Here is a 121,896-nt window from a genome sequence, read left to right on the forward strand (position 1 = left end):
TGGTGGTTTTATTCACCCCTGTCGAGCCTTCCTGTCCTGGGCCGTGCACATACCGTGCCGGAGTAATCCTTCGTAAAAGTAAACTTTCATTTAACAGTTTGGTTATTCTATGGATGAAGCTAACATATTTACAACATTTAAACAACGGAGCTTTAGAGATGCTGGTAGGCATCTGTTTGACAGAGCCAGGATAGATATTTACCTGTTTTCCAGTCCCAAGCTAAGCTAACCAGGTGTGATTGAAGGCATCAATCTTGTCATCTAATTCTCCCACAGAAAGCAAATACATGTATTTCAAAATATCAAAGTAAGTCCTGTATTGTTTGTTCTTGTTTGTTTGTGTAATAGTAATAAAAAATAAGACACAATAATTCGAACTTGATGGTGTTCTCAACATCCATATACCACAATCACTTCTGACATACAAAACAACAAATTCAAAGGATTTGTTTGGTCTTTGTAATAAACACTAATCTTACGTGGCAGTTGTACATGCTGGCCTTCTGTGTTTTGAGACTAAAGTCTGCCATTGAAAAAGCCACCCCTACAAATGGAGAAGTTATGCAGAGTGTTAATTGTTGTTGACTAACTCAGCTTCTTTGAAAGGTTTGTATTTGCAGACAAAATGTGATGCATGGAGTCTTTGCTAAAAGAATCTAAAGCAAATCTAAAAAAAAAAAGACATTTAGTAAGTCAGGATAAACCTAGAAGGGTTAGAAGCCCTCCTCTACATCAACTCCCTGGGTCCTGGGACTCTGTCAGATGTTTTCTTTTTTTTGGTCCACCTATATCCAGTGTTCTCTCTGGTTTAAAAGGGATATACTGTTTCTGTGTAAAAGAAAAGGCTAAGCTTGACTGACTCCACCTATACTCTGTGGAGGAAAGACTGTCCTAACTGTTAGGGTTTGGAACTGTCAAGTCTAAAGCTCAAATATTAGTCTGGTTCGGATGGCAGGGAGGATTATATGGACGCCTTCATCTCGCCCACCCGAAGACATTGCACTGCATGATTTGGCACACCGACGGGTTCTTATCAGACCCTTTATCTGACCCTTTATCTTACCATTTCCATGTGTTGAACTCTGAGCATGTGCTTTTTCTGGAAGAAGATACAGGGTCCCTTTTAACAATTGTTAATTAATGAATTAATATTAATTTATCCCTTAGTCAGTTACACTTATTTATAGGCAACTCCTAATTCAGACCAAATTCCAACAATTACTTTCTGTCTTGTGAGCCTGTGAAGTGGGATGTGCAGATGTGAAGGTTTCTGCAGCACTTCTAATCATAGACCAATTAACCTTCACTGTAATCTTACAAACCCATGCTCTTCGTTTCACCCCAACTACATATGATGTGAAACAATGTCCATGTGTGTTGATATAGATAAGACAAAATGAGGGCTGATAAGTGTACTTTTAGACCATAAATAATAAAAAGAACACAGAAGATATTCTGTCATTTAAGGTACAGTAACCGACACATGACCTTGTCAAAAGGGGCAAATTGAATATTCAGAAATCCTAATATTTTTCATCCCTATTTAACTTGATATATTAAAACGTATGGCAAACAAATGCCAGTAAACCAGTCTAAGAAATTATCTGCATCGGGTCCTGACTTGTGGCTGACTGATATCGGTGATTATGTGACCTTAGTGAAGAAACACAGTAACACTTCACAATAACCGTCATGAATAAATGGTTCATTTATAGTTGAATAAAATTAGTTAATAGATATTTAACTGTTAAAAAATGAAATGCTTTATCATCATTTTACATAATAATAATTGTTTTAAAGTTGCAACTGATGTCTTCAAAACTTTGTAAAAGATTGATAAATACTTCATCTTTAAATGTGATTTAGATGACCCTTAAAAAGTTGTAACCTTTACAACTGATGAATACATGGTTTAAGCATTTCTTTGTTTGTTAACAGCTAAATGACTATTAATCTAATGTTTAATTAGACATACATGTACCTTTTATTAACGATGGTTTTTATAAAAGTGATCAACCCCGCGTTCCTCATGCTGTGCTTAACTGATTCACCTTTCAGTGCCCCCACTGGGAGATATGCATTGGTGAGTTGTGCAGTGTGAAAAGCAGATATCTGGCACTTACTTTCATTACTGCTCCACATAAACCCAAGAGGAGATATATCTTTTTGTGACAAGAAGGATAAAAACAGGCCATCGGTTCACCATGGCTAAATGTGTCCACACATACTGAGCATGACTAAATCAGGATAAATTACAGTGTGGAATAAGAACATACTTGTAAAGAATAAGGGACGCTCCCACAGTGATTTTGCCACCAAGTGTTTATCTCTGTGAATAAGTTACCACTTGTATTATCTTGGGATCACAAAGTACTTCTGTTTTGTAAAAGATTACACAAGCATGAAATCATTGCCTGCTTGCCGACGTTTTTGAATGCTTAAAGGGGGGCGTCACAGTCAGTGGGACAGTATAAAGCTGAGTTCAAGTCTTGGAGAAACAGCAGCACCACAGGAGAACTGTACACGCCTTTGACACTGCTCCATACTCCAGAGACAAAGCAACAGCCATGGCCACCCTCAAACATCAACAGAACAATGCCACAGGTACGCATGTGATTCCACCAGCTGTGCACAATTTATGTTCACAACAATTCTTGATTGATTATAATGGTCCTAGTTTTATCTGTAGAAAATATGACCGTGGTTCACAATTAAATATGATTTGCTATCTTTTTTCCTTAGCACTCAAAAAAACAAAAACCAGTGGGATGGACATCAACCACTTTACAGACGTGCATGGTCTGCCTTGCATTGAGAAGATTGTGAGCTCAGTGGAGGAAACCCCCGAGCCCATCATCACCAAAATCACTGGCAAAGTTCCAGAATGGATAAACGGAAAGTTCTTGAGGAACGGGCCTGGGAAGTTTGAGATCGGAAGCCAGAAGTGAGTAAAACATCTTCTCGTTGATTCATCTGCTGCTGCCACTACGTCACGAGGCTCACTCCTTTCTCCTGTTCTCTCCATTCTTACCAGGTTCAACCACTGGTTTGATGGCATGGCTCTCCTGCACCAGTTCAAAATATCCAACGGTCAAGTGACCTACAAAAGTCGCTTCCTGTCCAGTGACAGTTACCAAGCCAATAAGGAGAGCAACCGCATCGCAGTGTCCGAGTTTGGCACCGTCATGATGCCGGACCCTTGTAAAAACTTCTTCCAGCGCTTCCTGTCAAGATTCGAATTACCAAGTGAGTGCATGAACAGGAACCAGACTCCTCTAATGCAGCAAAAAAGATCATCTGAATGTCAGCTTTCCTACACAGTTTAGTTTACTTCCATCTACCAAGAGGTATATATAGAATATGAGTGGTGAGTGAGCTGTTTTTGAGGTTGCAGTGTTCTGTGTTGTTAACTTTGGCATCTTCATCTTCCCCTGTAGAGCCCACAGATAATGCCAATGTGAGCTTTGTGACCTACAAAGGTGATTATTACGTCAGCACGGAAACCAATGTCATGCATAGAGTGGACCCTGAGACCCTGGATACAACTAAAAAGGTAATATGATGTTGAATGTAAGACATGTCATTGTAATCGATAATTCTGAGGAGACACATCTGTGCACGGCAGTTCGTCTGTTCCTCCCTGTTTTTATGTTGTCATAAACGACTGCAATGTTCAAGTGAATTGATGGCAGGCTTGGTGGCTACTGGCAGTCCTGACTGTATAATCAGCTTATACAATATTGTAAAATAAGAGCTAACAAAGTCTTTGCACTCGTGTATTTGTACCCATTAGGTGGACTGGAGCAAATTCATTGCTGTGAACGGAGCTACAGCACACCCTCACACCGACCCCGATGGAACAACATACAACATGGGGAACTCCTACACCCCGAAAGGTATCTAAGAAACATCAAATCAGTTTGTTCACACGGCATCATAGAAGTCTGAATATTACAGACAAGGGTACAGAACAACAACTCCCTATGATTTTTAGTAAATACATATTTGTATCTGTGCTGAAAGGAGCGTACTACAACATCATCCGAGTGCCGCCGACCAAGGAAACAGCTGACGAAACCCTGGAGGGAACCACAGTGCTGTGCACTATTCCCTCAGTGGACAAGACCAAACCATCCTACTACCACAGCTTTGGTGAGCAAAAGTTTTCACGTTCAAATTAAAGTCGAGCCTTGACTATAGACCCAATTAAAGGAATTAGGGTCAGTCTTTGTGGGGATTCTACCCACATGTCTATAAATAATTATTTTAAGGAGGCACTGATTTGATACGAAGGCTCAGTATCAGTGCAGGTAATGGCCTCGTGAAGTGGACTAGGTATTAGGCACACAAGACCAGTCCAGTCAAAATTCAGTTAATTAATAGTTTGGCCTGTGTTATGTTAAAAAAGCAAAAAGACCCAAGATGACATCTTCAAATCTTGTTTTGTTTGATCAGAAGTCCAAAAGGTATTCAGTTTATCAGAAAGATAAGCAGCAAATCCTCTAGTTTGAAAAGCTGCAACCTGAGAACTTGTAGCATTATTTCATTTTTTTTATTGATAAAGAACTAAAATTATTTATCAGCTATCAAAATCATAGTTGACAATATTTCAGTCAATCAGCTAAATCTTTATCAACAAATCTTTTCCGCTGTTGACTCATCCCAATAAGCTCCATGCAGAGTGATATAGAGATTTTGTATTTGGAAAGAAGAGGGCGCTGGTATGGGATCGGGACTAGGTACTGACCGACAGTCTCACCTATCGCTATCCAGGGAGAAAAAGTTGAAATGGTGAATCTCCAGCTTTCTTGAGAAAATGTCTCAACACTGTCTAACACTCTTCTTTTCAGAGTTTTGAGTACGAACTCAAACCATTTCTCTATCCATTATAGCAATGTCTGAGAACTACGTGGTGTTCATTGAGCAGCCCATCAAGATGGACCTGTTGAAGATTGTGACAGGAAAGTTGAGAGGGAAAAGCATCAGTGATGGCTTTTCCTGGGACCCAAAACTCAACACTCTCTTCCACCTGATTCACAAGCAGACAGGAGAGGTAGGCCTCGGACACGCATCTTCAGATCTCTAAAATGCACCCTGTTCACAATGCTTGTACTGTATGTTAAACAAATATGGGTTGCCTTCATTCTTCTGTTCAATCATGCGTTACAGGTTAGCTCGATCAAGTACCTCGCCAAGCCACTGTCAACCTTCCACCAGATCAACGCATATGAGGAGGACGGCTTCTTAATTATAGATATGTGTGCTTCAGATGATGGCCAGGCAATCAGTAACTACAATGTCCAGAACCTGCGCAAGTCTGGAGAAGCTCTTGATGAGGTAAGCAGGTTGAGCAGAGGTCAATGCTCAACAAGCATTTACTACCATTTTACTACCAAAAACAGGTAGAATATAAGTGGAGCACTTCAGCTGATTTTGGTTCAGCCAAACATCAGTTTGTTTGTTTGTTAAGGCTGAAAATATGTTCACATTTTCCCACCAGGTGTATAACACCTTGTGTAGAGTGTTCCCACGACGTTTCATTCTGCCTCTCAAAGTGGACGATGACACACCATACAACCAGAACTTGTACAACCGGACCGACCGTACAGCCACTTGTACAAGAATTGCCAAGAACAAGGTAAGCAGCTGGCGCCATCTTAATGTACTGACACAGGAAATTGTGACTCCCAGGTTGTGTCCAGTCTGTCGTTGACATGTGCATGATTGCACAGAGGAACATTAACTAAAGACTTGGCTTAACAAAATGGTGCCACTGACAGAAAGGAGACTCAGTGTTGCATACATACAGGTTAATGCTGTAACTGCCTTGTGCAGACATTTTACTGTACGGTTTTTTGGTACTATTTTACAAAAATGTTATCAGCCCAATATTGGGAAATATATATCATTATATTATTATTATTATTATTATTATTGTTATTATGTCGTATTGGTGAATCTATAGCTGCTGAATGGAGGTTTGCAATTAGGCAATAAACACAGAGAAGAAGAAGAAGAAAAAGAAGAAAACTACATGGTTGTAGTTTGCAGTACGTGTTCAATAAGGGTTCAGAGAGGAGCGGGGAAGTCTACAAGTTTTAACACAACAAACCTAACTGAGCAAAGGATTATTAAATCCTCCATTTCACATCTTATATGCCTTACGGTGCACAAAACTACAGGTGAGAAACAGAGGCCTTGCACCATTGTGACTCCATGGATCAGGCTTGTTCTGTCACATTCCATGCATATCAGATCAGATTGGGACGTGGGGAACTTGGAGACCAGGTCAACATCTTGAGCTCCTTGTCACATTCTGTGGGTCATTCCTAAGCCGAGGTGTACTCAGCTTGCAGTGGTCTCTGGGTGGGTGACCTGTGTCCACATGAATGCCAGGTCCCACGCTTTTCCAAAGCAACATGTAACAAAACTATCAGTGTTATTCACTGGTTTTAATGTTGTGGCTGATCATTGTATTCTTTAATTGTTTTGTTAAACATCCCAACTGTTTTATTACCAATAAACAGGAACCCTGACTCTTTTTCACCTTTTGATCTTTCATTAATAGACTCTTGTTTTCAGAGAGGGAAACCTCTAACTGAATATTACCACAGTTCATTTTAGATATGAACTCCTTTTCTCTGTGCAGGTCTTCTGTACCCACGAGGACCTCCACGGGGAGGACCTTCATCAATATGGCGGTCTGGAGTTTCCTCAGATAAACTACGGCAAGTACAACACCCACCCCTACCGTTACTTCTACGGCTGTGGCTTCAGACATCTTGTGGGAGATACACTGATCAAGATGGACCTCAACGGAAAACACATGAAGGTGAGTCAAGTTGAATTTTCTTCTCTCTCAGATGTTTCCAGCTGTTACAGCCTGGAAAATTGACTTGTTTTAGTGATATATGTATATAGTTATACCTAAATTCCTGTCTATGATCCTTACAAGTCAAGCAACAACAAAAGTCCATGATCCATTTTCAGATCTGAACATATTTGCATATATTATACAATTTGTATATCATTTGTAGTACTTTTTTATGATCAACCTTAAGATTTGAAGAATGCAAAAGAAAAGTAAAACAGCAGCAAACATGAAATCCAAGAGTCATGAGGAACTGCTGTATTTTCTCACAGGTGTGGGAAGAATCTGGTGTTTATCCCTCTGAACCAGTCTTCGTACCCTCCCCTGACGCCACAGAGGAGGATGACGGTGTGGTCATGTCTGTGGTCATCACTCCACATAAGGTCAGTTGGATTCAGTAAAATATTCTAAACAAGGAGCTCTACCTCAGTCGTTTGTCATTTTGTAATGGTAACAATATGACACTCACAATCCTGAAGCCAAAGCTGAAAACACAATTAATTTTTCTTGTGTCTTAATTCTTTGAAGGACAAGAGTACGTTCCTCCTGGTTTTGGATGCCAAAACATTTGAAGAGCTTGGCAGGGCTGCTGTGCCTGTCAACATCCCCTACGGTTTCCACGGGACATTTAATGCCACAACATAAATATTTAGACATAGATATAGATATGTGAGTGGGAAAGAAAATGGTGAATGTACCTCAGGTGGAGAAATAGAAGGCAGAAGCGTTATGCTATGTAAATGTTGCAGATGATGTACTGTGTCATCATACAGACAAACAAATCATCAAAATATGAATGTATAGTTTGCTTGGACGTGTTAGCAAAAATGCTAAAAAATGAAAAGACAAAAAAGACTCCATGTTGTAGTAATATATTGATGTTGTGCTGAGCTTGAAACCTTGTGAAAACATGCCCTGTTGTAAATAAGCTTTTTAATATTTCCATTTAAATATATTTCCATTTTAAGATACAGGCTGAGAAAAGATACAGGCTGAAATCGAGGGAATCAGGAAAAAATGAAGAAAATTTCTGTCTTTCAAATGCATTTGCTGCTCTGTACACACACTGTGACTGCAATACAAGTTTTACACAACAGAAAATGTGGAAGTTCAGCAAAGACTCTTTTTATGGCATCCTCTTTTGTAAGAGCCAAAACTGAAGCGTAAAGTTACAGTTTGGCATAGGGTGCCACAGCCTATGCTAATTTGTTGTTTTAATAATGAGTGACTTATGAAGGACTTGATGAAAATGTATATTTTTAAGTAAAGACTTTGAATACTCAAATAAAAATCTCTACTTAAGCATCCTTTCTATGTGCATTCATTTCCTCCTTGTAGTAATTATTGTTGTTGTTAGAAATGTTTGCTTGCCATCTCAAGGTAGACATTATACAACACAACTTTTACTTTAACCTGTATAAATTATCTTAGAAAGTCATTGTAATGCTGCAATTCGAATGGTAGTTTCACTCCATACAAACTTCAGTCACATCAGTCACTGATACCCAAAATTAAAATATTCACAAAAATAAACACCAATTCCACAATACTGTGAGTTCTATATATTTTAAAGTAATTGTTTATTCTAAACTTATGAAGCTATGAAAACTACATGTGGCACACTTGCACCCTCTGCTGGCCTGCCATTTGTCTTATTACTGCTTTCATTCCATCTCAGAACACAAGCTGAAAATAAAACAGGAGGGAATGGTACGAAGCGAGTGTTAAAAAAAACGGAATGCAACATAACTTTCTTTTCCTTTAGTTTTGGATGTGGATAAGTGCACATACACTTCTTTCATACACTACCTTTTTCTAAATGACAACAAAAATATATAAAATACTTATTGAGCACTAATTATTTTTGAACAGTAGTACATACGTTTGTGTATACTGACCTTTTGTTTAGGAAAAAATACAAAGCATTGAGTTATATAAAGATACATCACAAAATATAACCTTACTATGAAGAATCAAAGTGTGTTGAGATTTGGATAAGAATAATTAATATTATATAATTAATATTCAAAATGAGCTCATAACTCCAAAAACTCTTAACAGCAAACATATTATTTTTACAGTCAAAGCAATGACACATTTTATGGAGCTGTGCTCTTTGTAAATGTAACATTTTCATAGAATAGTTGTAATATGACTAAGATATGAACTGCAGAAGGCACATGTACAGTACAGCAACAAAGCAAAAGAAAGCCATTCCTTAGTTTAAATAAAGCTGCCTGTTTTCCCATCTGTGTGAAGTCTTTGCTGCAGACTTAACCCTGCAGTTTGTCAGAAATCAGAGCCAATGTTTGCCTCAGATGGTTTTTCTTCTCTTTAAGGTAGGACTCAAGCTTTCGGGCTTCTGCTAAACTGCCCTCCAGCTTCTTCATCTGGGAGGTATCTGCTGCAGCTCTCTCACTGCAACAAACCACAAATATCGACATTTAAGACGTGAGAATTTGACAATATGAGTTTTCTTTTTAAAGCATGTGTACTGAGCTTGTCAGTGACCAACAGGTTTTTAGTGTGAAGCTGGGTGCATCTCAGTTTCAATTGTGTGGCTATTCCCTACTATTGCTGCCTAGATTCAAGCCAGACACTACAGGAGGTGTCCAATTTCCTGCAGTTCTTCAGTGTTTAACTGGCATAACGTTGAGATGTTAGAAAAGCTCATAATATTTAGATTTTTTTTGCATATTTTTTTTAGATAGTGGATCGAATAACTTTGGATCACAACTGTAAAGTCTTATGTAGTTCTTCTAATATGACCTACCTTAACACTTCAACAAATGTTGACAACAGCATGTGGACCTCTCCACAACAATTGAACCCTACAACAGAAAAAAACAACAAGAGGAATGCTGCACATTTCACTCAACTGCAGAAATATCTTATCTTGACAATCTGACTGAAGTGCCATTAGCGATGACACCCCATCATAAAAGGGCCCGAGGGCTAAATTATGTAATACCACATTATTGATATCAGACATTATCAGTTCTTTTATCAGTACTTTTTATAATTTTGGTGTAATTTGTTATCACATTGCTGGTTCTCTGCTGAGTTCCTCCAAAGTTCCTCCACACACAAGCACACACACACACACACACAAGCACACACACAGACACTGTAATCAGCAGAGCAGATAGGCAGTGCGGGAGACAGTGAAGTGAAAAGATAACACAAAGTTTACTCAAGTTGTCTACAACAGTGCTTATTGCTGTTGTGCAACAACACCTTTTTGAGTATAAAGCCAATACTTTATCAATACTCCTGTTCAATAAGCATAAACATGTTGAAAGCGATATGTTAATCTGCTCAGTCCGCAGTCTCTCATCCACCATGCCTATTTTTTTAAACAAGCACAGCCTGCTCAGCAGCTTGGCTATTGAGAAGAATTGTACCAGAAAAAGCTACTGGTATGCTAGAATGAAAGCTATTTGTGTGTAGTCTGTTCAGCTTAGTTGGCCACATACCAGTATCTTAAAAATGGGCAAATTCCTGTAAAATCTGCTGCTGGCTAAGACAAAAGAGCCCCATCTCCCTCTACCTGCAGGCAGTGAACCAGCAGATGAAGGAGGAATGATACTGATTTACAGTATATCATATCATTTATTTGAAATATATTTAAACATTCAATTCTATTCCTGTTCTGAATTTTTAAATATATAATATTATATATATATATATATATATATATATATATATATATATATATACATTTTTTTTTTAAAAATAATTTTAAATATATATTTCTTTAAAAAAAAACAATTATTTTGTTATGATTGCTATTGAGTATTGATAAAGAACCAAACCAGTAAGGATTATCAATAAGAGTGTTAGTATCCTTACAATAACTATCATCAATTGTCATTTCATGGAATTATTTTGCCAATATTTCATTAATGTGAACTGACACAAAAAAATGTAATAGAGGTCTTGAAACAAACAATGTTTACTATGTCAATATTGGACACCACCTCATGGTACCATATGTATTTGTAGGCTAAAATATAATTTTCCGATTCAACTATGAGACAAGCACAGTATTTTGTGTGACAAGCAGTATGACACCGCACATACCTGCAGTTGAAGCTTCAAATAAATCTGCTGACTCAACAGTGGATGGTTTAGGTGGAGCTTTTTTCTTTTTCGGTGGAGATTTGTCTTGATTTGCAAGCGTATGTTCCATCTATTGCAATGAGGGAAAAGAATATTTACATTTTGAAAAATCTATTTATGTATCTATACAACAACAATTCTGTACCATTTTCAGCACAAGCAAAACTTCAACTAACATATTTTTAACTAAACAGAGGGGAACTAGAGGGAAGCAGGTCATTTCACCACATTTGCTCAGTATCTATTATACTCTATTTTCCAAATTGTCATTGATTCTATTTGACTTCATTTAAGTCTTGAATAAAAATGAGCGCTCTCTTGTGAATGATAAAATAAAGCCGTCCACAGCAGCGAGGCTTACCTCTTGTGATGTTGTCTTTTTAGGGCCCTCGTTGTTGTTCACTGCCCTCCTTTTGAACTCTGGTGCGGTCAGTTTTCCTGCCATCGCTGTTGCTTCTTTCATTTTGAAGTAATGTTTCTGCAAATGAAAAATAAAATTAGACAACCGAATGATGGATAGTTTGTTTAACACAGAGGTCTGTTTGTCTCTCAATACCACCACAGAGTGCAACGTTTTAGTTTGTGCTAAAATAGGCCTTTATAGCATATCATGTATTGTGAACACTGGAAAATTTCTCAAAGCAATATTATCATGTACTTTAAAGCAGAATAACTTGAGAAAATACAGCCCCAAATCACTAACATGTCCATTCGCACATGTCTAATATTATCACGTGACCACTGTGTTTCCTAAAATATGGAAGGCAATTTGTGGAGGGATTTTTTTACTTTGCAAATAACAGACATGGCAGATTTGCAATCATTACGAACTACTGAAGGTCACCAGGTAATACCAGTCCTGTGTGAATATGGCGTTGGTCTCCAGGTGTGTGGCTCAGGACATATGTCTGGTGACACCTTAAGGTACTCAACGTTAATAACACTGATAAATGATAATAAACACCTAATGAAAAGCTGTACATTATTTTTTAGACCATGACAAACATTATCATTCTTAAGTTGCAGGACAATGCAGTATATAGGGTAAGTGTACCTATTAAGCCCACCAAATCTGCTTTTCAGACATTTTTAATATATACCGCCCCAATTAAAGTGAGAACATTTTAGTTAAAATGATAGTCTAATGTCTCATTTGAAGTGTCAATAATTCATTTATACTAATTTTTTATGTTTTTATTGTTTAATTTGTCAAAATATGTCAAAAGTCTGGCATGGTGTTCCAAATAAGCCCACTTCATGACTTGTTGATAAATAAATATATATATTTAAAAATCTTAACAATCCAAACTTATTCTATTAAGAAATGTAATGTCTTAGCTCTCAATAGCTATTTCTACTTTGTCTCCACTCCTTTCCTCTGGCCTGTAAATTGCATTTGAAATAGGCGTGATCAGCCTTTTGCTGTGTTGTCAACACAGAAAAAGCTAAACTTACAACATGTCTTCTTTGGAATGTAGCCAAAAAACTATTCATTGGCAAAATCAAAATTAGAATGGAAATTACTCTTGAGTACCTCATCTTTCCATATTTGTTGTCATTTTGTCTGTATCTCTATCCTACATTGTACTGTTGGCATTTACAATTGGCCAAAATGTCTGGTCCAGCCAGCTGGTTGAGAGTGCAGATGTTTTTATCTAGATTTCTGAAGACCTAATGACTGAAAGAAAGGCAGTGTGCTGGTTCAATACTAATATTTTAAGGATAATAAACAAGTCAATTTCAGTATTTACAATTAAATAAATAACTTTAATTGATTTTTAAAACATAAAAACAGCTTACATAGAAACCATTAAAACCATTGTGGAGTAACATTAAAGAGTAAGACATTTCTTATTGTTCCCGCCCTGTATATTGGCGGCATGCTTCTGCCATGTGTTTGCATGAGCTGTACTTTTTTCGTGTTCTAGTCATGTCATCTGAAAAGTAAAGGATCGAGAATTATGCTAATGGTAGGATAGAATGTAGGCCTATCCAGAATGAATATACCTATGCAACATCACTCATATCTAATTTTGGGTATTCAATTATCTGAATTATGAAGCTGATTGATTAGGTGAGGTCAATTTTAGGCAGGAAAATGGTTCAAAAGTCAAAAGGGAGAAAATCTCCATTGAAACACAGCTAAGTGGGCTTAATAGGAGCAGGTGGGCTTAAAGGGAACATCAGTGAATTTCTGGTTAAAAGTCAGAATATTTTTTTCTACACACATGATATTAAAAAAACAACTACATGACATGAATCTATATATGCTGTACTAACATAACATGAAAAGTATCAATTGATCATGCATTTAAGTCATTAGCTATACTCATTTACATCCACCCTAAATGGTGTGTTTTTTTGCTAGTGTCCCCTTTAAGCCCACTTGGTAAAAATGTTAATTAAAAAATAAATAAAGATTCATATACACATGTATTACCTATTTAACAGTACAATAGGATATTCTGCCTACAAAAATGTAAACTACACATGCTTATCATGCTTTATGTCATTGCAATGAGCAATGCTATGCAGTGACTGTACTGATGCAGCATGTGGGTTGTTGGCTAGCATGCTAAAACACATATTTTGACTACAAAAGAAAAAACATTTCTAATTCTAGTAAAATTCTAACATATGTTTTATTTAAAGCACTAATCTCTTAAATTTTGATAACAAATGAGTATTTACCAAAAGCAGGAGTAGAAATATGGAAAAAAATGTTGGTTTTCAGGGCATCAAAATCACCTAAGTTTTTTTGTAACTTCTTCTGGGAGCAGCAGGTACATGTCACACATGTGCTTCGATAACTCAAGATCGACAAATCTGATTGGCTTACAATCAAAAGTATAATTTATGTAACAAGCAGCTTCATTGGAAGAACCATGAACCAGCAAAAATGGTGATGTTGTTTTTTTTTAAATTGACTCAGAAGTCACAAGTGGGCTTATATGGTACGTGGGCTTATTAGGTACACTTACCCTAACAAGTGGCATCAGGTCATGATTATATTTCTGTCTAGCATTAATTATGATAGCTAGGGAAAAGTTGGTCTTTAATTGTTGAATATCATGTTATTAACCGACCCGTCAGCCATGAGCCTGTCAGCTTAGCGTTAAACAGTTTACCCTGCTGTTGACATTCGGCTAACAAGCTAGCTAACATACAGCTAAAGCAAACTAAGACAACATAAACGGTAAATTAGCAGATAAGCTAGCCGCCAACCTAGATGCTATATATTAAGTAACTACAACTAGCACTGAACAACAGCAAACCTCTACTTACACGGCCCCCAGGGTCTGTGTGGAGGAGCTGAATGTTTCACGTATTCATCAAACTGATGGCGACATGACAGTTGGCTGTCTGCGAACAGTCAGACGAGCCAACGGTCAGAACAGCGCTCGTGCTCCGGCGCGTGTATGGCGGATGCTGCATTCAAACGCTCCTTGTAAATTCAGGAAGCACAATTTCAAAGGTTATCTCAAGAGTGGAAAAAGATATGCTATGTCTAAAAATATTTAAGGATAACTGCCTGTTGCATTACACTGCAAAACACATTCATTCAACGTTCATAAGAATGATTATCATACCCATAATGGACTGGCGACGGGACGACGTGTTTTTGTAAGGTAACCGGAGGTTAGCTTCGCCTGGTTCCGTCTGTGGGAGTTTTGAATCGGATTTTTGAATATCTTTGAAAATAATTTCCGTGATAAACACAAGTTTATTACTATTACATGTTTTGTTTATCAAGATAATCTTCACAAATGATCACCACTTGTAACAAAATGTAAGCTCTTGCAGTAAAAAGCTAATGTTAGGCTACAAACAGGCTACATCAGGGTCACATGACTTAATATAAATATTCAGACCAATCTTTCCCTTAAAGATTTTCAAGCATTCATCAAAAAGGATGTTTTCTAAACCAGTTCCTACTGTCCTTATTAGAGAAAGATCATAATAATGTGAAAAATGTGTTGTTTTAAAGAGAAAGTGGACATATTTTGCTATGGTGGCAGCAAAATGCTGCTGTACTCCACACTTATTATATATATATATGTGTGTATACATATATATATATATATATATATATATCTATATCTATATCTATATATATATATATATATATATATATATATATATATATATATATATATATATATATATATATATATATGAATATATATATATATATATATATATGTTCAGGTAACGGCCACCATCTATAGGTTCCTATACAATCTTGGAAAGGGGGGGTAAGTGAAGGGTATTCTATGATTGCAATCTGCAGCTTCACCATGAGAAGCTAGATGCCTGTAAATCCTACACACTGGACCTTTAAAGCACCACTAAACTACTAACCACTAATTCAAGACCTGAGCAGCTCAAGTGACAGATCCATACCCAGATGGGATTAAGATGGTTTTTTGCACATGAAAAATGTCTCTTTTAACAAGACCAACACAAACTGGCTGTCATGGAAGCGCAGCATCTTCAAATTCCCTCTTAAAACCAGGGTGGATTACATCAGTGGGATTATACAGAGGAAGATTAGAACTACACAGTGAGTAAAGTGGATGTCTGATGAAGCTGCTAAAGTGGGTTTAACTACAGATCAATGCTGCTGTCTAGTGGCAGTTAAGTGGATTATTTCAGTGTGACAAATAAAATCATAAATCAGTTACATCAACCAAAGAGAGAAGATTTGCAAATGATCAAGGACATGTAATGTAAGGTTTGAAAAATATAAAGTGAAGAAACATAAAAGTATTATTACAGACACATTCAATTATGAGAAAATTATCACACTTAATAGGATGTCCTGCACTTGTGTTTGCCACATGAAACAAGCCAAAACATATTTTAAACATTAGAGGTAATAGGGGACAGTGACCTGGTGTCAACATCCATCCTGAGTGAACTGATCACAGGTGGACAGCTTTAAGTACTGGTGTGAGTGCCTCCAAGGCACTCTAAGGATACATCTGAGATCCGATCACGTGTTGTAGGCCACATTGAAGGACCGCCGGCTCGTCTAACGTCCCCCACAAAAAAATAAGAAGCAAAAACAGCTCAAACTCTGTCTGATCTCTATGTACGTCGCTCTAATGTAAATTAAATGTTTGGGCTCTCTTAACCTGCCAATGTTAGCAGCAGCGGTTTGTGAACACACTGTCGGTATGAACTGATCCAACCATTAAACCAGTTAACACAATATCACCAGCCTCCCTTAATAAATGATGTGATTTTAAGAGTTGTTTAGTGAGGAGAGACTTGACAAACTTTGTGAAACGGCTACGACAAATTCTTAATCACTGGTGCCTTCTTGTAAATTCGGCATTAAATCAAAACATTTAGTTGTTTGTTACCTTGTAAAACGTGTCAGTTAGTGGCAGCGTGGCTGTGCCAGCCTGTCTGCTTCTGTGTCTAAAGTGCATCTTACCTGCCAACATTTAGCAGCTGTTTGAACACAATGTTTACACTGAAAGAAGACAGCATTTTACTGATGTCAAATTTCATGTCAAACATTATGAAATCCCGCCTACAATTGTAATACATTACTGTCTTTATTTCTATGTTCAATGTCCGATCAAATGTTTCTCTGAAGCTAGTATGAAGCTCTGGCCCTCTGACTGACTTTGCATAATGGAGTTTAAAGGTTGAGGTTACACCCTTTTGGAAAAACATCAATGTCCTGGCTGTACTTGCCTCATTCCATTGGGGATATTTTTTGTTCTGTGACCTCTCGGTCTGCTTTGTGTAATAATTAAAAAAGGTATCATTTGTGCTTCATATGTGTGATATTTCTCCTATAATACACAACCCTAATTTGATTAGTACCACCAGAAATCAGTGTACATTAAAAAACTCTCAGAGGAAATTCATTGCATATAAAAACAAATATTCAGTCAGCATCTACTGACCTCCATGCTGATGGAAAGTCAGGGAAGGTTTTGCAGGCCACAAAATATTTCACATTTTACGGAAGCTTCACTGCAAAACAGCATTGCAGCATTCTCCTAAACAGCTGGAGCAGCTGGGGACATAAAATGACTCCATACAGTTTGCCCAGTGTAATTCAAATCTTTAGAGGCCCAGCGATCCCAGATTACATGAATTTGTTATTTACACCCTCGACATGCAGCTGGTTGGTTGTGCACACACATCTGATGGGGTGTGTGCTAAGACCTTTAGCTTACTAGCTACAGTTAAGATTTCAGCTTAGAAGGTTGTAAATATCGTCTTTTCAAATCATTGTGGATACCAGAGGCTTTCAAAATGTTACACTGGAGTAGCAACATGAAGCCATTTTATGTTTTTTTTGGTTTTGTTTTTTTCATTCATCAGTTGTTTTTAACATTTTAAAACAAGTCTCCAGCTACTTCAGCTGTTTAGGTGAATGCTTGCAGCACTGTTTTGCTGTGAAGCTCCAGAAATGTTTTGTCTACTACCAAACATCAACTGATTTTCCATCGGCATAGACCTAAGTGGGTATAGAGCGGGTGTACCTTTTCTTTAAGCATATACTGACAGGACTTTTTTCAACACATAGGTGATACAAGTTTTATTAATATCATCATAATCCATAAGGTAACTAATTACACCTCTGCTCTTCCTACCTGACAGGCCAAAATGTCAGCTGTGAAAAAGGTCTTGAGAGGTAAAGTTCAGACACATCCTCTGCTTTCAGATTGTTGTTACAGGAAGGGTTGTCTTCATTACAGTGTGAAAAAAGTTAAGTCTACAGATTGAACAAATAACACTGTCCATCATATAAACTGAAGACACGGTGGCAAAAAAAAAAAAGAGGACCCAAACACGAGACACACAAGCAGGCAGATTACTACTAAAGCTGAAAAACAAAGTCCATGAAATGAAAAAAAGAAAACAGGCAACAACACGAGGCAGGAAAAGGCAACAAACAAAACCAGAGAAATCCAGGAAACAAAAGCAAAAGAAAGTACAAGCCGAAAATAAAGTACAAGTCAAAAGCACAAGTGCAAACCAGAAATAACAAGAGGAATCAAAAACCTGGAACACACTGTGGGGAGATAGGACATGGCAACACAGGAACAGGCTCAGGGAAACTAAACAGACCAACTGACAAAGAGAGCAGACTATACATGATGGAGGGAGGGATAATTGGACATGGGTGAAACACATCGGGGAAGGGCACACAATCATAAAGGTGGGTAACAGAGACAAAGGGAAGAAACAAAATGCACGAAGACATGACACATGAGGGCAGAACTTCAAAATGAAACAGGAAATGTCAAAACCAAGAACACCAACCATCACACAGAGTCCATACAGCAGATACCACAGAGACTGTATTACATTTAATGATCAGATAATGATAATAATACCAATTTATGTTGAATGGAGAGCAGCATATTTTGTGCAGTTGAATTACTTTAATTACTCATTTCATTTTGATTCACTCCAAACACTCATCCATATATACACAAAGTCTACGCCAGTCTTGAGTGTGACAGGGTCAACACAGTCTAAAAACTGCATAATTAAGAACCAACCCAAATTCAAGAGCAACTCTTTGGTTATTTTAAACTATAATGAAAAGTCCTGTAGGCCTCCCATTGCAACTGTGTTGTTGTTGCAACACAGAACAAGCTTGTTTTCCCGTGGAAGTGTGAGTCCAGTCAACATCCAGCTCATTCAGTGGTTTTGCAGGGAACAATTTAAACTCTTGTATGTTTATGAATACAATCCCTGAATAAACCAATCAATGAAAATAGTCGACTGAATCGATCTCATAGTACAGACAATGAGGGCAAACGTGTCTTTGTGACACTGTTGAAGAGTTACAGTTGGGTCAAAAGTTTACATCCACTTGTACACATATAGAACATGCATATCATGGCAGTCTTCACTTCCAAAGATTTCTACAGCTCTCATTATTCAGTCATGGAATGAGTGGAACACATACGACTTTGTCACAAAAAACATTCATGAAGTTTGGTTTATGAATTTATCATGGGTCTTCAATGTGACCAGATCTGCTGGCTCATAAAGATACATACAGTAGCTTGAACAATCAGTTTTGGTGATTATAGAAAGTTGTTTGAATCAAATACCTCCTTAAAATACGCCTCTTACCTCCTTCTGAGTTATTCTGATTAACAGCTCGTGACTTCTGGGCCCATTCTAATAGGACTTGTTTGACACATCCACTAGACTGAGTCGCAAACACTACAATGGTAAAGTCTAAAGAGCTCAGCATTGATCTGAAAAAGCACATTATTGATTTGATCAAGTCAGGAGAGTCACTTGGAGCCATTTTAAATCAGTTACAGGGCCCAAGATCAACTGTACAAACAACTGTTTCTAAGTATAGAGTGCATGGCACAGTTGTGTCACTGCCATGATCAGGAAGAAAACACAAAATATCACCTGCTGCTGAGAGAAAAACAGATAGTCATGACTCAACCAAAAACCACCAACAACCGAGTCTGCAATGAATTAGAAGCTGCTGGAGGACAGGTGTCAGTGTCCACAGTCAAGTGTGTTTTACATCAACATGAGCTGAGAGGCGGCCCTACAAGAGAGAAGGCCTTTCTCCAGATGCAGCACCTTGAAGCTTGACTGAAGTTTGCTGCTGATCACATGGACAAAGAGAAAACCTTCTGGAGGAAATCTCTGTGGTCAGATGGACCAAAAACTGAGTTGTTTGCCCACAATGAGCAGCAAGATGTTTGGAGGAGTGAAGGTGAGGCCCCTAACCCCAAGAACACCACACATATTGTCTAGCCAGGTGGTGGTATTTTATGCTGTGGGGCTGTTTAGCTGCCAGTGTATCTGCTGCTCTAAAGAAAGTGAATGGAATAATGAAGGAGGATTATCTCCAAATTCTTCAGGAGAAACTAAAATCACCAGCAGAAGATTGGGTCTTTGGTGCCGTTGGGTGTTCCAACAGGACAATGATCCCAAACACACATCACCAGCAGTTGAACTGCAGTGAGAACATGTGGACTGTGCTGAAGATACAAGCCTGTGTCAGGAAGCCAACAAATTTAATTTGGGATGCCATGATAGCTCAGTTGGTGGATGGCATGCCCCATGTACAGCAGCAACAGAAGCCCAAGGTTTGAGTCCAACCTGATGTCATGTCCTGCATGTCATCGCTCATCCCATTTCCTGTCATATCTCAAGCTGTCCTATCACATAATGCCTTGAAAAGGCCAAAAAAACAATAAAAATTAGCAAGCGGACTTCAGCTTTTTAAATATGTCACACCCATGAAATCAGTGAACAATGCATTTGAGTTCATGTTTACAACAAACAGTGCCATGTCAGCCACGAACCAAGAAACCAGCATACATGCCAGAGCGAGACAGGACGCCTCTATGTGGGTATTGTGGACTATTTCTTGGCCAGGAGCTGGTGACTTCTCTGTTGGCCTTTGAAGGCCACCTAACTTGTGCATTAGGCTGTCAAAACCTCACATACTCCATTTTGACCAAAGCGAACCAAGTGCTGGTTCTGGGCTGGTGCTAGTGCTGGAAGTTAACCGGTTCTTTAAAGGTTCACAGGTGAACATTTTAAGAATTGGTCTGCTTTCCATGGGCATGAGAGCTGCTTCATTTAGTCACTGTGTAGGTCTCCAATTTCCCAGCATAGTTAGGACCAATTATGGAACTGTGGATCTCAAAACAAATATGACTACATTGACTCTTTACAGGTGTAGCTCCTGGATCCACATGCCTACGTTGGCGTCCAAACATGACTGATCCTCAGACCACTGTGGCTTCGATTGAGGAAAATAGTTAAAATCTTTTTTTATTTGTCCCATGCCAAGTCAGAACATGCAACATTAGCTCTGGTTTTTAAGAATGGTGTTCATAAGCTGTTTTAGTTGGTCCTAACCTTAGCCCCTGATGTAACTGGATCTTATTTATAAACTAGCAATGTGTTGGTGCTGCTCTGGAACCAGATTTCCTGGCCAGAAGCCAGTTCTTTGGCTGACAAAACTGGTTTCAGAGTAGACACTGCCTCTGAACCAGCATCTGAACCTCCTTGGTTGAAAAGCGGTTACAGTAATAACAAGACTTATAAAAGGGGTATTGATTTTCTCATCTTGGAAATAAGGTGAATAAAATGCCCTTCACACAATATCAAACTATTCCTTGACTTGATATTTGACCTCACTCACTTCAGAATCAGAATTGATTTTACTGGTCAGGTGTATGTGCACATATTAGGAATTTGACCTTGGTTTAACATTGCTGTCAGCGTACTTACACAGGAATAGACATACAGCTAAGCAAGGGCAACAAGAACTGAAGAAATAGGATACTATTTTAATCCCAAATTGGGAAATTCTTTTTTCCACTCACATTACACACAGGTGTGCACACACAAACGCAGTGTAGAGGAGATGAGCAAAGGGGCAGCCACACATGCCACAATGCCCAATGAGCAGTTTTAGGGGCCGATGCCTTGCTCAAGGGCACCTCGGCAATGCCCAAGTCCCCAAGCCAAGTCCCCACGGACTGAGGTATTGCCGCCCCTGCCGCCCCCTTGTCCAGTCTTGAAACTTGACTGGGACTTGGGATTTGGTGAAATTATGATACAGATATATATTTGTCAACTGCCAGAGTTTTGCCATAGTGTGTATACCAATGTAGAAATCTATTCAACATCTCTGCGTAAACTGTATAGGACCATCATTAGCAATACTACTAGTATTAACCAAACTGATTGATGATCAGCTGATAGAAAGCTTCCTGTCTTGAAACATCTCAAACTGGCATAGTTTAGGACAGGAAGGCTCTACAGGGATGATTAAAACCACCAGAACATCACTGGTACCATCTACAGAGCATCAGTGACATCAGTGAAGTGAGATGTCTGCACAGAGCCCAAAGATACTAAAAGACAACACACCCAGCCAGCCACAGTGTGTTCACCCTGCTGCCATCTGACAACAGATACAGAAGTATCTGCTGCCGTACCACCAGACTACACAGCAGCTTCACTCCTCAGACTGTGAGTCTCCTCAACTCATCCTCATCACTCCACTATGAAAAAAAGGGGCTGCCTTGTATAAAATGCAGAAACTAACACTTGCATTTCATGGTGACAAATTCATCTTGAGCCTGGAATAATCACAAGTGAATTAATCTTGTGTGTGCACTACAAAAGAGAATAGGTAAGGGCTTTGTTGATCATAGAATAGAATAGAATAGAATAGAAAGCCTTTATTGTCATTGTACATCGAGTATACAACGAAATTTAGGAGTGCTTCTCCTATCAGTGCATCGATAAAAGGGTAAAAACAAAAGAGATATAAATAAATAGCAAATAAATAAGACACTGTACAGGCATACATTCAGTCATCCAGTCACACGTGTCGGGTGATATTATTATGTGTTAGGAGTTAGAGTTGAGGGATCTGATAGCCCAGGGATAGAAACTGTTCTTGAGTCTATTAGTCCTGCATTTTAGGCACCTTTACCTCCTGCCAGAGGGCAGGATGTTGAACAGGTGTCGTCCAGGGTGTGAGGGGTCAGCGGCAATTTTCCTCGCCCTGCTGAGACAGCGTGCGCTGGCAAAGTCTTCCAGGGAGGGCAGGGGACAGCCGATGATTTTTTGGGCAGATTTATGACCCTCTAGTTGTTTCTTGTCTGCCACTGAGCAGCTGGTGTACCATGCTGTGATGCAGTACGTCAGGACGCTCTCTATGGTGGTACGGTAGAAGGCCACCAGCAGCTTCTCCTCCAGGCAGTTCCTCTTAGGAAGTGTAGTCTCTGCTGGGCCTTTTTCACCACCGCTCTTGTGTTGGCAGTCCAGGAGAGATCCTCTGTGATGTGGGTCCCCAGGAACTTAAAAGAGGACACCTGCTGGACACAGTCCCCATTTATGTAGAGTGGCGCCGAATCCTCTCTCTAGTTGAGTACTGATCAGATTTTTGAGCAAAATACCTGAACTGAATATATTAAATCATTGTAATCATCCAAAGAGACGTCTATGTTCCCTTGTTTTCACATAATTATGTCAAATATTCTTCAGTCAAATCCTCTTCAGCCTCTTCTTTATTAAATTCCTGTGGCTGTCACCGGGCCCTTCTCTTGTACCATTGTCTCCTCATAGAAACAAGACACAGTGGAGCATATGAGGCTTGTTAACTGCCTTTGTGTGTAGGCATGTTTTGAACCGAGTCCGGTCCTTCCCGACATTCCCATGGCTTGTGAATGCAGCATCAGAGGCATCACTGCCGGTAGACGGAGCTCTTCAGTCTTACCTAACGCCAGAGCCAAACATACACAAACATGGCGATATCTCAGGCAGGCAAGATGCAGTCCTCCGCTCTGTGCGCCTTATATTTATTAGTCCTCTGGGTTGTTGGAATAAATTCGTCGACCCTTCGTCTTCAGCCGCAGCAGCGTTACATTCTGCCGCAAAACAGAGGATTTTCCACAATAGAAGCATACGAGGATTTGGCAGACGGAGATGGAGGAGGCGCCGCGGCTCCGGCGCTGCCTCTGGCCGCTCGTAGTGCCGCTGAAGGCGGGTGGGACTCCGGCGCTTACCCGCAGCATCGAAGCCGCCGGAGCACCGGTGAACCGGCCATGCCAAATGTGTACGGACAGGTAATGTAGTGCATTTGAGCGGTACCACTCTCCTCTGTCTGAATACTGTGCATCACCTCAGACTGCCCTTAGCTGGCAAGCATGTCTTGGAGAAATTACGCAAGCCCCAGTGTTGTTTTCTAAGTCCCATCATTTCTTACATCTTGTGATGTAGCAGTCGTGCTTGTGTTCACCGTTGTCTGGAGAGAAAGGGGCGCAGAGTGACCCGTTTAACCTCAAAGCAGCACACCCGGTGAACGGAGCAGAAAACGTCTCTGAGGCAGTCGGTTCACCTGGTGCCCTCAGGGTATCTGTGGGACGTTACAGCTCACTGAGCAAAAGGAAGATATGACTAGTCACTACGTAGATTAAATTCACGCCGAAGTTACCAGAACACCCTGGCGACTCTGCGACGGTTCCGGTGTTGTTCTCGGTGTGTTTGTGCGCCGACAGACACGGAAACAATGCTTTCGTAGCGGTGGTTCTCCGTAGAGGAGCACCGAGAGCACAGGGGTGCTAATGCTAGGTGACAAACATGCTCCGAGCTGTTGTTCCCTTCACCCTCTGCCTCAGAAGATGTTGAGCTGAAATGGAATAAGAAAAGTTTGATGATGAAGACCCCAGAACTGCAAAGCAGCTCTAACTTAATTAAAAAATAATGCTATAAATACTGTAGTTAGTTACACACCTGCTAGAACACAACCAAAGACATTGGCTGAATTGCAGTAGGCTATCGAACAGCTTTATTGTCATAAATGACAGCCTACAGTTACTGAATCAGTACTTGAGTTATGTTTGTTTGAATAGGTGAAAGCCCAGTGAGGAGAAGACAACATATTTGTACAACCCTAACCCAACAATTCAGTGATGCAAGGTCAGATCATTTTTTTAAACAGGGGTTTGGATTGGAGTCTTATCTAGCCATGAGAGAACACAGCCTTGTTTGAGAGAAAGCATTTTCCTCCTGATGTGTACCTTTGCACCAGCCCAGCAGCTGCTGCCGTTGTCGGTCCTGAATTGGTCACGTTTAACCATATTTTACTCTTACAGAAAAGCACTTGATTGTAAGCAATTGCATTTGTTTTTTGGGCAGTCCATGCTCTTTGTCATAGTTATAGTCCAGTGTTGGTGTCTGGTTATTGGCAGTGGTGCTATTGTCATTTATTACAGAGACATTTCATCCAGAAGTCTGACGTCTTGCACAGGCCAGGGTGTTGCACCCTCCTGGCCTCCAGCACTGTATATAGCTATTGAACACACTCTGACAACACCGCCATGGAAGATGTGTAATGAAGCATCTCAGAACAAACCGTAACAGTCTGAATGAAACATGATTGCCCGGGAATTGCCTGGCTTCTCCAGGTGGAAAAAAAGATAGCGAAAGTAAGGGCAGCGTCATTGTGAAACTTAGTCTGTACTGGTTTGGAAACCGCAGTAAACACAAATGAACTGAAACTGTAAAGGGGAAATGTTTCTGACTGTTCATCACAAGTTACGGCTGTTCCACAAATTGTTACAGGCAGAGCTGAAGTAATTAGTTGACTCGCAGATCGAACAGCTTTGATAATCATTTGATCATATCACGGGTCAATTAAGTCAATTCAAATCAGTGTTAAGTTTTGCAGCTATTTTAGTTGCGGTCTTAGACTTTGGAAGAAAATACTTATTAGTTTTAGTCACATTCTTCTCATTTTTATCCTTCACAGTTTCAGTCCAGTTTTGGTGGATGAAAAGTAGTTAGATTGTAGTCCAAAGGTTTTCTGTCTTTAAGCTACAATGATTCAGTTGGGGTCAACAATCCTCTGCATAATCAGCAGCTCCAGGTTTGCAGGTTTCTTTCAAACATGTCAGACAGTTTGATCACTCGAACAACAGGACAGCACACGATTACACATATCGCTTTTCGACCAAAACATTTACTTGTCTCGGAAAAATTAGTGCGTCATTGTCAAGCCCTTGAATGGATGTTAGCTAACCCATTAACCCAGCCAGCGTTTGAATGGAAGCCAGGCTTATTCATTCATTACTTCATTGTTATGAAAGCAAAACAGTGGCTTCCAGTCTGGCTAAACCAATGTGGCTTGCTAGCAAATTTGCCTCAAGTTGACTTAGCCAACTGCCAGTAACTCTAAATCAACCTTAGTGAATTTATACTTAATTAACATCAGGACTTATAGTTGGCTAACCCACTGTGACTTTAATAGCAGGGTGGTACAACTCTACATTTTTCTTCAGCTTAGTTGCATTATTCCCACTTGATTTGTAGCCACAGGTCCTCTCCCAGTCTCCTTTCACTGCATTGTGTTTACCTTCCTCACTAATTAGAAAACAAATAAAGTGTTGATAGATCTATTCTGTTATCAGACTAATCCCTTTTGGTTTAAGCCATCATCACCTGTATCCTGGAAATCCACCCAAGGGCCACAAAATGAATGTAAAAGCAGGTGAAAATAACCTTTATTCTAAAGAGGAAAAAAAAATCTGGATCAGTCATACAGGAAAACTACAGTGTGGGTGTTAGTCATGTTATGAGTGGGTGACAGTGGTTGACAAACACTGAATTAGCTAGGTAGAGGAAAAGAGGTGAGCAGAGCGAAGTGTTTCTCTCCATCATTCGTCATCAGCCTGCTGTCTCATGCTGACTGCCGCTCTCTTGTCTGGTGACACCCGCAGTCCAAACACAGCAGACAGGACAAATAGCCTCCAGAGAGTCACATCAGGATCAGGTTTCGTTGCCTGTGAAAGATGCGACCGGCGGACGTTCTGATTAAATGCTGAGCTTGTCAAGTGCTTTTTTCTTTTTTTTTTTTTTCTTTCAGCTTGTTGTCCCTGTTGGCCTGTAGTGTGGTATGACTGGACTTGTTAAGAAGCTTGAGCAGGCGCTGTAATTAGAGAATGTCTTAGTGGGGTACAGTTTGAATACTTAATTATGCATCCATTGACCCAATCGGTGGGTAACTGAATTGGCTTGAGGTTTGATGGTGGCTTCAGTAAATATTCAGGATAGGATGAAATAAGACTACATGTACTTAATAGGGGTAATTCATAAGATACGGCCAGAATTTTAGTCTAAAACATTTTAAAAAATGAGCTAACATTATGGGCAGAGTGTGAAGAGACAACAGTGTTTGAGGTCTGTCAAAGACGTCTGTGATCTGTGTTGCAGAGATGTCTACTAAAGTTAGTATGCTAACCGGCTAGCCCAGATCCATCCTGTCTTAATACAACTTTGTACTTCAAGAGGTGATAGTCTGATATCCCACTGTAGTTTCAGCTTGGAGATATAAAAGCAGCCAGTTTGAAACGTACTGTAATGAAAGTCAACAGACTCAACCAACTCAACAGAGGTGGTAATGAATCCAAGATACTCTCCACCCCTACATTAGATTGTTTTATTATTGTAATTGACAAACACATGAACTTTATAGTTAAATTAACACCTCTGAGTCTCAGCAAGCTGGAGGAAAGAACCTGTCACAGATTGCAAACCATTGTCCTGCTCCTGCCATCAAATATAACGTGCTTGGTTGTGTTAAAATAATTAGCTTTTTATTTCTTCAGCTGTACATTCTCTCTCTGTGTCGGTGTTATATAGTCAGCTGTTTGGAAACACAAGACTGATGGCTATGGGAGAGGAGCATTCTAATGACAAGATAAAACAGGTTTAAGTCCTCCTATCTGCTGTTCGTTCACCAGCTGTTGTTGTTGTATGTAGACAGTGTCACTGCTATTTCTGGTCTCCTGATGCTACAATTACCCCTCTTAATCATCATGTGCTCACACTACTGTGGAGTGTAAATAAACAGTAAGAAGCAAAACAGTGAGTGTGCAAGAATTTCAAATATATGTTGTGGTATGTTAAGAGAGATTTCTATTTTTATCACCATGACCAGGAACATTTCACTCCAGCAACACAAGTTCACATTTAATTAATGTCTATTTTGCATAGTTATGTAATGTAGCACATCACATAGAAAGAGGGTTAGGGTTAACCTGTGACCACTTCATTAAAACGTCCACATGCAGTTTCAAACACTTTGAGACTGATGGGTCTTTGCTTTTGAAAACTCTTCTGAGTGAATTATGCATTTTACGTTTTAGAGAACCTTTAGTCAGCGTAGTTGAACATACAAAGAAGCTCAAAAGAACAGATTTTTTGGCCACCTTGAAGCAAGAGAGTAAGTTGAAAACAACACAGTATCACCTTCAGGAACATCCAGTTAACTTAAAATGTTATTGCTGATAGTTTCGGTTAAAATTTCTTCAAAAATTCACTACTTTGGAGTGATGCATGAAGCCAAAAAGTATGACTTACTGGATCTAAAATTACCTGGATCTCCCACATTGTGGGGCCCAAACACCATGTGCACCAGAGACATCCACCAGCTGAGCACGCTGACTTCCAGTTCCAGCTCTTCTAGACTTTCCAAATGTTACTGGACCCAGAAAGATCAAATTCTGATTCATTTTTTGAATGCACTGTTACTGTCACTTCTTTCACAGGATTTTTTACTTTGCTTTTGGAACGCACTGAAAATAATCTCTGTGACAAACACAAGTTTATGATACTTATATGTTTTGTTCAAGATAATCTTCACAGATGAACATCAACTTTGAGATTTTGAGGCTTAATTTAAATCACTAGAAGTAAAAAGGTAACTCTAGTCTATAAACAGACTACATTGTGGTCTTACAACACAGTTACTATATAGGTTTCCTATAAACTGATCAATGTACAAGTTGTAAAGTCAGAGTTAGAATAGTGTGTAACTAAATCGGGCCTGTAAAGACGGACTAGTGAGTAGACGAGTCTCTGTGTTCACTGTGATGATGTTTAATGTCCCCGACAACCTCTGTAGTCTCATTCAGACACTTGTTAGCAACCGCCCTTTTTAACACACAAAAGAGCTCTATAATTGAATTGTGGACATTTAATGATGTTTTTAATGTTCTAGAACAAAACATGTAAATATCTTCAGCCTGTGGTAACCACAGACCTTATTTCAGACATTTAACTGAAAACACATTCAAAAAACCCACTGACTGTGAAACGAGGGAACTGGAAGTGGACAAATGCTAACTGATTTTTTGGTTTTAGGACTACAGACTACACCACTCTATATCCTTTCAACAGTGAAGGCTACTGTGCCACAGACATTTAAAGAGGCTGCGAGCAGAGCTGTGAATTCAAAGGCGGGTAGCATACATTGCCAAATTTGCAATAAACATTATTCTTATGATCAATTTCTATGATGACTGGCATGCTCAGTTTCAGCTACACAACTGAATACACCAGAAGTCATAGCCTATGGCAGGAGTCAGCTACATTTGTCTGAGGACAATCTAAAAAAATGTGAAATCTGTAACAATAACTAGATACTTCAATAGAAAATGCTCTCAGACTTTTGATAAGGGGGCGCGCAGGGCCATAACCCGCAGATCAACTACCAAATGTCTCAGGACGCAGACAAAAATACTGGGTTTGAGACAGTTGGCCAATGAAAGTAAACCAAGTGACGACTCTATTAGCCAAACGTAGCGTTTTTCGGACAGCTCTGGAGTTTGTTCGTCCTGCCAGTTCTCTGCTGTTAGCTCCAGGGAACTGACAAGGAGGGCGGTTTGATGGGTGATTCATGGAGTGGGGGGGATGGAGTTAGAGAATAAGCTATTTCTGTAGAATTTGTGAGCTATGAATTACATACTGATCTGAATGGATCACAGATCAACTATATTCCCTAAGACCATCAGCATCTCATCAACACTATCATCAAGGCATTAAGTAATATAGACAACTTTGACACAAAAACAGAAAGCATACGTGTGTGTGTGTGTGTGTGTGTGTGTGAGATTGACAGTGACAGTGAATCACCCAGAGTTGGAGCAGTGTTTACAGCAGCATCAGTCCCCCACGAGCTACATCGTCAAACCACCACACACTCCTGCTGACACACTCTTGCACAGCTTCATGCCACACATCTTTACCCTTAACACTTGCGTGCCGTTTCAGATTCACAAAGCCTCCTTAAAATTCTTCACTGACTCTCGCTCTTGGCTCCCTGAGCTCGGGCTGGAGGCACAAAAAACGATTGTGCGTTTGTGTGAGTGAGTGTGTAACAGCACTTAGCTTCAGTATGAAAACATCTTCATTAGTTTTTCTCTGGTTGAGTTTGTGCAGCTGCTGTCAAGATGTTTCAAGCAGAGCTTTCTTGGTATGGAACAACTTCAGCCCACTTGTCATTCAGCCTTAAAGACCTTCAATATAATAATTATTTTCAATCAAGTGCCTCCATTCCACACAGTAACCAGCCTTGCATTATTAGAGCCTTGTAAACATTCAGTTTCATCTACACAAATTAATCTTCATTTGCCTGCTTCATCGAATCCTAAAGTATTTTTTGTTGTCTCAATTTTTCAATAAGTTCCTTCAGTGAAGGCTAACCTGAAAAGAACCTAAACGGGGATGTCCCACTGTCACATTGTGTGGACAGTGGCTCAATTGTGCTTCCTCCCTGTTGCCAGAAATACGCTGCTAGATAACAGCACAGGCTAACTTACACATGCAAACTGGAGAGCGTGCAGCGGTCCCTCATTGCCTGCCAGTCCTGCAGAGATGATGTCATTGTTTGAGACTGGCTCTGCCGCCGATGCTCCCCTGGCCACGATGCCCCCACCCCCCACAGTTGAAAAATGGAAAGCTCAGAGCTGCGAAGAGGGTGGAGGGGGGGGGGGAGTGTAGGCTAAATGCCCAAGCGTATTGTTGCTCCGTTCCGTTCCTTGGTAGTACCAGACACAGAGCCCAACTCCTCCACGCTACCAATGGGATATCAAAGTGCCAGAAGGGTTGGAAGAAAAGAGAGGAATGCAGCAGATAGCAAAAGAGTGGTTTCTGTTTCTGCTGTGAAACCTGGGATGCAAAAGAATACCTTGTAATCAAATGAAGTGTCGTTTTTGTGATGGTAGCCCCAAAATCTTTTAAATTGTGTTCCACACGATTGTGTAAAGACAGCAGAAACTGCCTGACAACACTGACAATTTTTTCTTTGGGGAAGAACAAACATTTATTTTAAGGCTGGGAGATGCAAAGACTTGAAGCGAGCCCTGTTGTGGAATAACTCCAACACACTGAGCTAGTCTTCCAGATGGATGATGGGAAATATCACAGACTGTTCATGTGCCAACACCTACTGAGGGAATTAGTTTCTAGCTTATTGTAATAGATTGGGTTAGCAGCATTTTCTTCAGTTTGTTAAACTGTGTCGGCGGTGTAAGTTTCACTTCCACTGTGAATCCTCTGATGAGACCCGTCTGACCTGCACTCGTCTGGTCTGGATGACTAACGCAGAGCGGCTGCATCACATCTATGCCTGGTCATGCTTTTGTGAACGCTTTCTGCTTTGTGAATATGAAACACTGCAGCTGAAAATGTCTAAATGGCATTGGTTTCACCCCAAGTAATCAATATACATTAATAAGGCCTTTCAACTGTTGTCAGACAGCCAATAGAAAACCCTGCAGCTAGACAAGACCAGAGGCTTTTTATTTGGATTTGAGCACAAATAAGGAATGCAGCCAGTTGTATGTAATGGCTTGTTAGTGAAAGGAAAAGCCTTCCTAGACTGCTCGGGTGTGACACAAATACACATGTAAGCATGTAGGGACAACACAATGCCATCTGAAGTGAGTGAAAACACTTTTGTATTTTTGGCACCTGAGTTTAAAGATAAGAAGATAAAGATTTGTTTTCTGATTGCTTGGTATGGGGAGGTATTTCTTATCATGGAGGTGCAGAACGTACAAACTACAAGCTTTTGCCTGTGTTTTTTTTTGTGCTCTGTTTTTATTTATTTATTTTTTGCTGGATAGGGTGTTATTGGTTAGTTTGACAGCTACAGTTCTTCACCACAGTTAATTCAATTCAAGAAAAAAGTGAGCTAATGACTCTAAACAAGCTAGTAGCTGTTTCATTTTTTTGGTTATGTATTTTAATTTCAAGGTTTGTCTCTCACACACACAGAAATCCAGTACCCTGTAGCAGAATGATAATGCAGCCAGACCTTTTTCAAGAGCTGACACGTAGCTGTGGACAGAGGACGAGCCAGTCGGAGATGGCGAGTCAAACTAGTCAAACAGTTGATAGATCTCTAAATGATTGACTTTACATTTACTGTATTGACCTTCTGATCTGTTCTCAGACAGTCTATAAATGATGGAATCATTTCATTGTTGATAAACAGGGAGCAAAATAAATCAAAGGGGATGAATAATGAGAGATATTAAAAATGACAAATTAATTATTACAAATGTAAGAAGCCTGACAGCTAAAGGATTAATATCCTTCTCTTGTTCTTCATTTAATTCTTCTAGGAGCACACATATCTGATTTCCCTCAGTTACCCCAGTGTTAAAGCCCACACCTGCTCTTCATCAGCTTTCTGACTGATAAACTAAAGTTCCATCAGAACAGATGTGTTGTGTTTTTCCTGTTCCTTTCCCTGAATTTCATCAGCTCTGTGTGTAATGTGTGTTCTGTGTGCATGGAGGTGTCGTGGCAGAGCAAAAGCTATCACTTGCTGACTTGACGGATAGAAACCAATTCAACACCAATGTACAGTCCTATTTAAAGCTAATACAGCAGAGAAAAACCGTTAGCAGAGCCCAGGAGCTCATCAGAGGCTCTCTTGTTAATGAGGTCCTCGTTACCTGCTCTTGCTTCAGCTGCTTCTGCGTAGCCTGGCACCTCTATTAATCGCTTTTAAGTTCAACTTAATTAGTTATTTTTTGACTAAAGCTGTGCTTTGTTAATGAGATGTCGTCTGTCTTATTTTAAGGAAAACGTAATTATTAACCAGAACACCGTATTTTAGGGTTGTTTTCAGTCCTTCTGTCTGGTCATCTACCACTGCACACTTGTCTTGGGAAGATTGCTCTTCCTAGCATCTTGACAGACATGCTAACGTGCTGGTTAACTAGTGAGCACTTTGAATCAGTTTCAAAAATAGTTTACAACATTGGTTCTCTCAGAATTGTTTTCATATCTAAGCAAAAGCGGTATGGTTACTGAAATATCCCCAACTGAGTCAATATGGAACCAATCAGCCTGGAATTGGTATAGGATAAGGAGGCCCGTGGTGATACCCAGCTCTATGCGATGCACTCCATTGAAATGAAAGTTTTGACCCTTTTAAACTCTTCATTGTGAGTCTGACATTGTTATTGGATTTTAATGCTTACTCGGTGAAGTAGCGTGAATGCATTAACAAATCAATCTCTGAAATGCACTTTTGGCAGTAATCCATCCAGATCAGATGCCTCTTGGTCCAAAATTTGTAACACCGTCAACTTAGATTTATTAAAGACAAATATCTGTTCAACATTGGTTTGGAATTTGTCCCTGCTTCATGCTTTGGATACGTTTTACATTGATCAATACATGTTTCAGTCCCAAGAACTCATCTACCATTTTATCAAAAAACTTTTTTTCGGTCATATTTCTCTACTAATATTTGATTCTCGGTGTATATGTACCAATTTATGTAACTTTGGGCTATTGCCAGATAGTTGCTTGTGTTCTATTTAATGTGAGCAGGATGTGGCGATGCAGATAACAATCTTGCTTCCCCCACCACAGAGGGAGTGGGGAACTATTAAGATGGCGATAAACTCACTGTTCCGCTCCGTTGGCTCTCAAGGTCTGGCTGAAGAGTGACCCATCACAAAAAGAGTGAAAGCCCTTCCCTATGCACTTCCTGAATTGTTGGCTACTGTCAGCTCTGTCAGGTATGAAGGGTGTGCACAAGATGAGACAGACAGACTGCATTATGTATGTGAGTGTGAGAGATAACACAGAAACCATGGCAGTGCAGTAGCCTTGTTGGCTGTCTTCGATGTGCTTTACTCCAGCCCCCTCTCCCCGCTGTCACAGAGATTGATGTACAGGAGCAGATAAGGAACACCTCTCTGCCACTTATAGAGCCACCTCTGGACTATCCGCCATGTTGCAATGCAGCATGTGAGGGGAGACGGAGAAAGAAAACAACACAATATGCAATATGTTAATAGGAATTATACCATGACCAGTACTGAATTCTTGTAAGCCTGTGGTGTGTATTATTTTCAGACAGACACCTGGCTGATAGGCAGCTCTGATGTAGCGTTGTGTGCTTGTGTGAGGAAGGTCCATCAGTTGAGCCCGTAGGAGAGCTGTGAGGCTTAAATTATGAGCCAAACACAAAGTCTATGCTCTGCAGGCTTATCGTAGCAGTATATGGAACTTATAACAAAGGTGCTGTGTTGCATAAGGAGATAACAGGGAGCTGTTATGGTTTGCAAATGCTCCTCATTATGGTGACGATAGCCCGTGTTTAGTGGCGCTGCCTCCATTTTGATCAGGGCTGTGATAATATCCGTATTGTCTCTTGCAGCGTTAACTCTAATGCTGCAATTTGCTGCAACCTGGCAAATAGTTTCTATCTCACAGACATCACCGTTCTCTAGATTCAGCTGTGTCAGTCCGTGGAGCTGCTGGCACCGTTTTGGCCCGCTCGCACCGCAGCCAATGAGGCCTAAAATGCAGAGATTTACTGCTGAAACACCCCGAGACAGCCCTGGTTTTACTGAGGCGGCCCTGGGGGAGGCAGACTGGGGAAGATGGAGAGAAGGAGGAGCAGGAGGCTGATGACTAAAGCAAGTTGATGGAAAAACAAGTTGTGTATCAGGGAAGCTGGCATCATGACAGCTGCTCATACTCGTCCTTTTGTTGGAAGTTACTTGAGTAAAAGGTTAAACTGGTGTCTTGTTGGCGACACACAGTCTAGTGCTGCAGGATGTTGGCTTTGCTGTTTTCCAGCAATAACTTCAGTGTCATGCAAAAGGAAATTTCTCTTATACATCAATCTCTTATGTCTCATGCTATTTTGTGATAAATATCTAGACTTACCCATCCCCCTAACTAAAAGACAATATGTGTTGGTGGTACATTGCTTTATAGATTTTTGAAGCCTCTGTGGGTGGTGATGTTGGCGTCTCTGCTTTATCTTCGGTGTATCCCTCCTTGTATTGTTGTGGAGTGTTGCTGCAGAATGTGGAATTCAAACCTTGATGTTAACAACATAAGGGGCCCTGCAACTCTCGCTGCACTGCCAGTGTCTGTTCTTAACTGCTAAAATGTTTTGGGCTGAATATTTTATCAAGCTCCGTTTCATCGTGCTATCGCAATGCCAGCATTTTAGCACTGTCATCCACATCATCGTTACGTGAGTTGACGTTACAGATCGGAAGTGGGTCGAGGGTTGTGTCTACTCACAGCTGACAGGGGCAACAAGTGTATTTGTTGTTTATTCCACGGTGTGAGCCACTCAGAAAGTGCAGAAAAAGCCTTTGAAGGTAAAAAAGAGCCCTTTCAGAGGCCTGCCCCCTCACAGAATCATCAATAAAAGAAAAGGGAAGGAAAGCAGCACTGATGGTGAGACAGTGACGATGAAAAAGATGAAATAGCCTATTTCTTTTCATTGATCTAGGTGCCCTATGGGAGGAGCACTGACAATGGAATTAGTATGTGATGCAGCAGGTCATTTCATTACCCACCCTGTTCATGGAAGAAGACCTGCTGAACCTAAACATATGCAGACACTCTTAGACCTTTATCCCCACAGTGTTTATATCGTTAAAGGAAAAGTCTGTCCATGCTGTGTGTTTTGCATCTAATCTCATAAAAAGACCAAAACCAACAATGAATTCATCATTCTAACAAATGCAGTCTATGTAGCTCGTTTCTCTCTGCTGTACAGCTCCATTGTTGTCCAAAAACTATGTAACACATCAATGAGCCACACTGCTGCACAGGGTGTTTCTTCATTACCCTGAACACACACTGTAGTTTGCTCTGACTCAGTCAAACACACACCAGCCTGCTGCTGCACAAACTCACCAGGGCAGCAAATGTATGTTCATCCACAGCTGAAAATAGTCCCCAGCAAACGCACTATTTCCATCTGTTCAATGAAAAGTAGTTTCCAGTGTTTTTGGCTGACTTTTTGCTAAAAGTTAGCACCTTTGGTAGCATGAATGAGCTTGGTCTTAGGTGACACAGAGAGGATAGAGAAGTATTGAGAGATGGGTGGTTCAGACTGTACAATATTTTTGGCTGTTAAAATGGTCGCTTTGTCAGATTAGGTGATAATAGAGTCATAAAGTGACATGACAGAATACATGTTGGTCCTTGACCAGTCAAAGCTTGCTGACCTCCATGCTGTACGTGATGCCATTGGGAAGGAGGTGAAAGAGATTAGCTTCTGAGAACAACAACAATGTAAACATACACCAAATGTCTAATTTAGTTTGTATTAAACACTTTGGATAATTCTAAAAACAGAAAAAAATGACTGTGACCATTCCTTTGTCTCACAATGCCACCCTGTGGCACCAACAACACCATTCCCTTTGTTTCTCACAGAATAGTGTTCTGTACTCCTGTTGGTCAATGTTTGGAACATGTTGTGGAAGACAAAATTAATCCCAAGATGTTAGTCTTTCCATCTGGGCATCGTAAGGCATACTAGATGTGATGTCACATGCCAAGCAGCAACTTAATATATTACCATTGTTTTGTTGGCTTGGGAATGAAGCAAAATTACCAGCCACATGCATATTTTACCAGCATTTGGGTTTGTAGTAGATGATGCTAATTTGGAGCCCTGTCCACTATGATACACTACACATGATAAAACTATCAACCGTGATGCCCATCGCTTATATTTGACGTCTGTCTGGTCTGGCTCTAATCGTATAGTCTGAACCCAGACTAGAACATTGTTGGTTTTTGTCTTTTTGCTGGAGTTTTTGACAATCAGAAAAACCCCCCCAAAAAACAAAAAACGTCAGCCTTATCCACTGAAGGTAGAAATTGTACAGACATGAAACTGCACACTTTGATGTCAAACCTTTAAAGCTGCAAGAATAGATTATTTTGGACACATCAGGGATGTGAACAAGCTTGAATTACACCATTAACAAATGAACACTATTGCATTTTGGCAAACTGTTGCTTATTCATACACCCAGCAGAGGTGGAGCAACATTAGCATTCATTTGGAGTGTTTCTGTTCCCTTAATAAACATGAATACAACCTACACCTCTGTTTTAGCAGTATAAAACCATGTTTACTAGGTAGTTATAACTTTGCTGTGTGGTGTGCTTAGAAGATAACGTCCTGTGTAATGTCTACTGGGTCTTAAACATGGTTAATGAGAGTAAAATTCATGGGCCAGAAAACCAAAACAGATGATAAAATAGTCTTTAGTACTGAGCTTAGCTGTATGTTGCCTGTTGTGTTATTGTTATTCCCTGTGAGTTTGTCATATATGTGACACCTTTCACATTACAGATATTCATATTGATGTTTTTTATGTAATAATTTGTATCAGTGCAGCATTTCCTTGTTGCTCGTTAAACTGTTGAGACTATGCACCCAGTGGGTTTTGTATTATTTTTGGAACTGCCCTGACTGGCTCTACAGCATGAGGTTGTGTCAGTTCACAGCCTTGTTTGTTTGCTTACCTTGAGGAGTTGTCATGAAGCATGGAAGGGTGGTTCAGTTCCTTGAGTGCCATTGTTCTTTATCTCTGTGCATTGGTTTAGTTTAACACTTGAGCAATTAAAGAAAGAAAGTCAGTCCGTCTGTAACTTCAAAACTGAAAGAAGTGAAATGAGTTTCATCATGTGTCTGCTAGAGTCTTTATCATTACAGATTTCCAAGCTTTATGGTTGTGGTTTTACTGTGAAGACATTAGTCATACATGAGCTGATGCTGAGCTGATGAGTTGTCTTCATCCTTTCTTGTATTGTTTTATGTATATTTATGTATGTTTTTTGTATTATTAGCTGTTGCTTGGAGAGGAACTATCAGTGGCCCATGTGCACTGCGGCCTCAAGCACAACCAAGCCCTATATATCCTACAAAAGCAGTTTTCTCTCATTTTAAAACAAGCACACACAGTGATGCTTCAAGTGTTTACCATTAACATTACATACATCTGTCCCTTTATGACAGCAAACGGCTAGCAAGCAAGGGTAACTGCGTTCCACTTGCAAAGTGGAAACTAGTTAGCCAAGCTTGCTAACATTAGCACTGATTCCTAACTAGATGTTACTTGTTGTTAATATTTTTCAAATACCTGCTAGCTGACTTATTGGCAGCTCCAGCCCTAACTGCTGTGTTCATCCTGAGTTGTAGAGGGGACAGGGTCTGGTTAGTGCTAGCTGTCTCTATGTCTCATGACCCGTTGAAGCTTTGGTAAATGACCAGACTGTGAAATGTCTCTGCAGTGGAAGTGCTGTAACATCAGCAGTCTGTATGTTAGTCAGTGATTCAAATGACAACATGAGGTAACTGTGCAAGTCGAGTCAAAGAGAAATGTAAGAATGCCATCTGATTACAGTCAGTGTGTGCACTGGAATTATAATAATATTATGGCAGAAAATAAATCAAACTTGGAATTTAAAAAAATTAAATACACATTCAAGAACAAAACACCAAGGAGATAATACGAATAATAATTATAGTTTAAGAAGATTTATTACAATAATAATTCCATTTGTGAAATTTTTATTTTGTGTTTTTCTGTTGCTCTGCGGTGGCTCAATATCTATATAGGTTTGAATTTACTCTGAAGTCTGCTTTGGTAGGTTTTGCTGATCTAGACCGGTGTGCTAGCTTAAAGGGGTTTTATTGTATCCAAATCAGTATTACAACCCAGTATTTGGCTTTTACATTGGTCCAAACCTTGTCTGAAAAGATATTCCATGTCTACTTGCCTCTTGCATAAGTTGCAACCTGAGTCCAACCTGTTTTTTTCCTGCAGGCCAACCTGAACGACTCTCACAACCAGATGGTGGTCCACTGGGCTGGAGAGAAGAGCAATGTCATCGTAGCCTTGGCCCGGGACAGTGCAGGAGCCACCGGGCCCAAAACCAGCTCTGTGAGTACACCTCAACTCGACCATGCATAAGAGAGATAGGAAGCCAAGACTAGCTCACCCATGACTTTTGATAGGTATAACCTCACATAACCTCACATATTTTTCATGGCTTCCCTTTTCAATAATCACTAAATAGCCTCCATAAATCAGCAGTGCAGCAGTGTGTGTGTGCATAGATGACTATTTTCAGCGATGTTTGAGCTGTAGTTACATCCCGACCTCTTTAGCCATTCACCGAGTGACACTATGCTCATTAGGTGGGCAGGCATGCTGGCTGTTCGCAGGGCAGGCTGACGCTGCTCCGCCACCCGTCCTGTCTGCTTCACCTTACAAGCCAAGAAACACTGCGGCTCGCAATCTGCTATATTAGCTCCATTGCTAGCTGTTCGTTCTTTACAAACCAACCATGAGAAAAACACAACATCAATCCATAAACACCTGACAACCACTGAACATACAGTTAGGAAATCAAAAAACCTGTCAGTGACACTGACAGAGATTGTTGTGGCTCTGATCATCTGCTGGACAGCAGCAGAGAGAGGGAGATCAGTGGAACCCACGGCCGAGTGTCTGTTCTCGGTTGTCCTCCCTTGTCACAACCCCTCGGTGCCCGGGTTGTCCTGCTGTACAAACAGAGGGAGGGAGGGCTTGCTACTGGCTGCTGTATTGTTTTGTAATTGTACAAAGTCATTCATTGCTAAGGACAATTCATAGCTACATTTTACACATGCGTAGGTCATAGCAAGACTACTTTTATTTTACTATTGAAGAAAAGCAGACTGACATCAAGTAAAAAGTAAAAATGACTTTTATACAAATAATAAATACTGTACACATAAAGGACAAATTCTTTATATTTTTCCATATACATGGAATATACAAAGCCCAATGTTTGACCAGTAGTGATCAATAAAATAAGTAATCAAACCATATCATTTATCCTGTAAGAGATAGACAACAACAACTACAATATACCATATTTAACATTTTGGGCGTAGTAACAGCCAAACCATTGAATGGTTAGAGCATAACGCTTGTCATTAGTTCTCATTGCACTATAAACTTAAGATTGCCATTTTTATATTATACCTTATCTCACCTAGACATCCATTAATCAGGGGCCAGATGTTCTTTCCAAGAAAAGACATTTTTAAATGTTTAATTGTGTCCTGATGGATGTAGTCAAGGGGATACTTAACCCTGTTAATTAATTACAGATTAATGGAATGATTTCAGTTTGGTAAGGAGTAATAGCTCGTGTCTCAGAGTGCTTTTCCCCCACACCAAATAATGGACTAATATCTACAGTAGGGCTTATTGGGTTGGCAAACCTGTTTTTTCTTTGAACCTTTTCATTATCTGTAACTGCTTATCCTTCCCATGGGGGGGATTGAAAAATTGTGATTATTTTATATGAAACAAACCACAGGCCTGTATTTGTGGTCTGTTAAACAAGAGATGATTATGCCAGGTTTCATAGTTGACCAATTATAGTAAAAATGTTGTAGCTGTAAGTTAACTGGTGGAGTCGTGTTTGCCATCTTAAATTTTTACTCGCTAAGCTTTTCAAGACACAGCTAATCATGTAGTTAAAATAGAAGCACACAATTGTTAATTCCTAATCTCCCATGTCTCCAGGTCTATGTGTCCTATGACTACGGAACCACTTTCACACTCGTCTCAGAAAAGTTTCAGCTCTCAGGGGTCAAGGCCAAGGACGGCAGCAAGCAGGTCATCTCCCAGTTCTACCACAGCCCTGCAGACAACAGGAGGGTGAGTCACAGTCAGTACTTCTCCCAGGCTCAGGTGTGGAATATGGTCACATGTTTTTTTTAAACAAAGTTAACAGCTCCTAGGCAATAAGGAAGTGCACTGCTCAAGTGGAGGTTATGAAAATTAGGTGAAATGCACAGTTGAGGTGTATGAAATGATCAGCTATCTAGAGCATGTATCCGACAGCAGGTACAGTAGTGTACAGTGGGGTTGAAGGGGAAAATCATGTGTGTCATGAATAGAAAAGTATCGTTTTAATCTTGAAATGTCTCTGACTCTGTAACTAAGCAAAAAGGTGTCTTGGACAAACTCTCAAAAGTGGAAAAACAGAAAAGAAAGATCCTTGTGGCACACCACACATCATCGGAGCTGAAGATGAAACCTAGTTCAGTTCCAGTAAAGCCTACACATTGATAACAATGTTATGATCTTCAGTGTATGATCAATAGTCCTAATAGCTAGCATTAATAAGCTAGTGAAGATAATGAGGGAGTCCTAATCAGTTTCAGGACCCCATTGAATCTGATAATGACGTCCAAAACCAGCCAAAAGCCAAAATTTGCGCTAAACCCTGACCTTCTTCTAAAGGAATCGAGATGATCATATCCCAGAAGCTTATCTAGAAGTGGATTAAGTGATGGAATCATGGTATGGGTGGACTACTAAGCTTTTTACTATGATGGATGATCTGCTGCTTCGTACTGAGAAACATGATTCTTTTTTAATACCGTCTGTTTCAAAACAAATACCTACCTACGTTCAGAGGTCTTTGACGTTGTTTTAACATCACGGTTTTCGTAATTAATGATAATATTAATAATGAAGTGTTTCATTCCATTGCTGTATCATCATTGCATGGAGGATTTCATATTTTACCATTTGGTTGCTGTGTACCAGAAAAGCAGTAAACGCAGCAGGGAACATGAACGCTGCGTCCCTGCATGTAGAGGATGTACACAGGAGGATGATTCACAGGGCTGACAGAGTGTCAAGGGGTCAGTTGTCTGGCTCAGGTGGGTTCAGTGCCAGATGGAGTACAGTAGAGAAGGGGGCCTTTGGATAACGGGAAGGAGACAGAGATGAAGCGATAGTACTGGACAAATATAGGTTAAGCTGAGGAAAAGAGCAGGATCTCTTCTGTGTGTCTGCATGATATCAGAAAGAACCAGCAATCGCATAATCAGCTGAACAAAGCTTCACTGCAGGATGCAACATTATTACCAGCCTCTGGCCAGACGTTGCTAACATTTGCAAGATTTGTTTCACTCACCAGCCTAAAAATGTACCGTTAGACCCTTAGTGGTGAGTAAAATTTTAACATTCACTCGCCATGTAGCCAGTGGACAAAAAGTACATTTTGCACCCTCCTTCACTGTGTATGCTGGCATGTATCCTACGGTATTGTCAGAGGTTATGACACCTTAGCAATCTTCTTAGCTGTGTTGAAAGATGATCCAGACTACATTCTTCTGATGTCTGAGAGCGATTCCCATGCTTTGAATGAGTATTAAACTATATGTACACAGATGCCTGCACAAGTTTTCAGATCAGTGATAGTCTAACTTCTATAATCCGATCTAACAGATGCTTTGGATCAGTCAAGAGAATCAGAGCCAAGAAATGTGATGTGAAGTGCATCCAGTTGTGCAATAGTTTCAAAACTCATCAGACTTTTGTAGCAGAATTATTGTGCACTTTGTAGTGAGGGTTGATGACAGAGTCCAGGTCAATTTCAGGTCCCTGCTGAGTCCAGTTTGTGCCAAAAGTGCAATCATACCAAAGTAAGTAGACAGTACTTTGAGATTTGAGATTTCAGGGCCTCTGGAGACTTTGATTTCAACAGCTGAGCTGTATGGAGCCATTTTATGTTTTTCTGTTGGAATCTTCAGTTTTTGGTTTTGGGGGAACTGTATTGCTAGGTAGAAATCGACCAATCCTCAATAAAAATACTGCATTAGAAAGCAAAAAAAATATCGATTGAGGTTTAGACCGCTGCACATATTTTAACAGCGCTGATATGAAATAGATTTTTTAATTGAGGAAACTGAACATTCTAGCGCAACCCAGAGCTTCTGGATTAAGTTATGATTTAGTATACTGCACTCTTCTGAACACTGCCACTGTTCGCAGTGGGACTGAATTAGCAAAGCACGACTGTACATTTAGTGATCTGGCACCTCCACCGCAACACTGCACTCGGATATCACTGAAGCATCTGAGAAACATTTGCTTCAATGACTTGTTTTTTCTGCCCTGCTTACACAGAATTGAGTCGTTATTGGGAATACAGTGACACTGCACATCAAAGTGAGCTGAGAAAAGTGGGATTATCAAAGTACAGTTACATAATCAAACTTTGTAATAGGACTGGGGAATACATGTATTTCTGGAGCACTGAATATAGAAGACTCAAATTAAAAAGGAAACTAAAGCCAAAGTACTTTATAATTACAATATATTAATGTTTTAAAATGCATCAAGGTAAGGTTTTACATTTTGTTGTTGTGCTAAAGTCTGTATTTTCTTCTTCTTCAGTACCTGTTTGTAGACTCCACCCACAACTACCTGTGGAACACCTTTGACTTCTGTAAGAGTGTCCAGGGCTTCTCCCTGCCCTTCAAGCCAACAGACCTGCTGCTGCACAGCAGGAGATCCAACCTGGTGCTCGGCTACGACAGCTCTCACCCAAACAAACAGGTAAAGACCAGCTCTACCTGAAGTATCATGGTTGTGCTGGGCTTTTCTTCTTTAGTTGCTTCTTGTAGACAGAGAGGCTTTGAGTTTTTCGGCCAACAGTTTTCTCTGTAGAAACAAAGTTTTAGGTGAGTCATATCTTAAATTAACAGTAATTAAAATACTTCTATTTTGCTTTTGTTTCAAATGTAATGCTTGAGCTGGCATGGATGCTCCAACCAGTGTAAAACCTGCTGACTCAAGTTATCCAACATGATTTGACAGTGTTCCACAAAGCTTCTGGTGATATCACAGAGTGCGTGGGTTTCTCCATCTTAGGCCCCGTCCAGACGACAACGCTCTTTTGTGAAAAACGCACACGTATTGCATCGTTTTGGCCGACCGTCCATATGGATCCTGAAAACGCAGCGCCTGAAAACGCACTTCTTTGAAAACGGGTCTCAGGGTGGAGAAATCCGAAAACCCAGCCCTCCCGTTTTCATGTGGACAGTGAATCCTCATACTTTGCAAAACGATGACGCCATCGCCCCACCCCGCGACCTCTTGCCTCTGACCTCTGAACCCCGCGATGTCCCATAACAACAACAACAACAATGGCGGCCTGCATGCTCATGTTCGTGCCACAGAAGATATTGAGCCTTTCTTGCAACTTGCTCTCCTTGTAGTTGAGTGTGAGTCGCAGCAGCAGTTCGACCTCATTAATGGTCCACACTAACGATTCTGGTTTCCTTGTACTCGCCATTTTCATCTTCTTCTTCTTGTGTTCGGTTTCTCCGTCTACTGTCTGTTTGTTTACAGCGCACAAGCTTAATGCGCATGCTCCGTTTCTTCTTCTCTGTCTTTGGTGAATTTCAAGCACCACCTAGAGGCCTGGAATATGAACTACAGCGTTTTCGGTCGTTTTCAGTGGATCCGTGTGGACGCGAATATTCTTGAAACGATGCTGAGGAAGACAGAGAAAAAAAAGATCGTTTTCGCCCGTCTGGACGGCCCCTTAAAGTGCCCCCATAAATGTTGAATGGGGTTGAGGTCAGGTGACTATGGAGGGACTGTCCATGGCAGTCAGGACTCCTTGATCTTCTTTGGTCTTCAAGTAGTTCTGTCAAAATTTTGGGATGTACTTTGTCATTGTCACAACATTTTCTGAAGATCAAGCAAGACTAGAGATTTCTAATATAGACATCACAAGAAGGTTTTTGCAACACTGGGATGGGATAACACGAGCCACCAGGTTTTACATTAACTTGTGAGTCTATTCCAGGTTGAGTGCATGCTGTCATTAAAATAATTTCTCATAGATTTTGCACTCAGATTGTTAAACTGGCATCATTTGTTGGGTACAAAATATAACGACATTCTAAAAAAAATGCAAAATAGAAGTATTTTTTTAGTTGTCTCAGACTTGTGGACCCTACTGTACATAAAATCTTGAAATGACTTTATTTCCATATGATTTTCATTGTAGTGTAGTTGTACCTCTTGAGATTCTATCAAATTTTCAGCACTTGTCCATTTTAGTTCTTCATGTACAGTATCTGGCAGCACAGAGAAGAAACACATGGTTGCGTAGGTTTGTGCATCAAAGCTTTTTCTGGTTTCCTTGTCTTGAGTTCGAGCACAATAGTGCGAAACGGTTCTCGAGCGTTCTCCTTGTCACATGTGTAAGAGCCAAAATGAAGGAATGAGCTTGACCTACATTTTTACAGTGCACCATCCCCCTCTCCCCCACCCCACACCTCCCCCCCTCCTCCCCCTCCTCCCCCTCCTCACACCGTCTTTCTCCCCTGCTGTAGCTGTGGAAATCAGACGACTTTGGGGAGACATGGGTGTTGATCCAAGAGCACGTGAAGACCTACTTTTGGTAAGACCACCGCTGTCTCAGCTAATGACAAATATATTATGGTGTATATAGTGTATGTGAAAAACGGTGCTGCATTCAGTGGCAAAGTGTATAGAGAAAATAATATTTAACACTCTCTCAACTAGAACGCACCACTTCAGTCAGTATCACTAAAAGATATGTTTTTCCTCAACTTTGGTCACTTTATTAGAATCATAGATGACAGTAAGTTGGTTGCAAAATATTCAGTGCACAAGACACAACTGATCATCTCCACATTAACAACTAAAATGGCTGTCAGTAGAGCGCATACCTCTACCCAGGCCCAACAATCCCAGTTTGCACTCACTCATGCATAATAGCCACCTAAATATGTCAGATTTTGTTTTTTTTTTATCAAGATCCATGCATTATTGCCTGAGGAATTTACAAAAATGTGGAAAGATTCCCTATCTAGTGAGGAAAATTCATGGAGCCGTTTTCTTGTAATCCTGCTGACAAAACAACCAACAAACAAACGGACATGAGTGAAAATATAAACTCCTTGGAGGAGGTAATAATTCTTCATCCAAAAAAAATCTCACATAACTTACCATTTTTTGACTAATCTCTCTATAAAAGCAAGAAATCTCTGTCTGTCTGTGTGTGTGTGTGTGTGTGTGTGTGTGTGCCTCAAATATCTCTGCGGATCAGGATCAGACTGACCTGAGATTTTCAACATGGCTGCTGCGTGGTTCAGGGGTGTGCGGTGTCAGATTTGTTTGGACTGCAATGATACCGTTAATAAATGATTTCATAAATGATTAACTAATTCCGCTAGCATTGTCAACCATAGCCACCATAGTCACGTGCGCACCAGAGCCAATCACTGCAGAGCCCACCCCCACGCCCCACCTCCTGAGTCGACGGACGCGCTGGTGTGTCCAAATCACGTGCCCGATTTAAGACGACGTAGCAGCAAGACGCAGCCTCTGTGAGTCTCGGTTCCGACGTATGTGTTGGTGCGGCCTTCAAACTATATACCAGTTTTTAAATCGCGCTGAGTAAGTTAAGCCACGCTTTTTTCGCAAACATTGCCGCCACGTTTGCTGCGTGTTCGGTGCAGGAAGAAACCGTCAAAACAGGCTTCTCTCACGAAAGTGTCCGCAAGCAGGAAGTGTTTGCAAGCAAAAAAAAAAACTGTGCTACTCCCTTTCCTATTGGTGGAAAAAGGCACCACATCAACCAATCACAAAATTATATGGCAAACCACGTGATTTGGTTGCCAAGGAACAGGGGGAAGTTGTGGGAGGGATGGCAGTGAAAGAGTGACAGCGACAGTGACAGAGAGCAATAGAGAGAGCCAGTTTTGAGAGTTGAGACATTTGTGACATTTAGCGTGTTTGGAGTGTGTAGTTAGTGTGTTATGTAGTGTTTGGTGTAGTGTGTTTAGTGTGTAGTGGAGTTGTTCTTTTGTTTAATGAGTCAGAACAATGAGGAGAAGCTGAATGTGGAGCAGGCAGGAAGGAGCTGAGGGAGACCTGAGCCTAAAGCATTGCCTGCATTTAAATGTAAATAGTTACATATAGCTTTGTGAATTTCAAACACTTGTGCACAAATTTAGCAAACAACAATTTATTTTGCATTATAAGTAACAAAAATGATTCGTTAACCATATTTGTGGTTTTCACAGTAAAAAATCTAACTTTTTCCTACTCGGATTTATGTTTCATGTGAGGTTGTGCTGAAAATAATGACACCTAACAAGGCAAGCTAAATAGTTTTTAAGGTGAAATATAATGGCAAAATCAAAAATAGTCAAAAACGGCCAATTATACCCTGGAATATCAGATTTCACAACAAACCTAAACATCCCTGACGTCCCACCTTCAAACACAGCCTCATTTGGCCATCCATGAAAAAGCTACTTAACCTACCACTTTTCTATAGGAATACATGCTTCCTACGGGCACTGCACTAGTTTTTTAAAAACTAAAAAAAGAAATGACAAACGCATACATATTCCAAGGTAGGAGTCAAAGCACAAACATTTAAACATTTATTAACATTGGGTCTGGGAAGTAAAGAGATTCTAACATACAGCTAAGTGTCTCCTGGTATCAATTGTGGGACAATTTTGTTGACAGTATTGACACTGATTCACTGATGCTGTCACCTACAAATTTAAATATATTTGACTATGTTGACCATAAAGAACAAAAATCTAGAATCTTCTAATCGAGGCCCCTTAGACAAATTCAAATCAGTAAAACAATTCTGTTTGTGTTTCTTTTAGCCTGCAGTTGGATTCAGATGTTTTTTTTATGTTAAGACAGCTATCGCCTTAAGATATTTGCAATAGTGAACGAGCATGTTTGTCTTTTGGGAGGGAAAAGTGGGCAGTTCATTATTGAAGTCACTGAACAGGTCCAGACTTGAGAGCTGAAAGTGGTTCTTGTTTACTTTCGCTTTGTCAGTTTCTTTGGGTATATGTGTGTTGGGTGTGTGTGTGTGTGTGTGGGTGTGTGTGTGTGTGTGTGTGTGTGTGTGTGTGAGCTGTTAGCACTGCCCCCACTACCTGGTCACTCTCATGGCTACAATTAGAGCATTGAGAAATGATCATGTCTCTGAATTATCTGAATGTTTGTGTGTCTCATGGTGGTCTTCAGCCTCAAATGTGTATTTAATGCATATTCTATGAGCTACGATACCTGTTGTAACTGTCAGAATATTGTGGTCGGAAAACATTTGTCACATATGAAGTCACCGCCACTAATGCTTTGCTGACTGGAAGAATCTTCTCATAATATTTAAAGCATAAACCCAAACTTGAATTTTCTAATTTAGATTTGAATTATTCGCTGTTGAATTCAGTAAATCCGGAGATTGATCTTTAAATGTATCTTCCATTATATGCCTTGTGGATTTTTCAGAGTTGGAAATTAACACCAGCCAAGTGTCAAATGCGGCTAGATTTTCCACTTGATGAATAAGTCTCTGAAGGCTATCCACCGCACTGATGGATATATACTAGAGCCTTGTCTCTACCACATTTTAGTGTTATTTAAGGGAGGGCTGCTTCTGTCCTCTGCTGTCCATGTGTGTCAGGAGTTTCACACAGACAGCACAAGAGCAGGGACTTCATGGTGTGTTCAGATGCATTTGAATGCACCCCGTGAACTAAAATCTGAACTGAAATTGCTTCAAAGGTTACATAAAACAAGAAAACCTATTTTTTTTCCTTAGTTTTCTTTGATGAAATACCAAGGCCTCCATCCGTCATTACTCTTTCAATACAGTATTCAAGATTAGATACTAAAATTAAAACAATATCCCATTCATTTCTGTAGGCGGATTTGAAGTGCAGATCTCTAAAACCATTTCATTCAACTGTTAAATTAAACATTTATATTTTTGATAATACCCCTTTCCTTGTTCAATTTGCAGCATTAGTTCTCTGTGAATGTCTTTCATATCCAATCACCATTGGTATTATAACAGAAATATCCCTGACCCAATGGATATTGAATGGAATGGAATAGAAAATCAAATGGCATTGGGACATTGTGATTCAGAATCAAATCCATTTGGCAATCAGTGGTGATACTTAGCTCTGTTTCCACAGGGTTGTGTGGGCACGGTTTCAACAGATTTGATTGGCAGTGAGCAAAAAACCCCCACCAGCTGTGTTCAGAATCAGATTCAAATGGTGAAACTTTGGCAGAAAGGAATGTGTTCAGGTAGGATTCCATCACTCAGGTGAAGCTGATAGAGGAAATCCTTCAAAGTAAAATAAGTCTAATCAACCATGCAGGTTTCCATTACAGGAGACTTGATTGAAAAAACAAGTTGTGTGCTGTACAAAACATGATTCAGCCCTCCAGGTCATCTCCTGTAGACCTTGAGCAGCAGCACAGAAGTTGAGTCGTTAAGAACTTGCTTGGCTTGGGCAGGGAGGAGATCAAAGTTGATTCAGATTTTTTTTGGATCATAGGGGAACCCAACCCTCTATGTGCTGCCCATTTTCATTGGTGCTTAACTTTGAAAGTACATGTGAGAGCATCAATCGGTGAAGCCCCACTATGTAGCCCTGCAGTGAGAAGTACATCGGATTCAACTTGACATGTCACACCTCTCAGCAGTAGTAGTAGTAGTGGAGACAGATGTGTGCAAGAACAACAAAGTCAGTGTTGTGGATGATATAATGTAAAAAAGTTTCATTTGTTTATTTACCAAAATGTTGATTTTAAATAGGTTTTTGGAACAGCAGCCACACACAAGCTACAAGATCCAAATAAACAAAGTCCTGGTTCAGAACTATAAAGTTGATGAGCTTAAATTATTGATACTAGTGCAGTGCCCGTAAGAAAAGTGTATTCCTATAAAAAAAGTGGGAGGTTAAGTAGCTTTTTCATGGATGGCCAAATGAGGCTGTGTTTGAAGGTGGGACGTCAGGGATATTTAGGTTTGTTGTGAAATCTGATATTCCAGGGTATAATTGGCTGTTTTTGACTATTTTTGATTTTGCCATTATATTTCATCTTAAAAACTATTTACTTGGTGTCATTATTTTCAGCACAACCTCACATGTGTGACTGTACAGTTATTTTTTTATTTTGACATACTGTATTAACACAATGGACCTAAAATCACAAAAAAAACATAAAATCCGAGTAGAAAAAGTTAGATTTTTTTACTGTGAAAACCACAAATATCTTTAACAAACCTTTTTTTTTTTTTTTTTTTACTTATAATGCAAATATAAAGTGATGTTTGCTAAATTTGTGCATACATTTAAAAAATGTACAAAGTTATATGTGACTATTTACATTTAAATGCAGGCAATGCTCAGGTCTGCCTGAGCTCCTTCCAGCTGAATAAATAGCTGGACTGCCTGCTCCACATTCAGCTTCTCCTCATTATTCTGACTCATTAAACAAAAAACCGACTCCACTACTCACTAAACACACTACACCAAACACTACATAACACACTAACTACACACTCCAAACACGCTAAATGTCACAAATCTCTCAACTCTCAATATCGCTGTCTGTACACCGACCGTCGTTGCATGTCAATCATCCGCCTAGGTCCCTCCCACAACTTCCTGTTCCTCAACAACCAAACTTGCTGCTTGGACACTTTCGTGACAAAAGCCCGTTTTTACCGTTTCTTCCTGCACCAGACACAAAGCAAACGTGACGGCAATGTTCGTGAAAAAGCGTGGCGGACATTATTTACCCTAAGTCCGGTTTTGGACGTGCCGTCCATCGCCTCGGGGCCGTGTAGCTAGCGGCTAGCTCAGACCCGAGCAGAGATATTTGACTAACAGAAACACACACACACACACACACACACACACAGACAGAGATTCCGTGCTTTTATAGAGAGATGACTCCACTTTTTATTTGAAATTGCCATTCATGATATTAATGCTGCCTGTTAAGCTTGAGTAAAGACAGACAGTAGGCCTGGGTGATAGGGCTGAAAAATCTATCACAGGGAGAAACACACAGATAAAAGGAGATAAATAAGTAAAAATACTGTCACACCACCGAGCTGACATGTCCTTTGTGATCCCATGATTCGCAAGATAAATGATCAGTTAATATGGAGGAGGATTACCAACTACCTTAAGTGCCCTTTCATATTCAATCAATCTGACAGTTGGCCATTGAGCGTTAGTAGGCTTTTAGGGTTTACACGTTGTCAGAGGTGGCAGTCAGGTATTGGTGATTTGTCTTTGTGGTGTTTGAGTGAATCCTTTTAGGAGACGGTGTGAGGTGACATGAGGTGATTGTGTTTTCACTGTTTATTGGTCCATGCCCTGCCTTAGCTGCTTGATGCTACATGTTGCCATCCAGGCAGAAAGCTCATTGACAGGCACGGGGAGAGTACACACTGGTTGTACTGAAAGACTGAGATGGATGGAGAGTGCAAGAGTAATCTATCTTCTGAGAATACAGTGATGAATTAGAATCTCATAATATTATATGATTTCACTGCCTCAGGTGTTTATTGACATTATTCATGTTTATATTTTTCAGTTAATGCATTATAAATCTCCAAATCCTTGTTAATAAGTTGCCCCTGGAGTTCAGGCAGGATAAATGGTGCTGTGTTAAATGTCAAAGGTGTCCTTGCAGATTCTTTGTCTTAATGGTGCTGATAATTTCCCAGATAGGTGCATTAATAAATTGTGTTTGAATTTTAATTTTACAAAACACGACATGACTCACAGCAGTCAGACATCGTGTTTTAGCTTTGGGATTGATTTGTTTACAACATAAACACGCCAGCATTTATCTCTGAACAAGAGAAAAGGTTACTCCTGCTGTGAACGAAAAAACAGTTGATTTATGGTCTGCTTTAATCCAGTTTGACAAAGGGTTATGGGTTTGGTGTAGAAGTAGCCATTTAAAAGCTTTTTAAAGTGCACTGTTGCCAACAGCCAAACAGTGAAATCCCTTTTCACTGCCAAATGCTTTGCCAGTCTAAGTGTGTTACTAAATGAAAGCAGTCAAGGTAGTGCTGCAGACCCTAAAACAAAACAACAGTTGAGGGGAATGGAGGAGACAGCACTGAACAATACCATCAGGCCACTCTGATGTCTTCAAATGAATAAATGTCTCCATCCTCCTGTGTCTGCTTCTCCTCCTATCTGGGTGGGAGCACGGTGGAGGCACCTTTGGGTAGCTCACATGGAGCTGCTGGTCCCCCTTAACGTTGCTGCTTGGTGAAGCTAAAAGAGTTTTTGCTCTGTGACCCACATTCTGTCACTGATAACAAGAAAACAAACCACAACACACCTCCCAAAGATCATGTTCACTATATTAGAGAAAGGCACCTGATGTCAATACTGGTTCAGTGGAGACCAACTATAGGAACATTTTCATTTGTTATTACTTCCTTATACTGAGACAAAATGTAGTTTGGACAAACTTTATGGTCAGAGACTGATATTTATATATGTTTGTGTGTTTGGAATTAGGACTGTGTGGTAAAACAGAGAAAGAAGATCAGGTTAAAAGTTTTAAAGCTGAAGAGCGTTGAAGTGTTGCACCTTAAAAAGCTGAAGTATCAGTTGGTATTCTAACAGTGACTGTTAAAATTTCAGTTAAGTAAAAATTAGCTAACAGTTGAAAAGTAACAATAAAAACAGATGAAATGTCAGTTGAAGTTGAAGACAGTTCTGTTGACCGCGTTAAGTCTGTGTTGAGCTTTTTGTTTATCACCCTTCCCAAACCTTTGACCGAACTTTCCCCAATAACCTAATTCTTCCTACCTATAAAGAGTCTATCTGATGAAGCAGAATCCATTTTCTAAACACTTATCTCCCCAGTGACTCCACATTTTTGTACACACTCTCATTTCCTCATTATTCATTGATGAAAACTAGCTCCAACATCTTTAATGAATTCAGGAAGCTAGGCCAGCTAATTTATTTATATGGTCAGACCACCAATGTGATAGATGCTTAAATTTGTAACTATGTACCACATTTTTGTAAACTAAATATGACTCTCTTTTCATCTGAGCAGACACAATTTATTTCTTCCTCACATTTGTCCTCCAGTCATCTTTCTGTCAGACATTTTCTATACTGTTAGATCAGGTGAAAATGAGGAATAGAATAGAATAGCTTTATTTGTTTTATATTAACCATACTTTTCTCTGGTCTCACCCACAAAAATAAAAAAACACAAACATGTCCACAGGAGTAAAAACAACAACAAGCCATTTATGATGGACAGGGCTTTCCTGCAGTCACTCAAAACTTATCAAGAAAGTACTCCTACAACCCAAAGATGATGCGGGCTGATGCCTTTAGCCACTTGGGACCTCACCTTGGCATGTACACTTAGAAATGGCATGTTCTTTTTACTACTTATAGAAATTTCAAGTGATAAGTAATAAAAACACAACCTTGTTCGGTTGAACCCACTTAGGTGTTTTTAAACTATAATTTTACTTGGTCTGGTGTGACAGTCAGTCTTACCGTCCTGTAAAACTTCTATCTGGGGACTTTTGCAATCATAAGATACTGTGTGATGCATTGTTATCAACTGGTATTGCTAACAGTAGCTAACTTGACTAGAACTGGTTTTCGAACTCATTGTACTGGAACGCAGTCGATTAGGGTATGAAGTCATTTCCAGTTCAGACAACCCACTGCCAGTAAATGGACCGCACCTTTAGTTGTTTGACTTTCTGACTCTTCTCTACTTGTGCTTCTGTTATGCTGCGTTTAGCATCTCACAGGTAACAATGGTAGATCAAGTAGACAACAGATAATACCTCATGTTACCTTAACTTGGATTTACAACATCATGAGATCATGCAAGAATCTATCTTGCCAGTCTTCAAGTTATGCACTTGTGTCCTAACCACAATGGTTCAGAACAATCGGCATTCCATGAGAAACTAATAGCAGTTACGATGTGGTTTAGGTGTGATGAGCATGGCGGTGATGAACATGGCGAACAGCAATAGCGATGGTTAGCGTATCAGCTGCTGTAGCATCTGTTATCCATTTAAAGTAGCACAAAGAACGGCACTGAAGACTTTTTATGGGTTTTCATTTTTTGCTCCTGCAGCATCATGTGGTTCATTGACCTGATTGGTTGAAGTCAGCCCTTGATAGATAGCTGATGGATGGTTAATCCAGTCATCTGCCAAGTGTTTTTGAAAGTGCCTGCCCTTTTCCATTTTCCAAGGGCAACTTCTCAGAGGGTCCTGTGTAACAAACTATCAATAGATCTCCTGTCTTACGAGGAAACTCTTATTATGTCCGTCTACTGTCTCCAGTATACTTTTTATTATTATTATTATTATTATTATTATTATTATTATTATTATTATTATCATATCTGTGTACTCAAGTCATGGATTATCTTGAATGTTTTGCCCAAATTAAAACTTAAATGGGCACATCTTCCCCTCAATACATGCTATGCAGAGCTAGTTGGGGTCCAATCATGTCTGTACATTGACTTAATATGCGGTATGTCATCTCTGTGTTTTTTTAACACATTTAATCACATCCAGTCTGCAAGGCAGGCCGTTGGCGTGGAAACAGAACTCTAATAACTCTGTTCCTCAAGTGTTCTTCATAATCTGCAGTACTCTTTCTACTGTAGCTGAAGAGTGATCACTTCATGGAATCCTACATTTTGTCATCCGATATTCATAGATTTCTTGATAATTTAATTATTTATGGTATTTAGTGGTCAGCCAGTAAGATCTGTTTGAGTCTGTTAAATCTACACCACTGCAGTGGTACACTGGCCAAGAGAAACTCGAAATTATCTGAGGACAAAGGCAGCACAAATAAAGATTGATCTTAAACTCTCCCCCCTGTGGGTCCATCCAATTTGGGGCTAATCCTGTTTGTTCTGGCTTTAGCAAAGGGCGCTACTGTTGTGCTGCAGATAGGTCTTAAGGCGTCGAAAGCCAGAGAGACTCAAGCATGACTGTCAGCCTGCTGCTGGATGCGTTTAAAACCAACCCAATCTGATGGGTTGGTCTCCCAGCTGACTCCTAATCCTCTGATCTCACTGCTAGGAGACAGACTGAGTGGTAAAATCCTCTGTGTATACAATGAGAAGTGCAATCCCTTTCTCCATATGGATTACAGACAATGATACAAATCCTGCAGACAGAGGTTTTTTTCAATGCATTGAAGGAATAAAGGGAAAATGGGAAAAAAACAAAGATTGGCCAGAGGGGGAAGGTTAACAAGAAAACACACGTGAAAGGGACATTTTAATGCCACTGCTAGCAGATATGCCTTTGCAAGTTCAATATTGCTTAGTGTGGGCTTTTTCCACCCTTAAAACGGATCAATTGACATGTTAACCAACAAGACATTTTCACTATGCTGGGCTGTAGTAAATTACTGTAAGATGTGGGGGAAATGTCAGTCTGTGATGATCTGCTCTGATGTACATTTTGTTTTAGCACAGTAGGCCATATGAGACCAGACCAGCTGAGAGCAGGGGTGAAACATGTTGTTTAAGCATTATGTCAACTTAAACAACATGTAGTTTCTTTATACATTGCGTCTAAATGGATTCTGAATTGCTTCTCTCCGTCTGTGTGGTGTTTTTTGATTCACGCTGGAGGGATCCTTTCCATAACTACTGGTAGTTACCCCTAGCTTACTTCAACACTGCAGCTGAATGTCTGGTATTGAGTGTTGTGGGGCTTTGGCAGGCAGTCGTTGTCCTGTAAAAATCTCCCAAGTACAATGTCAGACAGAATAAACTGTGATGTTACATGCTGTTCTGTTCAACAGGTCAGACAAGCTGTGTGACACACAACAGCACATGCACTTCCTTTACTTCCTAAAAGCACAACACCTGGAAGGGGTGCGTTTGATTTATTGATCTGGTGCTTTCTATTTTTTCACAACCATACCACATATTCTGTTGATGTCATTTATACCTGGCAAGGATGAAAAAAGATGAATCCAACAAAATGCCTAACATTTTTGACACATTACCATCAAAATTCAGATTTGAAGCGATGAAGGTTGAGGTAGTAATACCTGCAAGAACTTTTAACTGCTTTAAACTACATTCAGGAAATGTGAGGAAAATATGCATAAAATTAAGGCTACTTGCTCACTTTGAACAATGTAATTGCTTTCACTCGGGGTGTAAAAAACAAGTTTCATCATGATATGCTGGTAATGTCCTCAGCATGTTGTTATCTGCTTGCTGTTTGCACTTTTTTCATGTTTAGGAAGGAGGACCTGCCAGGGGACTTTCAAAATACAGGCATATCTTGAAAAATGATGACATGGAAACAATGTTCACTTCAAATTGATCATTAGATTGCTGATCAGTGAATTGCCCCCACACCCCACCTCTAACATTAGCTTTTCACATTAACTTCTCACTACAGTGAGGCAGTGAAGGTACCAATGAAGCCAATAATGTTAATTCCACAGTAAATTGAATTTAGGATGAGGGTATTTCCATTCAAAACAATTAGAATGACTTATTTGTTAAACCAAACTTGATTTCTTGAAGCAGTGGCACCTTTTTTACTTTATTGACAAGTATAAATATTTAATTCATACTGGATCTGTTGGGTTGTTTCATTATAGTTTTTTTTTTCATTGTAAACGAAAGCCATGAATGTTTGGCTTAAAAAGGATCAAATCTATTTAAAAAGTTGGGGCTTTTGGCAGTTCATTCTAATAAGGCAGCGATTTTTCTTCAAAATATTGAAGAGAAACCTGAATCGAATGACAAACCCAACTGGCAGAAAATTAGAAACTACCATAAAAGGAAGGATGGGTGTTGAGGAAGTGTTTAGAAGGGGCTGAGTTTAATTCAAAGGAAGGGACAGAGACAGACTGCGAATAGCCTTCTATGCACTCTGAGGCCAGACAGTGTCCATCAGTTGAACAGGGACCTTTTGAAAGAATGCCACAGAGGCAGAGCTGGGCCGAGACACTGCTCTCTCTGTTTAGCTCTCGAGACTCCGGAGGAAAACACACTGATTTGGAAGGCAGACGATAAGACCCAGTGAACCTCCTTCATTCATTCTGGCTGACTCTCCGTGCCTCAGTTTCACAACACTCTTGCTGTACACTTGTGGCCACAAATAGTTTGACCACGCTGTTTTTCAAGGTTGACACATGGACAGTTATTTTCAGTTTGAACATGCTGATGGTCTGTATTTTGTGCTGACATTTATTATTGTCTTGCAATTTTGCGATTTTTTTATAGAAAAAAAAAATGACAAGGATTCTCTTTCAAAAGCCTTTGAAAGCCAGAACAATTAAGTTATTTAAGGTGGTAAAGCTGCCTTCCAAGGCAGAATCAGTTCATGCTTCTCACTCCTCTGAAGATGTTCATGTAAGTTTTCCATGCTGGAAAGATTTAGTAACACCCTGGATAGCAGCATATGCTGTATACAAAGATATTTGCATCCCTATGCACTTTGGAGTCTTAAGCTCACATTACCTTCATGTCTGGGAACTGTGGGAGGAAAACAAGACACTTAGAAAACAAGACCACAGGCGGTGCATGTGAATGCCTCACAGAAGGAACTGGGGTGTGATTCAAACCCTGAAGGTGATAGTGCTAACCACTGAGCCACTGTGTGGGCCTGGGGAAGTATCACTAACATCAAATGTTTTTGACTAGTTTTGACTTTGAAGCTTGATAGCTGGGCCATTTTAGTCCATCAGAAGGCTGGGTCAAATCACTTTGGCACAGATGGGTTGAGGTAGCAGAACAGCCTCAAAGGATCCATAGAAACTGCAGCGGTACGAGTGTGAGGGAGATGTAATCAGTAGATTTATCACATTTGATTGGCTAGTAGACTGCCTAAGTGGGAGGGGCCGCTGTTTCCGGAAGTGTTTTATCCCCATTTTGTCTTTTCATCAATAACAAACAATATCCTCAGTGTAACTTAACAGAAATGCATAGAGCTCTCCCAGATGATATAACAATCCAGAAGATGGAAGCTGTAGAAGTTGTTAACAGAGTGCTAAATCATTCATACTGATGATTTCACAGGCAGAGTGATCCAGCTCGTAGTAGTCCCTCCACTGTGAGTCATGGAACATTTTCAACTGGAGGAATGAAAGGGGACATATATGTCTGGAAAATACCCCCTCTCCTTCACAAGGCAGTGCATTGCAAAAGTTGAGCTATGTTCATCCTCCATGCAGTAAAACTGACCCTCCTGCTGTGCTGTCACTCTGGTCTTTTTGAAATGAGTGAGTGGTCTGTATTTAATTCACACTGTTCTCATAAAATCGTCAGTTCAAGGGGGCGATGTAAAAATGTCAACAACTTTTGACAAATTGCAAGCTGTCTTGACACTGCTGTAGGGCTGGGCAGTACGGACATAAGATATTTTAGGAATATGTTAAGGCTGTAATCAAAAACACAATATACTGGATGTTGGAATAAGGATATAATGGCCAAGTGGAAAAAGTCAAGTATTAGAAAAAGTAGAATGGTCTGGTAAGTTCAGAAAATCACATCACATCACTTCACTATAATGTAGCCTTTAAAACCAGGAAAAGACTTCACTGATGTCAAATCATGATATAACACTATAATATTGATATATTGCCAAGCCTTGCTGAGCTGCCACAAACTGGAGGACGCTGTCATTGCTTATCAACTCACGTTTAAAAACACGACATGTCAAACAAACAATTACATCAGTTTTTTTTATCACAATTTCCTTGGAATCACTTTAGATATGACCAGTTCCTTGAAACAGTTACATGATTTGGTATAACATCACAGTGTGATTTATCTGAAATACTAAATGATTGTATTGAATTGTTGCCCAACCATAACCTCAATATAGAGACCTAAACTGCAAATGAAAATCAATGATTATCATGCATTGAGACAGTCATAGAGAATCATTTTGACTATGAGGCATAAAATGTGGGCCAATAGAGAGAGCGAGAGACGGGTCAGGAAGGTCTCAGTGGATGGGTCGGGTGGAGGAGGTAGTGTTGACATTTTTATGTTGGCCTACTGGTACTCCATTAAATAACCAACTAATCCTAACCCTAAAAATACTGTGTTTGAAATGACATAATGGGATTTTATTATCAAATTGCAAGAAAACAAAAATGACTATGTTTGGACCTCCATAAATACATGTATGTTGTCTCAGGAAAACTTGCTAACAGGATGGTTCTTGTGTTCTCCATCCTCCTCCTTCATCTGACCTTGCTTTTTCCATCCTTCTGAACTTCCTTCCTTCCAATCCACCATCTGTCATCTCTGTTCCTTTCCTCTCACTCCCATCTACCTCATCTCAGGGGAGTGGAGCCCTATGACCCCACCACCACAGTGCTGGTCCAGAGACACGAGCCACAGGGTGTCTCCACCATCCTCAGCAGCACCGACTTCTTCCAGAGTGAACGCAACCGCAGAGTGATCCTGGAGCAGGTCGACAGCTTCCAGCTCAGAGAAAAGTACATGTTCGCTACCACCACAAGGGTAAGAGTGCTTGAACATGTTTGGATCATTATCTTATTATATTGAACTCGATAGGGAGAAGTGTCTTACTTTGTTTGGTGTCTTTGACCAAAAAACCTGCAATTTGGAAGGGTTTTCTAGCACATAAAAGGTGGAAAAGGTGAAAATTGCTATAACAATTAATCACCATTTTTGTATCATTGTCAATTGAAGAAGTACAATATGAGTTGTCAGGATTATGCACCTTTTAGAAGTTTTGTCCCAAACACTTAATTCAGGTCCTCTTAGTGTCGGTGTAGATACATAGACATGTTTGTATATACATTTTCTGTCATTGATATATACATATTTGGCTTATTTTTGCTCATTTCAGTGTATAATTTACAAAGATAGTTTCCAACCATCAACTTTTCTCTTTTCACAAATATACACTGTACATTCTCCCATACAATCGATAACAGTCATGTTAAAATTAATGTTACTCAGTAAGTTTATTATGTTGCATTATTTTTTCTTTATACATTCTTTTAAATTGAATAATATTAGAGCAGTATTTTAAGCCATTGTCCAGAGAATTCCACCCTTTCATTTCATATACTGAAATACAATCTGCTTCAGTGTGGTACGTGAAGACTCACTTTTGAAATTATGATTCTCATTATTATGACTTTACGACTCCCCAAAACTATGCTTTAAGCTATCTTTAATATGAACAACATCTAAAACTATTTTGATTGATCACCCATTGTCTGATTACCAAAAAAGTTAAATTAAGTAAATTAAGTTTTATTCCAATTATAGGGTGATTTATTTTTGTAAAGGAATGCTTTTGAAATGTATCCCTCCACTGAACTTTAACTGTTCAGAAATCCAGGATTTAAATGTGGCATATACTGATGCATTTTTAAGATCCTCTAATCAGAACTAAAAAAAGTCCCCCTAATTTACCATGAGAATAGCTGGCGGGGCTGAATAGCATTACGGACAGAGGGAGCTTGGTCAGGTGGGGCCTTTTCTGTTTGTGAAAGCTTTCATGAAAGAAGAGAGAGTTCGACAGAGTCCCAGTACGAGCAAGGGACTGCATTGTAAATGATAAAACTCTCAAAGTAAAGGTTGTATAATTTGGAAGACATTAAAGGATGCAAGTGTATAATGTTTTTCCTTTACTTTGTTAAGTCAATGCTGAATACCCTGGTAGTCTTCTCATGTTGTTGAATGAATATCATTTCCCACAAAAGGTCTTTATTTAAACTGTTACAGGCAACAATAGACAGAAATGTGATGTAGGAAATGACAGTATACATCTCCTACTGTTCCTGCTGTGCGCCTGCATACATACAGTATTTAAAAGCCTCTATTGAATTACAGTATAGTTAAGCAATGTAGTGAGCAGTCAGTTTCCCACCTCAGCATAATGTGCGGAGTATAACAGACGTTAGATCAACATTTGGCTGGTGGTATTGTGAAGCGCTGTATGTTTGTCATTGTTGTCTCCAGTGTTTGTGTAGTGGAAGTCTCAGTTAGGCAGCAGACAAACAGACAACGGAGCAGATGGTGAATATGGTTTGGATCTCGTCTTCTCCCTTGTTCCACAGGCTGCTTGGGACACATTTGTCGTCCTCAGCGTCACATGTCGGCTTCAGCGTGGGCTTCCGGCAGCCTGTAGCTGAGTTTCAGAAACAGTTGATTGCAAAGAGAGGTCGACTGTGAAGGATTTGGCTGATCTGATAATTGATATCAGATGGTTCATTTTACTAAGTTAATACAATTAGCTGTGCTAAAAGTTTTAAGTTTAGATTTAAAGGTGTCAATAGAGCCAGATTGCCTGATGTCAGCTGGGAGGTTCTGACTTGTTTTTAAGCCTTGGAACCGTCAGGAGCCCTGAATTTTGAAAGTGTAATGCATGAGGTGGCATATATAGTTTAATGAGATCAGACGTGTACGACGGGGCGAGGCTGTGTACAGCTTTGTTTGAACAGTTGATCTTGGGGCATATAACTGCTTTGAAATGGTTCCAAGTGTCTCTCCTGACTTGTTTAAATCAATAATGTGCTCTTTCAGATCAATGCTGAGCTCTTTTGACTTTCCCATTGTAGTATTTGTGACTGAGTCTAGTGGATGTATCAAACACCATCTGTCGTCAATCAGAATCACTCAGAAGTTAAGAGGCTGTGCTACAAACAACATTTGATTCACCCAGCTTTTATATGATCACCAAAACTGATCATTCCAGTTTCTGTATTTTTTGTGGCAAAGTAGTATATGTTCCACTCATTCCATAAAAAAAGAGAGATGTAGAAATCATTGGAACTGAAGACTGTCATGATACACTGTACATTTATCTTACAAGTGGATGTAAACTTTAGGTGACCAACACAAAGGGCCTCGAACCAAAAGGGTCACAGATAGTTAATCTACAGAAATTCTGCCGCATACTAACAGCATCATACAAAAACCCAGCCGAGTGAATTGCCAAGACCACAGCACAAAATACACACCTTGTGGTCTCCAACTACACAAAAGTTACTGTAATGGATGTGGGAAGCAAGGAACGGAAAGTGACCAGACAAACTGGCAGCCACACCCACCACTGAAACACCCACTGATTTGTGGAGTGACACAAAAGCAGCAACACACACATGTAACCACATTAGAATTACACTGCAACATCCACTCTGTAGTCCCCACTATACACAAATGTTTCCAGTTTACACCTGAGCTGCAACCAAAAGTGACCCAACAAAAGTGTGTTTGTGCAGTTACCACTACCAAAGGTCAAAAACCACAAATCACTGCGTAAAAGTACTTATTACAGCTACACATCTAAGTGAGTGAAAACAAAAGATGAGTCATAATACACGAACCAAGTTGTTGTGGAAAGTGTGACACCCAACCCCTTACAGCCTACCCAGATGCTTAACTACCTTAGCTAGTCTTCAGTGACTTGCTGAACTCCAAGGGACTTCTAAAGCTCAACTTAGTGTATCGCTGCTATACACTGAAGCTTGTCCCCCACGCAGGATTACCACCAAAAATAAGAAAGGCAAAACCACTAAGTGACAAGCTTACTTACTTGCCAAAACCAAAAACACAACACACAACAACAACAACTAATGATCTAACTAAGAGATGACCACTGTGCAAACACAAGGGCCACTAAATGCACGAAACTTTCACACATTTACATAACCTCATGGACATTCAATCCTGGACGAGCTCCCAGTTGTTACGACCAGGACCTGGGATGAACCCTGGCGCAACATGAAAAGGAGAATCTCCTCTTCCCAGCTCCCAAGAGCCACCGGCAACAAAGTGTTTATGGCCATTATAAATGTTTTTATCTAAAATACATTTGGCAAAGAAAGAGATGGGATGCTGGCAGTCTGGCTGAAAGTGCAGAGAAGAGAGCCCACAGAAACCAGGGGGAGCAGCCTTAAAACATTCCCGACAACTGTACATTGTACTGTGTAGCAAATGATTTCATGATAAGACCTCTGGGGTTGTAACAGGCAAGGCAGGCAAGAAAAGACTGCTACATTAAAAGGCTTATTTATATTTTTCATAGATTATTCCTTCTGCTTTGAGCTCTGTAGAAGAACAATAAGTCCTAATTGGAATTGGATTGACGAATGATTTGACAGTTCTACAACTGCCTATTTGGTGGCCCTGAAAGCAAGTATCATCCAACTTCTTGTACACGTAGCTCTGTTGCTATCTGGTCTGCTATCTGACTGCAAGTAACATTTGTTTGAGAAAGAAAATGATGTATCCGTGCACTCTGTAAACATAATGTCATCTGTTTGTGCAGATGTATGATGCATATGCTGCATTTCACTGTGTACACGGCAAACAGGCAGTGTTTAACACTGGTCTCAGTCAAAGCAAAGCAGAGCAGCCTTGATAAATCCCTGTGGCTAATGTGGTCAAACCTAATGACTAATCCTCATTTCCAATTACTAATGTCGTCCAACAAGACATGGAGTTAAACCTCAAAGTGTTGGGAAGCCAACAGCTGCTACGTGTGGTTTTGTTTACTGCTCAGAATGTGAAGCAGGATGTTGAGAACAAGCATGTGCTGGGTCAGAGCCAGAGACAGTGACCTCCTTTAAACTTGAAATGCTGCGTCACTACAACACTTCATTTATAAGTGTATTTAAAAAATGATAAAATCAGCACTTATTTTGTGAGTTAAACTACAAAATACAACCCTTGTCTGTTACATAGTAAATGTGCATAGCAAAACGATGCCTGAATAAAGCAGTCAAAGAGATCAAGATGGGAAACTCAGTATCTTAATCACCTTAATTGAGACCTCTGGACCAGTCAGAGCTGAGCAGCAACTTGTCCTGCCAGTGAATTATAATGTTAGCTTATATTAGCTCAGCAGCCGGGCTGGGATATGATGAGCGAAAGAGACTGATGAGAGTCTGATATCTCAACTTTAATTGTTATAATCTGAACATGACTTACTTGTCATTATAACCATTAATTCAGCTACATGGCAGCCATCACTTGGTGTGCTCTAATAGACACAGACTTATGCTTTCAGATGAAAGTGTCTGTGGAGTAACAAGGAAGTCTGTTAACTGTAGTGGTTTTTATCAGATGTGAGAAATTGTGAAATTGTTCATCAGTTCAAGATATTGTCAATAAAGAGTTTTTGGTGCTGGAGCTCACCACCATTGTTTTAAGTGATGAGAACATCGTCAAACCCGATCACATTATAGTTTGACTCAATAATCTTGACTCTGAGTTCACCTACTAGCTTCTTGTTAAAGCAACATGATGAAACATTTTGACCTCAAACTAACAGCTTCAGAATCATGTTGATGGTACAGTGTCTTGTAACAGGGTGAACGTCTCTGTCTCTTGTTTCTGCTCTGTGTAACTTCAGTGAGAGGGTCGGATCACTGCGTTACATACATGTTTACTTCATCATGCAAGTTTTCAACACATCACATTGTTATGATGTCATGAGTTCAGTTTGTAGTGAGCACCTACATTACACCTGACTAACTGTTACCCACCTGGTATTTGTATTTACCACAGTGGTGTTGCACTCAGAAACTGTGGGGGCACAAAATACTCATGTTTGGATTATGTGATAATTAAGCAATATTAGTGATGTGTAATTTTGCAATTATACAAGTTTTTCCAATAAAATGAAAATATATAATATATATATAATCAGTAAATATGCAATTAGCTCTCAAAATAGAAAAAAGAACATGTACATTTCCATGGAAATATTTGGGGTCTGACTAATAACTGGAAAACAATCAGTCATGTCTGTAGACTCCTATATGTAATGAAACTTAGTTTACTGATGTAGCAGGTCGGCCAGCCTTTAGCCACAGCATATCAACAATTTCTCGTCCCTGTTGAGTCGGGCCCAAAACACAAAACTCACTTGCTAGCTTAGTCCTGTTATAACCAAGATATCTGCTGAAAATATTCTTGATATAAATATTCTTCCACCAACTGATTTACTTACTACAACCGTGAAGTTCACATGCATTATTAAGATGATATAACCGTGCGCCCTACTCACTGACACATCTGAAGGAGGATGTAGCATGATTTCTTCTAAAGAAATATTCTGCCTCAGTCCATATTTGCCGATGTTTAGCCGTTCAAAAGCAACATTTTCAGACTCTGAGTTTCCCCAGCTCACTGTGCACCATGGAGGCACGCGCCTGTATTAACAGAGCAGTCTAGCAACAATCTCACAGCAGCAACCTAAATCACATTAATTAAAGAAAGCTGATTTAATAGAAAATAAGACCTATTTTATTTTATCAGATTAATTACTTATATGCATCTGTTGTAGAGCCTCTGCAAAAACATTGGTGAAGTTTAGGTTCTGATATTTGATTTGAAAATCAAACAATTCACAACCTGTTTCAACAATAGATGTACTGGCTTTTGCTCCAGTTCTATCAGTTTCAGTGTTGCCATGGACATGGTGGAGTGATGTCTTCAGTGATAAGTAAAGTGTGCTGTCATGCTGATTTCAGCACGTTCTTAATATCGTGTTGACCAGTCAGATTGCTTGGTTTGAGCCACTTGCAGTTGCACTTACCTCATAGGTGAGGTAAGTGAGGCATAGTGTGAGTTACTTGAGATTATTTGATCAAACAGTTTCCAAAGTCAAGAAAGCAACTTTCATGTTCAGTACAGATGATGGTTTGCACTCGCTCTAACAATGTCTCCATACTTTCGGAACAGATGGAACCACTGTTCTAAATCAAATCCCATCCAAAAATGTAAGTAGATTGGAGAACAAACCCTTCTCAAATTAGTCTGTGACCTAATACTGATCCATCTGGGGCATCCTGACATGGAAAAGACAGAGAGTTTTTGAGCACAAGAGGGCAAAATGATACTGGTAACACTCGGCCTGCTTGTTTGGGTTTTCTTTCTGAAGTGTTTCCTCAGAGACGGTCATTTCTGGCACAGTTCATCAGCATGTGATGAAGGAAGTCAGGGGAAACGCTAGAAATGACTGATAGCCAGATAAGCTCAGAGAGTTTAATGTTGACTTAAGAGTTCAGAGAGCTGGAGTCGCATACAGATATACAGCTTCCGTGAGAGGCCTGGGTGATGTAGCTGTAAAAGGAACAACATCAAGCTAAATGAAAACAAAATAGAAATTGAGTGTGACTGTCAGGCTAATGAGTATTCTTTACATTGGATTTGTTCCTTTAACACACACACACACACACACACACACACCAGGAGAGCCTCTCAGCATTAGAGACCAGGGTTCACTTACATTTGTGGTGATTGACCCGGCTGTGACCTCCCTCCTCTCTGAGCTCTGAGTCTGACCTCCAGAGCTGATGAGACCAGTCAGACTGACCAGTCCCACTGCCTCTGGGGCTTCTAGAAATGGTTACGTCCAGGAGGAAATGGAACAGATACAGACTGACTGGTCATGAAGCATCAGCTCTGTTAGCCACTTAGTGCTTGCTACTAGCTAACTAGCAGAGCTAACTGTATTTTCTTCAGTATTCATTAGCTATAAAAAGAATAAATCTGGTGGTCTACTCTCTGATAATCTCTCTCCTCTTCTGTCTTTGGCTAGTGCTAATAGGATTAGAATAATGGAATATCACAAGTGCTTTTGGCAGTGCCAAGCTGCTTAAGCTAATTAAAGAGCCAGAAACGGAGAGTTTTATCTAACAATAAGGATCCTGAGGAATAGAGTGCTAATCAGACCTTAAAGAGCCCAGCCTCTGGTTCCATCGAGGAGACCCAGGAAAGATAACTGGCTTAGTAGATGTAATGGGGATGTCGATAAGACCCATCCCCTTTCTCCACAGTTATCTGTTCCATATTCCTTCTCATTTAGATCACAGATTTCCTGCAAAGAACGTCTGGGACAGAGAGAGAAGAAAACAGGAAGTGGGGATTGGAGGAGGAATGATTCCTCCCATCAAAGAGCAGATTTCTTTCTTGTGGCTTCTAAAGCTCTTGCTTACTTGCAGTTCCTGAAACAGTTCTCTTTGGTTTATAACTTTGTACTCCTGAAAACTCCTGCCATATCCCCCAACTGTTTTTAAGTTTGAGTTACAAACTAGAGTTAAAGATGCAGATCTCCTCATTCTAGTTATGTACTCACATCGAAAGGCTTTACGAAATGTGTCTGCCCTGTGTTTTGGCTCCTAGGCTACATACGGGGATTCTGATCTGTTTGGGGGCTTTACATACTCTGAGTGGAATTCATGCAGATAGGGCTGGGCGATACGGCCTTGAAATAATATCACAATATTTTTAGGATGTATGGAGATGTATATCTCTAAATTTTGAAATCTTCTCAAGAGCACTTAAATGTTGGGACTGAGTGACAAAATCAAATATCAAAAAGTAGCCCCTTCTTTGATATTGATATTGCAACAATGTCGTAGAGATGACTTGGTGCTTTCACTAAATACTAAGACAAGGAGAGTTATGATCAATAATTATGGGTAATGTGGATAAAAGTGGGTAAAAGTATTAGAATGTGTAGAGCAGTCTGGTGTGTTCAGGAAATGACCTCACTGGACTCTTATGAGCCTTTAAAAACAGGAAAAGACAACACTGACAACACAAATCACCATATAACCATATCCATAATCTTACACCATATATACTGTAGTCTAATCTTGATAGTGATATTATTTATAATGCCCAGCCCTATCTGCAGACTGCCAGCTACTGAATACTATCTGTCTGGACTCACATTATCTTTAAGCCATTCTTTATCAAATTTACAACCATTCATCAGAATTCTTAACTCTTTCTACACAAACCCAAGTGCACTGCTGTGTGAATGCAGAGCATGACGAGGAGCATTTTCACCTAGTTGTGATTAGTAAAGAATCTCACATGCATGCCAAAAGACAAAAACACTTTAACATTAAACCATCTACCTAGGCACCTGAGATCCTCTTGAACAGAGAGATGGCAGACATTAATGAAAGATGTGTCTGCTTTATGTTGTATTACGAGCCTGTGTGAATAACAGCATCGCCTGAGGTGCACTGGGCCAGAAGTCATGAATATGTAACAGATGATCCCTGAGATAGGGGCTGGGATAGAGCACAGAGGGAGCCTCGTTGTCTAAACTGTAAAACACAAAAATGCCATATAGCATTCAACTTTACAGCAGCTGGGTGAAACAAGCAGAAGGCACTTTGCCTCAGAGGATTTAGCTTCTGACATTTCCAGCTTGTTTTGGTGTCAGTGCAGGTACCTTTCATTTTAATAAAATGTCAGTTAAAAAAGAAAAAAGGCAGCAGTGAATGTGCGCTCTTCCTCGGGGCCAGTCATTAACAAGTGTCACCTTGTGGCCGTTCACTGTGTGGGAGTGGAGCTCTCACTGTGTGGCCATTTGGGTTACAGGGAAATGTTAAGGAAGCACTTTTGTGTAGGTGTAGGAAGGTTCATATTAATTCTGGAAGACATATGTGTGTGATTCAGTTTGAATGCCATATACTACAGTGTGGGAGAAAAATGTGATTTATTTCTGTTTGAATAACTGGCACTTTACCACGGGGCGACTGTTGAGGCGTCAGCTACGGTCTGCAAGGTGAGGGTTGTGTGATGGACGGAGCTAGCTGCGGGCGTTGGTTGGCTACTTTTTGCTAGCTTTTCTAACTCGGCACTGATAAAAGTTTATCAGCGAAAAAGCCCATAACACTTTGAAAACTGTCTGTGACAAATGACTGTGACTCTTTACAGCAGCAGCAAACACAGAAAAGCTTGTTATTAGCCTAACCCTAACCCTGATGCATTTAGCGATGGGAATTGGTACGATTTTATTGATACCAGTGCCATTATTGATTTGGCTGATCGGTCCGACTCTTAACCTTAATTATTCTTTATCAGTTTTCTGTTGGGAAAAAATGTGCTTAGCGTACCTGCGTGCTGTTATAACATGGGATATTTACTCTTGTAACGGATGTGCTGCCTTTTTAGCAGTGACAGTTCTAAGTTGGGATGTCAAACGATGGTATTTAAGCCCATCTTTCTGAGAGAGATGTTGCCGTATACATTTCCCACCACAGCAACATAGTTTTCTCACAAAATGAAGCCATGCTCTTTCGCTTTGCTACGACTCCTTCATGTTGCAAGTTTTACAATGTGTAACTGTCCGAAAATATGCATAAAGGGAATTGATAAGCTCTGAGGCATACAGTGCCAATGGATCTGACAATTTGCAACCAATCTCAACTGTTATCGATTGCCATCACGTTTCTATATTCTTTAACATCCCTTAGTTTTGATGAAACTGAACCTTACCACCATGATTTCCAACAAATGCAAAACAACTTAACAAAAATCAAATGTACAAATGATGATTTTAAGAGAAAGAAACACAACAAAGAATCCTCATACCCTCCAATATACAAAATTATACTTAACAAATATTCATGTGAACATAATTTCTAGTTCAGTAGTTTTTTAAGGGTCCTCTATTTCCAGTTTTTGTATGACAGGTGTGTTGTCGCAGAATTCTCCTCTAACTCTTTACTGTGTGGATTTGTCTCCCAGTAAAGGCCTTTGAACAGCTTTGTTCAGACTGTCTGTCTGGAGAGATGTCAGATGATGAAGAAGGCATAGCTCAGTAGTTATTGATTGAACAGTAAAAAGACCACCAGCATATTCTTGGTTATCATTTCCTATTGAAATTTGTCCATTGTATTGTGTTTTGATGCAGTTGTTTGCTAACGGTAGTGCTAGCTGCCATGTCGGTCATGTGGCCCTTACATGACTGAAAGTTAACATGCCAGCCGTGACTGCTGCCAGACTTCTGGACTTATATCTGGTGGTCGATGGCGGACTCCAGCTAAGAAGGTGTTGTAGCAGTCCAGACAGGAGAGGAAAAGCAGCTGGATGAGCAGCTCAGCCATCTTGTTGGCAATGAAGCAGCAAATACTCCCAATGTTGTACATTGAGCTGCTGTCGGTCAGAACCACGCAGGTTCCTTGCTATCCAGCTGGCATCACTACAGTATTGTCAGTGAGCCCTGTGGACACACATCTTCACACTTGTTGCCATGAAGATAAAGTTCCCCTGATGGTTTCATCAGTGTTCAACATTTTCTGTGTGTATGCTGTGTCAGATATCTCAGGTATTTACCTTCCTGGGTAGACTCATCACATGTTTGCACTTGTGTTATTTTAAAGAATAAGATTAAATTCTGACTTGCAGTTAGTGGAGACCCTCTTAAAGGAAACAGCCTCATTTAAAAAAATGCTTTTCCAGAGTTTTTATGGTCTGCTATGAGCACGACACAAACATCTGACTTAGTATTGCATAGTTCATTCCTTGGATAGAATATTGTATGTAGAATGCTGTTTTTACATTCAAAAGATGATGTGTCTGTTTGCCACCCGGGCTGAGCTGATCTGAGGCCCTAGAACCACATCTCATTTCAGGGATTTGAGCTTTTAGAGAGGATCAGTTTGAGAGAACATGAGCCCAGCGAGGAATGTGTGGCTCACTTACAGTTGCCGTTGCAGTGCAATCTGTGGTTTCAGTGGAAAAATATATAATCGCCATGCCACTTACATGTGAAAATACATAATAGACATTCTCCAGTCCACTTTTCCCTTGACTCACAAAGTAAACTGACCTGAAAACCTTGATTAGAGTTTATATAAGCGGCAGAACAAAACTCTGTTCCAAACCCACACTTCATTTCTGAGTTGCAATGGATAGGAATAGCTTATTATCATTTATCACTGTGGTAGTAATGCACATTAATGTTCAAATTCTTGACTAATGGACGACATTATACCATGTATTCTGAGCGTTTCTGTACTGTTATTATTGTGTATGTATGTTATTTTCTGTGCTTTACCTCTGTTTGTCCCTCTCTTCTTTCCCTCCATTTGTCTGCGTGCTGCTTTGCTTTCACATCACACCACACAGTCGATGTGGGCACTACGCTAGATAAATCAATAGACTGAATGGAAAAGCCTGAAATGCTCTGCTGGAGACTGTGGATGCTCAGGCACTCAAGGATGGACACAAATCCTTCAAAAACACACACACAGATTTTTTAAGAACATTTTTAAAAAAAACGGCACTGGTATGTTACAATGGTAGAGAAATTGATGGAAATACTTTCAGTGTTTTCCTCAGAGCAGGGTGAAACCATATCTAGTGCCAGGCCATATGGCTGTCCAGCTTAATAATTAGACTGTTTACAGTTTTTCTTGGTTAAAACAAAATCAACTTAGATCATTCTGTACTGTAAGTCATAGTGGTTAAGGTTCTGAAATTCTATTTCATATTTGAAATACCTGGAAGTGCAAAGGTATTACATTTTCACAGTTACCATCTCACAGCATGTCAAATATCACAGTAGACAGGACTGCACAGCATAATTTGGTGAAACAAAGTCTTTATTATCATGCACAAGATATTATGACTGGTCAGGCATGAAAATGTATTTTCTTTTTTTAAACAACAGTGCCGTCTATTAACCATGAGCAGTGTAGGTAACATCAGTAGACTAGACTAGAACATTGATGCACTGAAAGATACCTTCTCTGGTTGAAATGACATACATCACTTGCTGCGGTTTCCATCAACAATGGCTGGCTGATATGATCGTATATAGGAGGGATTGACCTTAATGTTTTTTTCAGGGCTGATACAATACCTACTATTAGTAATCCAGGAGACCGATAACTGATACAAATTTACAGGAAAAATAAAACTTGTGATGGAACATACCCAAGTACTGCACTTATGTACAATTTTGGAGGTGCTTTGCTTCAGTATCCATTATCCTCTACTTGATGTTGTCATTTCACTTCCTTTAGTTGATGCTTTCTGAAAGGAAGTTCAGATTATTCAGTGCTGATTGGCTATTACTCTTGACATCATTTAGGTGTAGACAGTTCACTGAGTGGTGACCACTAACTGAGATAGGACATTCTGCATTTTAAAAGGTTTAATTTAATCTGCAATCAGACATGAAAATCACTGACACTGATAATTGTAAAAATGCAGAATATCGGGTCTGCCCCTAGTATGTACCATGTAGAGCTGCACAGTATATATTTTAAACATCAACATCACTATGTGCGCATGCAGGACGTGCACTGGTGCGAATGAAATCAAACATGTCTTGCGGCAGCTTTTTTTGCTGCTTGATACAAAAGAAAAACTTCTAATTTTCAGTGACTAATTGTCTCCCAGAACACATCTGACTCCAGTTTAGAGGTTCATGGATACACAGTTACACAGCCGAGTGACATGTAGACTCTGCGTGCACAGCCAGTGTGTATCAGAGCCGCCAGTGTTTCTTTGGTCAGTGACCAGCTTTTCTTTTTGTGGTTGTGGGGAAAACCAAACAGAATCATTTTAACAAGTGGATTGAATGCTGCATCCCACACTCAGACCCACAATATAGCTATGCTTCCTTTCTTTAATACACCTATTGAATATTGTGAATTTAATAAAGTTGACATCTAACTTTTTGCGCAGAGCTGTTTTTTGGTATCACCAAAAAAAATCATATTTCAGTGTCAATTTTTTCCAGCAACATACAACTCTAATATCGTTCAATGGTAGAAGTATGTTCATAGGTGGAGATTTGGCAATACAGTTTCCACAGGGGGAGCTTTCTCTTAGTGTCTTTACTGCAGTTTTGAGTCGGGCAAAGGGTTGGATTCTCGCCTGATCCCAATCTTCTTGCAAATCCAGCGGCCACACAGGGTCACAGGAAAGCTGTTAGAAGTAAACTATTGTACTGTAACACTACTATACAGGACCAGAAGAGTAGCAGCTCCTCTGAAGTGAAAAGACTTAAATGAGATTTAGTAAAATCTACCAGTTAAACCAAAACCATCAATATTTTAAAAGGAATAGTATAAAAAAAGGCATTGTGGAAATAGAGTTTCTTTTGATATGTGATTATCAATAAAAGTTCAGTATTGGTCATTTGTATTCATCAAACCAGTATTTGAATCTAATTCTAACATCCAGGGCAGAATGATTAGTGGTTGTACAGTTTGACTCTTTGGATTTCTGTTTGCCTTCTTTGTTTTACTTCAATTTACAGATTTCTAAAGCCAGCTTCTCTCTCCTGATCTTTCTTGGTTTTACTCTCTGTTGTCCTTTCTGTCTTCATCTTTCTCACTAGCGTTTTTTTTAAATCTCTCTCTCTCTCAGAGGCTGTTGCTGTTAAAGCCTCAAACAGGGTGGTCCAAGCTAATCCAAAGTAAAATTATGAAGCTGCTCGGCTCCCTTTTTAGTTTTAACTTAGCCACAGTCACTGAATACATTTCTAGCTGGGAGAGCGAGGGATGAGATTGAAATGGAACAGGTAGCGAGGAAAAAACTGTAACAATGTAATTAGAGTACAGAGTGGAGCCTTAATAGGCACAGGTGGCTGGTCTATTCAAACAATAAGGAAGTTTGGAGGCTTTGAATTACACTTTTTCAATCTGTGAACGTGGGAGAGGAGAGACCGAATTTCCAAAATTTGAGCCTTCGTGACCCAGAAAAATCCTGTAACATGATGTCAGTGAATTGCACACTCCTCTGAACTCAACTTGCTGATTGTGGGTGATAAAAAGAGTGTGTCACTTCAAGCACATGGTTCATTACCAGAGAGCTGAGCTGCCTCTGAAAAGAGAACTTCTTTCTTGATTTTGTCCCGTTCTGTCCGTAACGATGCATTCCAGGAATGAAATGAGTCAGAAAAGCTTTTTTAAAACACTGAATATTTTCAGGGCTCAGACAGATATCTGACTGTTGCTTAACTGTATACACTAGTGCAGTGCCCGCTCAAAGCATACTGCTCAAAAGGGGCCTATTGGTTGGCCCGTGGCATTTCTGTGTGCAGCTTTCTAGAAAAACTCAATCAGATAAAAACCCTTTTCACACAGAGATTCTGCAATATCGCTGCAACGTAGGCTTGACTTACGGCGCCATTGTATGTTTACACTGAAGCAGTGCCGACATAAAGCCGCTACAGTTTGTCATTTCATACAGCAAGCATACATTGTGGAACCAAAGGAGGCGTGATGGTACACTTCATGACATTGAAATCTGTGTGTTTTTTAATGTGATTCCCCCAGTTTAAAAAATAAATCTAATAAAGTATCTGCTGACTGTTTATGCTCATATGGATGCTTTTATAAAGTTGTTATATTATGATTGAGAACATGACCCACCATACATGGTGGGGAGGGTCCTAAATCTAAAAAGCTCTAAATGACATCACATAATCACCATCAGGAGGTCTGACTGTCACTGTAACTTTTCCTCATTAAACTTGGTGATTCTTTTCTATATAAATTGCCTGAGACAGTAGCTACAAGTACACAATAGTGGACGGAGACAAAGACACGATGAGCTAAAGTTTTAAGCTCCAAATCGTTACATAATCACCTCCAGTCAACTGCAGGAGCCGTCTGGCTTTCATAGTTGCAGACTGTGAACGCCATCAGAATGTCCCACCCCTGTCCTGCGCTGCCGGCTTACATTGACACAGAGGTCGTCTCACTTCTGTTGTGACTCTGTTACCACCTCTACTGGAGGATCAGAGGCAGAACGAAATCATGCATCATTTGGAAATGGCACAAAATCATGTTAATCCATGGTATGTGCCACTCTTCATACAGTATACGTATCATGCCATCACTGTGCATGTGTACAGTGGGCAGTGTCATTTGTTTGTTATGGTTAAAATGACAATGTGAGCCACTTTGATGAAAATCCGGAGTATACCCCACACACACCACTCTGTCTCATCTGTAAACTTGTAATTCATAACAGATCAAAGCTGTGGGCCCTCCTGCAGCTTGGCTTCTAATGTATTTGTAATGACAATAAAGAGAGTCTCTCTTCTTCTGTCTCTTTTACACACACTTTTGCTCACACACACACACGCACGCATACACACACACACACACACACACACACATTTTGTATCCTACTTGGAGCCTTTTTAAGTCAGGATGTTTAATGTTTTCTGAGTTAGCTGTCAAGCTCTGTACCACTGGGATATTAAGACAGAAAAACATCATCAGGACAGTCCAGATAACCAAAGTCTCTTCTCAATATTGAAGTCGGTTCCAAGTTCGAGCTGCTGAGAAACACAAATTCTCAGCGTGTTAGTCAATTGGCTGCTGAAATGTTGAAGGGTTTGACATAAATGATTGAATGAACTGTGCTTTCCCTGTGTGCTCTGCCGCTCCAGAAACTGTTTGGCAGCCACGAACCTTCATCTGTTCAGCTCTGGGTCTCCTACAACCGCCAGCCAATGAAAGCTGCCCAGTTTATGACTCGACATCCAATCACAGTAAGTCTCTCTTATGTTTACTTCAACAATAATTCAGAAATTAAGGATTTCAGAAAGTCTTATTAGTAGGGCTGTGCGATTAAACGATCTCGATCATTTTCACAATAAGATTTTCCACAATAACAATGATAGATTTATGACCTTTATTTTCAATTAAAACACTACACCAACAGGCAATCCCACAGCAGATAAACATATGCATGTGGTGGATGCATGTTTCTGGCCCCTCCCACTCAGAACGACAGTGTTGAGCTGACACAAGAAAACGAGTGGTCCGACTTGCGAACTCGACTGCGAGGAAACTGACAAAGATGAAGAAATTGAACCGAAGAAAGGTTACAGCACTTCGGTTATTTGGAAATAGTTCTCCTACCTGAAGTTTGACAAATGACAGACCAGCATTAGGTGCAAAATGTGTCGCTGACCACCAACCTCTTCCATCATCTCAACAGTTACTGTCCCAAACAGAACTCAGAAAGCACGAGTTTGCGCTCTCATGCTAGTGTCAGCCTCCCCGCTAGTAGCCAACAGACCGGCCCAACTGCCTCTATTAGTCAAACTTCATTTCAACAATCAACTATTTCCGCTGCTTATCAGCCATTATAAGCACCGTTTAAAAACAGGGCTTCAACAAGCTAATGGCTGTCATGGATGCTAAGTACAGTATCAGTCCCTCAGCTGTGCCCAGAGTGGAGGGTAAAGGTGGAGCAGCTGCTCAGAGATGATATGTGGTCTGGTCGCACGTCCAAACCACATCAAGTCTTCCATAACAGGAGGCTGATGAAGCCTCAAGAATGTGCAGTATTCACAGGATACAGTAGCATAATCATCCTTACATTTAACTTTTATTATTTTCTTTAATCAATGTTCAGTTCAGTATACTACCTCTAAAATGATTGAGACACGTTTGAAACAAGCTATTTGTTGTACATATTTATACTTTTATTTATTCAGTGTTTAACATAAAGCCATTTGGTTGGTTGGTTCTAGTTTGTCATCTAGTATCTGACAATAAATAACTGTATTTTATAAACCATAATTAACCTTCTGGATTGTTTTGGGTTCTGTCCTAAGGAGAATACTCTTAAAACTGTAAATTCAACATTATTATTATTGTTAAATATATATTGTGATAATTATCAACATTGATCAATATAAAAAACATATCGTGATAACACTTTTGACCATATCGCCCAGCCCTACTTATTAGGAGACTAAATGATTAATTGATGTAGGTATCAATCCTCAGTACTTTTTTGGTACAGTCAGAAATGTGTGAAAAACTGTTCAGTGGCATGAAATGTTTGATCAGATTCATTATCTTGCTTGTTTGTTTATTCTTAAGATATATTTGTTGTGGTGTTCTTTGTTTTGGTTCCACAGTGTATTGTACAAAGCTTTATAAGGTATTAGACCTGAGAATTAAACTGATGATAAAGATTACAGTAGCACTGAGATCGAAAAATGGCTGAAGGTATGTCAATTGCTGCTCTGCGGTGTATATAGCGATCCCTAGACTGGTATACTGATCCTTGGAGTGGTATGTCGCTGTTATCCCGCTGGTATTCCACCAACACATGACAGTATGTGCCACTGTTGGATGGGTACCGCCCCCTGATGAATATGACAAATATAATGCCACTGGGCTGGTTACATAGCAAGTACTGCTGTAAATGTATACATTTTTGGAGTCTTTATTGACAATGCTAACTTAACACATTGCAGTAAACAAAGGAATATATGCATTTCTGTTGTATGTTATGTTGTAGGCATATATAAAGTAAGTTAGACTTGGGATTCTAGCGATATGATAATGATCTATCTATAAACTACTCAAAGCTAATGGAAGGGCTAGCCTTAGCTAACATGGATAATGTTATCCCAGCCACCGTAGCCAGTCTGACTAATCGATAGCAGAAACGTTTAGCCAACCAACCATAAAATCTACGTTGCGGAAGATTAACCATTGTGGCATATTATGTATCATGTTCCCTGTACTTTGAATGACCAGAATAAGCTGCTAATAAAGAGAAAGGTGAATCAAATAGATGCAGACCCAAATTTAGCCAATATAGTACCCAAAGGGTTGTACCACTGGATCAGTTGGTATATCGATGCCCAAAGGCTAATACGCTGGATCTACAGGTTCTTATCACAATCTGCCAGAAGTAAAACAGTAAACCCTAAAACCACCATGTTTGACAAAATATCCCAATGTCTATGCAAGTCATATTTTCCTGTATTAGAAGCTTATTCTGGTCATTCAAAGTACAGTGAACACGATACATAATATGCCACACTGGTTAATGTTCCGCGATGTAGATTTTATATGAAGTACTGCATTACTGTGTTCTCCTTATAAAGGAAACCTGTCAGTATTGTTTGGTTGGTTGGGTCAAAGTTTCTGCTATCGAGTCAACGCTACCCATCCAACAGTCATTCAATGGCGTAACAGTCTCAGGCGACACATACTGTCATGTGTCGGTGGAATACCAGCGACATACCACTCCAAGGATCGGTATACCAGTCTCGGGATCGGTATATACCGCTGAGCAGCGATTGACATACCTTCAGCCACTTTTCGATCTCTGCGTCACTCAAAGACTATGCTAATGGATCATTGTGGAGTGAGGCATGAGTCACAGCTCTGCTGCCGTCCTGTAAAGTTTGAGTACACTGTGGACTACGTGAAATAAGCAAACTACATATGAACAGTATGGTTTCCCTTTCTAAAAATATGTTATACAATTGATTTCTTGATTTAGGTGGAGGAACTGCCTACGCTTCACTGAAAAGTCCACGTTTCCACAGTGATATCCAGTCTTTTCACATTGTATCCTGTCATTTAAGTGTACCCTCAGTCTAATCAGGAAGGAGCTCAGTGAAGTGAGGATGACCTCCTCTCTCTCCCTCTCTTCCTAACAGGAGTATTACATAGCAGACGCATCAGAGGACCAAGTGTTTGTGTGTGTGAACCACCTGAACAACGTCACACACCTGTACATCTCAGACACACAGGGCCTGTCCTTCTCTCTGTCACTGGAGAATGTTCTGTACTACAGTCCTGAGGGCTCTGGCAGCAACACACTGATCAGGTACTACACACACACACCCCACACACACACACACACACACACACACACACACACACACACACACACACACACACACACACACACACACACACACACACACACACACACACAGCTACAGGGGGTTGTCCAATGAGATGATGTACTCATGACAGAGCGTGCACATCTCATGTCATCTGTCACAGCTAGCCTTGATTTAATACAAACAAGAGGACTAAGCTCTCCAGCTCCATAAATGCAAAGGTATATTGGATAAGTAATGCTAATGCATCTAACCAGTGGATTAGAGCAAGAGGTTGAAACATAATTCAAGTGATGAAATATTTAACACATTTTAATATTTGTCAATATTAATCCATCATAATAATGATAAGGTCCCAGAACACCACTGTTTGTAGCTGGAAAGGTGGCAGGGTCCAGGGTCAAGGAAACAAAGAGGGTTTGTTTCTTTAATTTGTTTGGGCAGAAGAAAATCAGCCAGTGAAGATCTTTCTTTTCTCATTAACATTTCTTCACCAGAAATACAGAGTGCGCCTTTACTTTTAATATTAGGCAAACCCACATATGGTCCTCAAGAGTGAGCTATAACTTCAGCAGAAGAAGCAAATTGGAGACTGATCCCTTAACATTTCATCCTTGAAGGACTTACAGGACTTTCTGTCAGATATCAGTCTGATATTGGCCCCATGATGTTTATCCAGGAAGTCTCACCTCATTTGAAATGTGACAATTTGTTTGGTGACATAGCTGTTCACTGCTGTACTACATACCGCTATAAATATCATATTATTATATTCTATTATACTGAATGAGTCACACCCCTGGGTGCAATATCAACCTCTACAAGCTGCTCATCCTCACACTCACCCTTGCCACTGACTGATAAGGAAACAAGCTCATGCTGAGTGACCACTAACGGCTCCAGGTTCACTTTATTAGTAGTTGGTTATCAGAGGGATATACTACAAAGCAATGTGACATACCAAGGCTTTCTTTGCATTAGCTAGCTCCCCAGTTGGAGATGGCAGGTACCAAGACTGTGGTTAACTAGCTGTGTTAACCCAAGTTACCTTCTTCAAGCTCTGTTCGCGTTCCCATAAAAAGGGGCATTTGGTATCATTTTATTCTTCTCTCCCACAAAACTGATTGCATGCTGCCTACTTTAGTCCATGAAGAAGATGACAAAATGATTACAGCGAAAAGCAGTCGCTGCAGGAATTTGCCCTTCTTAGGGGATAAAAATATTGTGTTGTCTAATGTTTGCATCAAGCATGAAAGTAGCTTGACAGAGTCTGAGTAGCCCGATGCCTGCAGATCCATCTCCATGACAACTGAGAAAGCAACATCCGAGTGTTATACAGGAATAAACCTTTATGCTAAATATGTATACAGCTGGATAGAAATCAGTCGTTAGTTTGCTCCTTTTGCCTTTGTAGAAGTGATGATTCATGCCATTAAGGAAGTTTCAGCAGCATATAAAAATGAAGTCAGGGTGTACCTACAGGACAAATCAAGCAAGTAATTGAGTAGTTCCCTTAGCAACCTCATGAACTGACTGTAAGACCTCTAGTTCCTGTTACAAATGGCTGATACGCAGATAAGACAAAGGCTGTGCAAACACAGACAAGTAACGCTTCTTTATCTGATGGAAGACAATCTATTGATGTGAACTCTGAGCTCTGTATTCATTGTTTTTCTGCTCAGTCTTCTCCATAATCTCATCAGGAAGACCCTGTGTTGTTTTGGCAGAAGCAGTCACACAGTGTTGGCTCAGGTGTTTGTCTGACAATGATGATTCTTTTTGTTTATCTGACACAGTGTCCTCTGTTAATGAAATAAGCTGAGGATCCCTGTGCCTTCTGTTTCCTGTGCTGCACAGGCTGCTTAAAACAAGTGTCTTGTATGCATGTGTGCGGTTTTCTTACATCATTTCTGGATAATGGAATTCAAGCTTCCTGTTTACTTCTCTGCTGTGTGAAAAGTGAAGCTGTAATTTCAAAATGCTGATGCTTTTAGTTTCCCTGTGTTTGCACTCTAGTCTCCTTGAGTACAAGAACATGCACAGGGAATATCAGTGAGTTTTCAAAAATCTAGAAAATGAAAGAATGGATCAGCAAAGTGTCGTTTTTATCCATGCTGAGGCTGGAATTAAGTCTCTGTTCTAAAACAAAAAGATGTTTTAATAAAAGTGAAGCTTTGGTCCTTCATTAACTGTTGTATCAGTAGCTGTGGTACATGAATCAGAAGTTCCTCCCTGACTCCTGATGATGATGATGATGATGATGATGATGATGTGTCCTGCCTCTGTTTCAGGTACTTTGCCAATGAGCCTTTTGCAGACCTTCACCGTGTGGAGGGGCTGCGAGGAGTCTTCATCGCCACGCTCATCAACGGCTCAGTCAGTGAAGATAACATGCGATCTGTCATCACTTTCGACAAGGGGGGGACGTGGGAGCTGCTTCAGCCGCCCGCTGCCGACAGCCTGGGAGGAACTGTGGACTGCCAGGTACCCGACAAACCTTTAGTGATTCTACATTAATGATTGTCGCCATCAGAAACTGGTTTCTTATTATTATCTTTCATTTTTATTATTATTTTTATTATGATAGCAGATTAGATTTTAGATGTATCTAATCACCTTGTGAGGTCACAGTGTTTGGCTCATGTTTTCACCCAGCTGTGCCATCACAGAGGCTTCATGGCCTCTGCTTATTTAACAGATGCTGTACAGAAGCATATGGTTTGGGTGTGCAGGTGTCACACTTGTCTTTGTGAGAAGCAGAAACTATGGTTCCATTGCGAATCATGGATTAGTCGGCCCAAAGAAAACTAATTGGCAACAACTCTGATAGTTGATTGATGGTTTGGACGAAGCTTCTCTAATGTATTTATGTAGATTAAATATAAATGGAATCTGGACTGCTGTCATAATGCTGGATTACTGTTGGGACAAAGAAGGCAGTTGTGCACGCACGATGCTTGTTGCGTGGTGGCTGCAGTGCTGAGCTGCTGCTGCTCCTGCCCGATGATCATTTTCAATTAATATGATTTTTCCCTTACTCCGCTAAAAGAGCGAGAAAGTTTCAGGAAAAATAAAAAGGAAAACACACTGGCCTTCAGCTGTTGTGTGTGTGTGTGTTCTCTTCATATCTATGACATATTTCACACATACAGGCATTACAGCTGTAGTGAAACACTTATATGATGTCGACATGACTGTCTACAGGTCGCTTTCAGGTTATTTTTGCAGACAACCGTCCACATGTCGCATTGAAAATAAGCGAGGCCCTGTATGTTTCAGAGATCCTTCATTGATTTGTTGAGGAGGAAGGTTTACTCTTAGGTGAAGAACTGAACAAAACATATAATGTTGCCAGAGATCCTGTCTTGATTTGTTTGGAAGGAGGGTTGACTCCTGAGTTGAAAGACAAACTGCCTGAAAGACTTTGTAACAAACCACATTTCTTTCTTTACTTTGTTGTCAGACAATACTTTCAATTTAAATCTCTTGGACATTTTAACATCTTACCTTACTTTCTGACAAGACAACATCATGTTCACTTAATTAAACAATGTATATGCAAACCTAGTTATAATAGTTGAAGTTACAGTCTCGTTCTTGAACATCCTAGTTCTAGATTTAGTCTTTTACATTCCTGTATGATTTGACACACCAACTTTCTGCATTCAATCTGCTGGTAGTGACAGACTTTTGATAGTGATAGCTCATCAGGGAAGAGTTATTGCAATTTTTACTCACTAACCTCCTCTCCTCTCCTCTCCTCTCCTCCTCTCCTCTCCTCTCCTCTCCTCTCCTCTCCTCTCCGTCCTCTCCTCTCCTCTCCTCTCCTCTCCTCTCCTCTCCTCTCCGTCCTCTCCTCTCCTCTCCTCTCCTCTCCTCCTCCTCTCCTCTCCTCTCCTCTCCTCTCCTCTCCTCTCCTCCTCTCCTCTCCTCTCCTCTCCTCCTCTCCCTCCTCTCCTCTCCTCTCCTCTCCTCTCCTCCTCTCCTCTCCGTCCTCTCCTCTCCGTCCTCTCCTCTCCTCTCCTCTCCTCTCCTCTCCGTCCTCTCCTCTCCTCTCCTCTCCTCTCCTCTCCTCTCCTCTCCTCTCCTCCTCCTCCTCTCCTCTCCGTCCTCTCCTCTCCTCTCCTCTCCTCTCCTCTCCTCTCCTCTTCCCTCCTCTCCCTCTCCTCTCCTCTCCTCTCCTCTCCTCTCCTTCCTCTCCTCTCCTCTCCTCTCCTCTCCTCTCCTCTCCTCTCCTCTCCTCTCCTCTCCTCTCAGCTCAGTAAAGGTTGCTCTCTTCACCTGGCCCAGCGCTGGAGCCAGCTATTCAACATCCAGCTGAGGAGGATGCCCATTTTATCCAAGGACTCTGCACCCGGACTTATCATGGCCACAGGTGAGACAACATGTTGCAACACATCGTATAAAAGCACTTTCTGAAAAATCTCTGTGTGCTGAAAATTCTAGTTGACATTAAACACCAGACTGCCTCTTTTGAACTGTGATGTGTGGCAAAACAAGGCCCGGTCTGCATTTGTTGAACCACATAAATGTTTTTGAAATGAAAGGGTTTGGATCACAGATTGTGTTGATCAACTACTTCATCTGTAATTACATGTGTAACCCTTCCTGAAGCAGTTAAATCTCATTTTAACACTTCTTGACACAATCAGAAATCCCTGGAGCCTGTGTGATGGACAAAACAAATCTTTTGTAAAACATGTCAGTTATTTTGGCAGGAGTGCCTGTATGAGAATCTGTTAGTCAGGACAGATGAAGAGACTTTTGGTGCCATCTGCTTGAGCTGGAGCCACACAAGCATGTGTTATCTTTCAGCAACTCCCTCTTGTTATGATGATACAGATAAGTTCGCTCTACACAGGAAAGAAGAAGTAAAAACCTACAAGTCTTCCTCCGTGGTTATTTAGTGGCCCTTTAGTCTTTCTTCGTAAATAACCACATCCTGTATTGCCAAAAACACAGGAAATATGGTGGCACTCTGCAGAAGCTGCTAGAAACGTGTTGTTTAGTGTGTCAGTGTAGGAGTTTGTTGTCCTGTGAAAGCCTGAGAAGAGAATTAAAAATAAAAAGTCACAAGTAATAGAGACCTGTTCCAACATGTTGCACATGGATGAAGTGAGGTGGCAGGTGTTTCTCTGCCTTGCTGCTGAAGCAGAGTTTGGTCCTCCAGTTCGCAGCCTCCTCACAGCTGGTGAAAAGCATTGATTTTGGTGATAGTCTCCAGTGTCTAGGAGACTGCTTCCTCCGCACCCAGCCAGTCCCTCTAATTAAATTCTTATTAGATAATGGGCATGGGGAGAGAGAGGGAGAGAGGAGGAGGAGGAGGAGGAGGAGGAGTAAGAGGAGGAGAGGACTGGCAATCGACGGCACCATTTGCTTCGTTATCGCTCTCAAACAGATGGGCTAATTACTGCTGCAGCACCCAGCGGGCCCTTGACGGGTCAAACACACTCATGAATACAGACTGGCATATACATACACAACTGCACAGACATGTTTACATACATAACAGCCTGAATAAACTGCCACATTCCTTTACACATTTGACCTATATGTCATTTGAGATTATTTGAGGGTTTTATATTCCATATCCTGATATAGATGTGTTCAACCAAATAATTATAAATAAAGTTAGAGATAATTGTGCCTCCAAATTATTGGACACCTCTTTGGGCATTATCCCATTTTCATAATTGTAACTTGCCAAACAAAGGAAAATTAAGACTAGTAATACATTATTATGTGTTTTGTGATCAAAATATGTGGTTGTTCACATGCAATGATTCCTGACACCACCTGAGAGTCAGACTAACAGCTGGAACAATCATTGTGGTTCCATCAGGTTCTTATGAAATGAAGGCGTTGCAAAAACTGCACAGCGATGTTAAACACACAACAACCTGAATGAACTCGTCAACACATTAGACTAATCCGTCATTTGAGATTATTACTCAAGAATTATTTTCATTTTTACTAATATATATTGAATGAAATGTTGTGAGTTTATATTTTTTACAGTGTACCATGCAGCCTTGATATTTCAAATGCAACATTATTTATTACTCCAACTATAAAGAAATACAGCGAAGCGAAATTGTGTCTCTGTTCAGCCTTATGGCCGCTATTCATTAACCAAGACAGACAAACACACAGTGTAAGACACTGTCTTTCTGAAGCCTATCATACAGTACATCGTGTGTTAACATGCAACTGATGAACCACAGGCTGCCCTCTCTGCTCTGGTCTAGCTAGCTTAGTTATACTAGCACACTAACAACACAACATCACTCACGTATCCTCAGGGGGCTGCGTACTGCCTGCCAAGAAGCAGGAGAGACACAGAAACAGTGCAGGTGCATCAGGGATTGTATTTTTTTAAATGTCTTTGTGACAACAAAGGGACCAGGGAAATAGGGTGAAATTCTAACAGTAACACGAGTCTTTTGAAAGAGCTAACTAATTCATGGATGACTTAAATTGCAAAACTGACATGTTGGATTACTGGACTCAACAGAGAAGTAATCTGAGTTCTCCCTACTCTGTTTAGGATGACTTGGATATCTTTTATATCCAAGATATTCTTTTATATATTCAGAGAATAGATAGAAACAGCAGACAAATTAGTACATTAATATAACATAATAATCGCCTTGAGTAAAAACACAAGAATGCAGAAAAAAAGCAGCACAATTCTGAAACATTATCACACTGGTTGGAGACACCGTGGTCAGATTCATATATTGAAGAATTTTTGGACATTATTTGTCATGCCAGAACTTTACAACATGACATGTTATTTATTTATTTCTCTTTTTCAAAGATATCACTCCTCCACTCGTACAAAAATAAAGTCTCAGAAGAAACAAACTGACTCACGCTGAAACACTTTGGCGTGAGATCCCAGAAGTTTAAAACTCTTGGGCAGTAAGGGTCCATACATATCAGAATCTGTCTGTAAGAGAAGTTAAACATCCCCTGAAATCTGCCCATCTGTGCTGATCTCCAGTGGTTTCACTTTTCACCCTGCTGCGGTGAAGTCAGGTGTACTCCAGGACCCGGTGACGTCACTGCTGGGTGACAGAGCTTCTTTCTGACCAAACCACACCACACCTGACAGTGGTGCTAGTGCTAAGTTGGTCTTTAAACAGTGAAACAATAGTTAACACACACACATACACAGTGAAAGCATGTTTTTATTTCCCAGTCTCTATCTGCACAGTGGCACAGGGTCTTCTTTGGAGCATTTGTTTATTGTCTGGAGTCCCTGACCGCTGATGTGATGATATTTAATGAGAGTCATTAGCCCCTTTTCTACAGAGATGGAGTGTAATTCATTTCAGAGGCATTTTTACAGCTCTAGACAGGGACACAACAACCCGTTATTGTCATTTTAATCTGCTCTTCTTGGAGTCATTCAGCCTGAGACGAGATTTGATTAACAGGATTGATGTGTGCAGATGTAAGTGAGTGGCTGTGTGCTCTTCACTGTCAAAGGCAGACAATACTGGTATTAATCATCCAGTCCATACATTTCATTATTCTTGATGGATGGGAGGAGAGATCCATATTGTAGATGGATGTGTACGTGTGTTTGTGTATGCTGTATTGTTTACCATTTCAGTTTAGCCTGTTAATCTGAAATCATTTGCTACACATTACAATTTACAGCTGATGGGAATGTCATTAGTTTTGCAGATATTTGGTCATGAAGACATTTGACCATACTGTGGAGAGAGGGCATGTCTTTGTCATTTGAGTGTCAGTCCATCCACCGGCTAGGATTAAAGTAGTGGTGACATTGTCACCCCTAGAACCATGCTGCTGACATGGCTAGTTAGGATGTTGTCTCTCATCTGTAGATAATATCTTGCTAGACTTTGAGTTGTGAGAAGATGTATATCGTCATTTTAGTTATGAAACATGGCGCATGATTATTCTAAAATTGTGTTGTTTTTGTGCTGTGCCAAAGAAACTGAAATGAATCTCTGTGTGATCATTGGCGAAACATGTCTCAAACAGCCAGGTTACTTGACTGTACATTAGCTGTAAGCTAGCGAGCGTCCATCAACATCAATGCAAATAAACATGTGACAATGGAGGTCACTTTAGCGATCGCGGCTGCAGCCAGATTGAGAAACAAAATTCCACTTTTCAGTGCTAAAAAGTAATCTCTGAGCTCTCCCTACGTCAGTGAACGGCTTCACATCAGAGCAGAATCTGATGTGACTCCAGGTGTTTATTCATATAGAAGGTCTGGATCAGCTTTATTGGAACACAATGCAACTATTATTTTTTAGTTCGCTTGCTGCTCTATGTTTTTGACCTTTTAAGCACTGCAAACATTCAAAAGGTTCATGAAATAGTCATTTTCTTAGATCAGGGTTACGGAGACAAAACAGTTTGTAGTCCATTTATACTGGATAAGAAAAAAACCTAGTCTAAGACACAGATGGTAGGTCTTTTTAGCCATGCTAACATGCTGTAGCTATACAAAAGACAATGTCTGCTGGTCGTTGTGACCAAACTTTTAATCTTGTTAGTTTTCGAATAACAAAGTGAAAAAAATAGGTTCACTTTCCTTTTGTGTGTGTTTGATTTCATTATTTTTCTTCTTGAATTGCCTGAGTAGATCATTCTTGATGTTCCGTCTGTTATTTAACATACAACATACTGTCAAAGGAAAGTATTTGTCGGTGCGTACAAAGGCCACATGCATGAAAAAATACAGAATGCTATGGTTGAGTTCTTGGGTTACAGATTTTCCATATGTGAAAGCAAAAACAGTGGTCAGTCACATCAAGTCTGTAATATTCAGGGGAAACCCCTGTAATGTCTGTGTCTGTGTCTGTCTGTGTCTGTGTGTGTGTGTGTGTGTGTTTAAAATGCCTTTTTGTCCTCTGGTTGCAGGATCTGTAGGCAGGAACTTGGCCAACAAGCCTAATGTGTATGTATCCAGCAGCGCTGGAGCCCGATGGAAGGAGGTCAGTACAGAATCTGACACAGATGACAAGAAAAACACAGCTTGTGAAACGGAGTCACAAGCAGCTCGTCTGTCAAAGGCTTTTCAACATTTCACAATCCATTTTTTTCAGTGGCTGTACCCAGGCATTATGAACCTTTCGGCACATTTTGTGATGACTGACCTTTTCATGAAAATGCATCTAGAAATAGCTAAATGTCAGCATTGGTTCAGACTTGAGCTTGCATAAGTTTCATAGACAGATCAGTTTCATAGATATGAGATGCTAATTCTCTGTGGGTTCATCACTATTTATGACCCCTTTCACATTACACATTGTCATCGGACCCCCTGTTAATGTGAAAATGTAAATGTTATCAGCTTTGAATCTTTTTTAACCTTGAAGATTCAACTCAGTATGTTGCTTTGTTCAGATTCTAATACTGAAAAAATGTATTATAATTTTATAACTACATGTAGATGATGGTTGAAAAGCAGTGTCCTACAGATGTAACTACTTAACATTAAAACCTTTTCTATTGATTCTGTGTAATTACATAAGCGTTCCAGACAGCTTCACTTCCCCTCTCTTCTTGTTTTAGAAACAGTTAGAGAACTGAAGCAGCCTCTTGGATGAGCGGCGAAACGAAACAAGTCTAGTTGCCTTTGATATAATGCAAATGATGATATTTTTTTTCATGGTGTGTGCGCCACCATTAAAGTGAGTTTGACCAGTGGGTAATTTGTGTCAATTCACCCTAAACAGCCAGATTACTATAAATAAGATGAACATAAACACCCAACGATGGAGTTCACTGCGCAGATCACTACTGCAGTCAGGTTGATAGACAGGAGTTGGGATAGATTCACTTTTTACTCCCCAAAGTTAAAAACAAGTAATTTCTGCACTCTCTGGCTCAGAGCACAATCTGATGTGACTCTTGGTGTTTTTTCCTCCATGAGGTCTGGCTCTGTGCTCGTTTTTCTCCTCCAGAGCCGGCAGCCATCTCCTATTTGTTTGCTTGTTTTGATAGAGAAACCCATGGTGGCAGAAATGACCTGTTTTTACGTGTGAAGACTGAATCTCTCCCAGAGAGAACTTAACCAATCTTAAACTAATCTGGACTAATCTTCCAGGGGTTTACAGGTTAGAATGAACCACTACTGTACTCAGTCTCACTTCAACAATGCACCACCCCATTTTTTTGAATGTATTTATTTATTTATTTTACCTATTACTGTATGAGCATTATGTTCTGTTGGTTCTCTGAATGTGCTTTCTGTTGTGCAGGCACTGGCAGGCCCTCATTTCTACACATGGGGTGACCATGGTGGTATCCTGGTGGCAATCGCACAAGGAGGTGCCACCACACATCTGAAGTAAGTCCAAATGGCTTCTGTAAATGTTCCTCCAGGACAGAAACAATATCTGATTTGAGCTCAGAAGCTAAATCTGTCATTCAGTTGGCCCTACATTAAATTCCAGCTTCAAACATAAAACCCAGAGAGGCTGTTTTTTTGTTTTTACTGGAAGGCTTTCATTTGACATCTCCACACAACTTAAGGGGGAACCTGGGGAGTAGGGCACGTAAACGGCACCTGCCCCAGTGGGTGTGCTCATTACTCGCAGAGTAGCAGATTGTGTGAACGTCAAGCAGCTTGTAGGAAAAAAGTAAATAACCTTTCCTCAGTAAACAGAGGTGTAATACAACACCTCTGTGCCAACAGCAACATTGCAGGCTATTCATATTCATGTGAAGGTGATGCAGTATATTAATGTGAAAATGGCTAACCTGGTTTACATGCAGAGAATGCACTTCTCTTACCCTGATTACTAAGTAACCTGGTTTTGCCTTCATATATACTCATGTCAAAAACATTTACTACCTGTATTTAGATTTTCATGACTCTTTCCTTTCTGGTGTTCAGTCCAAACAATTGTGGGTAGGCAGCAGATTATAAGAAAATTCTGGCAACTGATGCTTTTTTTTCTTTTTAAAGAGTGGATACAGGTTACCAACAATACATGGGAACAGCTGAAAATCATTGTTGCTTAACAAGATAACTGGTTAAATACTTCCCATGTCCCTGTCAGGTTCAGCACTAATGAGGGCGAGACGTGGACTGACTTTCAGTTCTCAGACAGAAAGGTGTACGTATACCAGCTGCTGACTGAGCCCGGGGAGAAGAGCACCATCTTCACCGTCTTCGGCTCCTACGCCGACCAGAGACACAGCTGGCTCATCCTGCAGGTCAACACCTCTGACGTTCTGGGTAGGTAGAGAGAGAGCTTTTATGTTCCTCAGCTCCTAGCAACAAAAAAAAATCACACCAGCTATTTTTAAGTTTATACTTGAGCTGTGGTACTCATCAGATGGTTTCGTTTTAGTGGAGCTCATCATTTCAACGAAGCTTAAAACCAGCTGTTTGTTTGTGTTAACAATGACTGGCACCTGTCTTTAAGATGACACTACAGCAGAAGGAAGAACGCTTTACTGAGTCACAGCATCATAAGACTCATTTGGAATCATTCATTAATAGTCTTAAAGTCTTGCAGTGGCCAACAGTAAAAAAAAAACCCAAAAAACAATAAATTGTTACTATGCAGGAACTTTAGTAGTAAAGTTATAGCAAAAACTAACTTTTTTACCAAAGTTTCAAGCTTTAAATCCAGATGGCTAGTTTAGTGGTGAGGTATTATTATTGCTGTTAGGGAGGTGTAAAGTTTATTCTCTCTCATATAGAGTATCATACTAAGTTAAAACACACTTTGTGAAGCACAGAAGAATGCTCCCTGCTGTGGTTCGATAGTTATAGTCATAGTTACCAGTCACACTTAACCATGATGGAAGTGAAGCACGAATTACTGCTTGCTGGTATTACTAATTGTAGGTAGGCTGGTAAAGGAGAGAAATACACGTCTTCTTAGGTATTTTCAAGCTGTGAAAATTTTGATTAAAGCTCCAAGATCGGGTGTTTCATCACTTCAGCGTCCTCTGCAGGGATAGAGGAGAAAGAAATGGATTACTGATTGACAAGTGGACCACCGCTAACATTAACATGAGAGTTCCTAGTCAATGTCAAATATCTATAGCCTGTCTTCTTTTCTCCTTCCAGGAGTGCCATGTTCCGAGGCGGACTATAAGCGCTGGTCTCCTTCAGATGAGCACGGTAACGAGTGTCTGTTGGGCAGAGAGATCACATTTAAGAGGCGAGCTCCCCACGCTACATGTTTTAACGGAGAGGAGTTCGACCGGCCTGTTACCATCTCCAACTGCTCCTGCACACGCCAGGACTACGAATGGTTTGGACTCACACGTGCACATGAAATCCAACATGTTGAAATCTGAATCCAGAAATATCTCACTTGTGTATTTAGTGTATTTCGAATTGTGTTTTATTGCTATTCATTTTTAAGCTGGAGGTTGTTGAGATTTTTGAAACCAGCAAGTCCGAGCTAAATTAAACCTGCCGTCCTCCGGGCTTCCTCCGCACCTCTGCTCTTAAACACATGAACACAAAATGCCTGACCTCACAGACACTGACTGCCACGTATACTTGTAGTTAAAAAAAACGATTCACATAGGAATCTTGATTCCTATCCCCCACATTTCACAATCATTTCATGAATGTCAAAAACCTTTTTTATAAATGTTCATTCATAATGTGACAGAATGAAAAAGACGTAAATACAATAACTGCAAGAGTAGTGCAACACGCGGACAATTTACAGCGCACACTAGAGTTTTCTTGAAGCTTTTCTTTTATTTAATGACTGGATAATTACATTTGCAAGACAAAGATTTAGCGGGCAACATGTCTGTGAACACTTTCATGCCTTCATGAGTGTTAACGATGTGATGTTAACAGAGCGGAGCAGCAGTCAGTAACAAACAAGCCCAGCCGACAACCGCTAACAAGCTAACAAACACACACCACAGCATTCAACACATTACGCGTACTCTGTGGTGAAGAAAATAACTCTGCTCATAAACTCTGCTTCTGCTCAGTGTCTTGTACAACCACGGACACCCGGAGCTAACAGTGCAGCAGAGAGGCTCTCACTGCTGGACTCACAGCAGAGCACAGCACCATATTTTGTTATTCACATACACACAACACACAAATTCAATCATTAATTACTGCTGTTTTTTAAAAATAAAAAGGCGGCAGATCATTTATTTTAATTTCCAGTTGTATCTCATATTGTATTTCAGAAGACTAAGGACACCAGTGAATGGTTTAGCACCAAGGATACTAGAGAAAGGCTGAAAATAGAGCCCCCCTTTTTATTCCTCAAATCGAGAATTGATCCAATGTCAAAAATGTATTCTGGGTTGAATCCAACCAATATGAATCAGAATCAGATCAAGTCAGTTTGAATCATGAGATGCACACCCACAGCCACGTAGCTCTTGCTCATCAGCAGGGAGATGTGTTTGCGGCTAGATTTCTGCATTCCACAAGCGCTGTTAGCTTTTTTATTCTCATAAATACATAAATAAACTCATTCATTTAACTCAGTTAAATGCCACAATTACATTAACATATGCAACATACCCATCACGAACATTATTAAGTCTATCAGGCATGACAGTTACTCCTTACTGCTGTGGGTGTGTACTTGGTGCTAACCTTGGCCTGTTGCTGCTGCAGCGGCTCTTTTCATTGGCTCAGAGGCTGTGTGCTTTGTGTAACTGTGTTAGCTGCTGAACGACAGACGCTGTGTGCTGTGAGCGCAGTGCATAGTAGTCATCGCTAACTGTTTCGAAACTAGCATTACCTCAATGACCACCAACATGTAAGACAGCCCCCAGCATTATCATAATTAATGTCAACAATATAAATCGTGTGTACTCACCACTGTTAAGCTAGCATATTAGCGGTTTGAATATTTGGCTACACTCTCCGTTCTGTTTATCATATTTGAAATGTATTTGTTTGAATTGCTTTTGAAGACAAGATGAGGCCAGCCCAAGAATTAAAGAATATAAATCTGATTTCATGAGCTTTTGTGATTGGGAGTTGTTTCATATCAGAGGTAGATGGCACTGGCAGGCTGATATCTGACTCTTAATTAAAGTATTACTGCCGAACCAATACACTGTTTAAAGCATAGTCTGCACATTTTTAATTTCTGCTCCCTGAAGCAGCTCCTATAGACACGCATATATGAGTCTCGTTTAGAAATGCACATCAGGTGCTGCCATTCATCACAGGGACAGAGGCTAACGGCGCTGTTTGTTTTTTTCTCTCTGTGTTTACTCTCCCAACCTGTCTTCCTCAAGGAGACGCCTGCCTCGACGACCACTACGCCTCCAAGTCCTAAGAAGCCACGGCAGCTCATCCAGAACAACCGACGCTCAGAGACGAATGCCGCAACCGCCTCGTCCAATCCTATCCTCCCATCCGAAATCCTCTCATCCTCCTCACTCGCCCCCCCAGCACTCATCCTCCCCCCTCATCCTCCCCTCATCCTCCTCCTCCTCCTCCTCCTCATCCTCCTCCTCTCCTCCTCCTCCTCCTCTCCTCCTCCTTCCATGACTATGGCTTCAAGCTGAGTGAAGACTTGTCTCTGCAGGTGTGTGTGCCTGACCCTGAGTTTCTAGGTGACCTCTATGCTCCTCCAGTGCCATGTCCTGTCGGTACCACCTACCGTCGCAGCAAAGGGTAAGCTGCTTTTGTCCGACTTAACGGCGCAGAAACGGGCAGCCTGGGATCGTTCTGTGCAGCTTATTAACGTAATGTTTGCATCTGCAGCACGAGTGGATTCACATCTTTATGAGTTTTCATACGATAAGCTTTTTTTTTTTCCATTGTGTTTAATTGAACTGTTGTTAGGTGTTCAATATTTTCAAATCCTGGAGCTCTCTAAACCGCAAGGCCTCGGGGCCCCGTGGACTTTTGAGTTGATCAAATCCAGATTCACCCTTTGTAGCAACATTGTTTCTTTGCATTTATTTTTGTTATGAAACTGCACAACTGTACATGGTAAGATAAATCTCAATGGTGTGTTCTTTGTTTTACCATTGTGGTTTGTCTCAAATTATGGACGTTACACACAAGTTCAAATGTGAATCTCTCATCTGGTGCCTACAAAATCAAATTTAGGACATATACTCATCACTTTTTTATTTTTTCTGTGAATTCCTTACCAAAGAATTCCCCAGAATGCAAACAGTCCTTTGTTCTCCTTAGTTTATTATTGCTGCTGCTGTTATTAGATGTGTTTGGTGAGAGCACCACCAAGTGTTCAGTTGAACAAAACTCTTTGTGTTCCGACTGCAGCTACAGGAGGGTATCAGGCGACAGCTGTAGTGGAGGAGACGTGGAGTCCAGACTGGACGGAGAGATGCTGCCTTGTCCTGTCGGAGGTAAACCTTCGCTGTACACACATTTGATAGTATGTTATGCAAGTTTTTGTTAGTTTGTGTAGTTTATATCAGTCCTGAGTTCTTACCAGTATTTTCTGATGTACCTCGGTTATCAGCAGCAGACTTTCCATCCTGCTCCAGTTTGGCCAATTTGTTGTTGCTGTTATTATATGTTACAGATATAACTGATACTTGCAAATTTCACATATTAAAAGCTTAATATAAAAAATAATAGTTATTCTTTTTTAATTAAAAGAATGTGTTTTAAAGGGTTTTTTTTATTAGAATAATTTAATTATCTAAATAATTAAGGGTTTAACAGATTTTTTTAGGGATCTCCAAAAAATATGGATTTTCTGTAAAACAATGAAATGAATTGACTTGAAAAGAAGAAGTCATAAATGATCTAAGATATTTCCATATCTGAATTGTATCTTGTATCAACAGTGTAAAATAAAATGAGTTGAAATATGGGCAGTAATATATTCTTAACAAAGCTTGGTTTACTACACATCTGAATACAGACTCATAATAGTGTCAGTACAGCATCAGTATTGTGTGATTGTGATTGTAAAGTGTCTGTTTCCATCAGTCCTGTCTCCTGATATCTTTCAGAGAGTAACGAGTTCATCCTGTACGCTGTGAGGAACTCCATCCATCGCTACGACCTGGCCACTGGTACAGACCAGGCTCTACCTCTGGCCGGCCTCAGAGAGGCTGTGGCTCTGGACTTTGACTATGACAGGAACTGCCTGTACTGGGCTGATATCTCACTGGACACCATACAGGTAAGTGAGGACGCAGATGACCAGGAGGGTTTCTTTTTCCTCGGGTCAGAGTTTTTTTTTAATTGTCACAAGTGAAACATGAGTGAAGCAGGGCTTGTTGATGCGAGTGCAGAGACAGGTGCTTATTTTCTAGGCACAAGCTGACATTTGTGAAATGAATGTAACTGCAGCTGCTCAGCATTATGTACTACTGTAGTCTCATTTGTTTCAGTGTGCTCACTAAGGTTGACCTTTCTCTCTCCTGCAGCGGCTGTGTCTGAATGGGAGTACAGGTCAGGAGGTTGTAGTGAGGAAAGATCTGCAGAATGTGGAGGCTCTGACCTTTGACCCCATCAGTAGACTGCTGTACTGGGTTGATGCTGGAGCGCAGAAGATTGAGGTATAGAAGCGTTGTGCATGCGTGTCTCTTTATATGTGATTAGTACTGTTTAAAGACAGGAAGTGCACAGGAATCAGCAAATCACAGATTTAGTTTTAGGCTCGATTGCACTCTATACATGATACGTATTTGATATTTCGAAATCTCCTCGGACGCACTTCATTAATGCTACGACTGAGCAACAAAATCAAACATGACAACATTTACTTCTGATCAGTAATCATCAGCAACATGGAGTGGCTAAAGACATGTATTAGAACAAGCAGAACAGTCTGGTAAGTTCAGAGCCTTCAAAACCTGTAAAAGACAAACCTTGTGACGTATCACCATATAAGAATATCCAGGATTTAAGACTATATAAAGTCTCACATCACAATTAGAATATGACATTGAATTGATATCCAGCTCTTCTGTAGAAGCATCTGAGCCTGTTCTTTAAACAGACTTAAAAGTCAGAAGTTTAAATGTATTTCTCTTTAGAATTATGTTGTGTATTTATCATACTGGTATTGGACTGTGTATTGGTAAAAAAAGAATGGGTTCATACATGTGGGTTCAGTCTAAAAACTCTTAGCCATGTGTGAATAAGCCTGCACCTGTGCACGTTTTGGTTTAAGGACTTGCTGCTTCAATAAGAGCTGCAGATACATTTGAAGCCATCACACTGACCTTTTACCTGATCGCATTCATTTAATTAGGTGATTTTGCTCTGCCATCCAGTTTATCAGAGGTCATTAAGTGAAACTGATAAGGAAAGTTTCTCTCTTATTGTGTTTGAAGGTGTCTAACCCTGACGGCGACCTGCGTCACACTTTGCTCAACTCTTCTGTCCTGGAACATCCCAGAGCTCTGGTCCTGCTGCCTGGAGAGAGGTAAACATGCTCTGCATTAGTGTGTTTTGAGAAGTGTAATTTAAAAACACAATAGAGTGGTGGCTTTAACCTCCACAACCCCAAGCTTAACACAGAACACCAGAATGTACAGCATCAGCCCTCAAACAGCCCACAGTGGAAGAGAGGACCAGACACTCACATGCACCAAAACAAGAAGCTGGTTCCACTTCTGCAAACCTGCTTCTTCTTTTACTTAAGATGAGTTCAGCTGATGAACACAGTTAGCCCCCTGTGGTTTGTTGACTTTGTCTTTCCCGTCTTCCCTTTTCTTGTTGCTCAGAAAATGAAATGAAGTCTTACTGTGCTCACTTCCTCTTTCTCTCCTGTCTGGTTTCTCACAGATGGGCAAATATGAAGGTTATATATATCTGGACTTGTTTTTGTGAGGAGGGATCACTTAAGACCAAACAGACTGTAATCATTAGTCATGATCAAATATGTATCTCCATGTTAATATCTTACATAAACTACTTCATTCCTGGTTCCACATGAAGGAGCTGGTGACCTCTGACTTAAAGTTTTAACCTTTATTAAAAAAAAAAAAAACTGGTTCAAGTGTCCAAGTTAGTGCTTAGCTCGCTAGCTCTGTTATTTTAACCATAACGACAATTAAACTATAAACCAATATTAAATGAAGTCTGAATTTAGTTATAAATGTCAGTTTAATTGATTATATTTGTCCCACAGTCTGATGTTCTGGACTGACTGGGGAGACAGAGCAGCTGGCGTTTACCGGAGCTTCATGGATGGGGCCAGTGTGTCCTGCATCGTGTCCGAGGGCGTCCGCTGGCCCAACGGGATCACCGCTGACGACCACTGGCTGTACTGGACCGAAGCCTACAGCGACCGCATCGAGAGGGCTGACTTCACCGGCGGCCAGAGGAGCGTTCTCATGGAGGGGCTGCCCCACCCGTATGCCATCGCTGTCTTCAAGGTGAGACCACCCACTCCCTCGTTTTGCTTTAATTCAGATTTAAATTGATTATTATAGGGAACCTGAGACCGTTAATGAGGGAGAAGGAGTTGGTTGTCTCGTTAAGAAGTTGTGCAGCCTGTCACCTGCAGCTCTTCATCTTACAGCTAACTGAGGCTCCTCCTTGTTCCATCACTTCTTCAGAGTGAATAAACTACTCCCTGACATATTTCCAACTGATCTGCTGTCACCAAATGATGATTGTTGTCTTGTTTTGTTGAAGCATTTTTGATAAATGATAGCGTTAAGTGCTAAGCTCACCAACGGAAACTGTGTGCTTCCTGTGACTCGCCACCTTTCTACTAAAAGTCAACCTGCAGTTTGTCGGTGAAAGGCTTTTAAATGTGAAGCTGCAGCAGTAGAACGTTTTGGATTTGCATTAGCAGTAAGTTAATACAGCGCTCTACAGATAAGGAGCATCTGCTCTTGTAAAATGTCCGGTGTGATCGGTAACACTGGTGCTGTCAAGTTTATTAACTGGTGGGAAAAAGTCCTGACTAAGAATCACTTTTCACGAGCTCGTGTTGGATGTTGTTTTCAGAATGACCTGTACTGGGATGACTGGTCCAGAATGGGGATCTTCAAAGCTTCAAAAGCTGGTTCCCAAAGCAATGAGCTGATTGTTGGCAGACTCACCGGAGTCATGGACCTCAAGATCTTCTATAAGGGGAAGAACAGAGGTGAGGGACAGAGAAACTCTATTGTGATATTATTAGTAACTGGGGCTGTTTCAGTTTTAGACAGTTAAAGTTGAAACAAACGCTCCACACTGACTCTAACTGATTTAAACAACACTGTATTGAAGTGAGGTCCTGATCTCTCGTCCACCAGGCCATAACGCCTGTGCCGACCAGCCGTGCAGCCTGCTGTGCCTGCCTCAGCCCGGACACCGACACACCTGCGTCTGCCCGGACGGTTCCCCGACTGTCACCATGCCCAGTGGAGAGCTTCAATGTCAGTGTCCCACCGGCTACCAGCTCCAAAACAACACATGCGTCAAAACGGGTGAGACAAAATCACAGTCATGATGATCTTGTGCTCTAAGATATATGCATGTTGTCTCTATTGGAAATGAGGTCCTAATTTCAAGTATGATTGATTACTGGTTGTGTGATTCTTTCCTCCTATCAGAGCACAGCTGTTTGCCGAACCAGTACCGCTGCTCTAACGGCAGATGCATCAGCAGCATCTGGAAGTGCGACAGTGACAACGACTGTGGAGACATGAGTGATGAACAGGAGTGTCGTAAGTATTCAGGAGCACCACATTTCAAAAGCTGTTTCTACGTGAAGAACTTCAAACATTCAGTCGTCCTTGTTTGTGTCTTTTCTTCAGCTACCACGACCTGTGACCCATCCAACCAGTTCCGCTGCGTGGCCTCAGGGTCCTGCATCCCCCTGGCCTTCAAATGTGACCATGAAGACGACTGCGGAGACAACAGTGATGAAGAGCACTGTGGTAAGATTTGGATTTCTGTTTTTACTTTCTCACTCAGCCACTGCTGCTCTGTATCTCTCTCTCTCTCTCTCCCTCTTTGAAGTCAGTGCCAACTTGTTTTACAAACAGCAACCGACATTTCTTGCATAGCATGCCTCTAAGGTTTATTTATAATGATATCTTCATTTGGTCACTCGTCATGCCTTTCCTGCTGGTGAACCTCTGTGTGTGTGTGTGTGTGTGTGGCACTGTGACCTAACTGCCTTTACTAATGGCTGCGTGGGAGTATCCATTTTAAAAACTTAGAAGAAAAGGAGAAAAAAATCCTGGATCTGTCCCCTTATCTGGATCTGCACCAGAAGTTAATGGGGTGTACTCTGGACTGAGACCCATCCTCCATTCACGTTTGGTGGAAATCCATTTGGTAGTATCTGTGTAATCCTGCTGACAAACAAACAAACCAACAAACAGATGGGGGCTAACATAACCTCCTTTGGCAGAGGCAATAAGCCTTTTCATCGTATTTCCACTCCAAACCTATTTAATGCTGCACTGGGAATAGCCTACAAAATCCTGTTAACACCCAGCTACGCCTCCTTTAAACCTCCAACTATCCTGACAGTCTGCCTCTCTTCGTGTCTACAAGTACATTACAAGCTGCAGCAGGATTACGGAATTTCCTTAAGATTACAATGAATCCTAAATTGTAACTATCATCTGTACCCTCACAGTTTCTCCCTTGCTATAGTCCAGTAGTCAGTAGTCTCAAACAATGCAGTATGCTAAGATCCTCCAACATTATCCGACAGTCAGTGAAGTTTTGATGTCAAAGTCAGAAAGGATTGTGCACTTTGAGAGAATGGAACCTTTTGTTAAACTGGCATGAAAATCATTTACACTTTATTTCAGTCTTGCCAAGATTACTTCAGTTCTTTTGATTTTGAGTTCCACAGGCTCGCTGCAGAACTGGCATCTTAATGACTAAACAACCAAGGGATCCAGTGTGTAGTCAAATATAGAGATGATAATAACACACAAAATATAGCTTCCTTTACAGGTCATTAGTTTGTACTAGAAATGAGCGTTCAAGACTTTACTTTTCTATCTTATAAATATATCTTATCATTTCCTAAAAAACATTTTTTACACTTTCTTTCCTTCTTTATTTCAGCAAAAAAAAAAAGATTTAATAATTACACTTATTACACTAAAACTAATTGCACATTGTCACAGTAGTTGCATTCAAAAGTAAAAAAAAAAGTGTTGTTGCCTCAGTGCCAGATTTTGTGACTTCAGCCAGAGCTTACATTTTAATCAGAAAAGTAAAAAAATAATCTCTCCTGCTGCTCCTGATCAGAGCAGAACCTCATGTGACTTTATTCCTCAGGTCTGACTCAGCCCACCACACTCCAGCTGGCTTTTAGCGGCTGAGCAGCAGCTCCTATGACAAATACACTGCTGATGTCTTATGTTTTACTGTGATAGGGAGGGAAATTGTTTGTCTAACATTGCAGTTTTTTTTTTTTTTTTTACATTTTGGTTAAAGGAAATAATGCTTGGATATTGATGAAAAAATCAGGCATATTCAGGTGGCTGCTAGGAGTGTGTACAATTTAATGCGTCTCCAAATAAAATACCAGATGTAGTGTAATTAAACATGTTTTATTTGATATTGCATCAAGCTCAATTAGATTAAAGGAGACTGTGGGGCCTTGCCAGAGGTATGCACTCCAGTGAGTGCCATTCTAGTTACAGGTGTTTTTATTACTTGTGTTCCAGGAGAATATGTCTCAGTCAAGAACAATATCTACTTACCAGATTGATATTTAGTTGTTTAAGTGTATTTGTTGTAAACATAGTTTATTCTTGTTTACATTTTGTATTTAACCTTTATTGGATTCTTAAGCACACACATTAATCCATGTACATTTTGTTTATCAGTTCTTGGTTTTGCTGTAACCATGGGGCAACAGTGGAAATGCACATTTTTGCATCACTGACTATATTATGTATGCATTCTCAGAGTCTCACCAGTGTGGCCCGGGAGAGTTTACGTGTGCACGAGGTGTTTGTATCCGCGAAGCCTGGCGCTGTGATGGAGACAATGACTGCAGAGATTGGTCGGATGAGGCCAACTGCACAGGTGATGATGACACTGCTATAAAAAATAAAGTGCCAAGATCTGTTGCAGCAGAAACAGAATCCTATGAGAAAAACAGAACATTATCCTTTATCACAGACACAGGAACAGTCACACAAACAATATGATCTTTAATGTAGTTATTTTTATACACTGTGCTGTGTTTATTTAAAGGGGTAAAGATGCTCAGTGAAAATGTACTAATTGTGTGTTGCAGTTAGAATCATGACATTTCAGATTAAAGGAGTTCGATGCTGTCGTCTGTGAAGAAACTCCCTGTCCTACCAGCTTCTCCTAATATTTAATGCCTCTGTGTTTGTCCCTAGTGGGCCACCATACGTGTGAGGCCAATAGCTTCCAGTGCCACACAGGTCACTGCATACCTCAGCGCTGGATGTGTGATGGTGATGACGACTGCCAGGATGACTCGGATGAAGACCCCCATTATTGTGGTAAACTGAGACACACATACATCAACAGTGTCAATGTTGTCCACACACTTACTGTACATGTGATCGTCTTGTGAATTTAGAATATATTCACCAACCAGCCCTGCTGAAAAGACAGTCCTGGTGAAAGTGTTAAGTTATCTTGTTTACAGCTTTCCTATCAGACACGAGCGTTGGTTTGTAAGACCTCACTTTGCCTTTTACCATTAATGGAAATGGTAGTCTGCATGCTGCATTATTATTCTGTTAAACATAACACTAACTATAGTGTGCGCACAAAATTAAAAACTTAACACTAAAGCCAGCGTAATGTTAAGAGTGGAATGGATATCACCCGCTAAAGCTTGACTCAACAGCCATTAGTATTGACCGTGTGCTGTATGTCTTTTCACACACATTAGATAATACAGGAAGTTGGGGAACAAGTGAGGAACAGTCATGACAGCAATGCTTCTCTGTTAGCTGTAACATCATTGTGTGTGTTCCAGAGGGAACCCGGTGTAATGGCTTCCAGTGCTCCAATCACACCTGCCTTCCAGCCACCGCACACTGCAACGGCATTCAGGAGTGTTCAGACGGTGCTGATGAGCACAACTGTGGTGAGTGATCCCATTTGTTTAGAATGCACAGTGGTCATCAGATGCAGAGGCAAATGAGTAGTAGAAAATGTGGGTTGGGCAGTGAAAGCTCATATCTAAATCATATCCAGTTAGGTGCTACAGCTAGAATGATTTCTAAATTATGCAAATATCAAGAGAACATAATTATTTGAGAGGAAATGGAGATCTCTTAATGTCTAATGGACATAGGTTTAATTATTTTTTTTTAAACTACAGAAAGCACAAGTGTTCAGTCCTTTTAATATATACATCTGGAGTTAATGTCACATAATATTCCAAGGAGTTCTAAGTATCAGTGGAGCATGGCATATTTTATAACCTCATGTTAAGTGTATATAGAATATTTTGTGAACATAAAGCATGGAGTTGAAGTACAAGTCATTGTGTTGGTTGGTTTCTTTTCCGCTCACAGACCCCCTGTGTACTCGCTACATGGAGTTCGTATGTAAGAACCGAGCCCAGTGTCTGTTTCAGTCCCTGGTCTGTGACGGGATCAAACACTGCGAGGACGGTTCTGATGAGGATGCTGGGTATGCTGGATGTGGTAAGGAATGCTCACATGCCTATTACTCTGTTGATGAAGGTTCTCAGTCATGCAGGTCATGGTAATACTACGTGTAAGTGCTATATTGTAGGCAACTGGATTATTGTATTCAGATCACTCAGGACGGATGTTGATACCAAATGTGAACCGTGCCTTAGAGACATCCCTCCATTGATTACATGTGTTTGTTATTCTTTAATCCCTGTTTCAAGTCCCATAATTCTGCACTTTTAAATTAGGAACAGGATCCAGCACTGCAGTAATCACAAACCTGGACTGTATCAGCTGAAACCATAAATCTACCAACAATGATGTTTGTGAAATAAGAGTCACTGAAAGAGCCACATCAGTGAACTCCCTCATTTTTCACTTTACAGGAAAAAGAAACACATCACAGAGTTCAGCAAAGTCTCCTCTTACTGTTGTATTATGGCCTTAACTTTTACAGTATTTTCAAGACTAGCAGGAGTTTGGGAGGTGTTTTTCTATATACTTTAAAAACTCCTGCCCATTCATTCTTATGGGGGAATTTTCAACGTTGGTTTTGCCACTGCTTCAGAATATGTTCAGCTATAGAAAACATTCAGCTATCAAATGTTCAGCTTTTGAAATATAAAGGAAATTCTCCTTGTTGAGGTAGAGAGTTGCTTATTCTGAAGAGTTTCAGACTCAGTGTGATGATTCAGATTACTTTAGTACGTACAGCATGGAGAAAAGACCCGATGTGTCCTCTGCAGTCTTCCACATGTTTCTGACTTGAATACATCATGCTTTAAGGACAGCTGTTAATTACTCCTTCCTAAAACATTGACCCCCTGATGTTTGTTTTGATACTGCCTTTCCCAGGGCAGTGACCATATGCAGTTTTATTTGAATTGCCCCTCATGTGACTTTCTGACCCTTATACAAAAGGTGAAGGGGAGTCTCCCCTCCTCTCACATCCTTATGTGTTCTCTACCAAACACTAAAATACAAATGTTCTAGTTCCTCTGTTAAATGTACTTTATACTACTGGATCTACTTAAACTGCCAATGCTAAAATAGTTATACCTGTGTTTAGAATTACTGTAGATGGACTGTAGATTTTATTCCCTTAAAATCCCCAAATTAGCTCCTTTTAATTAAATTCATACAATACATATTTAATGTTTTCCGCCATATTTAAAACACAGATTTGTATCCTGTTCTGCAAAAGCTCATCAGCTGTTCATTCATACATATCCATCAGGCATAGCCACTTTCTGTTGTAAAACTTCAATGTAACAAACATATTCATTTTCTTTCTGTCATGCAAAGAGACAAAAACTGATTTGTGGAACCTCCTAAACGTGCCTGTGTGTTTTTCTGTCAGCCACGCCATCTGAGTTTGGGAAAGTGTGTGATGCCTACACCTTCCAGTGTGCCAACGGAGTGTGTGTGAGCCTGGAGTGGAAGTGTGATGGCATGGACGACTGTGGGGATTACTCCGATGAGGCCAACTGTGGTGAGGAGGAAGGGTGTATGCTCTGCACAACTTGTGTTTATTATTAAGCCATGTGGAATACACTGTATACATGTATTGAATATATAACAGATACAAAGAACATGTCTTTTGTTTGGGTTTGAAATATGAGGAGGAACCATAGCACTGAAGCAGCAGTATCTGATGCTAACTTTTGTTGCGTGTGTTGCAGCTGCTCCTACTGAGGTCCCAGGCTGCTCCAGGTATTTCCAGTATGAGTGTAGAAACGGACGCTGCATTCCAACATGGTGGAAGTGTGACGGAGAGAACGACTGTGGGGACTGGTCTGATGAGATCCAGTGTACAGGTACACAGTCAGTCTGTAGTAACAGAACCATTAGGTTGATGTGTTATTAAAAGTGACATCAAACCTTATTTGATGTAACAATGACAGACTCCCGCACAGACCATGTGACCAGCGTCCCTGGTTTGACCTGGACCATCACATGTTGTCCCCCACCTCTCTCTCCTCCCTCCTCAGCTCACTGTCAGCCTTCAGTTAAAGGCAGCAAGGCCAGAATGGTTGTTTATAAAAATCAATCAAGTGAATTCACAATTTAAACAATACTCACACAAATGACACCTTTAAAGGCACCCATTAATGTCCGTCCATGATATATATAGTGGAAAATATCTGTTATGCTGACCTGATTTACATACAGATACATTTTGTGCTATAAAATCAATAAAATGATCTGGCTGCGATTGGCAATGAGCAGATGAGGATAGGATCAATTATTAGGGCTTATTTTACAAAACACACAAAAAAAAATTTGAAATGACACATTTACAAAAATGCACTATATATCTATATTGTTTATATATTTCACATAATTGCCTCTGTGTGTTTGATAGACCCTCATGTGCTTAGCTCATTTTGTTAATTTTTTCTTTCGATGCCTGAATTACCATACCAAACATCATTAAACTTGAATCTCTACCCTTGTAGGTGGCATTAGTCCTCACACGACAGCCCCTGGTCCTTCTACTTGTGCCCCCAACCGCTTCCACTGCGGCTCTGGAGCTTGTATCATCAACACCTGGGTGTGTGACGGCTACGCTGACTGTCCTGATGGCAGCGATGAGCTGGGATGTCCCACAGGTACCACCTCGTTCTTATGTGCATGTTTGCATGTCAGAAGTGTTGTGTGTTGTTTTTGTCTTTGTTTTTGAAGAATTTTAATTTAAATTTTTTTTATTTCTGTTGACCAAACTGAGTAATCGTAGATTAGAATATACACGTATGTTTAAACAGAAAAGAAGAAGAACAAAACTATAGTGGATCCCCACCGTGACGTTCTGTTTTTCTGTGACAGCAGCCAATGGCTCTGTGACGCTGGCTCCAGGCCCCACCCAGGCCCCTCCTCCCCTGCCCGCCCCTGGCCGTTGCAGTCGGGGCCAGTTCCTGTGTCGCAGACCCCCCCACTGCATCCCCGACTGGCAGCGCTGTGACGGCCAGCTGCACTGCCAGGACGGCTCTGATGAAGCCCACTGCCGTGAGTCTCTGAACACTGTTACACAACCTCTTGTTATGGTCAGATGTTTTGTATGTGACAGTGAACACTTGATTCAAATTCAGAATATAAAGTAAAGCTATTGAATAGAGAAACTGAACTCTTCATTCTGAACTCATGAAGATTCCACTGGGGTCTTCTGGTTTTGTTGGCTAAAAGGAAAAATTACTGAAATGTTGAAAGTAGTTCTGAGAGATCTGAACAGCCTTTAGACAGCATATACAGTAATATACTGTAGGATTTAGATCCAGTTGTTTTGTTACTGGTACTGCAGCAGAAAACATTACACAATCAGGTCTTAGACAAGCTAAGAATCTAAATCTAATCTAAATAATATCACTTTTAAGACTTTTTTTTTTACAACACATACAGAAAGGTTGGCCGTGTGGTTCTAATAAGAACAGAAGAAGTCATGTAAACTGTTTTTCTCTGTGTCCAGCCACTCGGGGGCCTCTGTTCTGCATTAATGGGACTCGCTGCTCTGATGGTGAGGCCTGCGTGCTGGACAGTGAGAGGTGTGACGGCTTCCTGGACTGCTCCGACCACAGCGACGAGGACAACTGCACCCGTAGGTCCCCACATCTTTCATCGTTACCCAGAGTGTTTAAATTACATGTAGGTTAGAATGTAATGACTTGATTATGGTAGCCTTCACAAGGAACTCCCATATTAACCTCACAGTGCCTGGTCCACTGTAAATGCCTGTAAGTCTTGAGGGAAGAGTCTTTTATTTTAAAATCAGTGCAATGCTGCCCCCTGCTGGCTGAGCCATTCCAAACATTATAATACATACGGACTCTCTCTCTCTCTCTCTTACTCTTACACTATCTCTCTCTTTTCTCTCAGTTGACACCCTGGCATACAAAGTTCAGAACCTCCAGTGGACACCAGACTTCTTGGGTTCCATCACCCTGACCTGGTCCCGCCCCAAAAACCTCCCTCTGGACTCCTGTTACTTCCTCATATATTACAGGTAACCTGCAACGCTGCATCTGCCGAAAGTTTCAGGAGTAATGTTTTACTTCCATAACCGCTGACTCACTACCACTGCAATACGCAGTTGTTATGAGTTTTATTTATATGTTATATCATTCTGTGTAAACACAGCGCCCTCATCTCAATGACGTTGTGTTTTTGTCTCTAGGCTTGTGGGCACCCAGCAGTGGACCATTATGGACACTCACAGCAACAAGACCAGCTACAAACTGACTGTGCTGAAACCGGACACCACTTACCACGTCAAGGTGCTCACTCAGTGTCTCAGCAAGCTGCATAAGACCAACGAGGTGATCACAGTCAGGACACCAGAGGGATGTGAGTATCACAAGATCATCGTATGGGAGGTTGTTTTCTGTTAGTTGACTCATACTGTATACTTCAAAACCTACAGTGACTTCTCAGGTATGTGTGAGCTGTTCTGCTCATGACAGCACTGTGAAAGAACTTCACTTCACTGCTTCAAGCTAATTCCACCTTTTAGTTTTGGGTAGCTTTCTGGCACTTACTATGTTTTCAAACCCAGTGTTATTTTATGTGAACCATAAACCTGTTCATGTTTTCATTTTTTGCTGATGGCTCACAAGAGTTTATCATTGAAATACTTTGACCTGGAGAGGTTGTTGTTTCCTCTGCTTAATTCAAACAGCCCAAACAAGAACGGTTTCCAGTCACCAGCCTCAAAATATGCATGATAAGGTGTTTGAAGATAACATCCAAGATGGTCAAGTGTTTTCATATCAGGGCCCTGAAATGACATGTTTTGGTGTGTGAATGATTTATACTTTTGGAAAAGTTTTGGAATCCAGTAGATCGCTTCAACTGGCAGCCACAATATATTCCTGCGGGGTACCTCCGACCATCAAAGTTAGGTTTCCTTAAGAGTGTTTTCTGTTTCTGTCACTGTCAAGTCTTATTTCAAGAGAGGTTGCTCTCTGAAATCTTGTGAGACGTAAGCTGTTACACGAAGACGAAGGTAGAAATGTGAGTCAAGAGTTGTAGAGAGGAGTTTACTGTGAGAATCTGCCAGCAAGAAACAGATCTTATTGTTTAACAAAACAAAAACACGGTTGCACAATTAAATGTCAGGTGGCGCCCCTAAATTTAGAATACAATAAAATTAGACAAAGGAAAAAAGGAAACAGTATATGAATATCCAATATATACAGTAACTCATGTGCATGGGCACCTGGCCACCATACACCCAGAAAGTATGTACAGTATATACAATATCAGTGTGAAGCTCCAGGTGATTTTGTCATACAGTGTGTTCGCAGCCCTGGGATTCCATGTATACAACAAGACCGTCTGTGTCTTGTTTGACCTCTGTTGTGAATAACTTTTCACCCTTTTACCCAGAAGTTCTCATTTATGAAATAGAAAAAGAGAGAAAGAAACATACCTCTGCAAGTTTTAGTTTATGTTATATCTGTGGATGTGAAATGGTGGTAAAATTACACAAGAGGGGTGGTGATACTCCAAAATGAAAAGTACTGTAAGTTGTCCAGAACCACTATTTACTGCACTTTAATGGTTCGTCTTGAAAATGAGAAAGCAAAGAGTGAGGTGATGGAGAGTATAGAAGTTTAGAAAAGCTAAAACTGAAGGACAGGTGTAGTGTCAACATTTCAAATCATTTAAAAATGTGTTCACTATTGTCACTGATCGAGGAAAAACCAACTCAACTAGTTTTTCATTTGATAGACATGTACATTTTTTCTTTCATCCCATCTATTCATTTTGGGTGATGAAGGTGTGTCTATCTGTGTGTCCTGCAGTGCCCGACCCGCCCAGGAACCTGCAGCTGTCATGTGATAACGGAGAGGACGGGACAGTGGAGGTGTCCTGGAGCCCTCCTGACAAAGGACACGGCCTCATCAGAGAGTATATTGTGAGTTCTTTTCATCTGCATTAAACTGAATCACAGTAAGGACAACCACAGCAGTGACACAGACATCACTTCCTGCATGTTTATCCTGCCTCAGCAGTCAGTTCATTATTTCACATATAACATTTAATTTGACACACACAGTGTGCTGTCACACCTACACAGTGATACACGCTCATTGATTCTAAACGACTTGTCACACTCTTCTGTCTCTGCCTTAACACAACTATCATGTGTGTGTCTGTGTGCTTCAGGTTGAGTACAGTGAAGGAGGTACTGATTGGACGTCACAGAAATGCACCAAAACCAACACTGAGGTGAAGGAGCTGCAGCCTGACAATCTGTACAGGTTCAGGGTAAGACGTGCACACACATGTGCATGCACACAGAAACACACACACACACACACACACACACACACATGTGCATGCACACAGAAACACACACACACACACACACACACACACACACACTGTGTTTCTCTTCATAACATGATGATGTTCTCATGTACAGTACAGTATGTTGACTTGTTGCTGTGATGCTGTTCCTCAGGTGGCAGCAGTGACCAGTCGAGGTGTGGGCAACTGGTCCGAGGTAAAATCCATCACCCCCAAGAAAGGTGAGTCACACACACACACACACACACTCTGGTTTGAAAACCTTTCCAACACTGCCACCTGCTGGTGATTAACAGGTATTCAGGTGTGCCGTACTTGAAGCGACATGTTTGTAACTTCACTTGTGATATTAATGCTGTAAATTAGATTGTTGTCTACTCCAGGAAGTGCAGATGTTTCTGTTTGGTTTCTGCTTTTTACATTTAACAGAACAACTTTAAACTACTTGCTGCTTCCTTGTGTCTTCCGCCTACTATATTTTCACTCATTTCCAAGCAACATTAAAGTGTTCAGGTGTTTAAAGCACTTTAAGACCATAATCAGTTAACACTCAATTGAATTAAACTTTGGCCCCTGAAGAGATAAACAAATTACTCTGAAAGTATTTAATCTGAGCACCAATAGATCAGTTAAATTCCACTCTAACCTGCTCTGTCTCTGCTGCAGCTCTGCCTCCTCCCTCTGTGATCGCTGACAGCATCACCACTGACTCCATGAGCCTTTCATTCAGCTTTAACTCCCAATGCGAGGTAAGAGCTTCACCTCTTCAGCATGTTGTCTATAAGCATCGTGTCCTGTCTGAGTGTGTATAAACGTGACGCATGGGTCTCTTGTGGTTCTTTTAGGTGAAGCAGTATGTAGTGATTCTGTCCTGGCAGTTTGACAAACACATCAAGGAGAGCAAGAACTACACAGTCAGAGAGAGGATCCTCAAAGGTACTGTTTGTTTGTGGACTCTGTTGAAGTGAATTCCATTTTTTAGACATGTTATACAAATGTATTTCTGTGTATAAATGAATGATGGGTGCTTGCAGCCACAAACCTGACAGCAGGGACGATATACGAGGTTGCTGTGTGGGCTCACACCAGAATAGGAGACAGTCCCACCGCCCTGTCCCATCATCAGACCATCGGCACCCAGCCAGAGGGGCCCGGCCTCAAAGCTCGGGCCCTCAACCAGACAGCTGTGGACTGCAGCTGGACCATCAGCGGACCCCCTGCTCAGGTACAACAACATTTGCTGAATTTATGCTTTTTGGTGAACTGTTCCTTTTAATCATCTGAAAAAGAAATATCTGTCTTACAACTCTGAGACAACCTGTGCAAGTAGTTGCTGCTTAATTTACTGTGTGTGTGTGTGTGTGTGTGTGTGTGTGTGTGTGTGTGTGTAGATGTATGGTGTGTTTTATGCTACCTCCTTCCTGGACCTGTACCGCAGTCCTCGTCAGGTCAGCAGCTCCTCTCTCAGCCTGACGGTCACAGTGGACAGTGATGAACAGTATCTCTTCCTGGTGAGTCCTCTCAGCATCACGCTCGCCTCCTCTCAGCTCTCCACTAACTATTTCCTTCTTCTTCAGTACTTGGTACAATCCACTTTTTTTCTCCTTTCTTTTTTTTGTCTTGAACTATAATGACTGAGTATGTGCGGATCACAAACACCGCACTATTACAGTGCACAAAGCTCAAATCAATCCAGTGTTCATTCAGGAGAGACGTCTGGACAGATGTATGAACCCCCACATGTCATGAGTCACATCTGATGGGCAATCTCTCACGTTTCCCCAATCCTGTTAAAGAAAGTGAGATCAGAAGTGGGAATTATTCAGTGTAGTATGTGATGAATGCAGGCGCAAACCTGTGTCACACCTGTGTGTGAGCTGCTGTTGCAGATGAAACAAACAGTTGATTAAAGCACTGATTTAGATTAAACCACTTTAGTGTTTAACTTTAGTTCAAGTTACAGTACACTGTAATCAAACTAATGCTGAATAGTAGCCGGGGTTTAAAACAGAATCACATTGGATAACTCTTCATATCACTGAACAGTTCTTGTAAATACCAAACTGTGAAAACTAAGGAATGAATTGATAAGATTGATTAAATGTCTGATTCTGTTCCATCGCTCTGTGACTGTCCGGAGCCGTCGTGACTCTTGGTGTGTGTGGTGTGTGTGTGGTGTGTGTGGTGTGTGTGGTGTGCCTTCAGGTACGGGCTGTCTCTCCCTTCCTGGGTCCTCCCTCCGACTACGCAGTGGTGAAAATGATTCCCAACGAGAGGCTGCCACCCAGGAACCTCCATCGAGTGCGAGCAGACTTGACGCAGGCCACGCTGAAGTGGCAGCCGCCCTACGATGCCCCAAACACACCTCTGGTACAATTAAGCCTCATGTTACTGTGATGATCCATGATGAGAAGCATCAGGCGGGTGTGTTAGGACACATGTTAGAGCTGGAGAAAAACAAACAAACAGCAGAATGACCGGCTTGATTCCTCCTCAGAATCACTTATGCAGATCCAGGCCTTTAATCCAGACAGCACATTTAATGGACAACCACTCAGGTTTTAAATCCAAAAGGATTAAACTGGTTTATGTGTTTAACTGGAAAGATCTCACCAATAGCCCACCCAATTATTTCCCTCTTTGCTTAGTCTGTGTAATTTGTATTAATTACCTGCTCTGACCAATGTTATTATCTGTTATGAGGACACCGAAAATGTCTTGTTATATATAATTGTTAATAATAATAATTATATATATATATATATAATTATATGTCTTTTTGTTGTGTTGTGATTCTGTCCCTGTCTTCTCCCCCCTGTCTGTTAATCTGTAGACATATGTGATCCATGTGCGGGACGTGATCCGTAAGGTGGAGCGGGACTACAAGCTGATCAGCCAGAACAACACAGTTGAGTACCAGCTGAAAGGCCTGGAGCCCGGCGGACGATACAGCGTCTCTGTGCGCCTGCGCAACATGAGCAAGGAGGCCAGCTTCACTCTCAGCACAGGTACACAGGATACAAGTTTACAGACCTTTGTTTCTTACAGTAACCATCATATTAACGTTAATCACACGTCACAGATGATCAATGTAGAAAATATGATAAATAAGCAGCATTGTCCATGTACGGCAGTGTGGAGCTCATCAGCCCTGGTATGATAGCACTGTATTGTAAATAGAAGTATAATTAGAATCTTTCATTCTAACTAAGCTCAGTTTGGATGTGTTTATCTTTTATATGAGAAACGTTTGAGAAATGAGTGCTGTGGAGGGCCACAAGTGTCACGGAAACAGTAATAATTAATAATAGTTATAGTAAAATTAATCAGCTAGTTTACAAATGAATGTATTAATCATTTAATAAATCTTATAAGGGTAGCACGGCAGCGCAGTGTCTGGGGCAGGGCCTCTCTGCACAGTTAGCATGTTCTCCCCTGTCTGCGTGGCTTCTCTCCAGGTACTCCTGCCTCCTCCCACAATCCAAAGACATGTTGGGTTGGTTGGTTGCTCTCACTTGTCCATGGGTAAAAACATGCGCGTCAATGGTTGTTTGTGCCTTTGTGTCAGCCCTGTGACGAACTGGCGACTTATCCAGGGTGTACCCAGCTGGGGTCCAGTGTCAGCTGGGATCCACTCCAGCCCCACATGACCCTCAAAAGGATGTGTTTCAGATAACAGAATAAAAATAATACAAATACACTACACCACAAAGTAACTGATTATTTGATATTTTAATGGGCAGTAGAAAGAGGAATTATACATAGAATTTACAAATTAAATAGTAATCATCAATAAACAGTTCAGATTAAAAGGGGATTCACCAAAACAACATTTAACATTTAAGTACATCACTTAAAAATTCATAAATGAATTCAGAAATAAATAATGGAATTCAAATGTGTTTGGAAATGCAGTTTAAAAAGACAAATAAATAGCTGGATTCACAAATTGAATTAAGACTACAGACTTATTCAGGCATTTTAAAGGGCAATTTCCTTTCCATTTACCCACTGCTTTTTTCCCCGTTAGCTGTTTGATTGCTGAGTCATTTAGCCTCTACTTTTAGCCTCTCCATGACACTGTCCTCGAGATGGTAAAACAGTGCAAATGAGCCGATGTTCTCTGAGAGGGAAGCTCTCTCTCAAGCAACCATCCAGTTACTGGACAACCCGCTCTAACTCTTCACTGTGTCAATGGTAATGCATGTATTCATAATACACCTCAACACTGGCCAAAGAATCCCAAACATCTGCTAAGATCTGCCTTTATGTGCATTGTGAATGTATATTATCAGGATTTACCTTCAGTATATCAGTACAGGTATTTATTCCCTCCAGCATTAGCTCTGTTGACTTGGTAATATCTTTCCATCCGTCTGTGCAAAGCAACACCTGAACTTTGTTCAGTCGGCGCTGAGTTTGAGAAGACTGAATTTAAAGATATTGAAAGATTAACCACTGATTCCATGTGGTCTGACCCTGTCAGCTGCCTGATTGGTGCTGCGCATGAACAACTCATCACACATCAGAACGAGAAGAGATGTCTCTCTTCCCAATGAATCTAAGTAACTCCTGTTATCAGCTCTGAAGAAGTTGTCGTGTCTAATTCAGAACGTTATTTATTAAGAATTTTGCACACAAGGGGAAAGAAACGGAAAAGGAAAGGTAAACTAAAGGTATACATGCTACGTATACTCGCTCATGTCTTTCAGTGCCAAGAATGTAAGCTGCCAGCAACTATAGTAATACTACTCACTATAACAGTACATGTCTTTACACGAATATATATCACTTAAAGAAACATTGTCCCTCTGTTGCAGCTCCTCTTCCAGCTCCTGAAGCCCTGAAGATTTTGACAGAGAAGGACCACGTCTTCCTCTTCTGGAAGAGTCTGGCTGTCAGAGAGAAGGGCTTCAATGAGAGCAGGGTGAGACACCACTGACCATTATCCTGGCTCTGTCACAGTGTTACACTGCTTCTTGTTTTCTACAACACTATTTACTACCATCTACAAACTACAGCTGTCCATAAAAGGTGGATGTCAGCATCTACTACTGTAACTACTGTACTTATTTAGGTATAAGATTCATGGTATATTAATTGTATACTTCTAATGGTTGATTCTTTTTATGATATCTAATCAGGAAGCACAGCAGTGGAGACCCGGCGAAAAGACCCTGATAGCAGACCAAATAAAGCATCCTTTGTTAATGTCTGAAGCCCTCTGGTTGTGTGCTCTTTAATAGCCTCCACCACCTCTTATGTTTACAGGGTTATGAAGTACATGTGTATGACAGTGTGACCAACCAGACGTCCTACCTGGGAAACACCACAGAGACCTATTTCCGCATCAGCAGCCTGCTGCTGGGACACAACTACACTTTCTTTGTGCAGGCCCGCTGCCTGCTCAACGGTCAGCTGTGTGGAGAACCTGCACTGCTGCTCTATAACCAGCTCACAGCAGGTACAGAAACACATCCACACTTCAGCACACAGATTTGGACAAAAAAACTCGGACTTGCTTTTCTATTTCTACTGTACATGTTACTTTTCCTCTGTCCAGGGGCCAGTGATGCGTCTCGTGGAGAGGGCCACTCAGGAGACATGGCAGCAGTGGTGGTCCCCGTCCTCTTCCTGCTGCTGCTCGGAGTGTGCGGAGGCTTGGTGGTGCTCTACCTTCGACACCGCCGACTGCAGAACAATTTTACTGCCTTCGCAAACTCCCATTACAACTCCCGCCTGGGCTCTGCCATCTTCTCCTCCGGGGACGAACTGGGTGAGACAACTCAAATATTTTTGCAGTTGTCACTTGCAGCTGCTGCGTGACTCTTCAGAGAAAATTTAGAGTTCAGTACCTGGCTGTGTTACGCTGACACAGCTGGGTGCTGCAGGGAGTGCAATTCACACAATTATGAGAGAGAGTTCTGTCGGGGATAACGTTACTACAGTGGAACCTCCCAGTGGTTGGTCAGGGTATAAGGTGTCAAAGGTGGGGATTCTGAGGGAGGATAACATTTTAAAACAACTTGCTGCTCCATGTGAATCGGAGGAGGCACACAGAGAACCAACAGGGTGATCGCAAATAAATAGGAAGACAAGGAAAAAAGGGATTAGGAAGATGGAAACTCCCTGGAATTCTTTTCATCTCTGTGTTGGATGGATCCATGTATCTAAGAACTGCTGCTGCGTGAAAGTAGAAGAAGACGAATGGTGAATGAATACTGACTGTGAAAACAATAGTGGACAGAGCCACCGTGACATCACCCTCAGGTTTCTGTTAGCGAAGTCTAGCAAGCTGAAAACAATCTGTGCTCACACATTAGTCACATTATTCACGTTAGTCATGGAGATATTTGTGGGATAATTTGTGTTTAAGTTAGTTGCGCAAGATTGACAGTTGGTCGATTTGCCCCAAAAAGACAAATCTACTGTACATTATCTGCAAGATAGCGAGCAACAACCAGCACCATGTGTGTGTGTGTGTGTGTGTGTGTGTGTGCGTGCGTGTGCGTGTGCGTGCGTGCGTGCGTGCGTGCGTGCGTGTGTGTGTGTGTGTGTGTGTGTGTGTTCATGTTCCGCCAAAGCCAGCAATCATCAGACACTAATAATAATAAGTTTATTTGAAAACAGGGACAGTGCACATTAATAACATTGCTGTAAATGCGCCAGAATTAGCCAAGAGGCTGTTTTTCATCTGTAGTCCCAAGACAGATGTTACAGTCACCCTAAAAACAGAACAGAATATAAAAAATAAGATTAAAATTACAAAATTACTGGCCAAGGCAATCTGCAAAACATGCACAGCAGTTAACAACATGACAAAATAGCATATATAACAAGAATCAGAAAACATCATTCAAGACATCCCCAAAACATTCAGCACAAAAACCCATGACACAAGACACATCACACCACAGCATGGAAAGACAGACACAGAATGCATACACAATAAAAGCAAGACCACAATAAGACATGCATGCCGACTCCATTTCTTTTTGTTATCCTCCAGTGTCTTGTCTCATTGCCTGGATTTCAGCACCTCCATGGTACATGCTGTAGAGGTTGAGAAGCGAGAATAAAGCCACTTTTTCATCCTCAGGGTTTTTAAAAACAAACAAACTCTGTACTCTCCCTGACACCAGGCTGGTGTTTATTCCTCTAGAAGCTCTGGGCTCTGCTTACAGCAGTCCCCTCCAGAGCTCACCAGTTCCAGCAGCTGAACAGAGTCGCATTGGTTGCTCTTTACTGTTAGTCCAAATAATGGCTGCTCGCTTCTCACCGCTACCACGACTCACTACACAAACTACTCCTCATTTCTTATTCTCTAATTAATACTATGAATTCCTGAAGGAATATGAAACAGTCAGTGCGTTTACATGCACAGCTTAGTCAGATTACAGCCATAGTTCGACTATGCTGCTCAATCAGACAACTGCAATTGTCCGAGTCAGGGGCGGTTCTGGGGGGGCCAACAGGGGCCAGTGCCCCCGTAACTCCGAGTCTGGACCCCCCTGTGGCCCCCCTGAAAGGGAGTCTGCATTAATAATACAATGACAGATTTCTTGCAATGATTTTGTTCTGAAGGGAAAGGCAGAAATAAAGTATCTCAGCAGTTTACTACCCAATCACAATTGCTGAAAATGTAAACACTGCTTTGTCTGAATGAGGGATTTATCCTTTTTTCCGGGTTGTATGTGCCCCCTAACAAAAAACCAGGCCCCAACCTGGCCCCACTATTAAAACTGGTCTAGAACCACCACTGGTCCGAGTAAACATGCCGGTGAGAAAATCGGATTATTGGGCCGGAGCATGTCGTACCCGGTCCGATAGGTGGCGCTGTACCCATTTCAACTAGTGGTAACAGAAACACCTCTGGCTGACCTCTTTACGTCACCAGCTGCCTCGGCATTCAAGAAAGATGGCGTACGAAGAGCGAGACGAAGCTACATCTTTGTACATTTCATATATGGTGTACATGATAATTACACAAACTAGGGGCACAATGGCGCTCTTTGTTGCCGTGATTTCGGAGGAAAGACGCCGCCGCTGCCGTCTGTCTACTTCCGGCTCACGGCCCCGGGAAAAAATCTCGCGCCTGCGCAGAACATAAAATCCGATCCGATCCGCTGGAAACGTATACATGCAGGAGTAATGCGACTATCAATTGAATAATCTGGGTGCTTTAATTCCACTATGAGAAATCCGATCCAGTCCGATTTTAGTCAGACTAAGGTGTATACATGCATCTTAAAGATCCATTCATAGTCAGACTAACACAGTAATTCAGTTTTCTTGAGTGTCATGTAAACACACTGAGTGAGTCTTATGTTCAGCACAAGTGTCACTGCTAGTTTCAGACTGATGCAGTCATTTTCACGCTCAGCGCCCACGTTGTGTATATAGTAAATGTACTTGTGCCCACCTGTGTGCTCCTGGGTGTGTTGGTCTTAAAGGGAGGTGTGTTCAGGTGCACTGATGGAGGATAGCACCATAGACCAACAAAAAGCTGGTGTAAAGTCAGAGACCTAGTCTGTTTCCTCATACAGTATTTAAAGGACTCATTATTCAGACAGTAGTTGGAGATGACAACCTGATTAGTTTAACTTATCTTATGCCCAGAACACACTCCTGACTAGTGCAGAGTCTAAATACAACCCCTTTTTGCCTTGCGTCTCACTGTTTGCCAGAATAATTTGGCATTTAACTAGCAAAATGACTCGGACACGTGCTAAACTGCACTTCAGTCCAGGGACTATAGATCATTTAATTAGGGCCTTGAAAGTTTTTGACAGCTCAGAAAATCCACACAGATACAAACTTATTTAGCTTTCTTACAGTTCTGCCACATCACAGCTCGGCAGTACTGTGTCACCACTGTGCAGCTTTGTTTCTGAAGTATATATAAGTTGATATACTCTCACACATTAGATAAAAGATGCATTGCCTGATATTTTAGAGACCCCGGAACAAACTGTAAATAAAACACACATCCTTTAACACTGATGTTAAACAGCCTAGCAGACAATGTATTATGCATCCAGTAGATGAAGGTAAACATCAGCTCTTAATTGGAGTTTTGTTTGTATCAGCCTGATGAAAAAAGTCAAGAATGAAGGAGTTGTCCCACATATCTACTGAAATTCTACCTTTTTGGGTGATAGTGTCGTATCTAAAGAGTAATGATATATTTTGACTAGAAATCAGACAAATGTACCTGATAAGATCTCAGTTTGCACAGTGCAGCAACTCTATTAGCTCCTTCACTAAGTTCACTAGCTAGATTATTTGCTAGACACAGTGGCTTTCTCCTGCTCCAGCTGGAAACAAGGTTGATGAAAACAGAGTCTGTGGGCTGAAACACCAGATAATGATCTAAAAGATGCTAACTAAAGAAACAAAACACTGTTGAGCTAAAAGGAAGTGTAGTGTTGTGTGATGATTTGGGGTTGTGACTCCTTTAACAATGTTCTTAGTCATCATTTTAAATATTGCTGAGCTTCAACAGCAGGTTGAACTCTTACAGCAGACATTTTCTGAAACGTTTCTTCTCTTCCCTCTTTCTCCTTCTCAAGGTGACGATGATGAAGATGCTCCCATGATCAGTGGCTTCTCAGACGACGTTCCCATGGTCATCGCGTAGCAAGACGTCACTCCCATCACCTATTTCTCTCTTTCCTTCTCCCCTTCTCTTCTTCTCCCCCCACTCCCCCTTTTACTCCCCATCACTCCCCATCAGTGGCGCGGTACGATGGAGTGACGAGGAAACAGGCGGGAATATGGCCGCCGTCCCAAAGCTGTTGATGGGAAACCACCTGATGAGCAGGAAACATGAAGAAAAATGGAAAAGAGAGAAAGAGATATTTTTCAAATATACAATGCACTTTTTTTGGATGCGCAATAACTTATTTTTTATAATATTAAATATATATATGGGGTCATAAAAGGACTGTGAGGAAGAGGTGGACACTGAAGCAAACTGTGAAGGATTTGAGTTTGTCGTGCGCGCCAGGGAAAGAGAGACCCTATTTGTAATGCAAACTCACTATCCATAGGAGTGGTTCATTGCTTAAAGCCAAAATAAGCATCCAGAGACTGGAATATAGAATGCAACAACACAAACATTGAGAAAAATACAAATATATAGACAAATGCTGTATACAATATGTACAAATAGAAAATATTGGAGCAGTAAAGGTTACATATTTTGATGGTAGTACAGTGAGTACTATAGCAGTTTGTGTAACAGCGGTGCCTAGTGAGAGGCAGTTGGAAGAGTTAACTGTGGATCATGTTTCATCATTTACAGAATCTCAATTGTTTGTCTATTTGAATGATCACCAGTTTAAAGACTGTTGATTACTGTAAACACATTGACGGAGTCTTTGACACTCAGCGCAACCAAACAGCTCAGTGATTGGATTTACCAGTGGCACCATGCCGTGTCCTCATAGATACACATTCATTTTTCCACCACCAGCACACTGTTGTATGTCTGTGTGTAGAGGCAACACACGCACCATGATAGGAGAGTATTCCTGGGTTCCCTCACAGCATCATTGAGACCATGAGAACTATTTGTAAATATTGGCTTTTAATATGTCCTCTCCTTGTAATGCTGCACCATGTCATTCTGTAGAATGTGTATTTTTTATTTTTTTTTCAATATTGTTCAGGACCACAAATTATCGTCCCCAGCATTTTGCCATAGCTGTAGTCGTAGAGGAAGTGGGTTCTCAGGGAACTGTGTCGGAGCGGACACCAGCGCAGCACCACCATCACCATGGCTGAGGCAGCACTGTCCATCTACTGTGGGTGGAATGACTGGCAGATGCAGATTATTGCCAGTAGTTGTGATGAAGAGTCAGGCTCAGGCTCACCATCCGGTTAAAAGAATTTAAAGGGTTAATTCAAACAAAAATCATTAAAAAAACACGTTTTAACTGACCGTTGTAGTATCTAGTAATGCAGATAGTTTTGATTGTATTTCTTTGTTTTTTAGATATCTCTCTGTGTGATTTCAATGGCAACATGTCTTTCCAGAAACAGCTAGTTTGCTCAGAGAGACTGGACTACTTTCTGGTAAAAGCTCATTCCTCTGAAACCTGCTGACGCTGTGGTTTACGTCTTTTATTCTTAGTGAGCACTTGGTCACACCAAAGAGTGGCATTATTAATTTGGATATCCTTGTGAAACAGGTGTCATTGGACGCCTGCTGAGGCACTGGATGCTTGCAGGGCTGGTTAGCTGGTTATTTTTGGTCTAGCCACAACAGATAACCAGGTTAGCTTGGAATCCAGCTCAGAAAAATAAATGGATACATAAACACGTTTTAAAACATATGGCAGCTCGCTGCTAGCCTAATAGTTAGCCTGGTCACCAACCAGACAATAAGTTAACGCAGTTTTTATGAAAGTGCAATATGTAAAAATTGGCCACCTGTCAGATACTTAAAACCAATAGGTTGCCAAGTGTAGACGAGCTGCTGTTAGCTGGGCAGCTGTTGGACAGACGGGACAGGACGAGCTGATCTGACAGGTTCATCATAAACCATACTGCATCTCTTTCATGGAGCAGGTTATACACATGGAACAGGATCTTGTGATACAGCTAATGTGGTAGCCTTTTTTTAATGAACTTTATTGACAAATCCGTTTGACAATGATACAGAAGTGCTTATCATTGAAATGATCTTTCTGGCATGTCAGTAAAATGCAGTCACAGACAGGAAACAAAAAATAAAGCAAATTTCTGGTAAAAAGCTTTCCATTCTCAAAGGTCCACAAATCTAAATACTCTCTTTTGTCATATGAAACAGAAAAGCAGTAAATACTGTAACTATCTAGCTTTTTCCTTTTTTTAGTCTCATCGCTACCGTGAATAAAATGATGGATTTCTCTGGTTTGAACATTTGTGGAGACATTATAGTACACAACGTGACAAAATGCAGTCATATCTTTAAACTGAATTAATTTTAGTCTGCGGTTAACATCGTCCCCTAACAGGGACACTGTTTCTGGAAAGTCTTAAAATGTCATTTTGAATATTTGATAATGTTGATAAACTGCATGGCTAGACAACTACAAGGGGTACGTGATGAAACGTGTAGTTTTTGTGATGTGGATGGTTTCTTTAAGGTGCGGTGACACCACTCTTTGGTACCAGTCCACAGAACAGAGATAATGAGGATATTGTCTCTCTGTATATACAGAATCTAAGTGTTGCACGTCTGTAATTGTATCAACACAGAAACCATGTTGGGGAATCATCGTCTTTGTTCGGCTCCTGCCCCCCCACCACCCCCCACCGCCTCACCTGTCTGTACTGTAGTCCATTAACTGATTTGTGTTTTGCCTCTCGGCTTGAGCCATTTGAACGGATGGTGTTCTGCTTTCTATCAACCTTGTTCTTGTTTTGTTTTGTAAAGATGTCTTCATGAATGTATTTTATATCTGTACTTTTTGAGGTACTGTCCCAGCTCATTATGCTACTATCACCACCTGTGAAGTTAATGCACCCTCTGGTTTTGCCCTCGCTCCAGTGAATAGTAACCCATCCTGCAGAAAACAGACTTTTCTGTTGTCACTCTGTAGACTGGCTTCTGCAGACAAATCGTAGCTGTTACAACCCGAACCCAATTTACTAACCCAGAGCAACCAGCCGTTTTTGTCAGGTAGAGCCCAGATGCCTCCTAAATCAGATTTATTTCATCACCTCTTTCTTCCCTGGATCTGTTAATGGTGTCTGTACTGACATTTAAGGTTTCCTCAAGGCTTGAGCTTAACTTCACGCAGCTCGTCACCCTGTTCATGACCTACTTTGTTCTGTTTTCTTGGCCTTAAAAACAGAATTTCTGGCATTAATGCTGTGTTTTTTGCTCTGTGGATTTTCTGATTTTTCTGTTCTGCCACATAATGCCTTATTAGAACACATTGGGTTTTAATGTAATGTACTGTTTGTATGATAGAACACAAGTGCACACGCATGCGTACACATGCATACACACAGTCACACAGACACACACTCGGCCCGTACACAAGTCTAAGGAGGCTGAAGTGGAGATAACTGTTAGGGCATTTGGTTATTTTTGTCAGATCACTGCTCTTTTCTGTGTCGGCTGCTGTAAGCCAGCCACTTACTCTCTTTTTAGTCAGGTTTTACATGTACAAAGTATAATTATTGGTTATTATGCGACCGTTTGCTCCCCACTTGTCTTAATGTCAACTCTTGTCAAATAGTTTGCTTCAAAATGTCATTGGGCACAGAGTTTTATCATGTTGGACTTGGCCATGTTTGAAGATGTTAATGTTTTGCTTGCTTATCTCGGAGGTTAAAGAACGATAAGATGTTTGGAGAAGCAGTGTGAGGTGTTTTAAAAACCACTTATACTGAAATAAACTTGCCGAAAATCAAATCTGTCGTCCGTTCTTTTATTCTGTGATGGAAGGTTCATACTGTCATTAACAGGTGAAAAAACTGAAGCAGCTCGGTTTTCTTCCTGGTGAACATGGAGAGAAGATGTGGTGTCAGGTATGAAGATTATAAATGACTACAACTGAAATGGTACAATATAAAGTGCAAAGTTGTAGATACTCTTATTTTATGTCTTTAAATAATTAAATGTAATAATTGAATACTAGAATGTAGCTATACATTTGAATTCAAAATCTATTTTTATTTATTTGTATTAATTATGTCTCATTCCATCTAGCAGGTTGTCTCCTGTTTTAACCTTTGACTTTGACCATTCTGTTTGATTTCTTTTAAAGGTCCCGTATGATTCTCATTTTCAGGTTTATACTCATTTTGGGTGTCATCAAGAAAATATATACATGCATTATTGTTTAAAAAAACACATTAGGAGGTCATTAGTGCAATTAACCAATTATTTTCCAGAACAGTAATTAAATCTTTTTCCCAACTTCAAGAACAATTTATCCTCCCATTAAATGATTCATTCAGGTACTTCCAAATACTTTATCATGAATCATAAAGAAAGAGCGACGTGATGTGTGAAAGCACAAATAAATTACCTGGAAGTATATAGAAAAATAGGAATTAGAATTAAATATCATAATTGAAGATAACACCTGGTAAGACTTATGAGCCAGCAGTCATAAGGGAATTAATAGTGAATTATGGAAAGAATTCGATTGGAAAAATCAAAAATCTGATATTTCAATACACCTCTCACCATGTCTTTGTATGTTGAAATTGGAAGACGTGTGGAAATATAGACAATCACACATATATCTTCAGGGGCTGCCCAATAACTCAAGGGTTTTGGGAAGGTGTAATTGTAA

At 40.6% G+C, this 121,896-nt stretch overlaps 3 protein-coding genes across 4 annotated transcripts; 2 read left to right on the top strand and 1 right to left on the bottom strand.

Annotated features, from left to right (window-relative positions):
* The first annotated feature begins 2,486 nt into the window (after window positions 1-2,486).
* Window positions 2,487-8,178, top strand: LOC115594043 (beta,beta-carotene 9',10'-oxygenase-like). The gene is made up of 12 exons (XM_030437803.1): window positions 2,487-2,604; window positions 2,743-2,944; window positions 3,035-3,246; window positions 3,438-3,553; window positions 3,794-3,896; window positions 4,024-4,152; window positions 4,893-5,053; window positions 5,170-5,337; window positions 5,501-5,638; window positions 6,650-6,832; window positions 7,144-7,254; window positions 7,400-8,178. The coding sequence occupies exons 1-12, from the start codon at window positions 2,568-2,570 to the stop codon at window positions 7,514-7,516; spliced, it is 1,677 nt and encodes a 558-aa protein (XP_030293663.1). The 5' UTR covers window positions 2,487-2,567; the 3' UTR covers window positions 7,517-8,178.
* Window positions 8,179-8,434: 256 nt separating this feature from the next.
* tex12 (testis expressed 12) lies at window positions 8,435-14,432 on the bottom strand. The gene is made up of 5 exons (XM_030437813.1): window positions 14,279-14,432; window positions 11,355-11,471; window positions 10,955-11,063; window positions 9,645-9,702; window positions 8,435-9,289 (listed from the first exon to the last, which is right to left on the bottom strand). Exons 2-5 carry the CDS (start codon window positions 11,454-11,456, stop codon window positions 9,145-9,147), a joined length of 414 nt encoding a protein of 137 aa, XP_030293673.1. The 5' UTR covers window positions 11,457-11,471; window positions 14,279-14,432; the 3' UTR covers window positions 8,435-9,144.
* Window positions 14,433-23,232: 8,800 nt separating this feature from the next.
* On the top strand, window positions 23,233-121,007 carry sorl1 (sortilin-related receptor, L(DLR class) A repeats containing). 2 transcript variants are annotated; one of them, XM_030392810.1, is made up of 48 exons: window positions 23,233-23,604; window positions 38,443-38,559; window positions 40,198-40,332; window positions 42,868-43,029; window positions 44,820-44,887; window positions 58,659-58,839; window positions 74,528-74,629; window positions 77,555-77,724; window positions 80,035-80,227; window positions 82,001-82,118; window positions 86,651-86,724; window positions 87,994-88,082; window positions 88,798-88,976; window positions 89,820-90,006; window positions 92,244-92,372; window positions 92,991-93,076; window positions 93,692-93,864; window positions 94,112-94,243; window positions 95,024-95,115; window positions 95,824-96,070; window positions 96,651-96,789; window positions 96,941-97,114; window positions 97,241-97,354; window positions 97,445-97,567; window positions 99,570-99,689; window positions 100,013-100,138; window positions 100,624-100,734; window positions 101,168-101,299; window positions 102,651-102,782; window positions 102,973-103,107; window positions 103,750-103,902; window positions 104,117-104,296; window positions 104,754-104,882; window positions 105,161-105,287; window positions 105,459-105,628; window positions 107,089-107,201; window positions 107,453-107,554; window positions 107,751-107,817; window positions 108,263-108,345; window positions 108,442-108,532; window positions 108,631-108,821; window positions 108,988-109,107; window positions 109,802-109,966; window positions 110,430-110,604; window positions 112,417-112,523; window positions 112,868-113,060; window positions 113,160-113,372; window positions 117,169-121,007. In XM_030392810.1, the coding sequence occupies exons 1-48, from the start codon at window positions 23,284-23,286 to the stop codon at window positions 117,234-117,236; spliced, it is 6,708 nt and encodes a 2,235-aa protein (XP_030248670.1). In that variant the 5' UTR covers window positions 23,233-23,283; the 3' UTR covers window positions 117,237-121,007. The 2 variants fall into 2 exon arrangements, with proteins under 2 accessions (XP_030248670.1, XP_030248678.1); XM_030392818.1 differs by having other exon boundaries at window positions 23,284-23,604; window positions 104,120-104,296.
* The last annotated feature ends 889 nt before the right edge of the window (window positions 121,008-121,896 follow it).

Source organism: Sparus aurata, chromosome 2 (assembly GCF_900880675.1).
Source record: "Sparus aurata chromosome 2, fSpaAur1.1, whole genome shotgun sequence".
Lineage (NCBI taxonomy): Eukaryota > Metazoa > Chordata > Actinopteri > Spariformes > Sparidae > Sparus > Sparus aurata.

Excerpts from the sequence above, each read along its gene's own strand:
- LOC115594043 (XM_030437803.1), top strand. The coding sequence starts at position 2,568 with ATGGCCACCCTCAAACATCAACAGAACAATGCCACAG. Across the intron at positions 2,945-3,034 it reads TTTGAGATCGGAAGCCAGAA|GTTCAACCACTGGTTTGATG; the intron begins GTGAGTAAAACA and ends CATTCTTACCAG. Across the intron at positions 3,554-3,793 it reads CCCTGGATACAACTAAAAAG|GTGGACTGGAGCAAATTCAT; the intron begins GTAATATGATGT and ends TGTACCCATTAG.
- tex12 (XM_030437813.1), bottom strand. The coding sequence starts at position 11,456 with ATGAAAGAAGCAACAGCGATGGCAGGAAAACTGACCGCACCAGAGTTC. Across the intron at positions 9,703-10,954 it reads ATTTGAAGCTTCAACTGCAG|GGTTCAATTGTTGTGGAGAG; the intron begins GTATGTGCGGTG and ends TTTCTGTTGTAG. Across the intron at positions 9,290-9,644 it reads ACATTTGTTGAAGTGTTAAG|TGAGAGAGCTGCAGCAGATA; the intron begins GTAGGTCATATT and ends GGTTTGTTGCAG.
- sorl1 (XM_030392810.1), top strand. The coding sequence starts at position 23,284 with ATGGCGATATCTCAGGCAGGCAAGATGCAGTCCTCCGCTCTGTGCGCC. Across the intron at positions 43,030-44,819 it reads GCTCTCACCCAAACAAACAG|CTGTGGAAATCAGACGACTT; the intron begins GTAAAGACCAGC and ends CCCCTGCTGTAG. Across the intron at positions 96,790-96,940 it reads CTATAAGGGGAAGAACAGAG|GCCATAACGCCTGTGCCGAC; the intron begins GTGAGGGACAGA and ends CTCGTCCACCAG.